Source organism: Phyllostomus discolor, chromosome 6 (assembly GCF_004126475.2).
Source record: "Phyllostomus discolor isolate MPI-MPIP mPhyDis1 chromosome 6, mPhyDis1.pri.v3, whole genome shotgun sequence".
NCBI classification, from domain to species: Eukaryota; Metazoa; Chordata; class Mammalia; order Chiroptera; family Phyllostomidae; genus Phyllostomus; species Phyllostomus discolor.
The window spans coordinates 61806491-61950669 of NC_040908.2; the positions used below are offsets into that span (position 1 = coordinate 61806491).

The 144179-nt window shown below is 42.4% G+C and overlaps 1 protein-coding gene, 2 non-coding genes and 2 pseudogenes across 4 annotated transcripts; 2 read left to right on the forward strand and 3 right to left on the reverse strand.

Annotated features, from left to right (window-relative positions):
- The first annotated feature begins 19428 nt into the window (after window positions 1-19428).
- LOC114501108 lies at window positions 19429-19535 on the forward strand. Its single transcript, XR_003684880.1, has one exon. It is a non-coding gene; the product is annotated as a U6 spliceosomal RNA (small nuclear RNA).
- Window positions 19536-41808: 22273 nt separating this feature from the next.
- Window positions 41809-92695, reverse strand: ST3GAL5 (ST3 beta-galactoside alpha-2,3-sialyltransferase 5). 2 transcript variants are annotated; one of them, XM_028516675.2, is made up of 7 exons: window positions 92485-92695; window positions 72601-72724; window positions 65590-65701; window positions 52278-52621; window positions 48540-48726; window positions 47132-47290; window positions 41809-42951 (listed from the first exon to the last, which is right to left on the reverse strand). In XM_028516675.2, the coding sequence occupies exons 1-7, from the start codon at window positions 92567-92569 to the stop codon at window positions 42703-42705; spliced, it is 1260 nt and encodes a 419-aa protein (XP_028372476.1). In that variant the 5' UTR covers window positions 92570-92695; the 3' UTR covers window positions 41809-42702. The 2 variants fall into 2 exon arrangements, with proteins under 2 accessions (XP_028372476.1, XP_035884138.1); XM_036028245.1 differs by lacking the exon at window positions 65590-65701 and having other exon boundaries at window positions 92485-92638.
- On the forward strand, window positions 59371-61671 carry LOC118501148 (annotated as a pseudogene).
- A 2292-nt stretch (window positions 92696-94987) lies between the features above and the next one.
- On the reverse strand, window positions 94988-95069 carry TRNAM-CAU. Its single transcript has one exon. It is a non-coding gene; the product is annotated as a tRNA-Met (tRNA).
- A 13394-nt stretch (window positions 95070-108463) lies between these two features.
- On the reverse strand, window positions 108464-122941 carry LOC114498485 (annotated as a pseudogene).
- Between the last annotated feature and the right edge of the window lie 21238 nt (window positions 122942-144179).

Consider the following 144179-nt stretch of genomic DNA (forward strand, 5'->3'; position numbering starts at 1 on the left):
AGCCAAGTCCTTACAACACCCTCCAAGGCCTGCACCCCCTGCCCCTGTTACCTCTCTGACCTCGCTGCCTCCTACTGTCCTCTTCGTGGTTCATTGACACCCAGACCCAGGCTGCCTCTAGGCCTTTGCATTGCCTGTTCCCTCCACCTGCCCATAAACACCCCATGACTGGTTCCCGCACTGTATTCAGTTCTTCGATGAAGCGCCACTTTCTCAGGGAGGCCTTCCTGATGACTTTCCTTTAAAGTGCACCCCGCACCCCACACCACTTCCTCAGCATTCTCTCTTCCTTGCTTTATTTTTCTCCGTAGTACTCATCACCCACTGACATGCTATGTCTTTTAAATATATTTTTTTATTGATTATATCCTTCCTCTGGAAGGTAAGCTGCATGGGATCAGAGGATTTTGTTTGTATTTTTTAACTGTTTCTTTGGTGTCTAGAACAGTGCCTGGCTTAGTGGTTGATCAACAAATATTTGTTAAACAGAAGAGTGGGTTCTTCAATAGATGTCCTTGTACATGTATTTTCATGTTCTGGTGTTTTTACTTTTGTAGAGTGGGTTCTGGAAGTCAGGTCATTCTGTCAAATGTTTGTATAAAGTGTTTTTAACTTTAATAAACAACTCTAGATTATTTTCCAAGATTATTTTTCCAGAGGTTGTAGTAATTTATGCCCATTTCCCACTTGTGCTGGATGTCATCAGCCATGGAGTCTTGCCAGTGTGCTGGGGGAAGGGGAAGGCATCTCATTGTTTTAATTTTCATTTTCCTGACTAATTAGAGAAGAACATGTTTCTTGTTTATTGACTACTTGATTTTTTCTATTTCTGTGAATTTGTTTTGGTCTTTTTTGGGGGCGGGGGCAGCTGACCTTTTCTTACAAGTGTGTACAGGGCATCTAGATTTCCTAAACAAAAATCCCAGATAATTCTCCTAGTTATGGAGGGTCCGAAGCTCTTGCGCCAGAGGGAGCACACTTCTGGTTTGCCACTGTCCGACATGCCCTGGGGTCCCCCATGTGTTTCAGAACTAAAGATATTTTAGTGTTTTTCCCCAGTTTGTTCTCTGTATTTTCTACAATAAACTGGTGTTATTTAAAAAAGGAGAGGTATTAAAAAACAATCATAAGAAAATCTTTATGCTGTATTGCCAAATGGAAAAAGCATTTACAATTAGGATGTACTTTTGATGACAGCTATATAAAAAGGCTCTCTGTACCTAGAAACTCTAGCAGTGAATCAAACAAAACATGGGGGGGGGGATTGTGGGTAATTTTTCTTACTATGGGAGGCAGGCAAGGAAGGTGACAGTGAAGCCCTAATGGAAAAGGATGAGCTGTTGGAATAATGGCACTCGGGTTACAACCCTCGCCTCTGTGCCTTGGCAGACATCACTAATCCATCACAGCAAAGCCCAGGCTCAGCCTTTCTCAACCAACCAGTCCAGGGAGCTACTAGTCACAGATCACAGCTGACTGGCAAGATCACCCATCCTCCATGGGCAGAAAGCAGTGCCGTCGGCACAGGCCTTGCAGAGGCCTCTCTTGTTGGGGTGGTGACATGCTTCCCAGCTGCATCGTGGCTGCATTGCAGCTGCAGTCCGCTTGTCTCCTCCTGCCTAGCAGTGTACCCTGGCTGGGCACGTGGGGCCTTTCAACCTGCACTGGCTCTCATCACTTTCTGGAATCTCTTTTCCTCCTGGGCCTTAGGGCTTGTTGGAAGCAGGAACATGGACCTCAGCCCAGGTGTGACTGTGTCCAGACCCTGGCACATCCCCTCAGGCACCACCCCCTGGCCACTCTTGGCCTGACTCTCCAGCCTCTGACATTTGCTGTCATGATTCCTGGCATGATCCTCCCCACACCCATGGTCCCAGCTGTGACTTCGTACCAGGATGTTGTATCCACCGGCACATCCTGACTATCTGAGCAGGCCCCTCACCCTGTCCCTCCCACCTGCCTTGCACTTGGCTTGTCTCAGAGCTGACAGACTCAGCATCGCTGGTAGGACCTACTCACTGTAGGATGCTCAGGAATTCCTCATAGACCCACCTTCTCTAGAAAAGCTTGGGGAGGTGGGTTGAGTAGAAAAAATATGAAGAGAGATTTTTATAGCTTTTTCTGTTTTTGGAAAAACTGTAGGTGATGTAGAAAAATGACATAGAAATGTATGAAAATATTGTCATTAATTCAACAACCTGGAGATAATCACAGTTACTGTGCTTGCGAACATCCTTCCACACCCTGCCTCCATACCCATTGAGATACGTGTGTTATAAGTGGTCTTAAATGTGATCATGCTGTTATTCAACCTGAGTTGTTCACTTGCCCATATGTCATGAGCATCTTAAACAATGCCAATGATGAAAAACATGTTTTTCCTCTCCTAGAATGTAAATTATATTCCACAGGGTTTTTCTTCTCCTAGTATATCTTAGTTTTTACTTCTTCTGAGGTAGGAGTTTCATTCTGTCTCCTAGTGAAATAGATCAGCAATTTTTAGTTGGGTGCACAGCCACTACAATAAAGACAATATATCCCAGCTCTCCATGGACTATGTGGTCATGTGCCTGAGTTCTAGCCAATGGGATATGAGCAGCAGAGATAAGTGTTCAGTCTCCTGGGTGTATATGCACGGTGGTGTTTTATGTAGCTCCACAGAGTCTTTGACACTCCTTTCATTAAAGGTGAAGCTTAATTCCCCTCCCCTTAAGTGTACACTGTATTCTGTATTTAGTGACTTGCTTCTCATGAATAAAATAATGTCATTGTGTGTGACATCCCAGATTAGGGCAGAAGAAAGAGCCGGCTTCCTCCCCCCCCCCCCCAACCTGTCATCCAGTCTGGGAAAGCCAGCTGCCATGCATGAGGACAATGAAGAAGTCCTATGGAGAAGCCCATGTGGCAAGGAATGGAGGCGTTCTGCCAACAGCCATGGGAGTGCCATTTTGGAAGCAAATCCTTAGGGCCCAGTCTAGCCTTCAGATGACTGTGGTCCCAACTGACAACTTGACGGCAAGCTCTGAATTTCTGACACAGAGACTGAAGTAATTAATGTTTATCATTTTAAGCAACTAAGTTTGGGGGTAATTTGTTATGCAGCAATAGACAACTAATACATGCCCTTAAGAGGATGAAGGGGACCTCCCTTCCCCTTTACCCTCTGTCTGGGTCAAAGGTGGATGTGCGCTGCACCATTGTGGATCTTGCAGATGAGGGCAAAGTGCTAGAGATGGAGGAGCAACCACCCAGGAGGAGTCTGGGCCCTTGATGGCTTCGAGGAGCAGAGTCAGCTAACAACTCAATCTTCTACAATATATGAGAAGAAAATAAACATCTGTATTGATTAAGGCAGAACGCCCCAGCCAGTGTTAGGCCTCCCTGGTGTGTGTAAATGGGCTACAGGTGTGTGAAGCTACTGGTCACCTCCAACCCTGGGCCAGTGGCCTCTGTACACAAGCAGCTTTATGCTTTCGCCCCAGTGAGCTATATAATTGTTATCATTTTCTCTGTGTGCCATAATGAGAATACCATTCGGGAAGCTTTGGATCTCTGTCACAACAGCCAAGTTTTATCCTAACAAATATACCCTGCAAAATGAAATTTTGCTTAGTACAATTTAACACATGCTACTCTCCTTAATACAGTACCTGGGTAGTTACGCACAGAAGGAGTTTGTCAGAATTTGGCAGGATGAGGCTAGCGCGTGTTGCAGGTGGTCAGGATTTTCCCACATCCAAGAGGCCCCACCTTGCTGGTCGTCACTCACCCTGCTGCACAGCGGCTGACTGCCGACAACAGGGGTGAGCTCTTTACTCCAGCTCCAGAGAAGCAGGAGCTGAAGCTGGGCTGCTTTCAATCTAGATGCCCTCAAGGGAGTCGACTCCTGCTCTTCTCCCTGTGAGCTGCATCCAAACCTGAACTTCCCTTCCTTCTCTGCCCACCTCCGTTCCTGAGGTGGGCAGAGCTGAGATGGACGCACCTCATCTTCTCCTATGCTGTTTAAGGGTGTCATTTCTCCCTGATGACGGCCACGGTCACACATCCAGACAGAACCATGCCTCACTTGGACAGAAGGCTATTCAGAGGAATGGGACTGGGGCTTTCCTGTTTTCACCCACTCAGAACAGCAGAATCTCAACTTTAATAGTTTGGTAAGGTTCACCTGACCCAGGTAATCAGCTGAAGGGGTCCTCCGATGAAGAGCCACTGATGATACGCACAAAAAGCCTTCTCCTTGGTGATGTGCAGAAGCACTCACGGTTCCATTCCACCCCCGTGTTCTGTAAGCCTGGGTAAAATCACTCTTTGTTGTTTATTTTTAATGTGGTTTTAGGTTCATTTTTGTTTTTCAGTTACAGCTGGCATTCAATATATTTGTTTCAGGTGTACAGCCTAATGTTTAGACATTTATGTAACTTACAAAGTAATGCCTCAATAAGTCTAGTGCCCACCTGACACCATATATAGTTATTACAACATTATTGACTGTATTCCCTATGCTGTACTTTACATCCCCGTGACTATTTTGTAACTGCCAATTTGTACTTCTTAATCCCTTCCTTTTTCACCCAGCCCCCAACCCCATCTCCTTGGGCAACCATCAGTTTGTTCTCTGTACCTATGAGTCTAGTTCTGTTTTCTTTGTTTATTTTGTCCTTTAGATTCCACATACAAGAGAAATCATATGGTACTGTCTTTCTCTGTATGACTTATTTCACTGAGCATAATATCATCTAGTCTATCCATTTTGTTGCAAACGGTAAGATTTCATTCTTTTTCTGGCCGAGTAATATTCTGTTGAATACATGCACCTCATCTTCTGTATTCATTTGTCTGTCAGTGGCCACTTAGGTTGCTACTGTACCTTGCCTACTGTAAATAATGCTGCAATAAACATAGAGATGCAGATATCTTTTCAAATTTGCTTTTTAGATTTCTTCAGATAAATATCCAAAAGTGGAATTTTAAGGCTGTTAAACTGGCTTATAAGGCAGTTCCATTTTTAGTTTGTTGAGGTAACTCCATACTGTTTTCTATAGTGGCTGTACTACTGTGCAGTCTCACCCTCAGTGCATGGGGCTCCCTTTTCTCCACGTCCTCGCCAATACTTGTTTGTTGACTTATTGATGATGGCTGTTCGGACAGGTGTGAGGTGATATCTCATTGTGGTTTTGATTTGCATTTCTCTGATGATTAGTGACACTGAGCATTTTTTCATACACCTATTGGCTATCTGTATATCTTTTTTTGGAGAAATGTCTACTCAGGTCCTCTTCCTGTTTTTAAATTGAATTGTCTTTTTGGTGTTAACTTGTATGAATTCTTTACATATTTTGGATATATCAGATGTACCATTGGTGAATATCTTTTCCCATTGGTAGGTTGTCTTTTTGTTATTTTGATGATTTCCTTTGCTGTGCAAAATCTTTTTAGTTTGATGTAGTCCCATTTGTTTAGTTTAGTTTTAATTTTCCTACCCTTTGCCCAAATAAACATAGCTAAAAGAAATATAACTAAAAGCAATGTCAGAGGGCTTGCTGCCTATGTTTTCTTCTAGAAGTTTTGTGGTCTTGGGTCTTACATTTAAGCCTTTAATCCATTTTGAGTTTATCCTTGTATGTGGTGTAAAAAAATGGTCTCTTTTCATTTTTTTGCATGTATCTGTCCAGTTTTCCCAACACTATTGAAGAGACTGTTTTTATTCCAATTGCATATTCTTGCCTCCTTTGTCACAGATTAATTGACCATATAGGTATGGGTTTATTTTTTTCTAGTGTCTTTATTCTGTTGCATTAATCTGTGTGTCTGTTTTTATGCCAGTACCATGCTGCCTTTATTACTATAGCTTTGTAGTATAGTTTGACATTAGGTAGCATAATAACTTCCACTTTGTTCTTCCTTTGCAAGATTGCTGTGGCTATTCAGGGTCTTTGTGGTTCTGTATAAATTTTAGGATTATTTGTTCTAGTTCTGTGAAAAATGCCGCTGGTATAATGATAAGGATTGCATTGAATCTATAGATTGCTTTGGGTGGTATGGGCATCTTAACAGTGTTAGTTATTTTTATCCATGAGTATGGTATATGCTTCATTTATTTGTATCTTCTTCAATTTCTTTTTTTGTCTTATAATTTTCTGAGTACAGGTTTTTTTATCTCCTTGGTTAAATTTATTCCTAGGTATTTTCTCATGCAATTGTAAATGCAGTTATTTTCTTAATTTCTCTTTCTGATAGTATGTTACTAGTATATGAAAATACAACCAATTTCTGAATACTAATTTTATATCCCACTACCTTACTGAATTCATCTATCAGTTCCAATAACTTTTTGACTGGAATCTTTAGGTTTCTCTCTATATAGTACCATGTCATCTGTAAATAATGATGGTTTTACTTCTTCCTTTCCAGTTTAGATGCATGTTGTTTCTTTTTCTTGTCTGATTGCTGTGGCTTAGACTTCCTAAGCACCCATATATTTAAATACCAAAGTCACTCTTACATTTACAAGATGTTCTCAATATGATGGCCTCCAGGAACTGAGATGGGTGTGTCACTGTTTGGAATGCATCACAGAACCACTTGAACTATTGCTACTGCCATTTCTCTCTCCCTCTGTCTTTTTGGTTTGTGGTTTTCAGTGATCCATAGTTTTTTTTTTATCTGAAACCCTTGGGGCTAGAAGTTTTTTAAGTTTTTCTTTTACATTAGAAGAGTAATATAGTGCTATGGTGTTTATTATGTAACTCCCCACCACAGAGTAGTCCCCTATAATCAAACATATTAATATTAATAGTATTTATTAATGCAGTGTATGAATAGTCCCAGTCAAAGGGATAAACACAAATTGTCAGTTCAAGTCACCAAATGAGTTCTGTTCACGTCAGATTTAGCCCCCAAAATGACACTCGTGCGTGGACACATGTGGTTGGTCTCTGGAGCTTTGGGGTTTGCAGAGCAGCGATTGTATAAAGCGCAGGTTGAATATGGCTGCCGTGACTTCCCTGTGTGAGGCCCAGGCCCTGTGTGACCTGAGCTGTTTCCACCGAGGGCAAGGGAGCTGTGCTGGTAGTGTTGGTGACCCTTGGAAGGCCCTGACCAGTCCCTTGCGCATGGGGTTCCCCTTGTCTAGGTTCCTGGCCCTGAATCACTTCTCTCCTTACTGATTGGTGTGCACAGCCTGGCTGCCCTCCCTCAGAGGGAACCTTGCCTGCAACCCCTGCAGCGCAGACTCTCCTTGGACTCCAAGATGCAAAAGGTGGGGCTGCATCTGAAACTGGAGCTAGTGGGGGCCTGAGATGGAGCCCCAGTGGCCCCTTTATACAGATGACAGGACTGAGAACCAAAGAGTTGAGCTGCATAGACTTACACAGCTAGTCAAGGGACCAAGACTGGGTTGCAGACAGGTGCTGAGGGCAGGCTTGAAAGCTCAAACTAGAAAAGCCTCGGGGGTACCCGGAGTGCTCTGAGCACACCCCCCCCCCCCCCCCCCCAATAAAGTGATAGAGGTTTCCAGCCCACCCTTTCTTTCTCGGAGCACAGGGGAAGGACAGGGTCAGGCGGTCGTCGAATTCTACCTCCCACCCGTTCCCCTGAACTCTGACCTGGAGGGGGGTGGGGATCGCCCCCACCACTAGTGCCCACCCCCAGCGCCCCCCCCCCCCCCCCCCCGCGGGCGCCCGGCTCTGTGTGGGCCGCTCTGACTGCACTGGAGCCGAGCTCAGGCAAACCACGCCGCACTGGACGCCATTCAAGCTTTTACAGGCCCTCAAATTGGGGCTGGAGCCGGAGAGGAAACACTAAAATCCTGTGTACACAACTTCTGTCTGTGCGCGGGCGCCTGCCAGAGAGTCGGGAGCGGCGAGGGACACGTTTGTACTGTTAAGGGTTCCACTCCTTTCGCCTGGCTCTGTTTTAAACAGGCAGCATTGATGTGTCGCCCAAAACCCAGTGTCCAGGGTGTGGGGAACAGACACTCCCCCCCCGCCCCCCCCTCCCCCCCCCCCTTCCCCAGGCACACAAAGCTAGGGCAAGGCCCCGATGCTCCATAAACCACACATTCCCCCGGCCTAGGCTCCTCCTCCTGGCAGAAAGCTGCAGCTGAGCATCTCCCTTGACTTAGGGGTCAGTAGAGCCCGGCCTTTGGAGTGGAGCAGGACTGGTGGGACTCCAATGACTACTTTGCAGCTCTGTGACTCTGAGCATCAGTAAAATGTGTGTAATAATGGAAAGCCACTTCAGAGGTTTTCTGTGAACATTAAAGAGGTGATGTAGGGAGGGACCCAGCTCTGAATCTGGCACATCATAGGTGCTCACCAAATGATAGCTGTTCTCATTATTCCAACTCTTTGATCTTGGGCCACTCTGGTCTGTAGATGTGTTTGTCTCGCTCATTCTGGTCCCTCACCAAGATCCCTGAAGGTCTGGCCCAGTCTCTTGTGTAAGGCAGGATCCCCGACTTGGGGGAAATGAATTTTCACTGATGACAAATCTAGGGTGTAGGGTGACATCCCTGTGTGAAGGAGGCAGAAGAGAGGCTCCTGCCAGCTTGCTTTAAGGAGTTGGGAGGCAAGGTAGGCATCCCCCATGTTCCTGACGCCTGCTGCCAGCCCAGGAAAAAGCCAGGGCAGTGAGATGGTGCCTTGCTCCCTCACTCGTGGGTACTTGTGGGGCCCTGCCAACCACTGCCTCCACCTCCCCCTTAATGGTCCTGTCATCGGGGCCTCCCAGGAGCCCTGCTCAGTCTCAGGGAAGGACAGACACCTGACAGGGGTCTGAGCTCCTTCTGCCTGGGCTGTCTTAAACCAGCAGCCTGCCGAGGGTGTCTGTTCTCCAGGCCTGTCCATGCTCTACCTGACACCAACCTCAGCCTGAGCTGTGTCAGCTTCTACCTGTGTGGGGGACCCTCCAGACTTCTGCTGGGTAGTTAGCATCCCCATCCTGCTTCCCCCAAGCAGCTCGAACCCCCAGTGCCCACACCCGAGAGACTTGACAGTGTTGTAGGAATCACACGGCCTTTGGAAACGGGGGTCTGGGTTGAGGCCTCACACTGCAGTTCCATGAGGTCTTGGGCAAGTCACTTAACCACTCCTGAGCCTGTTTCCCCACGGGGGTGATGTGTCTATCTCATTTTCTCAAGATTAAGTGACATGAGAGGCATGAGAGACCCTGGAACACTGTCAGAGCTGAAGTGTTGGTTTAAGTGGGAGTCACACACTGGGGATGACCTGGATCCTTGAGATCATCTGAGAGCTGGGCCTGCGGGATGACCTGGTAACCTGACCCCAGCTGTGAGCAGGAAGGAGTTAATGATGGGAAGGCCAGTGCTTCCTGGTCCAGCCCCTGCAGGACTCAGAGCTGAGTGCTCATCCCTCTCACAGGGGGGTAGGGGGTGTTTTCTGCCCTGACCATTTGTCAACTTTGACCCCTGGGGGAGGGGTCCATGGATAGGTAGAAGATGCTTTGAGTCTGGGGTGCCACAGATGCCATATGAAACGCCCCACATGCCGGGTAGAGCCGCAATGGTGTCCTGTAAGTGAAGACTGGTTTGTGACCACATGGGAGACACCCAGAGACTTCCAAACAGGTCACAGAGCTGAGGGGTTTGAGCATGTCTGAGTGGGAGCCTCGGGGGACAGGGAACCTGGAGACATGTCACTGTATGTCTACAAGCTGGCGAGACCCGAGAGTCTGGGTATCTGGACAGATCCACTGAAAGAGGGATGGATGGCAGCCACATCCTGCTCCATACAGCCCTGTTCCTTCAGTCCTAGGCAGGAGCAGTCTTCACAGTGTGGCAGTGCCCTCTGCTGGCCATCCTGGGCCAGCACAGGCTGCTCCTTGGTACAGAGTGAGAGTGATTCTAACACTCCCACCGGGAGCACAGCCCTGGACTCAGGCAAGAGAGCCTGGCCCAGACTGGGAAGGACCCTGGGAGATGGAAAGCTCAATCCTATTTCACAGATGGGAAAGCTGAGGGCTGGAGAAATGAAATTGCTCAGAGTCCCGCAGCTACTGAATGGCTGAGCTAGACCCATCCTGCAGGGCTCTTCCTCCTCATCCAGACAGAAGCTCTCCATGCAAATATAACAGAACTCAGGTGTACTGGGAATAGCACTCTTCTTTATTTCACCAAAATTAGATCCAATCCCACTCTTCTTTATTTCACCAAATTAGATCCAATCCCACCTCTGCCAGGACTGTGGAAAAAATTATCCTTTCTTGCTTTTGGAGGTGGGAGTGGGGCTCTTCTTCCCTGGGTCTGTGCAAGAGCCCCAGAGTCTAACATGATGACAGAAAATTGGGGGAAGGGGGTTGTGGGCTGTTTAAATCCTCACTGTGTCAAGGCCATTGTGAGAGCTCCACATCCAAGCGTCAGGGGGCTCTGCCACAGCCTTGCCAAGATTGGCAGCCCTGGGCCTTGGGCCAGGTCTGCTCCCTCCCCTGATGCCCACAGCCCAGCCCTGCACCTGAGATCTTGTCCTCTCCTTGGTGGGCACTGGCACTCCAGGCCAGTGAGTTCTCCCCAAACCACCTCTTTCTTCTCTCTCCAACCCCCAGTCTAATCTCCTTAAATTGCCCAAGATCCTGAAAATAAAAGGAAGAAAGTAGGTTGAACAGGGGGAGGAAAATCAAGCTCAAACAGCAAATGACTATCTCTGGATAAGTTCCTTCTCCTCTAAACTCTGCACTAGGCAGCAGCATGTGTGGAGGGGTGGGGGGGGTAGGGTGCGAAATGCTGGATCCTTGGAGTTACTTCTGCGCTGCAGCTAAAGCCAAAAAGACACAGGCAGTGAGCAGGTTGGTTGACTCTTAATCGGAGAAACCTGGGGGAAAGGGGTGGTTATGGGGAATGGGCATGCTAACTCTCCAACTAAAGCAATAAAAGGTGACGAAGAAGTCACAAAAGTTGGATAAGGGGGTAAATGTTCCCAGAGCATGGGTTGCAAAGCCAATCCTATCTGAAAGGAATGAAGTCGGGGTCCCGTCGTCATCCCCCCAAGTATAACAAGAAGAACTGGAGGATCCAGCTGTGGCGCTCTGGATTCTGAGGCTCTCAGTTCCGCCATCCTCTCTTGAAGCGCTAACAGAAACCGCCCACGCCACGGCCATCGGCTGCCAGCCTCGTGTCCGCAGCCCCCCCGGGGGTGGCGCCCTCGTCCTACTAGGCACGGTGCATCTCCTTCTTCAAGGGCCCCTCTCCAACCTGGGAAAGTTTGGGTTTAAACATGCAGGTGACAAAACAAATTAAGCTCCAAGGATCAAACTTTTATGTTAAAAATGTAAGAGTAACCTGTGTATATTTGTATTTTTAAACTATTGCAGTAGTCAAGAGAATCTAACATATTAAAGACTAACAGCTTAGCCTGACGCTTCTAGTTTGAAATGTATAGTGGAATTTAATATTATGACTTTAAGTTGGACGAAGAAAAAGAAATCTGACTCCATTTTTTTTGCAAATATTAATGGGATTTTAAAGAAAACTGGTGCTTTAATGCATTTTATTTTTTAGGCTAATAAGAATTTATTACTTGGAGATATTGTTACATTATTATATGCTTGTTAGAGTCATATGTTTGCTTTGTTAGGCAACTGAAGTACTTACAAAGGAAATACAATATATTAAATTTATAAATGCAGTTCAAAGTGTTTAGGGGAATTTAATGAATTAAGTTCTTAAAGGAAGCTTATGGCCTTCAAGTTGAGTAATAGGACTAATGTCAAAGAAAACTGAAGGTCACTGTTCTCATCTTGCCATATTTATAAACAGAATAACAAGATTTGTGAACTGGTTATAACAGCTTAAGGATAACTAGATTATTTCTATTTTAATGAATGGAACATTAATTTAAAACCTAAGTAACTGTAAGTCCTTTCTGGACTGCCCTCAGACATAAAAATTCCCAGTGACAGCCATTAACCCTAATAGCTGACATTTGTGGAGTGCTCGACACTGATGATCTCATTTAGTCTCCTGTTACAGAGGAGAGACGCTGGGAGGTCAGGAACTCGCCCAGGTCCACCCCTCTAGGAAGCAGGACAAGTTGGACTTGGGCTGGCTTGTTGGCTCCAGAAGCTGCACCGTGACCACAGTGTTGGGAGATCTGTGGGGCTTGGGCTCCTCGGGTCTGCGCTTAGACCCCTGCAGGACGGACCACAGCTTTCCCGATTTATACCAGTGAAGGCTGTCTTGTCGCACACCCACCTGCCCGGTAACTTTGGTTCTCACAGCAACTGGGGGGGACTCTCCAGTGCCTGGATCTGAGCCCCAAAGCACCATTTGTAGAACTGCCACATATCTGTGTCCTACGAACGCAGAAATTCTGAGACCCACGGAGGCCCAGGGACCGTTACAGGTGTACACATTTCCTTCCTTGTTGTATACCTTCATTATTTTCCCCTCCTGTCTTTCCCTTATCATTTACATAAGAAATGTTAATTGTGTATAATGTAACAATATAGTTTCCAGGTAACAGAAAATTCAGGTGGGATTGGTGACTGAACTAGAAGAGGAATTAACATTGCCCAGAGACAGAGGCAGTGACTAGTGGGATTTGTGTCAAATATTTTTGGAGAAGGTGAGTGTGTTCTCATTTGTAAGAGTAATGGTTGTGTCTCGCTAAGCAGAAACGTGGGGCATAGTGACTGCTGTCGCTTGGCACTTGAAGTACGTGTGGATACATGCTGAGGAGGTAAGCAGTGGGCTGTGCTGGGTCACATCAGTGTCTCCCACTCGCCATCTGCACCATCCTCTGAAGAGGGGGTGGCGAGTCCAAAAACTATGTTCCTGGACTGTTGTGCTGTTTACCTCTTAGGTTCTGCCAACGAGAGGCAATGGCAAGAGACTGGAAGGTGGATATGGAAGGAGCTTTTTGGGGGGACAGGGCATGTGGTAGCAACTCTTTCCATTACAATGGCAGCAGTGGTGGCAGCAGTGACCATAGTACCCAACAGCTGGAGAGTGTGGGCTCTTCATAACTTGGTTTCCTTTCTGTTTCCTGCAAGTATAAGACTGTAGGCATCCTGACCTTCCACATTTGTTCCTACAGCAATTCCAACTCCTTTAGCACTAATGCTCTGTGTTCAACTCTCTCTGTTTAAAATGTTGACAGTGGTTTCCGTTTTGTTAATTGGACACCGGTTGACACAGATCTCATTCTCATCTGCTTTTTGTGCTCAGCTCTTTGATTTTAAGACAGATCCCTCTTGTAGCTTCTACACTAGGTCTGCCACTTCTAAGTACTGCACAGTGTGTTAAGGGGTGTGCATCGACCACACTGTACCCAGAGTGCCACACGACATGCCATGTTAAATATTCTTATGCATGTCTCCCTTTTAAACCTGTGTGAGAATTTCTCTGCAATAAAAATATATACTCAGGAGTGAAATTGTTTGCCATAGACCATAGGTATGCCCATACCACATTTGACTGAACACCCTAAGGTTGTGCTCTTGAATAGCTGCACCTCCACCAAATGTAATTGTATGCATGCCATTTTGTAAAAGGATTTCTCCCATTTTACATAAGACAAAAACTTACACAGTTCCAATTGCAGTAAATTTTTAAAAAAATTAAGGCATGAACTATAATCAACTCCTAGTGAAACAACTCAGTGTTTGGGATAACAGGTCTGGAATGAGCCTGCAAATCCCAACTTTGCTGTGCACTAGCTGTGTGATTTTGGGACAGTTGCTTAACCTCCCCATGCCTCAGTTTACCCATTTAAAAATGGAAATAATAATAGTACCTACCTCATTAGGATGTTAGAGAATTAAGTGAGATAATGCACAAGAATGTTCAAATTATTTCCTGGCACTTAGCAAGAATACAAGGAACATTGGCTATTATTATTTTTTTACATTTAGGTAATTTCCCTCCCTGCCCCTGTTTTCCAATGATGCTGCAATGAAGTTCACAATTTTTTTATTTTTTAAATATATATTTATTGATTAAGCTATTATAGTGTCTCATTTTTTTCCTCCCCTTTATTCCCCTCCGTGTTGCACCCCTCCTCCCACCAGCATTCCCCTACCTTAGTTCATGTCCATGGGTTGTACATATAAGTTCTTTGGTTTCTCTATTTCCCATACTATTCTTAGCCTCCCCTGTCTATTTTGTACCTACTATTTATGCTTCTTATTCCCTGTACCTTTTCCCCCATTATTCCCCCTCTGCACCGCCACTGATAACCCTCCACATGATCTCCATTTCTGTGATCCTGTTCCTGTTCTAGTTGTTTGCTTAATTTGTTTTTGTTTTTGTTTTTTAGGTTCAGTTGTTGATAGTTGTGAGTTTGTTGTCATTTTACTGTTCATATTTTTTACCTTCTTTTTCTTAGATAAGTCCCTTTAACTTTTCATGTAATAAAGGCTTGGTAATGATGAACTCCTTGACCTTGACCTTATCTGGGAAGCACTTTATCTGCCCTCCCATTCTAAATAATAGCTTTGCTGGATAGAGTAAACTTGGATGGAGGTCCTTGCTTTTCATAACTTGGAATGCTTCTTTCCACCCCCTTCTTGCCTTTAAGGGCTTTTTTTTTTGAGAAATTAGCTGATAGTCTTATGGGAATTCCTGTATAGGTAAGTACCTCCTTTGCTCTTGCTGCTTTTAAGATTCTCTCTTTATCTTTCATCTTGGCTAATGTAATTATGATGTGCCTTGGTGTATTCCTCTTTGGGTCCAACTTTTTTGGGACTCTCTTAGCTTCCCTAGACTTTCTGAAAGTCTATTTCCTTCACCAGATTGGGGAAGTTCTCCATTATGTTTTCAAATAAGTTTTCAATGTCTTGCTCTTCCTCTTCTCCTTCTGGCACCCCTATGATTTGGACATTGGAACCTTTAAAGTTGTCCTGGATGTTCCTAAGCCTCTTCTCATTTTTTTGAATTCTTGTTTCTTCATTCTGTTCTGGTTGAATGTTTCTTTCTTCCTTCTATTCCAAATTGTTGATCTGAGTCCCAATTTTTGTCCCTTCACTGTTGGCTCTCTGTACATTTGCCTTTACTTCACTTTTTATAGCCTTCACTTATTCCTCTGTTTTGTGACTATACTCAACCATTTCTGTGAGCATCCTGATTACCAGTGTTTTGAACTCTGCATCTGATAGGTTGGCTATCTCTTCCTTGCTCAGTTTTATTTTTGGAGCTTTGATCTGTTCTTTCATTTGATCTGTTCATTCCATATTTTTTTGTCTCAGCACATCTGTTATGTAGTAAGAGGCAGAGCCTTAGGTGTTCACCAGGGCATGGGAAACCCATGTATCTGCTTTGTGGTGCTGTATGTGGGGGAGGGGCCCGAGAGGGAACAATGCCACTTACTCTGCTGGCTTTCAGTCACTTATCTCGCTACCCACAAGCAAATTGGGCCCTTCTGGTGCTGATTCCTAGGTGGGTGGGTTTGTGTACATTCTAGGACCCTGTGGGTCTCTCCAAGGAACTCTCCTGTTAGGCTGGGAGTTTCTCCTGCTGCTGCCTCAACCTCCACAGGTGTTTTCAGTCAGAGGCTTTGAGGCTTTATTTCCCCAGGCTAGAACCCTGGGTTAAGTGGTCTGTCCGACTCCTCAGTTGTTCTTTCCAGTTTATTTGCACACACATTTCCAGCAGCCCCCACCTTGCCACAAGTCCTCTCTGCCCCAGCTTCCCATCTCCACCCCTCCTACTGATCTGGATTAATATTTCTTCTTTAACTCCTTGATTGTTGGACTTCCATACAGTTCAATTTTCTGCCAGTTCTGGTTATTTTTTGGTTTTAAATTTGTTGTTGTCCTTCTTTTGGTTGTGTGAGGAGGCAAAGTGTATTTACCTATGCCTCCATCTTGGCTGGAAGTCCCGATTCTATTATTATTATTATTATTGTAAAAAAACATAACATTAAATTTACCATCCAATTTTGAGATTCTTTTTTTAAAAGAGTTTATTTATTTTTAGAGAGGGGATGGGAGGGAGAAAGAGAAGGACAGAAACATCAATGTGTGGTTGCCTCTTATGCACCCCCTACTGGGGACATGGCCTGCAACTCAGGCATGTGCCTTGACTGGGAATCAAACCTGCGACCCTTTGGTTCACAGGCTGGCGCTTAAACCACTGAGCCACACCAGCCAGGGTCAATTTTGGGATTCTTAATAGACAGTCTGACTACTGCACTGGGATTCTGGCAGCAAATGCCAGCCTATGTCCAACAAGCTTTTGGTATGGGACAGGTGGATCTCTATGGAAGTAATAGGATCTCTCCAGACTGCCTCATTGCTGTGTGGTCAAGACCAGTGGCTGGAAGAGCCCTTCCTGTGATTTCCTGATTTCTGTAGATCCAGGGTCCTTCCCTGAGGATGATGAGACTCAGAGATCCAACCACAGTTCAGGTGGGGGAGGGTATGTGCAAGGTTGCATGCCATGAGGTGTAGCATCAAATCCCAGGGCTTTGCCATTTTGTGTTATCTTCTGCAATGATGGTGCCTCTCTGAACCTCTGTTGCCTCACCTGTGAAATGAATCCTGGACTCTAGACTTGTCAGCAGTGTGACTTGGGTAAGTCATCTTTCCCGTTGTGGTCTGAGTTTTCTTATCTATGAAGTGGGGGATATCATGCACTTCTTTAGGTCTATTATAAGGATTAGTGATGTTTGCAAATTGCCTGGCCCAGTGCCTGGTAGAGATTTTTATGGCTGATAAGGCACAGGTTCAATACTGAGTATTCTGTATGCCTGATCCTATAAATAACCTGTGAATTCTGACTGGTTGGCATCTAACCTGCACACTGAACATAAGGTCCCAATAGCCCTTTATGCTTATGCTCCAGGGTCTCTGAGTTTGTAAATCCTCTTTCAGAATGCCTTGTGGGAATGCTAGGTTGCCTTCTGTCCCTGGTCCTGAGACTGATACCAAACCCAGGTTAGGCTGCCAATAATTTAGAGACAATCAAGGGCTGGTGGAAGGAAAATAGGTTTATTCAAGAGTTAGCAAGGCTGAGAAGAGGATGAACTAATGTCACAAGGATCATCTTAACAATTTGATGCAGGCAGGAATTTTTATAAGGAGGGAGGAAGAAGAACAGAACACAGAACAAAGGAATTGAAAGGAGGAGGTCCAGAGTGCTTCCCTGGGGGACTCCATGCAAATCAGCACCGTCTGTTCAGGTACCTGGTTGAATGTCAGCAAATCTCCCAGAGCCACAATGTCTGAAGGTTTGAGCCTGTTACGTTTGAAGTTAGTTCCCACAATTCTTAAGAAAACAGGCTGTTTATCTGCAGTCACATATTAGTTAATAGGTCATTATTTACAGAAACGATGTTAAAAGAATGGTGGTGTGAATTACAAGGCCACGGACCCACTATCTGTGTAGAAATTTCTTTCTCCTTCTCTGTCCCTACTTCCATCTTATCTTTATCTTTCACATTCTAAAGGCAACTGTTTTCCTCTCCAACACACATGGACGAAGACACTGCACCTGCATACATTTTCAAGGGCACCAGGAGGGGCTGTCTACACTTTTTCACCTTTGTAACTCCCTTTGGCTCAAAAAAGGAAATCAGGGGTATTTCAGCTCCAATATATAAACATCTTAGAGGTCATTTCTCTCATCTTCATAAGAGAAAAGCTGAGCAAATGGACATATCCAGAGGGCTGAAAATCAGGAATTACACAGGAGAATTGAACACACGTTCTACTCAAGTTCACACAGAACCCTCTTCAAGTGCCTCTGTCCTTCCAAATTTATATGTTGAAGTCCTAACCCCAGTGTAGTTGTATTTGGAGATGGGGTCTCTAAGAAAGTAATTAAGGTTAAATGAGGTCATAGTGTTACAGAGCACAGGGTGCCAAGGGTGATATACTATAACCGAAAGGACCCTCTACTGGGCTTGATTGTCAGCCGCCTTAGGAAAGACATCTCTCAATGCCAGAGATTTGTGAAAAGGAAAGGAAATGTTTATTTAATGCTATACAGACTTAAAGTAGTGACCTAACATCTTCATTAAAATATTAAAGTCCTTTAGGATACTAGGATACCCTCAGATGCCCACAGTGCTTCCTTCTCCCCCTGCCCTAATTCAGGGTACTGTAACTCAGGAAAAGAAGCAAACATCTGGGATCCAGGCTCCTGACACCGTCAGCTGTGTCACCATCCAGGCAGGATCTCCAATTAATCCAAAGCCATGTGGCACCTTCTCATGGCCTACTGGCAAGAGTTCTTTCACCCTTCTTCCAGGCAAAGTCTCTCCTGCTTCCTAGGCCACTCAGCCAAAGGGAGCACCCCAAAGCCGCTTGGTCCTCATCTACCAAATCTTCAGGGGTCTACACTCTGGCAAAACCGTGTGGATCTCTCCCTTCTATTGCCACAGCCACATGGTGATTCTCTCTCACAGGGCTGTGGGAGTCCCTACTCTGGCAAAGCCACGTGGGTCTCCCTCTGCAAAGCTGCAGGGAGGGGGGCGGTCGCCACTCTGCCAAAGCTGAATGGTGGTTCTCTGCTAAAGCTACTTGGTGGTACCCCCTATTAAAGCTGCGGGGGTCTCTACTTTGGAAAAACCTTGTGGCTCTCTCTCTCACTTGGCTGCAGGGATGCCCACTCTACCAGAAGCACGTGGCTTTTTAATGGCTGCCATGTCTGGGTTTAAATCCCTGCACCAATCTTCCTCTCTACCCCCATTTCTGACTCCTCCTTATAATAACCTGCCAGCACTCATATCCTTCCAGCTTCACTGGGCTGCCATCGTGAGTCTGGGCAGGGATGGCCCCATGTCATGGAGCCAATCTCCTCCAAGCTCCCACGCAGGTGCTGTAACTCAGGGGATCTGCCCCCCAGTTACATCTGTGGGGGAAGTTCCTTCCATCCCCCTTACTCAGAGCATGGCCACAGCTATTTAACATATCTATGCAACTAGTTAAAGGTTATAGATATGCTAAATGACCATGTCATGGATTAGCTGCAAAGCTGTTGCTGTATAAAACAGCTCTCAATGGTCCTGCTCCATGTGTCCTTTCCCCCAACTCACACCTGTGGGGGGAAGGGGTGAGGACATCCTAATATTTCCTGGACACCTTGAGTTCTGGGCCCCATTCCAAATCCTTATTTGGGCCCCCCCTCTTGGCTGCACACTGTAACAATAGCAGTGGGGCCCTGATCTGATATAATTTGTGTCCTTATAATAAGAGACAGTATGTGAGCACACAGCAAGAAGACAGCCACCTGCAGGCCCAGGGGACCGCCCACACCAGACACTTATCCTTCTGGCACTTTGATCTTGGACTTCCAGTCTCCAGAACTGTGAGAAAATAAATTTCGTTTTTTAAAGTAATTGAATTTATGACATTTTGTTATAATAGCCCACATAGACTAGAACATCAAGACACATTCTGAGCAATAAAACACACCTTAATAAATGAAAAGAAAATAGAAACCATAAAAATGTAGCTTAAGACTACAGTGGAATTGTGCTAGCTTCAGCAGCACATATACTATAATAGGAGCAATACAGAGAAGGTTAACAGGGCCGTGGTGCAAGCATGACGTGCAAATTGGTGAAGTGTTCCATAGTTTTAATGACGTATTTCACAGGTCTAGAACAAATATTTCAAAAATGTATATGGAACAAAAAGACCCCAAATAGCCTCAGCTACCGAGCAAGAAGAACATAGCAAGAGGGATCACAATACCTGATATCAAACTGTACTACAAGGCCCCTGCAATCAAAACAGCCTGGTACTGGCATAAAAACAGACACATAGATCAATAGAGAATAGAGAACAGAGCCCAGAAATAAGTCCATGTCTCTATGGTCAATTAATATTTGACAAAGGGGGCAGGAGCATAAAATGGAGTTAAAATAGCCTCTTCAACAAATGGTGTTGGGAGAGCTGGACTGATCCATACAAAAAAAAAAAACAAAAAACTAGATCACCAACTCCCACCATACACCAGAATAAACTCAAAATGGATAAAAGACTTAAATATAAGTCATGACACCATAAAAAGTCCTAGAGGAAAACATAGGCAGGAAAATTTCAGATATCCCATGTAGCAATGTTTTTGCCAATATGTCTCCTAGGGCAAGGAAAATAAAGGCAAAAGTAAACAAATGGGACTACATCAAATTCAAAAGCTTCTGCATGGCTAAAGAAACCATCATCAAAATGAAAAGGGAACCCACTGTATGGGAGAACATATTGGACATGGTTTAATCTCAAAATATATAAAGAACTCATATGACTCAACACAAGGAAGACAAACAATCCAGTTAAAATATGGGCAAAGGACCTGAATAAATACTCCTCCAAGGAGGACATACAGATGGCCCATAGACATATGAAAAGATGCTTAATATCACTAGCCATTAGAGAGATACAAATTAAAACCACAATGAGATACCACCTCATACTGGTCAGAATGGCCATTGTTAATAAATCAACAAGTGCTAGTGAGGATGTGGAGAAAAGGGAACCCTAGTGCACTGTTGGTGGGAATGCAGACTGGTGCAGCCTCTGTGGAAAACAGTATGGAATTTCCTCAAAAATTGAAAAATGGAGCTGCCTTTTGCCCCAGCATTTCCACTGGTGGAAATATGCCCTAAGAATCTCGAAACATCAGTTCAAAAGAATCTGTGTGCCCCTATGTTCATAGCAGCGTTCTTTACAATAGCCAGGTGCTGGAAACAGTCTAAGTGCCCATCGGTAAATGAGTGGATCAAAAATTGGTACATTTACACAATAGAATACTACTCAGCAGACAGCAAGAACTCTTACCTTTTGTGACAGCATGGATAAAACTGCAGACAATTATGCAAGGTGAAATAAGCCAGTTGGTGAAAGACAATTACCATATGATCTCACCTATGAGAGGAATCTAGTGAACAAAATAAACTAACAAGCAAAATAGATCCAGAAGCATGGAAACATGAAACAGACTGACCGTGGCCAGAGGGGAGGGAGGAGGGGGAGAGCGGTGGAAGGAAGGGGAAGGGACTAGTCAAAGAACATGTATGGATGATCCATGGACATGGACAACAGCATGGGGATTGACTGTGGGAGGGGAGGTGGGCTGGGAAGAGGAGGGCAGAAGGGGGAAAATTGGGACAACTGAAATAGAATAACAATAAAAAAAATTCACAAGACTACAGTGGAATTGGAAAGAGCCTCCTGGAGCTCCCTGAAGCTTAAGATCCACTGACTTCAGGCAAATCTGCTTCTGCTGATGACCTCCCTTCAGGAAAGACTGATCAGCCTACCTGTGTGTGGCTGTCCTTTGCAACCCCTCCTCCTCTCTAATGAGGCAGCTGACCTGGCCTCCAGGGCCCAGCCAAGGCTGTGACCTGGTAACAGATTTCTGTAGCAAGGAAACCAGGGAAGTGGAAACATGGCTCATGGGTTGTCCTGGGGAGGCATTAGAATCTTTCCTCTGGCCTTGGAGGTCCCATGCAGGCAGGTTCATGGAGCCCTTTTGTGGGTTACGGAGATGATGTAACCTTCACTGACCTTTTGGACTTCTTGAGTCTGTAGGGGAGTGTCCCCTGAGCCTCAGGGCAACAACATCAGACCAGATTGGAGGCCATTCCCAGTGTCTCCCATTGGCAGCTGTGTGGTGACAGTTGCAAGGTTAGCTGTATGCAATCTTTGAGGTTCCAGGATAATTTGTAGAAGTGCAGTCTGACCTAGGCAGCAGAAACAACAGCTGGACCCGTCCTTGGGGTGAGGCGGGTGTGAGGCTGGGAGATTGGCTTCAGCTGGATGCAAAAGAGGCTGAGTATCACTGCTCCTTGGCCTGTAGCATCCAAGTCGCCAAGAGTGGCTGCTCTGTATTCTGAGGAGGCTACTGAGCCAAAAGAAGGATGAAGAAAACACGAACCATATTTTTAACATCTTTATTGAGACATAATTCACATACCATATACTTCATCCATTTAGAGTATATAATTCAATGGTAGTATATTCATAGAGCTGTGCATTCATTCATCATAACAATTAATTATAGAACATTTTCATTGCTCTAAAAACAAAACAAAACTTAGTACCCATTATCTATCACCCCCAATCTTCCCAGCACCCCAGCCCTGGGAAGCATTCTTCTACTTTTTGTCTCTTTACGTTTGTCTGTTCTAGACATTTCACATAAATTGAATCACATAATTTACGTGAAATATAAGGTCCTTTTTGACTGGCTTCTTGTACTTAACATAATGCTTCCAGTGTTCATCCATGTTGTATCAGTATTCCATTCCTTTTTAGAGCTACAAAATAGTCCAATAGATGGATATACCACATTTTATTTATCTGTTCATCAGTTGATAGAATTTGGGTTGTTTCCATGTTCTGGCTATTATGAATATTGCTTCTATAAACATTTGTATAGAAGTTTGTTGTGAAAATGTTTTCATTTCTTTTGGTTATAAAGTTGGAATGGAATAGCTGATTATACGGTAACCCTCTGTGTAACCATTTGAGGAACTACCAGATTGTTTTCAAAACAAGATGCACCATTTTATATTCCCACCAGCACTGTATCAGTTTCTCCACATCCTCATGAACAACTTGTTACCTTTCATCATTATTATAGCCATTCTAGCAGGTGTGAAGTGGTATCTCATTATGATTCTGATTTGCATTTCTATGATAGCTAATGATGCTGCACAACTCTTCATGTGCTTATTAGCATTTGCATATCTTCTTGAGAAGTATCTATTCCAATTCTTTGCCCATTTTTAAATTGGGCTATTTGTCTTTAATTTCTTAGTTGTAATAGGTGTTTATATATTTTAGATATAAGTCCATTATGAAACACTTGATTTGCAAAAAATTTCTCCCATCCTGTGGATTATGTTCTCACTTTCTCAACGGAGTCCTTTGAAGCACAGAACTTTTGAATTGTGATATCTAGGTTATTCATTTGTTGTTGTTGCTGCTTATGCTTTTAGTGTCATATCTAAGAAGACAATGCCAACTCCAAGATCATGGAGGTTTACCTTTATGTGTTCTTTTAAGAGTTTTATATAGTTTTAGCTCTTATATTTATGTCATTGATTCATTTCAAGTTAGTTTTTGTATATATTGTGAGATAAAGAATATCCAACTTTATTCTTTTTCATGTAGAAATCTTGTTGCCTCAACACCATTTATTGCAGAGACTATTCTTGCCCGTTAAATGGACTTGGAATGCTCATTGAAAGTCAGTTGGCCATTGATGTATGACTTTATTTCTGGACTTTAAATTCTATTCCATTGGTCTATATATCTATCCTTATTCCAGGACCACACTGTTTTGATTACTGCTACTTTGTAGTAAGTTTTGAATTGCAAAGTGTGAATCTTCCAACTTTGTTTTACTTTTTCAAGATTGCTTGGCTATTTGGGTTTTCTTGCACTTCCATATGAATTTTAGGATAAGCTTATCCACTACTGCAAAACAGGCAGTTGAAATTTTAATAGGTAGCATTGAATCTGTAGATCAATTTGGATGAGTACTGTCATCTTAATGATTTTTTTAAATCTATGAACATGAAATTTCTTTCCATTTATTTAGTTTTTAAATTTTTTTTCAAAAATGTTTTGTAGTTTTCAGAGTGTGAGTTTTGCCCTTCTTTTTTAAAAGAGTATTTTTGTATTCATAAATATTTTATTATTTTTGATGCTATTATAAATGGAATTGTGTTCTTAATTTTATTTTTGATTTGCTCATAGCTACTGTATAGAAATGCAATTGACATTTGTATATTGATCTTGTATCCTGCAAACTTGCTGAATTCATTTATGAGTTTAACCATTTAAAGTGGATTAATTAGGACTTTCTATGTATAAGACCATATCAAATTGAAAGACAAGGTAGCAGAAAACCATTCAGAGCAGCGAAAAGGAGGAATAATTTTAAAAAATGAGAGTAGCTTAAGTGACCTTTGGGACAACATAAAGCATAACAGTATCCACATCATGGGAATACCAGAAGGAGAAGAGAGAGAGTAAGGGATCTAGAGCCTATTTGAAGAAGTAATGACTGAAAACTACCTAACCTGGTGAAGGAAAAGCCAGGCACCCAGGCAGTGCACATCCAGGCAGTGCAGAGAGTCCCAAACAAGATGAACCCAAAGAGGCCCACACTAAGATAATCAAATTTGCCACAAAATAATCACAGTGGCAATGTGTAAGTACAAAGAGAGAACCTTAAAAGCAGCAAAAGAAAGACAGTTACCTACAAGAGAGCTATCAAAAGACTGTCAGCTGATTTCTCAACAGAAACATTTCAGGGCAGAAGGAACTGGCATAAACTATTAAGGTGATGAAAAGCAAGGGCCTACAACCAAGACTACTTTACCTAGCAAGGCTATCATTTAAAATTGAAGGAGAAATAAAGAGCTTCCCAGACAAGAAAGAGCTAAAGGAGTTTGTTACCACCAAACCAGTATTCCAAGAAATGTTAAAGGGTCTTCTTTAAGAAGAAGGCAAAACAAAAACAACAACAAAAAAAGGACCATAGTTTAAAGACTAAAATGGTAATAAAGACATACCTAACAATAATCACTTTAAATGTAAATGGCTTAAATAATATAATAAAAAACATAGGGTAGCTGAATGGATAGAAAAATAAGACCCATATATATGCTATCTACAAGAGACCCACCTCAGCCCTGGCTGGTGTGGCTCAGTGGGTTAGAATGTCATCCTGTAAACAAGTTCAATTCCCAGTCAGGGTACACATCTAGGCTGCAGGTCTGGTCCCTGGTCAGGGTGTGTACAGGAGAGAACCAATCTATTTTTCCTTCTTACAACAAGGTTTTCCTTCTTCTCTTCTCCCTCCCTTCCACTTTCTTTAAAATCAATAAGCATGTTCTTAGGTCAAGATAAGGAAAAGAAGAGACCCACCTCAGAATGAAACATATACACAGACTAAAAGTAAAGGGATGGAAAAAGATAATTACTCACATAAAAATGAAAAAAGAAAGCTGGGATAGCAAAACTTAACAGACTTTAAAACAAAGGCTATAGAAAAAGACAAAGAAGAACACTACATCATGATAAAAGGAGCAATGCAACAAGAGGATATAACCCTCATAAACATTTATGCACCCAACACAGTAGCACCTAAATATATAAAGCAAATCTTGATGGACATAAAGAGAGAGATCAGCAGTAATACAGTCATAGTAGGGGATTTTAACACTCTATTGACATCAATGGATAGATCTTCTAGACAGAAAACCAACAAGGAAATGGTGGCCTTAAATGACACACTAGATCAGATAGATTTAATTGATACCCTCAGAACATTCACCCCAAAGCAGCAGAATATACATTCTCTTCAAGTGCACATGGAATGTTTTCCAGGACAGACCACATTTTAGGCCACAAGACAAGTCTCAATGAATTTAAAAAGATTGAAATCATACCAAGCATATTCTTCAAACACAATGGTATGAAACTAGAACCTAATTACAAGAAAAAACCTGAAAAACACAAAAATTCATCGAGGCTAATTAACATGTTACTAAACAATGAATGGGTTACGAGTGAGATCAAGGAAGAAATCTAAAGATACCTTGAAACAAATGCAAATGAGAACACAATGACCCCCAAATCTATGGCACACAGTGAAAACAATTCTAAGAGGGAAATTCACAGCATTGCAGGCCTATCTCAAGAAACCAGAAAAATCTCAAATAATCAATCTAATTTTACACTTAAAGGAACTAGAAAAAAACAACAAGCAAAGTCCAAAGTAAGTAGAAGAAAGGAAATAATAAAGATCAAAGCAGAAATAATTGGATTAGAGTAAAACAATAGTACAAAAGATCAATGAAACCAAGAACTTGTTCTTTGAAAAGATAAACAAGATTGACAAACATTTAATCAGATTAATCAAGAAAAAAAGAGAGAGGACCCAAATAAATGAAATCAGAAATGAAAGAGGAGAAGTAACAATTAACCCTGAAGAAATGCAAAGGATAGTAAGAAAATATTATGAACAACTATATGTCATCAAAATGGATCTTCTTTAAGAAGGAGGCAAATGGTATATGCTTCCACTCATTTGTGGATGTATATAAGGTCCACAAATAGACAAAATAGAAAAATTCCTAGAAACATACATTCTTCCAAAACTGAATCAGGAAGAATCAGAAAATCTGAACTAACAAATAAAAACTAATAAAATTGAAGCAGTAACCAAAATCTCCCCCAAAACAAAAGTCCTGGATCAAATGGCTTCACAGGTGAACTTTATCAAACATTAAAAGAACATTTATCCTACAAAATAGACAGGGGGAGGTTAAGAATAGTATATGAAATGGAGAAGCCAAAGAACTTGTATGTATGACCTATGGACATGAACCAAGGTGGGAGAATGCTGGTGGGAGGGTGGGGTGCAGGACAGAGGGGAATAAAGGGGAGAAAAAATGGGACAACTGTAATAGCATTATTAATAAAATATACTTTAAAAAGAAAGAACACCTATCCTTATCAAACTATTCTAAAAATTTCAAGAGGAGAGAAGACTGTCAGACTCATTTTACAGGGCTAGCATTATCCTAATTCCCAAACCAGATAAAGACACTGCAAAGAAAATTATAGGCCAATATCCCTGATGAACATAGATGCTAAAATCCTCAATAAAATATCAGCACACCAGATACAGCAATACATTAAAAAGATCATACACCATGATCAAGTGGGATTTATTCCAGGGATGCAAGGTTGGTACAATATCCAAAATAAATGTGATACACTCCATAAACAAAATGAAGGATAAAAACCACATGATCATCTGAATAGATGCAGAAAAAAAGCATTTGATAACACCCAACATCCATTTATGACAAACCCACAGCCAACATTACACTCAATAGGCAAAAACTAAAAGTGTTTTCTTTAAGATTGGGAACAAGACAAAGGGATGTCTGCTCTCACCACTCTTACTCAACATAGTACTGGAAGTCCTAGCCACAGTGATTAGACAAGAAGAAATAAAAGGCATCCAAACTGGAAAGGAAGTAAAACTGTCATTATTTGCAGATGACATGAGACTGGATATAGAGAACCCTAAAGATTCCACAAAAAAAAACTGCTAGATCAATGAATTCAGTACAGTAGCAGAATACAAAATAAAAATCCAGAAATCAGTTGCATTGTTATACACCAATAATTAACTCTCAGAAAGGGAAACTAAGAAAACAATCCCATTTATAATTGCACCAATTTAACCAAGGATGTAACAGGCTTGTACTTGGAAAATTATAAGATGCTGAAGACAGAAAATGAAGAAGATACAAATAAGTGGAAGCATATACCATATTCATGGATAGGAAAAACTGACATCATTAAAATGTACGTACTAGCCAAAACAATCTATAGATTCAACACAATTCATATCAAGATACCAATGGTGTATTTCACAGAACTAGAACAAATATTCCAAAAATTGATATGGAAACACAAAAGAATCCAAATAGCTACAGCAATCTTGAGAAAGAAGAACAAAGTTGGAGGGATCATGCCACCTGGTATGGAACTATACAATAAGTCCATAGTAATCAAAACAGCATGGTTCTGGTATAAAAACAGACATGCAGCTCAATGGAACAAAATAGAGAGCCCAGAAATTAACCTATGCCTCTATGGTCAAAGGAGGCAAACACATACAATGGAGTAAAGATAATCTATTTAACAAATGGTATTGGGAAAATTGGGAAAATTGGACAGATATGTGCAAAAAAAAAAAGAAAAGAAAAGAAACTAGGCCATCCTGTTACATCACACATAAGGATAAACTAAAAATGGATTAGAGGGGTAAATGTTAGAATCAAAGCCATAAAAATCCTAGAAGAAAACATAGGCAATAAAGTCTCTGACATTTCTCATAACAATATTTTTTTTCTGATATATTTCCTCAGGCAAGAGAAACAAAAATGAATAAGCAAATGGGACTACATCAAACTAAAAAGTTTTGCTCAGCAAAGGAAACCATCAACAAAATGAAAAGACAACCCACTAAATGGGAGAACATATTTGCCAGTGATACATCTGATAAGGGGTTGACATCCAAAATTTATAAAGAACTTATAAAACTCAACACACATATACATAAACAATCCAATTAAGAAATAGGCAAAGGACCTGAATAGACACTTCTCCAAAGAGGGCATACAGATGGCCAATAGATGTATGAAAAGGTGCTCCAAATCACTAATCATCAGAGAAATACAAATAAAAACCACAAAGAGATATCACCTCACAACTGTCAGAATGGCTGTCATCAATTAATCAACAAAAAACAAGTGCTGGTGAGGATGTGGTGAAAAAGGGAACCCTCATGCACTGTTAGTGGGAATGCAGACTGGTGCAGCCTCTGTGGCATACAGTATGGAGTTTCCTAAAAAACATAAAAATGGAAACTGCCTTATGATCTAGTGATTCTACTTCTGGGAATATATCTTAATAAACCCAAAATACTAATTTGAAAGAACATAAGCATCCCTATGTTCATTGGAGCATCATTTACAATTGCCAAGATGTGGAAGCAGCCCAAGTATCCCTCAGTAAATGAGTAGATAAAACAACTATGGGACATTTACACAATGGAATACTACTCAGCCATAAAAGAGAAGAAAATTTTACCCTTTGCTACACAGCATGATGCACTTGGAGAGCATATGTAAAGTGAAATAAGCCAGTCAGAGAAAGACAAGTACCATATGATTTCATTTATATGCAGAATCTAATGAAAAAAATAAACTAACAAAATAGAAACAGACACATAAGCAATGAGAACAGGCTGACAGCTGTCAGAGAGGAGGGAGTTTGGGCACTGGGTGAAGGGGTTAAGCAAAGAAAAAAAAAAGACCATGTAAATAGAGACTGTTGTACTTGTTCCTTTCTAATCTGATGGCTTTTGTTTCATTTTCTTGCCTAATTTTCCTAGGTAGAGTCTTTTGTACAACCTTGAATAGAAATTGTGAGAGGCATCTTATCTTGTTCTCAATAGTTTGGAGGAAATGTTTAAATTTCACCATTAAGTGAAAAACTATTAGCTGTGGCCTTTTCATAGATTCTCTTTGCCCTTTATTAAACTGAGGAAGTTTTCTATTCCTATTTTGTTGAGTGGGTTTTTTTTTTTACCATTAAAGGGTGTTGAATTTTGTCAAATATACATATTTTAAATTTATTGTGATGATCATAGTGTATTCTGTTGACACAGTGTATTACAAAAATTGGTTTTTGGATGTTAAAGCACCCTTGCCTTCTCGGAATAAACCCCTGATCATGGTGTATAATTCCTCTTTTTCTCCTCTTCCTCCCCATCCTCATCCTCTTCCTTCTTCTTCATATTGCTGGGCTGAATTTGTTAGTATTTTGCTGATGATCTTTGCATCTATATGCATGAGATATTGTTTTATAGTTTTCTTTTTTTGTATATCTTTTGTTGTTTTGGTACCAGGGTAATACTGGCCTCATAGAATGAGTTAGGAAGTGGTCCGTTTTGGAAGATACGTAAAGAATTGGTATTAATTCTTTAAAGGTTTGGTAGAATTCACCAGGGAAATCATCTGGTCCTGGAATATTCTTTGTGGGAAGTATATTAATTGCTAATTTAATTTCTTGTTATAGGTCTATTCAGATTTTTTAATTTTCTTGAGGTATTTTCAATAATTTTTATTCTTCTGGGTGCCTTTTAGTTTTATCTGTTATCTGCTTTATTGACATAGAGTTGTTTATAGTAGTCCCTTATAATTATTTTTTATTTCTATAAGGTTGGTAGCAATGTTCCCTCTTTTATAGTTGACTTTAGTAATTTTACTATTTTTTCTTGATCAGTGTAGCTAAAGAGTTGTTAGTTTTGTTGATCTTTTCAAAGAAACTTTATTTATTTTACAATTGAATTTATCGGGGTGACATTGGCTCATACAATTCTATAGGTTTCAGGCATACAACGGTACTATGTGGTCACCACCCCAAGTCAAGTCTCCTCCCATCCCCATTTATTTCCCCTCCCCCTCTTCTCTGGTAATCACCATACTGTTGTCTCTGAGGGTTGGTTTTTTTTTTTTTTTGACTAATCCCTTCACTTTTTTCACCCAGCCACTCTCCCTTCTGACAGCTGTCAGTCTGTTCTCTATCTATGAGTCTGTTTCTATTTTGTTAGTTTATTTTGTTCATTAGGTCCCATGTATAAGTGATATCATATTGTATTTGTCTTTCTCTGACTTGACTGGCTTATTTCAGTTACCATAATTCTCTCCAGGCCCATCCATACTGACACAAAGAGTAAGATTTATTTATTTTTTTTACAGCCAAGTAGTATTTCATTGTGTAAATGCACCACTGCTTTTTTATCTACTCATGTGCTGAAGGGCACTTGGGCTGCTTCCACATCTTGGCTATTGTAAATAATGCTGCAAAGAACATAGTGTTTCAGGTTTCAAAAAAACAACTTTTGATTTTGTCGATTCTATTATTTTTCTATTCTTTGTGTCATTAATTTCTACTCTAATCCTTATAATGTCCTTCTTTCTACTTGCTTTTTGGTTTAGGTTGCCAATTTGAGATCTGTTTTTTTTCTTTTTTTAAAAGATTTTATTTATTTATTTTTAGAGAGGGAAGGGAGGGAGAAAGAGAGAGAGAGAAAGAGAAACATTAATGTGCGGTTGCTGGGGGCTGTGGCCTGAAACCCAGGCATGTGCCCTGACTGGGAATCGAACCTGCGATGCTTTGGTTTGCAGCCCGTGCTCATGCACTGAGCTACGCCAGCCAGGGCTTGAGATCTGTTTTAATGTGGGCATTTACAGCTATAAATCTCCTTCTATGTACTGCTTTAGTTGCATCTCATAAATTTTGGTATGATGTGTCTTCATTTTCATGAATTTTAAAGTATTTTCTAATTTCCTTTATCATTTTTTCTGTGACTCTTTGGCTACTCAATAGTGTTATTTAACTTTCTCATCATTGTGAACTTCCCCAATTTCTTTCTTTTACTAATTTCTAATTTCATTCCACTGTGACTGGAGAACATTCTTTGTATCATTCAGTCCTTTGAAGTTTATCAAGGTTTGTTTTATGACCCAGTGTGTGTTTATCCTGGAGACGCCCCCATGTGGGCTTGAGGAGAATGTGCATCCTGCTGTTGCTGGGTGGAGCGTTCTGTAGACACCTGTCACGCCAGGCCGTGTAGAGTGCTGTGTAAGCCTTATTTCCTTGTTGACCTTCTGCCCAGTTTCCTATCCAAGACTGGAAGTAGGTGTTAAAGTCTCCAGGTACTATTATTGAACTGCTGATTTCTCTCTTCATTTAGTCAGCCTGCCATGTGAAGGCAATTGAGGCCCCAGTATTCTTCACCTACCCTGCCTGGGGTACAGCCTCCATTCTATGGGCAGGGGTTGGGTGGGAGAAAGGAATCCCCAAACTCCTGGTGACACTTCTTCAATCCTCCCTTTTAAGGGATGAGAAACACTGGTAGCCTGTCGCAGCTAGTGAGATGCAATGACCCTTGATCAGTTGCTGAGGGGGGAAGAAACCTGTCTCGGCTACACTCACCTAGATGGAGCTTTCATCAGACTGAGATGACTGAGGGCGGGTGGCAGGGAGAGAGTAGTGGCTCGAATACCACATAGTCTTTACTGTCCTTACCAAATTTTAGTGGATTTTCTTGGATAAATGTTTCTTCATTTGCTGTATGCCTTTAGGATAGCGATTTTCAACCCTTTTGATCTCATGGCACACATAAACTAATTACTTAAATTCTGCAGCACACCAGAAATTTTTTTGTTGATCTGACAAAAAATAGGTATAATTTTGATTAATTCACACCAAATGGCTATTGTTGTGTTGGCTGTTGTCATTTTTTGTTTGGCAATCCAAGGGAAAAGAGGTCAGTGCCCCTGACTAAACAGTCAGGTACTGTGTGTTTTAAAAATTCTTGTGGCACAGCGGTTGAAAAATCGCTGCCTTAGGAGAATTTCGAGACAGACACTTGAAAATCTTTAATAGTTTTCACCAGTTTTGCTTGTTTTACTGGGGAGGGGCTGTGGGTCTCCTTGTGCTTTCATCTTGAAAGTGGAACCAAAGAATCTTTTTAACATATAAAATGTTCTCATAAAATTATTAGGAAAAAAATAAACACCCCAGAAAAAACTGCAAAGTGCAATAGGCAATTTACTTTAGAAGCAATTAAAAATGGGGTGGGGGATGCAGACAACTGTAATTGAACAACAATAAAATAATTTTGAAAAAAAGCAAAAAAAGAAGCAATAAAAATGGTCAATTAAAATAGAAAAATGTTGAGTCTCTCAAAAATATTTGAGTCAAATACATTTAACTCAAAAGAATGTGTCCTTTTTCTGTGATCAAATTGTTATCAATACCCAGCATTGTCCAGGCCATGTGTAAACGGACACCTTCCTGCAGGCTTAGGGGAGTATTAACTACAATGACCATTTTGGAGGACAATTTGATAAATATACCAAGATTTTTTTTAAAACTATTCCTTTAACCTAACAGTTGTATTATAAGAAGTTTATCTTAAGAAGATTATCTAGCCCTGACTGGTGCGGCTCAGTTGGCTGGGCATCGTACCACAAAGGGAATGGTCACTGGTTCAATTCCTGGTCAGGGCACAGGCCTGGCTGCAGGTTCAGCCCCTGGTCGGGGTGCATAAGAGAGGCAGTCGACTGATGTTTCTCTTTCACATCTGTTTCTCTGTCTCTCTGTTTTCCTCTCTTCCCCTCTCTCTAAAAATAGGTAAATATAATCTTAAAAAAAGAAAATTGTCTAAAAGAATTAAAAGATATATATTAAAAATTAATACAATCTAATTGTCTTTTCTTAGGAAATTGGTTTAATAAATTATGGTGATTTCAAACACAGCCATGAAAATGATTAGGTAGATCTCTATGAATAACATGTATGGGTATATTAAAGCTGGGAGGTATCTCAGAGAAGTATGGCCCATATGATCCATTTGTAAAATCTAATCTATATGTAATCATTCTGTCTCAGTTATAGGTATGCACATGCATAGAAAAATACCTTCAGAGAATATATGAAACCTAATAATGGGTACCTCTGGATGGGAACGTGGGTGATTTTTCGTTTTGTTATTTTTGTCTTTCTGTGAGAATGTATGTTTAAACGTATCTCCAGTGACATGTATTCTTTTGACCATAAAGAAAAAACACAAGCAGTGTTCCCGATGGCAGGCCAAGGAGTTGGGGGCTACGGCTGGGCAGAGACCAGCAGGTCAAGGAAGGTCAAGGGGCCCTGCAGGGTCTGTGAGAGCTCCACACTTTCGGAGCATCACTCTTCCCAACCATCCATTAACAAGTGGCAACGCTGGATGTAAGACACATGGCAGAGGGAGAATCAGCCTGACCTGCCAGAACTGAGTCGTGGCACCTGTGCGCTGGTCCTATCAGAATGTGCGCTGTGGAAACGCTGTGTGGGCTCCGTGCCAGGCCCAGCGTTTTCTGCCTTTGCAGTCTGAGGTCTAGGCTAGTGGCTACTGGGGGGCAAAGAAGGTGGATATCGTGGGCTGGGGCTCTGGAGACGTGATGGGGGGCCCCACTGCAGATCTGGGTATGAGAATAAAAAGAGTCAGTAACTGGCTGGTTGGGTGGGCCCGGATGGGGGTAAAAGATAGAGAATTGTACTTGAACAATAATTTAAAAAAAAAAGAGTCAGTAACAAAGGGGGTAGTTTCACCCAAGGGTGTGGCTGATCTCCCAGGAAGATTATAGCAAGCAGGGGAGAAAGAAGAAAACAGGGATCAAGGGCAGAGGTATGGGAGGAGGAAGGGAGCTGGAGACGTGGTCAGAGAGAGTGCAGGAAGGAGGAAAATGCACAGCAGTGAAGGACCTGAGCCTGGGGAACTGAGGCTGCAGGGCACACCCCTCATGGACACTAGGTGGCACTGTGGCCCACTCTACCAGCTACTGCTTTTAGAATTGGCCATTTTCTGTTAGAGAAATTAATGTATGCTGGCACCCTGCAAATACCCTGTTTAACAGATGAGAACCACCCCCACCCCCCACACCACCAAGAGGGGGCTGAGACTGGCCTCAGAGCATATATGGGTCTCATGGCAGAGGCAGGCCTACCTCCTTGCCTCCTGGTTCCTGTCCCTGTTTCTCTCTCCAGTCATCCTCCTCCCCGCAGACCAATCTAGAAAAATGGCTGCGAGGACCTCAGAGGAAGCCTGGAGGGTCATGAGGTCCACCAGACCGAAATCTCCAGCACCAGCCACTCTTCTGTCTTGCTCACCTTCCTTGTTTTACACACCATTTCCAGTTCCCCACTTACCACGGGCCCCAATCACGGCCCCCATTCTCTTCCCACCTGCAGCCACAGTGATGTTTGTCAGTACAAGCTGGATCAGATCACTTCCCCATGAATACCCCTGGTGGCTCCAGAATGCTCTTTACCTTGATGTTTCCCTTAGCCTGGCCTGTGGCACCATGTCCCTCTAGAAGCCACACCCTGAGCCATCTTGCCTTTGGGTTTTGTCTAATAAAACTTGTCATGCTGTGCCACCCAGCAAATCTGTTCTCTGTCAGAATGCTCCTCCCTGCTCCGTCCCTTGTCCCTTTAGCCATCACTTTGGTTTCAAGGTGATTTCCCCAAGTGCCCCTCCTCTTCTCTGTGGCACACTTCCCCTTTGCTCTAGCACCTGTGTGCATGCTCACTTCTCCTCTGGACTGAGCCCAGAGGAGGCAGGGCAAGTCTGTTTTGTTGGCAGCCTGTCCATTATCGTCCAGCCCTGGCTCTCTGAGGCTATGGGGACTAAGGATGGCAGAGCAAGAGAGGAGCTGGTGCTAGGTGTCCTGGGGCAGTATCTTTAGGACAGCCCTGCTGGGCACTGAGATACAGCCGTGGGTGTCTGTCTGGCACTGTGGGCAGAGCAGCAGCATTTCAACAAATGTGCTCAGAACAGAATGTTTGCCAGAATGATTAGCCAGAGCCACAGAATTGAGTGTCCCGCACAAAGGCTCCCACTGTCAGTCTTACTTCCACACTCTAAGAGTGAGCACATTTTAATGTGTTTGAAAATAAAGCAATCGTTGCCCCGGCTGGTGTGGCTCAGTGGGTTGAGCGCCCGCCTGCGAGCCACAGGGTTGTCGGTTCAGTTTCCAGTCCGTGCACATGCCTGGGTTGTGCGCCAGGTCGGGCTCCCAGTAGGCAAGCACACATTGATGTTTCTTTCCCTCTCTCCTCTCTCTAAAAACAAATAAAAATTAAAAATGATACAATTTCCTTATTTTAAAAAAGAAAATAAAGCAATCGTTGGGTCTGAGTTTAGTTCCAAGCTTTGGAACACGTGGGGGTGCATGTGGAGCAGGCGGCTGTGAGCCAGGCCTTCGTTCTGACCTCGTCAGAGCCCCCCGAGTTGAGGACAGACAGCGACAGCAACATGGAGGGACCCACAAAGCCGATGGTGGACCAGCACGCCAGCATGCCGTACCTGTTTTGGCTGTTGGCTCATAGAAGCAACACTTCAAAATATTTCCCTCTCCTTTCTCTCTTGCTGCAAAGTTGCATCAGTGTGTGTTAATAGAGGTTTGCTACACAAATGAGGTCACTTCTCTCTTCATTCAGAGACTTCCAAAAGGCTAAATGGAAAATGATCTAAATAAGCTCTCTTTCTATTTCATATTTCAATGTTAAATAATATTTAAAATCTTACCTTTTTTCAGGAGTATTGAAAACTGGACAATAAAAACTGGAGTCCTTTGTTTTGGCAGGAAGTTCTGACATCTGACAAACAGGCATGAGGTGGTGGTCCTTGCCACCAGCTCCCCTGTTGCTCTGCCATCCTTAGTCCCGATAGCCTCAGAGAGCCAGGGCTGGACCCTGATAGACAGAATCTGTTTGATGGCCAGCCCGATTCTGCTGGCTTCCTAAAAAGGAAGAATTTTTTTCTAGCAGGAGGAAGGCTAAATCATTGTCCATGTTCACAGGACATGAGCAGGGGTGGGGATGGGCAGAGAGGAAGGAGAGGGGAAGAAAATCAAGGCTAGCTTTTTATGAAGACTGTCCTGGGGAAAATTCTGGAAACTCTGATGTAGCTGCACGTTGAGATGGAAGTGGTCAGGAGAACCCCTCCTGAAAGTGACTTCAAATGTCTCTGGATCAATACTTTAAAAAACACAAAATAGGTCGCTAGACATTAGTACTGTGGGAGTTACATTGTTAAAAGTAAAAATCAGAATACTTGACTCGCTGATTGGATGGTGTAATTGGAACTGAGACTGGCCAGCCCTTCCGGATGAGGTGCCGGCTAATGTGCATGAACCTCAAGAGGAATGCGTCTCTGTGAAACAAGAGGTTGCATCAGGCGGTTCCTCATTCTGCATCAGCCTGCCATGTGACTAGTGCTGGCCATGCTGGGAGAGTAGGGGAGGTTAGCAAGAGAACAGAGGGTTCTGACCTCTCCCCAGCTCACCCCCTGGGTTCACAGTGCACCTGTGTTTTTACACTTTGGTCGGGTTTGCAGAGAAGAGCGACATAGGTGAGCCACAGGCAAAAGACGGGAGGAAAGGGCCACTGCTGTGACATCTCACTCAGTGTTTCACTGTGGGACGAGACCCTTGGTTTAGATGGGAATCTAGTTTGTTTGGTGTCATGTGTGTGTGTGAGTGTGTGTTTTGAATCTCACTCATTCTTCATACTGAACATTACACTGGAAGAGAAAACAGCTCCAGAATAAAACCTGTTGGTTCTTTAGTCCACCATTATTTTAATTCACAATGATCAGATCTTTAGAATTGCCATCTTTAAAAAGTTTTTACTAACTAAAATATGCATAGCAAAAAAAAAAAAAAGAAAGAAAGAAAAGGCAGCCCTGGTTGGTATGCCTCAGTGGATTGCATGCTGACCTGAGAACCAAAGGGTCACTGATTTGATTCCCAGTTTAGGGCACATGCCTGGGTTGCAGGTCAGGACCCTAGTAGGGGGCAACCACACATTGATGTCCTCACTCCCTTCCCCTCTCTAAAAATAAATCAATAAAATCTTTAAAAAAGCAGACAAATATGTGGATACCATAGTGGTGTATTATTTTGGCTTCCAAATTCCATATTATAAACTCACTATGTCTGCCCTGAGTATAAAACATAAACTCTTTATGCAGAAACTACCTGTTATAATCTGAAGCCTCAACCCATACCTTGATGCACTGTGGCAAGTTCTTTGTGTTCTGAGGAGCCAATTTCAATGTGTATGTGTCAGGGGAGGAGGTCCCCTGAACCTCTGACAAGCAATGCCAGATAGCAGCAGAGTGTCTGATTCAACTCAATTCTGACACTATCTACCTGGAAAGAGCATCAGATTCCACAGGTTGAGGTCTCAGCCCTACAAGACAGCTCCCCACCCCAATATAAGATGCCAGTTCCAAGCCCGGGCTTGTACTTCTGACCAGCTGGTTACAAATTGGAGGTTCCAACAACTCCCTCCAACTCAAGCTGCCAATCACAAATCCAGGTTGTCACCTGTCCTTCTGATGGACTGGCTATTTATCAAAGGTTCCTAAGACCCCCTCCTTGGGTTCCACTGATTTCCTAATTGAAGAGTGGCTCAGAGAACTCAGAGAAACATGTTACTAGATCACTGGTTTATTGTAAAAGGATGTAACTCAGGAACAGCCAAACGGAAAATAAACATAAAGCCAGGACTGAGGACAGGGCGAGGTTCTTCTGCGTCCTCTCCGCGTGCACTGTTCTCCCACATCTCCACATGCTCACCAATCCGCCAGCTCTCTCCACCCCGTCCTTCCGGGTTTTTATGGGGGCTTCACTACATAGGCAGACACGATCCTTGGACATCGGCAACTGACTCAACCTTCAGCCCCTCTCCCCTCCCCAGAGGTTAAGGGATGGGGCTAAGGTTCCATCTCTCTAGTCACATGGTCGGCTTCACTGGCAACCAGCCCTCATAGTTAGGTGAGTTCCAAAAGTCATCATTAGCAGAGTGACAGGCACTTCATCACTCTCACTACTTGGGAGATTCCAAGGACCTGCGAGCTCTGTGCCAGGCAAGGAAGGAAGACCAAAACACATTTCTTACGATAAATCACAACAATACAGCAGGCCTTTGAAAAGATAAAGCACACACCTATTTTGGATACTTCAGCAGTACGTTACTTTTCCGAAATGTATGGATAATGTGTATAGCCATTAAACAGGCCTATTCAGCTTTTGGCATATTTAAGAATATCATTTAAGTCACTAGGACAATTATCTATAAAAAAGTTCATTTATTGCTTTAGTTACCTGTATTCTGCTCCTCTTAGCATAAAAGACACTCTTCACCTAACTTCTAGACCCGAGCTCTCCATTGTATTCACTCTTATCAACCATTAGCTGCCCATCTCTAAATTCAATGAAAGATATCACATAAAATAGAAACATAATCCTACAACAGGCAATGCCTTGTTAAAAGTTCTACAGAGTAAAAGTATAACATTCTGTCATTTATAATTTAGTTACAGATGCACTCTGAAATCCTCAATGCTTTAGGCCTGGTGGTCAGTTTCTTCCCACCACAAACGAGCTTGCCTGGTGGGTGACTACTTTTGCATTCCACTCCTGCTCCTAATTGTCCTTAATTGGCCCTCACTGCACACACATGGTCCTTAAGTCATCTGTCACATTCATATTACTGTCTGGCATTGTAGTTTAGAGTGCGCTTTCAAAGCAAGGATCTAACCAACACTTTAAATGAACTCATCATTTTTAATATAAATTTTTCTTGGTACTGACTTTCTTTGATAAGTCACACATCACAAGACAGGCTAACAGAGGATACAGTGGAAACATATTGCTCTTGTGGAAGTTACACATTTTTAGTGTACAGTTATTAGTATTGTTATAAGGTACCTACTGAATAGCCAGTTTCTTTAATGTTTCCATTTTCTGAAAATTCACTGCTACATTTCCATCTGCACAAAGGCTGTGATGGCTACGCCTGCCAAGTCTTGGGTGGCGGGCAGCCTGTCACCAACAAACACTTGTCTTCTCACTGCTTCCAGACAGGAGGAAATCTGTAAACGTGTCTTCCTTCCTATACACTTTATGGACATAGCTCATTGGAAAATCCGTTTTTGAAAAAGTTAGAACTACAGTTTAGAGCATGCTGTTTACTACTGCTGCACCGCACCCTGCCAGTGTGGGTGCCTTTCTTCTTGCTGGTGCATTGAAATGTAATATTGGAAATTAAGTCAAATCCAATCATTCTGACAAAGAAGGTCAAACTACTGAGACTGCAGTTTCCTTTTGGGGAACACTAATTTCCAGTCAACAAACTTTGAGTGGGTATGTTTAATGAATAGTTCTTCTCAATTTACATCTGTCTTATACTGAGTGTTGGCTGTAGGGAAATACATTTAAATGCCGTTTTGAGAGCACAAATCCATGCTAAGAAGACCCTGGGGAATGGGGAAGGGGAGAATAAAGCCTCGGAAGGTTGGGCCAGGGTGTCCGACCTCCAGGGAAAGGGCATGGAGACCTGATTCGGCTGTGCTCTGTGCACTGGGTCTGCTTCCCTGTTGTCTGTGTTCTGGTCTGAAAGCTGAGTGTGTGGTTGTCTGGGAGCCTTCCTGGAGGGCCAGTGTCTGCACAGAGGGGACTGGTCTCACAGGCAGCAAACGCAGGGTCCTTTGAGGGAACTTCGGTTACCACATGCGTGAATAAAAGGAAGGACTGGCAGCACACAGTTCTTGCTTGCTACTCAAGCACACTAAAAGCTCGCTTCATTTTGAGGGGAATTCTGCTAAATCACAGGTACTGTTCTTTTTCTTCTTTCTCAATGGACTTAACTGAAGTGTCCCAAAGAACAGATGAAAAATAACCCACACTTGGACGCTGTAAACCTGCCGAGTTGAAGACTAAGTTACCATTTCTTAATCTTCTACAACACTGGACTAAAAGTTTCTCTTGAGACAACAAGGCAAATTCAACAATCCCTTTGATATCAAGTCCCAAAGCGCTGGAGTTAGACTGTAACTAAAAGTGGTCCTTGGTTTTAGAAAGCTTTAATAACCTGGAGAGACCTGGGTGTGGCCACTGCTTTTTCTTTGCGATTAAGCTCCCGTCTACCACAACTGGACTGATGGCTGATGGCCAAGAGGTTCAATACTCAGTCTAGTCAAAAAGCTGGTTTTACGGCTTGTTTCAACTAATGGGTCCAACAAATGATGAGACCCCTCCAGTTCTGTGGAAACAGGCATTGTCAATGCCTTATTAATGCACTCCTGGGACACGAAAAGAAAGTCAGTGTGACACCAAAGGGGCAGAGAAGCAGGCAAGGTAACAGCTAGAATACACACAGGGTCTAGGCCTCCACTTAGCTTTTGCCTAACAATACAAGATGCGTCATCGGCAAGTGCCCACCCCGGTCCCCAGAGCATTTCTCTAAGGCCAGCCTAGGTTTCTGGAGAGAGTATGCTTTCCATAGGAGAAAAATTAAAACGTACATGAGTTCACTGATATTGTCTGTGGCTCCAAGTTCCAGGAAGAAGTATATTGACATGTGTAAGTCCTCCTAAGCTGCCTCAAAACCCACAAATATGACCATGCCAGAGGGGTGTGTGCTACAGAAGATAGAAAGAGTAATGGTGAAACCTGAGTTACTAGAGTTCAACCTTGTGACACCCTGAAGTGCCCGGAGGTCTGTTTCCAGAAAAGTGAGTGAGGAGCAACTCTAAAGCAAAGACACAACTTCGATGAACTGCCACAGTGCTATTGTTTGCGGAGTGGCCTCTAATCAACCCCAACTGGCTGGGAGACTCCATAAAAGGTCTGAAAGAATATGCCTTTTCATTCCTTTAGGGAACTTACTGCCTGCTAGTAACTAAAAGTCGAGAGTCATGGGCAAAGCAATATTAAGGATGCAAGAAAAGAGATAGATGAGGAAGGGTGGGGACAGACCAGGTGTGACATCTGCTGGCATTGAGCTATACAGTGCTTACAGCCTTGGGAGGACACGAGTCCACATGAACTGCTGGGGAGGTGCTCACAACACTGGCAAGCTGTCTGAGGAAGTTACAAGCCGTGGCTTAAAAGAACAATCAGGCTTTGAATAGCCGCTGAAGGATGAGGAACTGGACATGTGTGGGATGGCCTGGCCGGACCTGAGTCACAGGACAGCTGTGGCCCATCTTCCTGGGTCTCCATCTTCAAGTCTTAAGTCATCTAACTGCGGAGAATTTAAAAGCCTTTTCTCTTAAATAAATAGTATCTTACAAAGTAGAAAGCAAAATCCAAAGAAAACTGTAAGACACAAACCCAGAAAATACTATTTTGTTAGGCTGGCTAGTCTGAGCGTGACCCCAGAGCCCTGGATGTCCGGGGACTGGGCCAGGATGCTGCAGCCTGGCTCCCTGACCTGCAAGTGTGGGAGACACCAGGCGGGCTGGGGGTCAGAGCTGCCCTGGGGCTGCAGAAGCAGTTAAGGGAAATGAGAACGGAGGGAGAGGCAGCAGCAGGAGCGAGGGAGAGCGAGATCTCTGGCAGCAAAGACTAGAGAAATTAAGAGACAAAAGCTGAAACGAGATGCCAGTTGTCTGGGAAGAAGCCACCAACACCCAGCATCCCCCTCCTGCCCCCCAGGAGAGCTTGCGGCCATCTGGGGGGAAGCCCCTCTCAGGACAGGCGGCCTTCATCCTTGTCCCTCATGCTGGCACCCAGTGAGGCCCCCGTCTGGCAGCACCCAAAAAAGACATTTCAGGTAGACTTACAGACTTCTTTTTTTAAAAGCACTCAAACTAACTATACTGTGAGAGCTCTTCAAAAACTTTTATTCCTTTTGAGCAGCACACTGCCTGGCACATGCTGCCAGGCAACATTAAAAAATTTTTTTTAAATGGGCAAGTTATATCACTGGGCGAACTGCATTTCACTGTTTCAGAAAGTGTGGTTGTTCTTGGAAAGGCTTCATTCTTCACCAACTCTGGATAACAGGGGTTTTGTCCTATTTTTATAAGCCACCTTGCAAAGACAGTGGAATGCCTTAGATTGCCATTTAAGTGCGTTAGAAGGGCAGTTAAGAACTCACAAGAAATTCAAGAGTTGTCATAATTGCAGGGATAACAGTGGCTTCTGCAGCCCAGGACAGATCTGCAGGACTGAGAAGGCACAGGAAATGTCCTCCCTGTCTCTCCACAACCAGGAACCTTCAGGATGGTTCCCGGGGTTGATTCCTGCAGGTTGCTTGCAGGAGGCAGACCGACAGAGAGGAACCTCGAACTTCTCCAACCAGCCCAGGCCTCCCCAGCAGCACGGCCCAACCAGTACCAGGGGCATGCCATTCTGAAAATGCCCCCGACATCTGCCCTGCCACGTGGGGTAACAAGAGCCAGAATCAGGCATTCAGGGCTCTCTTTGAAGGCTGACCTCCCTTCTTCCACTTCATTACCTGGTCTTCTACGTGCACTAGACAAAGGCAGAGGTTTTACAAATTAAATAACTTTCTTAATATACAATAGAACATCATCACATACAATTCTCCGAAAGGTCTTTCCAATTCAGTTCTCAAAATTAACTTATAAAACATTGTGCAAAAACACTGACCTCAAATAAATAGGGGGGAAAAGTGGGAAGACCTAAACCGTTGTTCTTTTTTTTTAAATTAGAAGTTAAAAACACCAGCTGCACTTCAAAGTATTTGCAGGCTGAAATGCCTCAAGAAGGCTATGAAAAACAGCCCTCTGGGCTGAGTCAGAGGTGCATTTCCAAGTGAGGTTTTCTGTGTTCAAAACTCGCAGAGGACGCCTCCGCTGAGGTCCTTCACCACGCCCTCTTTGACCAGCCGCAGGAGCAGCCGGGTCTCCGTGGTCACGTTGTGCATGGTCTGGAAGTTCATGGCAGCCATGCAGAGATTGTCAAAGTAATGCAAAGGTGTTCTGGGTTGACTGAGGTCATATCCAAAGCCTGCCAAACTGACTTCATCACACAGATGTGTGGCTAAGACAACAGCAATGACACCAATCGTGGGCACGTTCTGAAAGAGAAAAAAGACAAAAAAATCTTAGCAGGATTCACTGCTTCCCAAGTAGTATAGATGCCATGCCAAGTCATGCAGCCTGCAGTGGGGGCTGCACGTGGAAACATCACACAATTTTACACATCACAGAGTTCTAAAGTGTGACTTTTTGTCGAAGGCAAGATTCTAGACTGTAAAGCATGGGCTGTGGTGGGAATACTTTCAGCGCACCACCCAGAGGCAGCGTGCCACCACTCCAGTTCTTTCAGTTCTTTCTGCACCAAGCTAAGAATTTTATTTTCCTAAAACTTCTACCTACTGGTTCTAAGGGTGACAACCAGCATTGCAAAACAAGGCCATTTCCTCTTTCACATGACAAATGTCTAAGGTCTGGTCTGGGATAAGAGGCTAAAGGTCCTTCCACAGTCTTTCTTGGGACACATGCCTCCCTGGCTGTACCTGTGGACCGGCTGTGCCCAAGAACACAGCCATATCGGTGCCGCAGGTGAAGACTCTGCTCACCTGTTAACTGCAGCCACAGCCCACCGAAGGCCCTCATTGCTTTTCTGGCAAACAACGCATCAGGCCATTTTCACATGTACAGCTGCTCAGTCAGTTTCTGCTCACCTTCTCTGGGCAAATACATTTTCAGGCCCCAAATGTCTAAACCATTTGGGATTCTGGCTGTACCAGCACTCCCTCCTCACAGCTGATATCTTGCCACTTGCAAATCTGGACCCCTGCTTTTGGGATCTCCAGCCCAGCCTTGCATAGACAGCACACAGGGCGGAGAGGAAGAGAAAGCCCCACAGTTGTCTCAGCCCTCACTGAAGGCTGCTGCTGATCTTTTAACTGATATATTCTGTTGTACATTTTTTTAGATGCAAATGGACCTCATCTGCTCATCTCAGATGAGATGGTTGGTAAACAGGATGAGTGAATGCTTCAGGGTTCCCGGATTAAAGAGTGACTAGGCAGCCTTTGCTGAAGCCACCAGCCGTTGAGAGCAGCTTCCTGCTCGTGTTGCATCTACCTCTCGAAGACAACCTAAAAAGGAACTGACCAGTCATTCTGCGCGTTTGAAAATAGAAACTGAGAGAAATCAGCCCAAAGGAAACCTTGCTCCTGCTCAGCCTTAGGACCCCCAGGCAGTGTCCTGCCATCTCCACCTGTGGTCAGCTTGGCCCCCAGCCTGTCGGGAGCACTCAGTCAGAGCGAGTGGAAGAAGCATTCTGAAATCAACTGTTCACAGGGGCAAGGCATGGAGAGAAACTCGGAAACTGTTAGAAACTACCCAAACCATGTCATCTCTAGAACATGGCCCCTATGATCATTATCCAACAGACTGTCCTCTCTGTGGAAGGCCATATGCATGAGGGAAGTTCTGGACAGTGTAATTTTTAGATCAGAAGTCATCTTTAAGTTACTGTTTTCATCCAAAAGAAAAATATTGTCTTGTCCACTTTAAAAATAAAGAAATATTCAATTCAAACATATAAATCAATTGTAATGTAGAAAGTAAAAGTCTCCCATAGTCTCAGCCTCCAGAGAAGGGCCTTCTTCACAGTTTGATGCTTATTTCCAAGCTTTTTCCTGTGCATCTCTATATACACACCTTTATTTTCAAACAAAAATGGGATTATATAAATGTTCTGTAACTTAATTTCTTAATATATTATGGAGGTGTTTTCGTTTCCATTAGTTTTTCTTCATCCTTAACAGTCACACAATATTGCACTGACTGAATCATAATACGTTCATACAATCCCCTAATGATGAATGTTTGGGCTGTTTTTAATCATTTGCTGTTAATGCTATGGTGAGTATCTTAGAATATCCATCTTTTCAGATCTCTCTAATTTCCTTATACTAAAATTTTACAGTAAAATTATGGTTCAAAATTATTCATATTTAAAATTGATCTGTATTGCTAGACTACCTCACCACCATATAATTCTGCCCAAGAGGGTAGGACTAAGTTCTGCCCCAAATCTAGGAATGAATCCGGTGCCTGTCTCTGCTTCCTTCCCCAGAAGCCTGCTCTGTTAAGTAGTCAGACTTCTCAGCTCCGCACCAAAAACAGACCAAAAAATGTCATTTGGCTCTGATTTGCTTCTGATTGTTGGGAAAGTGGAACTGTTTGCCATGTATTCCTCGCTGTATTAATTTCTTCTTTTGTGAAATGTCTGTTCATGTCCTTTCTCTAGTTTTTGTTTGGTCATCTTTTTGGTTTAATATGATCTCTTTATGCTCTGAAAGTATTTACTCTGTAATATACATGCTACATTCCCCCCATTTATTTTGTCCTAACTCTCATTTCTGATACCTTTTGCCATTCAGCAATTTCATATTTTATGCAATCAAATCTGTCCATTTTTAAAGGTTACCTTTTAATAAAATCTCCTTATAAACAAATGAGAATTTGTCTGTGTTTTTTAAAAAATACTATGGAATTTAATAAAGAAACAGGCTAGTTTAAAAGATATAGAAATCTAAAACAATTGAAAGATACTTAAGTATATTTATAGTAAAACATCTTTTTTTCAGCCTCACCCAAGGACATTTTTTCATTGCTTTTAGAGAGGAAGTAGGAAAGAAAGTAAGGGGGCAACATCAACACGAGAGAGAAACATCAAATGCCTCTTGCATGTACCCCAACTGGAGACCGAAGCAGCACGTGCTCTGCTTGGGAATCAAAACCGCGACCTCTTCGTTTATGGGCTGAGCCACCTTTGTAACTTTGTTTAAGAATCTTGCCAAAGTCTGCTAAGTCTTTTTAAAAAACTTTTGTTAAACGTGATGCTAACAGATTAACACATTCTGGGGCCCGCTATGTGCTCTGTGTGGGAGAGAGCAGCTGAAGCACCATGTTCAAAGATTCCAGTCATAGTCCCTGACAGCCCCTGGTGAGGGGCAAGGCCTCTGTCCTCTGAGGGGAAAACCCACCGCTTCTGGACTGGAAATTGGTCCCAGACACACTCCTGCAACGGGCAGGAACCATTTGTGGGCCTGCCGTGGATGGAGAGGCAGGAAAGCACCAAAGAGGGTGGAGCATCTGAGGAAAAGGGCAGCCTGCTGGGGAAGAGCTTCAACACTGTGAAATGCCCAGCTTAGCTGGGCAGTGGAGCCTGAGGCTGGAACCAGAGTTGAATTTAGCTGTCACTGACCATAGTAAAGAACAAGGTTTTGTTTTCAAGAAGCCTCCATAGGTGTTCATTTTCCCTAATAACCAGAGTTATTCCTTTAAAATGTACAGAGTTGTTTTCAAGAATCTTTATAATTGGAATCTGATTTCCATGGCAAATAAAGGAACCTGCTAGTCTGCCTATCACTGACTACACCTCAGAGTCTGGCTCAGTGTCTGCAAATTGTGACCCTGGCCAGCTCCACCTCCTAGGACATATCTCAGGCCCTCAGTGTGAGCAGCAGCCCCACATTTCAAAATTCCTTGCTTTCCTTTACATATAAAGGTTTTGCTCAAATTTTGTTTAAGAATGATTTCCACTGCTTTAACAAGTTTTAAAGACAGAGGTCTAGCTATTCAGATCATAAAGAAACAGGTAATAAAGGTCTCGCCACCCCCTGGTGGCAGCACAGGCTAATTGCAGGTAAAGAACTGACTGCAGTAAACAGCCTATAGTGTGCAAAGATTCTCAAATTACGCTGCAAAATAAAATCACTTGGGGAACTCTGAAAATTCCAAGGTATAGCTCACAGTACAGACCAATTAAATCAGAGTGTCTAGGGTAGGGCCCGTGCATCAACTGAAAAGCACTGCTCTGGGGGGTGACTTTATTTACTATCACCTATGAAATGTTGAGAAATGTCAATTCTCACCCAAGCAGGCCACAGAGTTAAAATGTAAAGAGCTTTCCGAACCATCACAGTGCCTTTCAGTATCCTGCAAGTTAGTTATATGAAGTCCCAGAGTAAGAATACTTTAAATAACATCTCAGTGACCTAATGTCAATGTGCTCATTATACTAAAGAGATGAGTCACCAGGGGGAAGGCCAAGTAAGCGATGAGGAGCCCTGGAATCCAGGTGCAGAGTGGAGAACACAGATGAAGCCTCTACCCATGAACTAGTTTCTCCACTGGAAAGTACCTCTAGGTATACTGCTGAGCCCAGGTGACATTTGTGCAGATGCCGCCCCTCAAACACAGAGAATAGTTAAAGTTCAGTAGCAACAACAATACCTTATCTCGGCCCCAGAACCTTGACTGAGGCTCTGAATATTGAAGGATGTCAAACGCAGTCTCTTTAATAATAACTGGATTCAAAATCCTGAAATTTTTTGGCTGTAATGGGATTTTTTCTGCTACCTGCTTCCAAAAGAAGAGTCGTACCCAAAATGGCTAAGGAAAGAAAACAAACAATCATTAGAAGTATTTAGTTGTCATCTGACCAGTGGAGGGAGAAGAGGCCTCCCCTGACGAGCAGGCCAGGCGTGGTCGTAGCCCCTTATGGGCATACCTTCTGCAGCAAAGTCACAGATCTTTGCAAATTCAGTATCTCGACTCAAAAAAGCAACTCCCAAGGACCTGATTTATGAAGGTGGCACTGGACTAGGACAGGAACTGCAGAAGCAGCTCTTGTTTGTTTGGGGAAGAAATTCTTCAAGGAGAGACCTGAGGTGGTAGTGTTTTCAGGGTCCAAAGCCACCATCTGGCCCAGGGAAGACTGGCAAGCAGAGCCAATCCAAGAGTACGAAGTGCTGGGAGTGTCCACTCTGATCAGGCCCTCACCCCGCGTCCTCTCTCTCCACTTACCCTGCGTCCCTGTCCTGTGAAGTCTCTTGGTAACTGACTGTAAGTCATTTCGTATGTGCTTCATCTTCCAGCTAAAACAACTTCTACTCAACAGAAGGTCCAGAAGACCATGATAACCTGTATAGAATCAAGCTCTGGATATACAAAGTCTCCATCATGTGAGGCTTATGTGAAAAGTCTGTTATGTCCTATTAATTTTATGGACAGCTAGTTGGTGCAAGTGTTTATAAATGCACACACACTCCACAACAGCTAGCCTCTGAAATTTACTTCAACACAATGGAAGGGACGATAAAGTAATGTGATTGGTCATTGTAAAGACAAACAACAGGAATATAACCAAGTGAGGGGCACTTCCTCCAGATCTGTCCCTCTGGAATGCTGTGAATTTACTCTTACAAGAACACCACCAATCAAAATGCTTTTGGAGAAGTTCCCTGAGAATATTCCTAGGAGATTTTACGTATATACTTCTGAAAATCCTCCATAATGGTTTCCGTTAATCTGTGTAAGCCCAATTTCTAGAAAGAGCCAAAAGCCATATAAGTTCAATTCTGGTGAATAAAGTGGATCATCATCGTTAGTATTAATACTTTTGGTCCAACCTTGATATTCCCATTGAGTAATGATCATGATTTCCACCTGTGACTCCATCAAATTCTGAAAGCCATTCCCAGCAGAGAGTTCTGCGGGGTTTCTACAGGGAGTGGTTATTAAAGAACACACAAAAGTGAGCCTTCTGCTATGTTTCTTTACAAGCAAGTCTGTAATTACGACGAGAGACCCCTTCGCTTTTCACAAAGGCACATCTGATGGTTGAATTTCTAGTGCTTACCAGGGTTTCGTTTTTTACCATTGCTTGAAGCCAGTTGAAGTCAACACTCTTAAATAAAACAGCAACAAACAAGTCATTGGAATAATACTCAAAGTCAGACAGGGGGGCGCCTTCCGGGTAAGTCATCCTTATAGTAGTTTTATTTCCAACATGCTCTGAATATCCCTCGACTGGTGCACTGTTTAACCTATTTAAATAAAAAGGACAAGATAAATGACAGAGCAGGACATTAACTATCTTATCACATTACAAAAAAATCCCCTCCTCACGTTCTCTACAGTTTTTGGGGGACTGGGAATGAGTACAAGGTTGGGGGGTAGGGTGCCTTCCAGCAGCCTCCTTTCCCCTACAGCTCAGCCCTTCCCAGGTGCTTGATGAAAGCAGCCTCCAGTCCCCCGTGAGGGACTCTGAACATCACACAATTCTCTCTAGTCCTGCTACTTTAAGCCAATCCAAACATATCATACTTGGGTTTTCTCTGGGCACTGGTAATGTTTCCTTGAAAGCCTCCCATTGTGCTCAGACGTTGGTGGCTCTTGCTAGAATTTCAAAAAGGTAACCAGAGAGGAAAACCTAGAAACCAGAGCAAGGGAGACAAGAGTGACAGTTGTATATGGACAGGGTGGAACCACGGGCAGCAATGGGCCCAGGTGCAGCCTGGTCTTAAGCAAGGATTTGGGACACATATAACTGTTAGATCAGTGAGGGCTTTACCGGGGTAGTTGTTTGGGGAAAAATTTAAGCATTCTTCCCAAAGCAAGAACACTCACCCTGTCACACAGGTTTGTAGTCTGGTCCTTCACCTGAATTGTGTCACCTGTATCTATCCTTTCTTTTCTATTCCACTGTCACTTCCTCTTCTAGATCTCAGACACCTAACCCCTGGATTATCAAAAGATATTAGACATGACAACTAAATGCAAAGCATGATCCTGGACCAGTTACTTTTTCTTTCCCTTTCTGCTTTTCCCTCTCTTTCTTTCCTTTTCTAAAATGAAGGACTTTATAAGGATAACTGGCAAAATCTGAATAAAAACTGTAGGTAAGGCCTACTGTATCAGTGTTACAGTTTCTCATTTTGAATATTATCTCTGGTTCTATAACAGCATGTCCTTGTTCTCAGGAAACGCACACTAAAGGATTCAGAGGTAAAGGAGATACATATTTGCAACTAACTCTGAAAGGGTTCAGAAAAAATAATGGTATATACAGAGAGAAAATGATAAAGTCAATGTGACAAACTGTTATCAGTTGGGGGGTCTGGGAGAAGGGTGAATGGGATTCTTTGTACTAGTTTTGCAACTTTTCTGTTAGGTCTGGGATCAATTTAAGTCTAAAAGTTCTCCCAGAAGCTTCTTAACTGAACTTCTCCCTCATAATTACCCTACAGCCACCTTTTCTCTGCCCCCAGTGCTCAGGGGCCTCCCAGTGCCTATGTGTAAAATCCACACTCCCCGGTCTGGTGCCTGCCACCACCAGGCACCTTCCCAGCCCCTGTTCCTGCTCTCCCAGGGCCCTTTCTTCCTCCGGCCAGGTGAGGCTCCTCACCCAGGTCTCACTGCCCACCCTCCTCCCGGAAGAGCCGACCCCACTATTCTACTGCTCAGGGCTGCCGGTCTGCCCCACATCTCCCCTCTGGACCAGAGTGCACACCATCAGCACCCCCGGTTTCTCACCTCCTCGCCTCCCACTCCCCAGTCATGCACCATAGATGGGCATGGGGTCCTGTCTGCCTCCCCCAGTGCTGTCTGTGCACAGGAGACCATTCAGCTGCTCACAAGGCCAGCGTTGAGGTTCTAGAAGCTTCAAAACCCTGCGTTTGGAATGCTGGGGTCTGGCTTGGAGCCTGGGGCCTACAGTGTCCTCATCTACAACACTGGCCAACGCTGAGAGCTTCACCAAGGAATAAGGACATCTAAAGCACATGACACGCACTGTCACACAGACATCCACCAGTGAAAGGTAGCGGACACACCTGCCTTCACCTGAATCTTTACGCTCCCGGTTCACACCGTCCCTGCTTTCTGGCTGGGGCCTATGGCACCCGCTTTGCCATAAAACTTGTTCTCACCTGTTTCTTCTATCTCTTGGAACTTCCAAAAGTCTGGTTCTTTCCTTCAAATACCTTACACCCCTTGCCCTCTCCTCCTTATTTTCCCACATTCCCACACATTTCCCCCAAAACGAAGCTAACAATTATTGAGCATTTACTATAGGCCTGACGCTACTCTAAGTGCCTTTAATCTGTTCACTCACTTCATCTTCACAGTGACCCCATCAGGTCTGCCCCAGCACTGCCTCCACTTCCACAGAAGGAAGCGAAGGCACGGGCCAGGCTGGAAAACTGCCCGAGATCTCAGCAACTGCAGACATGGGCGTTATGTTGTCACATCATCACTTTTAGTTTAAAATATCTGAAACGGATCTTGTCACCCTCTCTCACTAACCAGAGATTTTCCTCAACTGCTCCATTTCTGCCGGTGGTTCCACTCCTGTCTCAGACCTCAGACTAGAACACTGAGTGTCCTCTGACATTATTTATCAAACTGTCAGAAAGTCCTGTAACTTACTGTTCCAGTACGTCTCTCATATTTGTTCTTTAGCCTCTATTTTTTCATTCTCTGTCTCATGTCAGGCCTGCACACTGCAGGCCCTGATCGCAACCTCCAAACCCAGGCTCCTGTCCCTGTTTTCTCCTGCTTTCAGTCAAATCCACATCCTACTCTGACAAATTTAATGAGCACCTACCTTTCATCATGTTCCCAGTTCTGCATACCCTTAAAATAGGGACAATTTACTAAAATAAATTAAGAGTCTTAAAAACATTCAAATATCTTTAAGGCAACAATTCTAGGAATTCTTGGAATTACTTCCAAGGAAATTATCAGAGATGTACATAAAGACATATGTATGGGAATATGCGAGGCATTTTCACAACAACAAAGAACTGGAAACATTCTGAATGTCCTACAGTTGGAGAATAGCTAAAAAACTTATGATATACTTATTTAAAGGAATATTAAACACTCAGTAAAGTCAGTTTCCCAAAGACATTTAATGACCTCAGAAACAACTGTACTATTAAAAAAGCAAAATATTCCATAAAAATATAAATGCACTCATTAGTATGTATATAGAACAAACGTAAAAAAAATACAGCAAATTAATAGTGCTTGGTTATTTGCACTGAGTGACATTTTCTTCCTTATATTTTCCTATATTTTTAATCTTCAAGAATAAACATATTTTACCTTTATAATCAGAAAAATTTATAGCCAGCTAAACCAAGAAGAATCTCAGCTGATTGTATTGTGACCCGTTGGATGCATAAAAACTCCTCTGCCCTCTGTACCCCCAGCAGCCCACCAACCACGGCTCCCCCCACCCAGCCGGCTCCCAGAAGCCAGGCATCCCACTGACTCAGTCTCCCCCATCCTCCTCTGGCCCCACCTGGCACATCCTTCCTCCTTTGCTGGCTGATCTGAATCTATCCATCCTTCCAAATCTCACATCTTCTGAAAGTGTTTTGCCAAACTGGGGCCAATACAGCAGTTTGGAATTGGAATTCCAAACATTATTGGAACATCTAATAATCATTCCATGTTTTTGTGATGCAGTTAACTCCCCTGATGGCAGGGACACACAGTGCTGCCCTGTCCTCACTGTGCCCAGTGCCGCTCGGACCAACAGCCGTGAACTCAACTCTAGAGGAGAAAGGCTGGTTGGAAACTAACGTACCTTATCACGATGTCGAACTGGTTGAGGGCATGGCCCAGCTCTAATCCGTGGAGTATTCCGCCGCTTCCGACAACCACACAGCGCCTGCAACTCCTCGCTTTCAAGTGTTCGGGGACGTCGTGCTCAGGCAGCACTGCCAAGAGGTCCTGGACTTTACTGGAGAACTTCCGGAACCCAAAAGGAGGGTCGTACTTGTACTCGGCCTCGTTCACGTCGGGGGTTTTCTTCACGAAAGGCGGCAAGTCCACGCTGTACCTGTGCCCGAATAACCGCGCCATGGACTTCTTGGCGAACTTGGGTCGGCATTCCTTTTGCAAGACTTGCTGAGCGTATTTCTGAGCTCTCTGGAATGAGATCACGCCAGTCAGAGTTGAACACACTCCCAGGCATTAGAAATACATCCTCTGTAAGATGTCTGACGTAGCTCCCCTTTTCATTCTCTTTTACCATAGATCATCTGCTCTTAAAGAGTTAATCTATGCTAGAAATTTGAAGAAAAAAACTGGGAGAATCACATGACAAGGAGACAGACTGAACCAGAACACTTTTTTTTCCATTACAGAAGTAAAGCAGAAAGGACCTCCACCTTGTACCACCCCCAGCCTAACCTCATTCAAAAAAAAATTGGAGCATAGGAGATACATTTTGAGGAGTTCAAGATTTCGTGTTTCATAAAATCCTGTCACGTCCTACAACATGGATGCACCTTGAGGACGTTATACTAGGTGAAATAAGCCAGGCACATGTGGTGACTGCAGGGGTGGGGGTGGGGCGTGGGGGAGGGCGGTGTAAGAGGACTAAATGGTAATAGAAAAAAATACAATACAAAAGAAACAAAAACAAGCCAGTCACAAAAATACAAATACTGTAGGATTCCATTTATATAAGGTATCAACAGTATTCAAATGTACAGAAATAGAAAGTAGAATGGTGGTTACAGGGACTGGGTGAAGGAGAAAATGGAAAGTAGTTGTTTCATGGGTAGAGTTTCAGTTTTGTAAGATAAAAAACTTCTAGGGATCTGTTTCATAATGAATATACTTAAAGCTTAAAAATGGTTAAGATGGTAAATTTTATGTTATGTGTTTCTTACCACAAGTAAACATTTTTTCACATTTCAGGTTCCAATCCAGTGGGGTAAGAAATAAGGCTTATTTATCAGCAAGGCAATGACTTTCACATACTCTAAAACACAGATCACTTGAAATGTAATCAGGGGACAATGTCGTGTCAACACAGAAGTTGCCTTGGTTTCCTACACCATTTCCCCTCGAGGTCAACATTTTGCATCAATAAGGAACTACCAAATGCCAAGTACACTAGCCCAGCTGAACACAGCACGTCACAGAAGAACACGGTACAAATGCCCATCTGCCCCAGGCTTCCTCTTGGGGTAGTCTGGGCAAATGCTGCCTCAGGACCAACCGACTGGCAGAAAATTCCCCCCATCACTGCTTTTTGTCCTTATCTCCGCACCCAGCGGCCTTGGCCCTCCCTTACACTTCTTGCCACCAAGCTACCTTCACACGCACGTGAACATCAGCAAGTGTGTGTGTGTCCGTGGTTCTAAATTTAATGGCATATTTTTAGGATTGAGCATGTCTTTTGAACTGTGCCAGTACAACTATGAGGATTATTATTGTTGTAACAGTTTTAAATGTTTGCCCCAACTATGATTTTTCTCAGTCTTGTTATTTTTAATTGTCAGATTTTTGTACAATACCTTTTATGTATTTCTTATTTTTCAATTACACTTGGCATACAATATTATATTAGTTTCAGCTATAAAACATAGTGATTAGGCATTTACATAACTTATTAAGTGACCATCCCAATAAGTCTAGTACCCACCTAACAGCATACATAGGTATTACAATATTATTGACTATATGCCCTATGATGTTTTACATACCTGTGACCATTTTTAAAAGATTTTATTTATTTTGTATCTATTTTTATTTAAAAAAGATTTTATTTATTTATTTTTAGAGAGAAGGGAAGGGGAAGAAAGGAGAGAAATATCAATGTGTGGGTGCCTCTCGCATGCCCCCTACTGGGGACCTGGCCTGCAACCCCGGCATGTGCTCTGACTGGGATTCAAACTGGCAACCCTTTGGTTTATGGGCCCACACTCAATCCACTGAGCTACACCAGCCAGGGTTATTTATTTATTTTTTAGAGAGAGAGTAAGGGAGGGAGAAAGAAAGGGAGAGAAAAACTTCAATGTGCAATTGTCCCTTGCACGCTCCCTACTGGGGGCCTGGCCCAAAACCTAGGCATGTGTCCTGACTGGGAATCTAACCTGCAACCCTTGGTTTGCAGGCCGGCACTCAATCCACTGAGCAATACCAGCCAGCATCTCTGTGACTATTTTTATAACTGCCAACTTATACTTCTTAATCCCTTCACCTTTTTCACCAGCCCCCAACTCTCTTCCCATTTGGCAACTGTCAATTTGTTTTCTGTATCCATGAGTTTGTTTCTGTTTTGTTTGTTTACTTATTTTGTTTTTTAGATTCCACATATAAGTAAAATCATATGGTGTTTGTCTTTCTTTGTCTGACTTATTTCACTTAGCACAATACCCTCTAGGTCCACTTATGTTGTCACAGATGTCACGATTTAATTCTTTCTATGGCTAAAGAATATTCTTCTTTAATCAATCATCTATCCATGGACACTCAGGTTGCTTCCATATCTTGGTTATTGTAATAATACTGCAATAAACATAGGGATGCATATATCTTTCTGAATTAGTGTTTTGAATTTATTTGGATAAATACCCAGAAGTGAGATTGCTAGGTCATATGGTAGCTCTATTTTTAATTTTTTGAGGAACCTCCACTCTGTTTTCCATAGTAGCTGCACCAATTTACATTCCCACTGACAGTGAGTGCACAAGTGAGTGCCCTTTCCTCCACATCCTTGCCAGCACTCGTTTATTGATGATATCTATTCGGACAGGTGTGAGGCAATATCTCATTGCAGTTTTAATTTGCATTTCCCTGATGATTAGTGACGTTAGCATATGGGTGTTCTCTTTGGAGAAATGTCTATTCAGGCCCTCTGCCCATTTTTTAATTGGACTATTTGTCCTTTTGGTGTTACGTTGTATGAATTCCTTATTATTTTTTGGATATAAACTTCTTATTGGATATATCATTGGCAAATATCTTCTCACTTGATAGGTTCTTTTTATTTTGTTGATGGTTTCCTTTGCTGTGCAAAAACGTTTTGGTTTGATGTAGTCCCATGTGTTTGCTTTTGTTTTGTTTCCCTTTCCCAAACTGACATACCCCCCCAAAATCACTAAGAGCAACGCTGGAAAGTTTACTGACTCTGCCTATGCTTTCTTGTAGGATTTTTATGGTTTGGATTCTAATGTTTAAGTCTTTAATCTAAAATGTGCCTAATTTTAACAAATCATTTTTTTAAAAATCCTCCTGCCCAGGCTGGTGGAGCCCATTGCATTGAGTACCTGTGAACCAAAGGGTCTCTGGTTCGATTCCCAGTCAGGGCACACGCCTGGGTTGCAGGCCAGGTCCCTGGTGGGGGTGCATGAGAGGCACAGCCACACATTGATGTTTCTCTCCCTCCCTGCCTCTCTCTCTCAAAATAAGAAAATAAAATCTTAAAAAAATCCTCCTCTCTGACTTTATTTTAATAATTCAAAGGTAACTGCAGGTTCAAGAGGTGAGATAATAAAAAAATCAGAGGCAAATGGATCAAATGTTAAACAATAATAGATTCCAATACACTGAGATTTTACTGGATTTTCTGGCAAGCACTTTTAACCACGATTAAATGGTAGTGGGGTGAAGAATATTTTCAATCCAATATCTGTACATCTTGTTTTAGCTTTCTGTATTAGCATCATCTACTTCTTGGCAAACTTAATAACATCTTCCTTGGACAATGTTTCCAGCTTTCCTCTCTTCAGGGAGCCTGCTAGTCAAGTATTCTCTTCTCCTTAGGCTTCCCTGTCCCGGGGTGGCTGGTGGAGCCCCGCTGCCCCATCTCACACAGATCCTCCACGGCCGGCCACCCACCCACAGCGGCCCCGCGGATCTGCACTCCACAGCCTGGCTGCCACCATACTTCTGTGTGCAGCTGCTATAATAAATTTTTTTGTAGAAACATACCTCTCTTATAGCAGAACCCCCTCCTTTTAAACAAACTATAGCTTTGAAAATTTATCCGTACCTGGAAAGATCACGCTGTTTACATACTGAGGCTCTGACCCAGGTTCTGACAAGGGAAACTGATATTCTTTTAGCCTCAGACAATGCTGTAGATACTATGCATAATCACTGTCTCAGTTCACTTCACGGTGCCTAAGACACCTCGCAAGACTGTCATCAGTATCATCATTCTGTGGGCTCACTTCCTGGGTAGCATAACTAGTAAGGGCAGAGCTGCCAAGCTCACTAACCTGGGCTAACGATTACTTCCCCAACTCCCAAAGCCACACACAGCCTCTGCAGACACAGAGCAGCATGCAAACACCCCAGACAACAACAGTCTTGAATACAAATTGGCAGCTTCAGGAAGAATCAGCGGGAAAGCTTGGCGAGGAACTGGTCCTGACCTGGAGCAACCCCAGAACTGAGGGCTGGTTCCTGACCTAACCTGTTACCCAGCAGGCCCGTAATTCCTGGGGGGGTGGGGGGGGCGGGGAAGGCAGGCAGGGCAGAGGAGCTATGCACACTATACACATCTGTCTCCAGACTCTGGGTCTGAAACTTAGAAACAGCAATTTTTAGGGGACAAAGATCTAATTCTTCACTACACAATGACGCCCCAAACATCCAGCTTTACAAATTTCCCAGGATATAAATGGACATCTGAGAGGTGCCAAGGGAGACCTAGAGAAGCTTGGGGACTGACTCATGACCCGGAAGAGAGGTAGGTGATCGAGCCGGAAACCTATGCACAATGTGGCTGGGCTGCCAAAAGTTCTCTTTATTAATTTCATTTAGAAAGAATGAAACTTCATTCCGTTTCCATTTTGGCAGAGTTCCATTTCAGGCTTCAAACTTAATTTTCTAGACTGTGAGCAGAGCACAAATTTAGAATAGGCTCCTGACTGTGACCCCTCCTGGACAGCAGGTGCAATAAATCAACCCCAGGAGGGAAAATGTTCCAAATGCCACCAGAAATGCCTAAAGCTGCAGCAATTCTTTTTCTTATTTTGTTTTAATTCCTTCAAAGATGTATAATTGCAGCATTTCTCCTCCCTCTTCTAGGCTTTGAAGCTCAGAAGGAAAACGCCTGGAGGATCTCACCTTGCAGGGCTGTGATAAAGAGAGGAAGGCCTTCCTCCCCTCCGCTGCAGACAGCTCCAAGGCTGGAAGCCAAGGTAGGCAGCAAGGATGGATGTGGAAGGGTGTGGATGACATTTTGCAGGGGACAGCCCACTGGGAAGCAGAGTTGGCGACTCTCAAAGACACAGGAACTCCCACATCTCTCAAATCAAGGCATGGGAATGAGAGCTTCAGTTTTTAGGTCTTCCAGGCTGAGCTCGCTGGTGGCCCACAACTGAGAATAAACCAACATCTGGCAGTTGCAAACATCACCGACTGGCAATTTGCCAGGGAAAACCAGTGCAAAATTTCGTGGAAGTGTAATTTAAAAAATTGAAGTATGTTGCGTTTTATTTTATATCCCACATACAATTGAGATCATATGGTATTTGTCTTTCTTGGTTTGATTTATTTCACTTAGCATAATGCCCTTGAGGTTCATCCACGTTGTTGCAAAAGGCAGGATTTCCTTGTTTTATATGGCTGAGCAGTACTCCATCGTGTGTGCGCATAACCAACAGTATGGTGGCTATCAGAGGAGAAGGGGGTGGGAGGTGCTGAAGAGGGTAAGTGCAATTTCACATGTGAACCATACTTTCAAAGTGTCCAAGCATTCCTGCAGGAACCACTGTTAGCCTTTTAACAAGAAGCACATTAAGGGACATCTTTAAATAAAAAAACCACAAAACCCTGAACCAACATGGCCACACATCTCTGTAGTACTGCAGGCAAAGTCCAGTGCAACACAAACACTGCACTGAGTTCAACAGAGTCAGCAGGGTCCCACTAACACTGCAAGTCGCTGAACGTTATCAACAAAGATAACGGCACCCCACCCTTGTGGCTTGGAGATCCTCTTCTGCTAATACACATCCACAATAATTCACATTATCCAAAAGCTTCAGACCCACTCCACCACCAGCCTGGAGGCAGGTGGGCTTTCCTTTGTGGAGAGTTCATACTGGACATCATCTCATGGACACTGAGAATCTCATGACCTCCTGATCAGCTTCCCCAAACATTTCCCCTATTCTGGGGACTTGAGAGAGGGTTTCTGTTCTCATTTTAATGATGTATAGCTACATATCAAATTTAGGAGCTGCTTAGTGTGGCATCCAGGGGCTTGCACTTCCAGCCCGACTTCATTTTTCAGTCTCATATTCTGCTATTCCCCACCCCAAATCCTCAGCGATATTCAACCCTTGCATTCCACTAATCTGCAAGGCCCTCTGAGGCACCTGTTTCTGCACACACTACTCCCTCTGCCTCGAATGAAGCATCACAACTTGTGAGGACCATTGTGGAAAGTGTGGCATTTTGACAGGGTCAACAATGTTAAAAAGCTACACTAAAAATAAGTCTCAAGGTAGCAGAATAAAAGACACCTCTAAATCCACCATGGTTATAGGATGGTTTTACTTTCTGTTTTGTTAACTTCAGAGCTGAGACTGTCACACACAAGTGTGCCCCCTTATTCTTCCCTCTGTCCCCACAAATTACAGGGGACTTTCCACTTTATTCGTTTCTGTACTATGTGAACTTTTATAATTTTAAAAAATAATCTTTTAGAAATCTTTTAGAACTGGGTTGATGTGGTGGTTACCATGGGCTGCCTGCTGGATCTCCATTTCCCACACCTTTGTAGGGAACCACAGTTTTGTCCATCCCTTCTCCACCTGGGCAGTGGGCTTGGGAGGCAGACCCTGGCCATCAGGTACTCCCATCCCTCTTGTCAGTGACTGGTCAGGAATCATCACTAGAGAGAATCAGGGAAGGGCACTGGCGGCCGTCAGAGTCTGTTGTTGGTCCAGCAGTAAATTTAGGTTTTAAAACTGGCCCCATAAGCCTAAATGGAGCACTTGCATTCCATACTTTAGGGGGAAAGTGGTTGGGGAGTTTTTTTCTGTCTACTGTCTCCTGGTAGATACAGAGAGTTAAACAAAAGTTATCTGTCCTACTTCTCAAAGAAATTTTAAACTTAATCTATATTACTGAAAGTAACTTCCTGTTATTTAACTGTAGATTTTCTGTACAATTTGGAGATCAAAGATGAGACATCAAACTGAGATTCAAGTAATATCTCCCTCTTCTGGAGTTTAATACAGATAAATACATTTTCATTAATGTAAAATGTTAGCACACAATCCCTATCCCCCAAGGGCTTGTGTGCTGGACAGGGAGGAAGACAGTCAAAATACCAGTGGCAAGAGTTAGGATTAAGGTACAAAGGGGCTTCCAGAAGCCAGAGAGAAGGATGAGCAGAAAAGGCTTCTAGAAAAGGGAACCCCGAGTTGACATTTGATGTAACAGGTAAGTAACAAAGAAGCAAAGAAAGGGAAGGGCTCCAGGCAGAGAAGAAAGAAAGAATGTGGCCCTCATAGGGGAAAGTCTTTTCAACAAACAGCGCTGGAGCAACTGGAGAGCCACATGCAAAAGAATGAAGTGAGACCCCTATCTCGCTCCATATATAAAAACTAACACAAAAATGTGTCAAAGACATAAACTATAAAGAGCTAAACTTTAAGATCTAAAACTATAAAACTCTTAGAAGAAAACACAGCATTAAACAATGTTTTCTTAGGTATGACATCAAAAGCACAAGAAACAAAAGGAAAAATAGACAAACTGGACTTCATCAAAATTAGAAACTGTTGTGCTAAAAATGAAGAGGGAGAAAAGACAATTCACAGAATGGGAGAAAATACTTGCAAATCATATATCTGATATGGGACTGGTACCCTAAATATGTAGAGAACTCTTACAACTCAATAATAAAAAGACAAATAACTCAATTAAAAATTGGACAAAGAATTTGAATAGAGAGTTTTTCTTAGAAGATATACAAATGGACAGTGAACATATGAAAAGATGTTCAACATTATTACTTATCAGAGAAATGAAAATCACAACCATAATGAGGAAGAAGAAAGAAGCTCAACTGACAACCTGTGAGGGGGTTCAGTGCACCTGATACAGGCAGTGCTGGGGTAGTGGAGATGGCAGAGGGAGGCTGAAGAGACTGGTAGAAATCAAGTCATGAGGAGCCCTACAGGCCAGACTAAGAAGTCTGGATATTCTCCTAAAGGTAATGAAGAGAATAAAAAATTTGAATCTGAGAAGCAACACATTAGATTCAACCACATTCAATGAGTGGGTCATGACTGGCTGCAGGAAGGCAGGTAAAGAGCTTCCCCAGGCAGCTGCCAAAGATGGCGGAGGGGCAGGTCTGGGTGCCCAGGGGCTGATACCATCTCCTGGGCGCCCGGTGGCCATCATGGCAAAGCAGGTACTGCTGGGCTGGAAGGTGGTGGTCGTGTGCTCTGAGGGCAACAACATTTCTAGCAATTTCTACAGGAACAAGTTGAAGTACCTGACCTACCATTTCTGAGTCCCCAGACACATCTGTTGGTGGACCATGAGAGGCATGTTGCCCCCCAAGACCAAGCAGGGCCAGGCTGCCCTGGGTAGCCTCAATGTGTTTGATGGGATCTTGCCACCCTGTGACAAGAAAGAGCGAATGGCAGTTCCTGCTGCCCTCAAGGTCGTGCATCTGATGCCTACACAGATCCCTCCTGTGTAGTGTGCCTGGCTCATGAGGCTGGCAGTCACAGACACAATGGAGGAGAAGAGGAAGGAGAAGGCTAAGATCCATTACCAAAAGGAAAAGCAGCTCATGAGGCTGCAGAAATAGGCTGAGAAGAATGTGAAGAAGAAAACTGACAGATACACAGAGGTCCTAGAGAACCATGGATTCCTAGACTGAGTCCAATAAAATTGACTGCTGATTCCTCAAAAAAAAAAAAAAAGGTGGGCAAGGAGACATGAATTTGAGGCAATGGGTAAGAGCCAAGGGCAACCTGAGATCATGATCCTTTTCCTGAAATCCCAGATATTACATATTTAATTTTTTTATTATTTACTAATTTGAGAGAGAGAGAAACCTTGATTTACTATTCCACTTATTTACAAGGTCTGTCCAAAAAGTATCCAGCCATGCACTATGAAAAATAGAGATATTTACTGCAGAAGATATAAGATTCAAGAAGTAATGTACATAGGACAATGATGCTTCAGTCCCCTTCAAAGTAGGCACCTTGGGACCTCACACAGTTCTCCCAGCATCTTCTCTACTGTTCAAGACACTGTAAAATCCTTTGTTGGAATCACCATCAGATGCCCTGTTGTATTTTCCTGAATCTCACTGATGGTCAGAAGTCTCTTCCCTTTCAGAGGTGATTTTAGTTTTGGGAAAAGTTAGAAGTCACACGGCACCAAATCTGGGCTGTAGCGGGACTGAGTCACAGGAATGATTTGATGTTTCACCAAAAATCTCTGCACCAAATGTGATGCGTGAGTTGGGTGCATTATTGTGATGAAGCTGCCAATCACGAGTTGCCTATAGCTGCAGCCATTTTTGTTGTATTGCATCTTTCAACCAATCAAAAACTTTGAGGTTGTACTCCTTATTCATTGTTTGGCCTGGAGAGGGGTGTACTTGTGATAGACAACACCTTCCCAATCAAAAAACAAAGTTAACATGGTCTCGATCTTGCTGTGACTTTGCTGTGCCTTCTTTAGGTGTGGAGAACCAGGCAACTTCCACTGGGACGACTGGGCCTTCGTTTCCAGATCATAGCCATTGACCCACCATTCATCTCTGGTGATGGCCTATTTGAGGAAACCTGGTTCATTTGTAATGGTCTGAATCAAGTCATTAGCAACTGCAACACAATGTTCCTTCTGCTCTGGTTGCAGAAGCCATGGAACAAATTTTGCCATAACATGTTTCATGCCAAGACCCTTCGTCAAAATGTCAGAAACAGTAGTTTTTGGAATCCCAAGATTAGCTTCTAGTTCTCACACTGTCAGACATCAACCTTTGTGGATTGTAGCCTGTACACGTTCAACATTCTCAGGTGTTCTGCTTGTTGCAGGCCTTCCAGAACATGGATCACTTTCAACACATTCTCAACCATCTTTGAAGTTTTTGTGCCAAATTTTTATTTGCACCGCACTCATTGCATCATCCCTGAAAGCCTTCTGAATCATCTGAATAGTTTCCATGTAGCAATGTTCAAGCTTAATACAAAATTTGATGCAGATTAGTTGCTATTCTCCCTCAGTCATTTTGAATGTGATGGCCACACAGTACACATGCTCACTCACTGGTGTCTACTGTCCCCACTGACTACTACAGCGAAGTTGTCATCGTTCACGCATGCACATTCCAGTCCACTTTCCTTGGCTGCCAGGTTACATCGATGTCACAAACTGTTCTCATTATATTAACAATGGTTGGACTTTTTCCAGGTTGATTCTTGTATGTGCCCTGACCAGGGACTGAACCTACAACCTTGGTAGGACAATGGTCTAACCAACTGAGCTACCTGGCCAGGGTCCAGAAACTATGTATTTTTATAAGCAATGGCCCTGACATTAGAGGGCGCAACAACATGCTTACATAAATCATAATACCAGAGGGAGTCTGGTAAATTTCAGAGGAACTCCAAAGTACCATTGAAATCGGTTTGAAAGTCACTGAGTTGGGGACTAGTGGTGCCCACATACCCACCTTCAGAACAGGGAAGGCCACAAGTTATGAAACCAGCCTAAACCTTCTAGCCAGGTACTGGTGAATTGTGAGAACCATAGAATCTCAGGGCTAGAAAGGTCTAAAAGGCCCCTGAGTCACCCACTGTCTGATGCTTGAATTCTACCTATAGGGCCCCCAAAACAGTTATCCTGGCTTTGTTTAAAGACCTCCAGAGATTTGTCAAAAAGGTGGACTGGTTATCCCATCTTTGAAAGCTTTGGAACATCAAACCCTTCCTTCAGCTCAGTTCCCACCCCCTGGTCTGCATCTCTGACATTAAGGCCACCTAGGCAGGGCGACCTGTGCATGGGGCAGTCCTTGGTTTGTTGACAGTAGCCACTATGTGCCCTGTACCAGGTCTTCTCTCCCTCAGGCTATGCAAATGTCCTCATTCCCTAAAAGGTTCCTCAGGCACATGATCTTGAGTCTCTTCTCTGGTCATTCTCAGAAGTCACTATGATTCCTTGGGGGGACCTTAGAGAGTAACAGTCATAATGTTCAGAGTACTGATCTGAACACTGCAGGGACCAGAAAACCATCCCTGGTCTATTAATAGGCAGCCACAGCACACACTGACGCAGATAGCACTGGCCAGGCACTAAAATAACAAAGTAACCTTTACCCACGGTGTTACTAAACCACTTCTTCCCCATTCTGGTACTTGTGAAATGGTGTGCTCCACCCCTCAGAAGAGAGCTCACATTTCTCAGACAATTCCCACTCAACAACGATTATCTGCAACTGATCAGGTGGTCGGCGGTACGCAAGAGGACGCATAGAGAATGTGGAGTGCAGCAAAGGAATAAAGGGAAGAGTTCACAGGAGACAAAAAAGAGAAAGGGTGTCTAAAAACTTTATCCAAGACTGCTGAGAAGGGGCCTTGGAATTGAAAGAGACTTGGGGATGTCTGCAAGGCCGGCCACTTCGGGAGGAGAGGGGCCACCCGAGGAGAGGCTGCTGCTCCAGCAAAGCAGATATGCTACCGCTGAGGAACTGAGTCAGCCAGCTGAGGGCAGATGCAGCTGGGACAGTAAGGCTTCATGATCAGCAAGTGCCCTGGGACACAAGGGTCTGCACAGGCCAACCTGTGCATTTATTAGGTACACTCTTTTCATTTACTTGTTTATACCTGTCTATGCCACCAAAACTTTGAGGCACTTAGGACAGACAGATTACATCAGAAACACGTGAATAAAAATCAGGATCAGAAAAGGCGGTTTGTGGATACTATCTAACTCAACCTGGATGACCATCCAACTACATAGATGCTGTCATCTGTATTTCACAGCTAAGAACACTGGGTCTCAAAGCAATTAAGTAAATTGCCCAAGGTCTCATTGTTATTAAGTGACATTTACACTTGAATCTAGGTCAGAAACTTAAGCTCTCTTCTGTTATCACACTATCCACATCTTCTGGCTTCTTCTCTATGGGCACTCCCTAGCCAGGCAGAGAACAGAGTTACCCGGAGCTCAGACTCCGAAAGCAAGCTGCTGGGACCAAGCCCTAACTCCTCACCAGGTATGGTAACCTTGGACAGGTGATAATATCCTGCCCCTCCACTTCCTTACCTGTAAGCCGGGGTTAGTAACAGTACCTACATCCCCAGGACTGGTCAGAGGGTTAAATGAATTTGTATTACTAGAGCACTTTTAGAACAGTTACACAGTACACACTAAAGTAGATTAACTAGATTAGTCAACTAAAGTAGATGTGAACTTAGGCAAGCAGCTTAACCTCCTAGGCCATCATCTGTAAACTGGGGAGAATACAGAGAAATCTCCCAGGCATGACAATTACTAAGTGAGATAATACATGTAAAGCACCTATATGTGTTTGGTTATCACTATTACCACACAACCTTACTTAAAATCATCTCTTCTTTCATCCAAGGCTGAACATTATTGGATAATTTAACCACTCAAATAATCAGCAAAATTAGCATTTAATAGGTCAATTGATTTAGAAAAATAAATATAAACTTAAGGAAAAATCATGAAATACAATGTGAAATCATTAAAAAGCAAAATGAAACACAGGAATGACAGGTGATGCTAAAAGAAATTCTTCCCATTCTGTTTCGAGAACACGTGCAGAGAGAGCATCACGGCATATGGACTACAGGGCAGCTGCCTGAGAGCGTGCTGAATGGAACCCACCCCCACCCCACCCCACCCCACCCCACCCCACGACGCCAGTAAAGGGGAAGAACACTGGGAGTTAGGTGGCTGAGTTGGATGGGTTTTTTTAGGGTGGATTGTCTCCGATTCTGGGTTTAGAGTGCTAAGACTAAGTGTTTTCCCCTCTGTTTATAACTTTCATGAACATTTATTTATAATACTTCAGAGATGATGTTGCTGTTTAAATGTATGCCCAGAAACTTTTTAATTTAAACCACACCAATGGAATATCTAACCTTTACGCGGTCAGGGTCCACATAATGCATTTTTTTCATATCACATTCTTCAGTAGTATAATTTAACTTGAGGATATAAAGGATCCACACTCCAAACACAAGCAATATACACCTAGAAAAAAAATCAATTAGGTAGAATGGATGCAGTCACATGATAATCAGGAGCAACTGTGAAATAAGTAAAAACCTAACCCAAATTGGGTTTGCCTGTCATGCAGCATAAAAGTACCATCTTTTTAAAAATTAATTAATTAATTAATTAATTTTAGAGAAGAAAGGGAGGGAGAAAGAGAGAGAGAGAGAGAGACATCAATGTGTGGTTGCTGGGGGCTGTGGCCTGCAACCCAGGCATGTGCCCTGACTGGGAATCGAACCTGCGACACTTTGGTTCGCAGCCCGTGTTCAATCCACTGAGCTACGCCAGCCAGGGCAAAAGTACCATCTTTAAAGCTGACCTCAGTGGTCAACTGAAGGCACAACTTCTTATTTCCTGAGAAGATACATTAGTCATTTATGATCACCTTTGTTACAAAAAATTTTTTTAAAACCTTTTCCCACAAAGGAACCCTAATAAAATCTGAATCAAAATGCAGCCTACTGGACTTTAAAAAACCAAGTAATAGCTTTTGAATTACACAATCTCAGCTTCAAATTTTTCCTGCTTTAAGATACTGTCAACCCTTGAAATACCATATGATTCCACTTACATGAAGTACACAGAGTAGTCAGAAGTGCAGACACAGAAGTGGACTGGTGGTTGCCAGGGGCAGGGGGAGAGGAATGGGGAGTTAGCATTGAATGGATGCAGACCTTCCGTTTTGCAACATAAAAAGAGTTCTGGAGATGAGTGGTGTGATGGTTGTGCAACAACCATGTGAAAGTGCTTAACATCACCAAATTGTTCCCTTAGAAATGGTTAAGAGATAATTAGGTTCTGGCCAAGATGGAGGCATAGGTAGAAACCCTCCACTTCCTTGCATAACCAAAAAAAGGATAACAACCAATCTAAAATCAATAAACAACCAAAAGGGCCAGAAAATCAAACTGCATGGGACTCTTGACAACCACGGAATTAAAGAAAAAATCAGCTAGAACAACCAGACCAGTAAGGCAGCAGACTGCACCAGCTGACTCAGAAAAGCCGTGGGGAGGTGGCGGGCCATGTGAGCAGGGCTGGCTGAAGGTGAAAATGAAACTCAGAGCTGACTGTGGACTATGGCCTCACTACGGTGGGAGAAACTCCCAGTCTCACAGTTGGTTAGAAACTGTGTGCTAGAGACGAGCAGGGGAGCTGCACTGTGCCCTCTCTGGCCCCTCTCCCACAGACAGCGCCACAGTGCAGCAAGGAGGGTTGCCCTGCCCTGGTGAACACCTAAGGCCACACCCCCTTACAACTTATCAGGTGCAGAGACAAAGAACTAGGGCCCAAATGAAAGAATAGAGCAAAACCTCAGAAATAGAACTAAGCAATGAGGAGATCACCAACCTAAAATTCTCTAATGGAGAATTTAAAGGCCTGGTAATCAAAATGCTCACACAACTGATTGAGCTTGGTCAAAAAATGAAAAAACAAATGAAGAAAACCCAAAGTGAAATAAAGCAAAATATTCAGGGAACCAACCTTGACAGGAAGAAAACCAGGAGTCAAAGTAATAATTGGAACAAAAGGAAAAAATAAACATACAACCAGAACACAATGAAGAAACAAGAATTCAAAAAGGTGAAGAGAGTCTTACAAACCTCTGGGACAACCTGAAACATTCCAACATCCGAATTATATGGATGCCAGAAGGAGAACAACAAGAAATTTGAAAACTCATTTGAACAAATAATGAAGGAAAACTTCCCCAATCTGGCAAAGGAAATAGACCTCTAGGAAGTCCTGGAAGCCCAGAGAGTCCCAAAAAAGTTGGACCCAAAGAAGAACACACCAAGGCACATCATCATTAAGTTACCCAAGATTAAATAAAGAGAGAATCCTAAAAGAAGCAAGAGGAAAGGAGAGAGTTCCCTACAAAGGAGTTCCCATAAGACTATCAGCTAATTTCTCAAAAAAAAAAAAAAAACCTTTCCAGCAAGAAGGGGCTGGAAAGAAGTATTCCAAGTCATGAAAGGCAAGGACCTACATCCAAGATTACTCTATCCAGCAAAGCTATTATTTAGAATGGGAGGGCAGATAAAGTGTTTACCAGATAAGGTCAAGTTCAAGGAGCTCATTATCACCAAGCCCTTATTATATGAAAAGTTAAAGGGAGTTATCTAAGAAAAAGGTAAAAAATATGAACAGTAAAATGACAAGAAACTCACAACTATCAACAACTGAACCTAAAAAACAAAACCAAAAACAAACTAATCAAACAACTGGAACAGGAACAGAATCACAGAAATGGACATCACACAGAGGGATTTCAGCGGGGAGTGGGTAGGGAGGAATAGGGGGGAAAGGTACAGGGAAGAAGAAGCATAATTAGTAGGTATAAAATAGATGGGGAGAGACAAAAAATGGTATAGGAAACAGAGGACTCAAAGAACTTATATGCACAACCCATGGACATGAACTGGGGGAGGAATCCTGAAGGGTTGGGGGGCAGAGCAGAAGGGGGATAAAGGGGTAAAAATTGGGAAAACTGTAATAGCATAATCAATAAAAAATACTTAAAAAATAAAAACTGAGATGATTGAAAAAAAGAAATGGTTAAGATGGTAAATTGTATATTACATGTATTTTATTTACCACAGTAAAAAAAATGGGGGGAAAAGACGGAGTCCTTAAACAATCTCCTCACTATTTCTCTAAGAATTCTCCCCAGAAATGAGGCTGCCTGCAGGGACACTGTGCCACAGTCACCCTTAAGATCATCTAAAACATTGCTTTAGGCATCTGATACAGCCACACTGTTATGTAGTTTAAAACACACGTGGGCACACACACACACAGGATTTGGAGAGAAGAACTGAGCCTCGTTGTGGTTCTAGAAATCTCATTTTTAATAAGCTCCCCAAGTGATACTGACAAACTAAAAGTTAAAAAAAGTTTAAACCAATGCTTAAGAGCCACTGTTTTAAATAATTTGTGTTTGAAATAACCTTAAGGGGAAAATAACCTATTTTTTAAAGAAAGGGGAAGTTTTAAAAATATAGCATCTAGCATAGTACACTGTACACAATATATGCTAAATATTTTTTCCTTCTTGCATTTTAAAAAATTTTTATTTACCCCTCAGCACTCCTCTACCCAGCACCTACCACTCCCTCAGGCAATACCCACACCATTGTTCATGTCACTGGGTCTTGGGTGTAAATTCTTTGGCTACTCCACTTGTTATTCTATACTTTACATCCCCATGGCTATTCTGTAACTACCTATTTGTACTCCTTAATCCCCTCATCTCTTCACCCATTCCCTGACACCTCTCCCATCTGGGACCATCAAAACCTTCTCCATATCCATGATTCAGTCTCTGCTCTTGTTTGCTTAGTTTGGTTTTTAGATTCAACTGTTGGCAGATATGTATTTATTGCCATATTAATAGTTTTCATAGTTTTTTCATAGTTTTGATCTTCTTTTTCTTAAATAATCCCTTTAACATTTCATACAATAATGGTTTGGTGATGATGAACTCCTTTAGTGTTTTCTTGTCTGGGAATCTCTTTATTTGTCCTTTGATTCTAAATGATAGCTTTGCTAGGTATAGCAATCTTGGCTATAGGTCCCTGCTTTTCATAATTTTGAATATTTCTTGCCAATCCTTTCTAGCCTGCAAAGTTTCTTTTGAGAAATCAGCTGACAGTCTTATGCGAACTCAGCTGTAGGTAACTAACTTCTTTGTTCTTGCTGCTTTTAAGATTCTCTTTATCTTTAACCTTTGGCACTTTAATTATGATGTGTCTTGGAGTAGGCTTCTTTGCATCCATCTTGTTTGGGATTCTCTGTGCTTCCTGGGCTTGCATGTCTATTTCCTTCACCAAATTAGGGAAGTTTTCTTTCATTATTTTTTCAATTTCTTACTTGGTCTCTTCTCTTTCTGGCACCCCTATGATGTTACTGTTGGAATGCCTGAAGTTGTCCCAGAGTCTGCTTACACTACCCTTATTTTTTGTTGGGTTCTTTTTCTTCTTGTTCTTCTGATTGGTTGTTTTTTGCTTCTTTATGTTCCAAATCATTGTTCTGATTCTCGGTTTCATCCACTCTACTTCGCTTCCCTGTAAATTGTTCTTTGTGTCAATTAGTGAATCCTTTGTTTCTGACTGGATCTTTTTTACACTATTGAGGTCCTTACTAAGTTCCTTGAGCATCCTAATAACCAGTGTTTTGAACTCTGCATCTCATAGATTGCTTATCTCCCTTTTGTTTAGTTCTTTTTCTGGAGCTTTGATCTGTTCTTTCATTTGGACCACATTTCTTTGTCTCCTCATTTTGGCAGTCTCCCTATGTTTGTTTCTTTGTATTAGGTAGAGCTTCTGTGACTCCCTGTCTTGGTAGCATGCCCTAATGTAGTAAGTGTTCTGTAGGGTCCAGTGGCACAGCCTCCCCTATCACCCAAGCTGGGTACACAAGGTGTACCCTTCACGTGGGCTGAGTACTCCCGCCTCTGGTAGTTGAGCCTTGATTGCTATCGGTAGGTCAACGGGAGGGATTTATCTAGGCCAGTTAGCTGCAAGGACTGTCTGTGACCACTGACCACAGAATTCTGCCCTCCATGAAGGATCAGCTGTACAGGGTTAGGGTGGTGGTGTTCTGATATGGTCTGTAGCTATCCATCGGGTGTGTTGGCCCTGAGGTTTTCTGAGTGGTGTAGGCCAAGGTCAGCCCCAACCTGTACTTTGCCCAGGGCCACTGTGCCTGGGCTATAAAGCAATCTGAGAGGGCTGTTACTTGTGCTGGGCTTGGAGATTTCCAGGTGAAGCCAACCTGTGAATCTAGGCTGGCTACTGTTAGTTGCTGGGCCTGAGGCCACTTAGCAAGAGGTACTGGGGTTGGGGGCTCACTGTGGCTGGCTATCAAGGCACAAGCCAAAACCAGCCATTCATATGGGAAAGTCTCTGTTAACAGCTTGGTTGAGCCCCATGAGGGAAGTCTCATGGGATCTCCAAGCTGAAAGGGAGTTGGGGGGAAACCATGTTAGCCAGTTTCATGGAGTCTCAGATGTGGTGCCCACCTGCTGGCTCTGTGGCTCTGTTGGGGGAGGTTTCAGGAAAGGGACAATGACCTCTGCCCTCCTTTGTGCCTGGGAGAAAGCTGTCCCCCAGCTCTCACCTTGATGTCAGATACTTTAGTTCCACCCTGTATGCCACTGGTACTTTTCAAGCTGCTACCCTGGTGCTAGAGCTCAGAGGGAGTGAGTCTGAGTAGGTGAGTCTGTGTGTGGGTTCTTTAAGAGGAATCGCTTGAGACTCCAGAAGTTTCTTCCACCTACTGAATCCCCGCTGGTTTTTGCCACCAGAAATAATGGGGACTTATTTTCCTGTCACTGGAACCCTAGGGTGGGAGGCCTAGTGTAAGGTGCTCCCAAAATATCCCTCCCAAATTTTTATCTACCACACGTGGTTGTGGGACCAGCCCGTTCCTCATCTCTGCCCCTCCTACCACTCTGGGTGGATGTGGTTTCTTTAATTCTGTAGTTGTCAGATTTTCATTCAGTTCAATTTCTGATAGTTCTGAGTGATGGTTGGTCTATATTTTAATTGTAATTTTGATGTGGTTCTGTGAGGAGGCGAGCCACGTTACCTATGCTGCCATCTTGACTGGTAGTTATCTAAATATTTCTTAATATTTGAGGATGCTGGTGCAAGAAAGTATTGCTAGGAAGTTATTTTCAACACGTTTTAACTCTCGTTTTAACAGTCTCCCCATGTGAACCTGGACAAGCACAATGTTAAGTGAAAAGGATGCTACCATTTGTGTTAAAAAAGTGGGGCAGAGTGGGCCTGGAGGGAGGAATGGATACACAGTATTTCCTGTATATATAAGACTGGAAATACTGGTTATCTGTAACTGGGGAGAGGAAATGTGTGGAGCAGAGAGAAGGTCTTTTATTGACTACCTTTAATATCTATCGAATTTTGAATCTTGTGAATACAGTATTATTTATTCTTCTCTTCAGCCCCCTGAAAAAGTATTACATTCAGTGCATGTAATAATTCCCCTATTTTGATTTTTTTTTAAACAAAGGAAAAAATGGTATTGAAAGCAGGCCCAGTGTGTACAGCACTGATCCCACTCCTGGTCACAAGTCTGTCTCGTCCAGACTGTAAGGAGCGTGGGAAGCAGGTCTGTTCTGTTTGTGGCCACGTGGTGAGTCCCCAACACAGTGCCAGGCATGTGCAGACATCAGAAAACACTGGCTGATGACTACGGGGAGATGAAAAATGACGTGTTTATGAATGTACAGTTCCTTTTCACATCATTTTTAATCTACACCTCCTGCATTAATAAAGAGAGAAGGGAAAGTAGATTTCAGGGTAACGTTTCTGTATGTAGTCATGAAAAGGGGTAATTTTCAACATGCTTCAGCTGGTACCAAATAAAACTGACAAGTTCCTCCTTTAACAGTTCTGCCACTTACTAGCATATACAGGTGACCTGGCTGAGACACCTGTCATCCTTTTTAGTATTCAATATTTAATGTGATTCAAATGCCTTTAGGGGCCTTTAATTAATCATATTTTAGATTAACTGAAAATAGCTAAGGGAAAAAGCCCTCTTTTGTTAAATAACAGCAGGAAGAGCTGTGCACCATCGGAGCTGCCCTCCTGGGCCTCCAAGCTCAGGTACAGAGCCCAAGGGGCCCCCTGGCTGGGCAGTGTGCTCTTACCAAGTATAGTTTGATGCATAAACCCAGGGCATCTGTGCTCTGAATCTCTCACTTACATGCCTTTAAACGATCCTTTGCCCAAGTGTGATCAAGTACAAGAGCCACTATTAGGGCTCTCACTGTATTCTATTCTTAATTCTTATTTTGACTCAAATCAGGGGGATCTAATGGCCCAAGGGGCCATACTTGTACTTACTTCAAAACATCTTTTAACAACAAGCTCGGTCTTCTCATCTTGTTTTGAGCTCGGGTGTACCATTGCAGGGAGGGTTTTGAGCAATCGCTTCTCAGTTTCACACAGTGATACTCACTTGGCATTGCTGTGAAGAGAGGGGGAGAGGACAAGAGGAGGACAAGGGATGAGTTAAGTGGATGATGGTTTTAAAGAACCTTCATGTGGTACATCCATACCAAGGAATACTACTCAGTAATAAAAAGGAACGAACTATTGATATAGGCAACAACTAGATGAACCTAGAAAGAATTATGCTGAGCCAAAGACTAAAAGGTTACATATTGTATGACTACATGTATAGAACATTGTTGAAATGACAAAATTATAGAAATGGAGAACAGACCAGTAGTTGTCAGGAGTTATATCGGGGTGCTGGGTATGTCTATGAAAAGCACCATGAAGGATCCTTCTGAGGATGAAAATGTTCTGTGACTTGCCTGTATGCACGTCAATATCCCCGCTGTGATACTGTACTGTGGTTTTGCGAGATGCTACCACTGAGGGGAACTGAAGAAAGATTACACAGGATCTCACTGTATTTCTTACCATTGCATGTGGACTTAAAATTATCCCAAGATAAAAAGTCTAATTTATTAAAGAGCCTTTACCTTTTAGAGATACACATGGAAATATTTACAGGTAAAAGGGCAGAAATGAGATCATCAAAAAATCAGTAAGGGGATAAGTATGTGGTAGGGGAACACGTGAGACAAGACTGGCTTTACGGTGACAGCTGTCGAAGCTGGGGGTGGGGACGGGCTCACACCATTCTCATCCTCTTACGCTTACGTATGAAGTTCGCTATAATACAACAGTTTACAAATAGAGTGTAATAAGAAAATTGTTACACTAAGAAAAAAGGAAATATGGCAATTTTAAAACATTTTTCTTTAAAAAATATATATGTTCTTGGGTACGCTTGTGTACTTATTCTTTTGAGTTAATTTTATCCTCAAATATTCAATTTCTAAACAATATCCCCAGACGTACTGCAGTAAAAACTGACTCAAAGAAGCACTGTTGGAAACCCGGATGTGCCTTTGCACATGAGGTACCCTCAGTCTGCAATCCGCTGGGAGTCCCTCCCACAGTCTGCCTGGCCAACCACTGCATCCTCTCCACCCACGGGCTCTCCTTTGCTGTGAAGACCAGTTTTCAATACCATAGCCGTCTCTGGGTACTCCACTACCTGTTTACCACGATTAACTGAAATGTTCTGTTAACGTTCAAGGTCTCCTCTACCTTTTTCCAAGCACCAGGGGGACTGAGCCGCAGGGCCAGAACTTCATCATTTTCGTATCTCCATCATCTAGGACAGGGCTGGGCACACACAGGCCCTCAAGAAACGTGACCTTGAATGGGACATGCAACGTGGCCGTGGCCTGTCATCAGATAAGATACCCGCCCCGCCTACATGCACACACAAACTGTATTTTCTCAATTACATTTAAGACTAACACTGAAGTTGACTGTTAATGGAAATTATAATAGCAAAGAATAAAGCATGCACTCTATTGAAAGATCTAAAATGTCCAACAACAGGAAATTTGTTGGTGAATTACAGTGCAAACCTCACGGAATATGCTGCAGTGCTTAAAGCCTTGCTGCACGAGCAAGTGCCTCAGGAACCACAAATTTGAGCCTCTTCTCCCTCAGACTGCCAGGGAGGGCGCCTCCACATCATCACTTCACTAACCATCTTCATGCAGAAAAGACCTGGTATTCAAAAATGATATATTTCTACTCACACATAAAAATATAACAGATTCTTCTTAAATGCCTGCCTGCCTGCCAGATGAAGACATTCTTCTTACCAAAGATCCAGTGAAGAAAGATAAGGTCAAGGCCAGGTTTTCAGTCCATTTGTAGAACTGGCACTGACATTTTCAAAATTAAGGATTAACCATTCAGAAGAAGGATAGACAGACACCACAGAGTAGTACATGAACTGCCAAATTAACTGCACACAGTTACTAGTGCAAGGGTGGGGATGGTGTTAATATTTTGGCAAAGGAATGAGCCTACACATGATCTCACTAAGTCTTAAAAACAACTACTTCATTCCCTTGCAAGCTGCATTTAACCTGTCAAAGGCCACACATGACTAACAGAGGAGCTCAGAATGCAGCCCACACCTGTCCACCTCCAAGTCCACGCCCTTCCACCTGCAGGTGCTTAGGAAAGGCAGGTCTCAGAACAGGTAGGTATATATATATATATATGGGACTGGTCTTTTGCTTTGTTTTTAATAATGAAGGCATGCCAAGGCACACATTATTATAAACAAAAATCTGAAGTTGAGAAAACAGTGAATAAACCAGCATAGCTGGAGTGGACTGTCTAGGAAAGTGAACAAGATGGCGCTATGGCAGCCAAAAGAGCAAGTCTTTAAAGGTGGGAGATTTCTGAGAGCAGGACTTCACAGCAGGAGAGGAGGAAGACTGGTCTCCCGCCTGCAAGGCCGCCTGGGGACAACAAGACAGTATAATGGATGCACGACGCTGCCCGGGCGGAAGGGGAGCCTGAGGCCCGTCCTGGTGAGGATGAAGAGCAAAAGACAAGGACAGAGATCTACTGACAAATGGCATCAGGAAGAATGGTGATGAAAAGATAAATCTGGGTCTTGGTTACAGAAAGAAATAGGAATGGAAGTCAATTTTTGTAGTTAGTCGTGAGGATGGGATGAATTTGAGGAGATAAATAACTACATAGTTGTCCAGGAGATGGCTGGAAATGTGGCCTGGGGCTCAACCGAGGGTCCATCCCACCGGCCAGCCTTTCTCAGCCAGCAGAGTTAAGCCCTGAGGCACCCACACAGTATGGAACAAATTAACCTCTCTCCTGGAAACCCAGACTGGTGGGGTCCACACCGTGCATGAGAACGTTGAGAAAAGCCACTCAAATCATGTTTGGGTTCTGTGTTTCAGATGAAGAATTCTACTTGATAAAGGAGAACAGAAGGCAGAGAGCCTGCCCTCAGGGAGAAGACAGCCTTGTGGTGCACAGAGACTAAACCTGTCACAGTAGCAAGGAGAATGCACGACAGCCATAGCACAGCAGCAGGAGCTGGAAGAGGGGCCGAGTGAGGAGGGAAGACACAGAAAGGACATTCCCATGGGCAGAAAGAATGGAATGAGCAAAGCACAAAGGCCTGGTTAGTCTGGGGGAACAACAAATGACTGGGGATAGCTGAGAAAGTATGGCACAGGGTGGAGAGGGGGGGTGGGCAGGAGTTAAGGGCAATACTGTGGTCCTACTGGACACCCCAGGGCTGGTGCCGTATCTTGGGTGTGAGTGGTGGCCGCTAACAGAACACAGCTGTCCCTTTCTCTGCAGGCTTGCCCTGTCCCCAGCCAGTGACTGGCTGACTGACAGGGGTACCTCTGGCCTCCAGGTGGGATCACCCTGGGAGAACAAATCAAGCTCCAAAGCTTCCTGAGGACTCAGCTGAGACCACAGCTCTGCTCAGCTGCTTCTCCTGCTTCACTTCCCTCTCTCACTCCTTTTTGTCCTGGCAGCTCCCTCAATAAAACAGGAGCCCTTGGGTTCCCGTTTCAGGCTCTGCTTCTAGAGAACATGACCTAAGACAGCCATTAGGTCGGCAGGGTCAACATTTGGGAAAATCACAGAAGGTCATGGATGATCACAAGAAGCCCTTGAGGATTTTCTTCATGAGGGATCATGAATCACGTGGAAGAAAATCACTGGGGAAGCAGCAGGGACAGCAACAGAGGCAGAGGCGAGTCTGGGATGACAGGCTGCTGAGGAGATGCCATCACCCGCTCACGGCCCACGCGGCTGTCCCCGCAAAGATGGCGGAGGCCGGGTGAGCGGGGTGGCTCCCAGCCACAGAAATGACAGGGCTGGAGATAGATCAGGCGTGGTGAGCAGGCAGGAGGGAAGAGAACTCAAGTGACAGGGGAGACGGTGCAGCCCTTTGTACAGAGAGGTCACAGGGGGAGGGGAATCTGTTGAGATGGTAAGGCCCCGCCTTCTAGAAACCCAAGTGTAGGGAAATGATAGCAGGAATATATAACTACAACAGTGTGGGAAGGGCTGAGAGAGAAAGGAGACTGCTCAGAAGTGTGGAGTCTGATACCGGCACAGACGCACAGTGTGGTCAGAGAGCTGACTCCCTAGGCTGCCTTGCCAAAGCCCATCCATGGGCACCACGACAAAAGTCGTGCATGAAAGCGTATATCTAAACTTTCTTCTGTCCTCATCCAACAGGAAGGGGGATTTGGGGGTGAGGAGACAATGGTTTAGTTATAAATGCTCAAAAGTATACCAGTCTAGGCGAGACAGGATAGTGAGAAGCTAGGAAAAGTCCTTGACAAGTGGAATAGGGAAACGGAGACGGACAGCTGAACATAATGGTCCAGCAATTTACAGCCAGGTGTAGATGGTCACCAGGACCTGGCAGGGGGCAAAACTGGGAAAACAAGGACCTGACCCCCAGGGTAACCTTTCCTCCCTGGAGACAGCACCTAGGTCTCAGTGGTGTTTCAGCTCGAGGTCCAGGAAAGCAGCAAAACCAGGTGGGCTATGCCAGAGCCAATTGCAATGACTAACAAGCCCCTTGCCCTATCACTGACCAACTAGAGGGGACCATGACCCTTAAAGGGCACTCCTGGAGAACTGATGAATATTCCACTGAAACCCTCCCCTGAAACCTCCCCTAAGACTCCAAGCCTGCAAAAAAGGGGGAAACGCCTAAAGACAAAGGACGCAGTGTACACCTGCACGTTCTCCATCTGGGGAGCAGTCTACACCACTCCCTCCTCCCCCCACTTCGTTCCCCACAGGCACGAGTCTCCTAAACTCTAAGGCAATGGGCAGCTGGCAGCTTGTCCCAGGCTGACTCCTAAACCTGTCCCCAAAGCCCCCTTTTCTCTGACTTCCCAGGGAGCTCAGGCAGCCCAGCCCAGGCTCTCCTGCTGCTTCTTCTATGCTAAGCCCTTCCTTGTTTTACTCTCCCCAGCTTTAATAAACATATCCTCGAAGTCATCTGGGCACGTGTTATGAGATCTTTCTCACACAAAGTCAAGAACCCACACACTACAGCTCACCCTAGGCAGACCCACTCAGGGTCAGGCCCCTGTCTGGGAACACAGGGTTTCAACTGTTGTCGTGTGGAACTCCTGGTGACATGTCACTTCTCTTAGTGACTACAGAAGTCGATCTCCTCCCAAGCATACTGCCATCCTTGTATGGTCTAGGTAGCTAATTTCAAACTAGTTTTAGCTTTAGAACTCTTTTTTTTTTTGAAATCTGAAAGCAGATTTAGAATCCTAAAATATAACACAGGTAAGAAGTATTCAATTGCTCTCTTGCAGGGTTTCCCTACCTCACGCTATTGACATCTGGGCTGGGTAATTCTCTGTTGTAGGAGGCTGTCTTGCGCATTACAGGGCGTTTTGCAGCATCCCTGGCCCCTATCCACTGGATGCCACTAGTATCTCTGGACCTCCCCTCTTCCAGCTGTGACAACCAAAAATGTCTCCAGATATTGCCAAATGTCCTCTGGGGGCAAAATCACCCCAACTTCACCCACTGGGATGAAGTCATATTAAAATTCCAACCTTGCTGTATCTTTAAGTGTCGGAGGTGTACAAAACAACATAAGCAGAGCCACTTTCAATGGAATCAGAGCTGCCCTCCTAGAGGAGCTGCCTCGCATGTCATGCTCCTCAAACCCTGGGATGTCAAAAGAGGGCAAAATAATCTCCCAACTGGGCCTAGAGCACTGTATTTTGCTGTGTATAATGCACACCCACATTTTTGGCCCAAACTTTCAGGAAAAAATCTTTCATTTTAATTTTTTAACTAACTTATTTATTTACATTTAGATATTTGTTTTTATATTATAACGGAATTTTAGCATTTATTTTTTGAACATACTATGGTACAAGAAATTTTGTATGACAAATAATTACAAAACACAAGAACATATACAAGGTACAGGAAATGTTGTTACTGGTAACAAATTGGTACTATCCATGTATAATGCACATCCCTACTTTTCCCTCAAAGATTTGGGCAAAAAAGTGTGCATTATACACAGCAAAATACAGTATTCCAAACAACTCTTTGTTCTGACTGCTGGGACTGAAAATTGAAGACATTCTTTAGAATTAGCATCACATCACCTCTGGGCCTTTTGGCTAAGATCAAATGCTAGCTAATCTATGTCTATCCTTCTATTCATGTAATTACTCCCTGTCTCATAAATACCTCTTGCCTTCACCTAAATCACAACACTATTTGGGTTTCTGCCTGAATCAGCACTTCCTGCATAGTTACCCTTTTGGATATCAAATAAACGCTATTGTCTCTTATTTTTGGCCTTTTATTTATAGATTAGCAAAGGTAATTAAATGTAATGCAGCCCTGGCTGGGGTGGCCCAGTTGGTTGGAGCATCATCCTGTCTCATAACCAAAGGGTTATGGGTTCAATCCCTGGTCCAAGCACATATGGGAGGCAGTCGATTGATGCTTCTCTCTAGCATTGGTGATCTCTCTTTCCCTTCCTCTCTCTGTAAAAGCAATGGAAGAATGTCCTCAGGTGAGGATAAAGGAACAAGAAAAACTCTGTGCGAAAACTGAAAATTCAAAGACTGGGTTACAAACTGATGATCCTTAAGCTCCAGTATCTATAGGGATCCAGTATCTATATGGGAACGGACAGACAAACACAGGCGTGCAATGCACACGAGCCTGCTGAGACGGAGTTCACACATGTGCACATGGGCAGGACAACACTCATTCCTGAACCCATACATCTCGAGCAGAACTCCCTCAACCATCTCATTTCACTCCCACCCCCAAAGGGGGGATGCCCCACTGTACGGTACTCCCCTGTTTCTACCGGTTAGTCAGTGTTTCATTTGTCTTTTAGAAATGTGCAATTTACCCACTATATGAAAACCATGAAGAAAGTGCAGGCAAGAGCACTGATGCGGGGACCACTCCCTGTCATCTCTGATATCTCATAGTATTTGTTCAATTTAATGCACTGATACCTCGACTGCTGTCTCGGTCAGTGAACCCCAGTCTGACTATGCACAAGAATCCCTGGAGGAGGCTGTAACGTAGTCAGATTCCTGGACCTCATCCTCAGAATCTGCCTCCCAGTAAGGCCAGGTAAGGACACCCAGTGTGCACTGGAAGCAAGTTTTCCCCTGAGTGATGTGGGTGTGGAGCTTTGAGAAACCCTGCTCTCCAGCAAGCTTCTCACAGTGTAATTACAATAGATTTTAGCCTAAGGATGTTCAGATCCTACAATCTGTGCAAAATTATCGGGACCTGTCTCCTACAACGAAAAATAAAAGTGTTGTTCTGTAAATGCAACACTTTTGTGTAGTGGCGAGTCTGCATTCCACTAGTTTTGACCACCAGCCAAGATGCAAGCACTTCAGTGATACTGAGGCATGCTTTTTAATCTTACTTGTAATCAACTGGTTGGTATTCCTCTCATGTTGAGAGTGCATCATCATTACTATCATTCAACTGCCTGCCTTTTACATGTTTAAAAGTGTTAAGGCAATTAATTCTGAGTCTCAGGGTACAAAAACATTTGCTCAAACTAGACCATGTCCAGCAGCTACAGATGGTATTCCTCTAAGATTTCACTGAGGTGCAAAGATGCTAAAGGGGCAGCAACCCTTGCAGGGTCAAATCCAGAGCCCTCTGCTGGCCCCATCTTTCTTACACTCTCCTCCTCCTCACTCCACTTCAGTCTAGAAAGTTTCCTACTGTTCCTCAGACCCCTGTCCCCTCCATCTCCGCCTCAGGTCTCCACTTGCAGCTTCCTCTGTCTCCTCCAGAAGGCTCCCTCCCTCACCATTTTTACTGTGGTCTTTGTTCAAAACACCCTCCTTGGGAAGAGAAAGGGGGGAAAATTGGGAAAACTGTAATAGCATAATCAGTATAAAATGTTTTTTAAAAAGTCACCCTCCTTGACCACCCTAGCTGTAATACAGCATTCCCACTCCTCAAGCCCTGTTATTCCCTTTGCTGCTTTGCCTTCCTTCAGAGCACTCACTGCTCCTCATACCCATCTGCCTATTGTCTGTTCTCCCCGTTTGAAAATTCCTGAGAAGGGACTTGCTTGATTTTGCTCCTTGCTATAACCTCAGAACTTGAAAGATAGTACCTAGCATGTAAAAAAACACTTAACTTGCTGAATGAACTGATGAGTGAACAAATAAATGCACTGATCAGTGGCCTGCACTTAGATCCCCACAGAAAAGCTAACCCAAGTCCAGCATGGTCCTATCACACGCAGACGTGAAGACAGGACCTTTCCATGTATCCAGACACCACAACCACTGGGTGTTTATGCAGTGCCCACCTCAAGCCTGGCACATGGAGAACAAGGATATGAATCTTTCTCAGAGAAAAATCACTGTTGCAGAAGGAGATAAACAAAATCCAGTGATTGTCCCAGCCACCACCACGGAGGAAAAAAGAGCAGCCGGATCTGCTGGTATTGAAGAGAAGAGGAAAGAGATAAAACACTCAGCCATTCCTCTGTTGCCTATTAGACTGTGGCCAAGTCACCTCTGTGAGAATGTTTGCTAATAATATAAAAAGCAGGTTTGGCCAAGAACACTTTTACTGCCCCTTTGTCCACTAAAAATGTTGTGTTTCACCAACTTTTCAAAGTAAGAACAGGAAACATAAAACTTAGCTTATTCAATAGATACTAACACTTAACAGCCAGTTAGGAGAGACCAACAGGAAACTGGAGTAAGTGGAAGAAGACCGACTCAAAAAGACAAAAAGAGGGGCTTTGGCTGGGTGGTTCAGTTGATTGGAACATTGTCCCATGCACTGAAAAGGTTGTGGGTTCAATCCCCAGTCAGGGCACATACCTAGGCTGTGGGTTTGATCCCTGGTCAGGACACCTACAGAAGACAACACATTGATGTTTCTCTCTTTCTCTATGCAATAAACATATCCTTGAGTAAGAAATTAAAAAAAAAAAAGATAAAAGGGGAGTGGGGGTGGGACACAAGAGAGGAGAAAATGGAGTGCAGTGAACAACGGGACTTTCTGGGAAAGAGCAGGAAAGGAAAGACAGAAAGGAGGAACGATTTTGCCGCTATTCTTATCATGTTCTGGTCCTTGGGGCATGACAGGTTTCAGAGGAACTCCTCTTTGCAAACTCTGATAAGCAGACCCATCCACATACCAACCTCAGGCCCCAGAGTGCAGCTCCCCTTTTGAGCCCCAGGGCAGGTCACTGTGGGTAGTGACTTCTTTAGTGGAAACTACCACTAAATGGCTGTAACTTCTTTAGTGGAAAGTTTGAAGCCAAGCCTGTCCACTGTTTTTGCACATCCAGGTTAACACACTTTTGAAATACCAGAAGTAATACCCTTGAAGGGGTGTTAACCCTCAAGAGAGGATATAATTTTGTTAACTATCCTATAATCAAATCCCTGACTTGCTTTCTCCAATCTTCCTTATCTCCCCTCCTTAATTTCAAATGCAAAAAGGAAGATGCAAAACTGTTATCTTCTGGAGCGTTTGAGATCTTGCTTCCTGGCTTGGGTTGTCAGTTTGGCTCAAACAAACTCATAAAAATTCTCTACAGGTTTGGGTGTTTCTTACATTGACATTGATGAAGCACACTGAATTCATGCACAAAACTCTCAACTGCATTTAAATAGGTTTTTGCAGTCACATTCTGCCTGAAAAGCCTCTTTGGCAGGACAGTTGTAGGTCTCGGCTACAGGTAAATGTGCGGATCAGAGACGGTCAACCAGAGACCTGAGGACAGCCAGCAGGAGTAATGTCTCCAGAACAGCCACTGCCACAGGCGGCTGAAGAAAGCAAGTTTCCGATCAGGTGAAGCCACACTACTCGTGGTTGTCCACCCTGCCTTCTGCCGATGCCAGAGGTGGCAAAGGCAGCTTTGAGGAGAGCTCAGCACTGTGGGGAACGACTTCAGCACGACCAACTGCAGGAAGGGCAGACACTGAGCAGCGCCACCACGGCTCTGGTGCTGGGCGGGCCGCAGCGCCGTGACCCAGAGGCTTCCGAGATTTTAGACTTTATTTTCTGACATAATCTCCAACTTACGGAAATACTGCAAGGTAGTACAAAGAATTCCTATATACCCTTCACCCAGACTCCCCAGTCGCTCACATTCAGCACATCTGCCCTGTTACTACATTCTATTACATAACCCACATAGTGGTTTTTACCCATTTAAAAGTTGAAGACATGATATTTATGCCTAAATATTTTAGGATTCCCTAAAAACAAGGGCATTCCCTTATACAACAACCACAGTATGATGATAAAAATCAGGAAACTGCTTTTTCTTCCATGGTGTTAACTACTCTAAAGACCTGGAGTAGAGAAATACAAATTTCTCTGGTAGTCCCTAAATGGCCTTGGAGCGCAGGTGGCGAACACAAGGCCCGGGGGCTGGATCTGGCCCTCCCCCTTGTTTCATCCGCCCAGCACCTTGTTTCTGCCTGGTGGCAGCGCTGAGCTCTCACTTAACAGCTAAGGAGTAGTTACATTTATACAGTCCTAAAATAACTTTTGTCCCTTTGACGGCAACCTCAAGGCTGCTGTGGCCCCCGGTGAAAATGAGTTTCACACCCCCGCCTTAGGGCAAACATAGGATCACGTGTGACTTTCAGTTGTCATATCTTTTCAGCCTCCTTTAATCTGAAAGAGTTCCTTTATCTTTCATGTCCTTGGCATTTTTTGAAAAGTACAGGCCAGTTATTTTACGGAATGTCCCTAAACTGAGGTTTGTCTGTTTATTCAAGATTAGATTCAAGTTACCCATTTTGGGCAGGAATATCATGGAAGTGAGTCTGTGCCCTTCTTGATATATTTTACGTGGAGGCGCCTGATGTTGATTAGTCTCTGAACTGGTGGTGTTAAATTTGGTCGACTGGTGAAAGTGGTGGAAGGCAGGTTTCGCCACTGTCAAGTTACAATCTTCCCTTTGTAATTAATAAGTAACTTGATGGGAGCTACTTAGAGACTAAGCAAATATACTGTTCCTCACCAAACCCTCTTGTTTTACCACCCACTGGTGGATTCTTGCCTGGATAGAGATAATATTATATATGATGTCACACAAGGTCAAACTTCAGGGAAAAAACTAGGCTGGTTGCAGCGGTAGCTGATGAGCATCCGAGACTCTTCTGTCAGATTTAATTCAAATGACTACAGGTTGTGTTGATGCTTCACTATTACAAAAAAAAAAACACCCCCCAAAACACCACCTCTGGAGTTGCTTCTGAGAAGAGCCATGAGTATTCATGAATATGATAGGGTCTCTCACAGTGAGCCATGCCTGCTGGGAACTCAGCCCTGCCATTTACAAGGTGTCCACTGGCAGCAAAAAGGGACATCCGGGTGCAGAGAGACCCGGCAGATCATCATCCTCACACTGAGGCCCAGTTCTCCAGGGCCCACGATGAGGTGCTCAGCTCGGTGATTCTGTGTCCACTGTGGCAAGGCACTGGGAGCTGTGTTTGAAAACAAATGCTGTAACCCTCTACTACTTTATACTGAGGCACAACCAAGTTTGGGAGTTCTGATTTCACTTATTCTAGAAATACTTTTTAAAACTGTTATCACAAAGTTATAAACTTCAGAAATCATGTAAAAGCAGAGAGAACATTCTGAAATCAGGTACTGGTTGTTACACTACAGCCCAGCGATACCCACCCGTAACATTCTGGTTTATGTTCTATAGGTCTTTTCTCTTTGCATGTGTGTATTTTATCAGGATCGGGATCATGCTGTCTATACCAGCCTTTCTCAAGCTGGGCTGCACTGGACAATTACAGAAAAGGATCTCAGTGTCTGTTTTCTCAATTCTCCTGAGGACGGTCTATACTTAGATTCATTCCAGAGGCACAGGAGAGAAGTTATTCGTGACATACAATGGCTGCCTTAGAGTATTAGGGTAAAATTCTCCTGTACAGCCCAACTGAGAAGGGCTGGTCTATATCTTTGTGTCATTTGTTTTGCTCACTTAATAATCCATGAAATAAGCATTTAATAAGCACCTTCCATAACCCAGGCATTGGGAATCTAAAGATAAATAAGACACAACTCCTTTCTTCTTTAAATGAATCATCTAGCCAGGGAGAGTGAAAATACCTAAATACCCCAGATACTGAGTAATGCCTTGACCTGGAGTGCTCTGGGCACGGAACCACCAGCTCTGACAGAGGAATCCAGGGAGGCTTTGCTAAGGCGATGCTGTGTAAATGGGTCCTTAAAGGATGGGCAAGACTGCAGAGATAGAAAGACAAGAGGAGGCATTCTTGGTGGTAGGAAGGGCATGCCAAATGTCCAGAGGTGTGCTCAGGCCAGATCACAGGGGCCCTATGGGAGATGTGGCTAAGAAGGAACCAGGCCCTCCGAACTGGCCACAAAGGAGGCATCAGGAGGCCCTAAGCAGTTCTTAAGCAGGGGGATAGTGAGCTTACCCTGGGACGAAGGTGACCCTGGAAGAGGGTAGTCCAGGGGCCTCTGAGATCACTGCAGCCAGAGGTGAAAGGGCAGCTGAACCAGAGCAGGGACGGCAAGAAAGGGACCAAGAGATGTGCAGGAAGAAGATGCCACTGAACCCGATGACTGAACTGGCAGGGACTGTACTTCTAGCACCCAGTCAGCCAAGATTGGCCTGCACGATAACAAATTCAGGCCACTAATGAAAAAAAGAAAAAAAGGGCATGCAAGAAGGCTCCGCATGTGGCCAACCATCTGAGATGATTTCACAGCAGAGGTGAGGGACAGAGGGAATAAGATATGATATTGCAGTAAACTGAGGGAACTGCTCATAGAACTGCCCCTCCCCGGGGGGCCCTCCAAGTCCCAAAGGAAGGCCCTGGGTAGCAGCTCCAGGGTGGTGGGCCCCTGTGATGGCAAATTCCAGGTGCAGGGTGCGCCAAAGAAGAACGAGTCTGTGGCAGCCCCGTGGAAGCCACAAATAAAGAGAACCCTAGAAGTTACCTTTTTAATAAAAGAGTTCGCTCTTAATTAAACATAAAAAATACAAGTAGTTGGGCTGAATAAATAATCCTTAATAAGAGAAAGTGAAAGTTAGTAGAATTAACAGTTAACAAGAGCAATTCTGGGACCAATGTAAGCAGGCTCCAACACAGGGACCCTCCCCCAAACTCAGTGTAATGGGAACTGCAGGGAATGGGATCATGGGAAAGAGTGCATGCAAACGCTAAGATAACCAAGAACCCACGCCCAAAGAGAAAAGGTAGGGGCATGGGTTCTTCAGATGTGGGGCCATGAAGTGACATCACTAAACAGGACCTTAGTAATAATACTTCTCAGGGAGCACCTGGCTGGGTGGATGAGTAAGGGAAGGTGGAGGATTCCCTGGGCAGTTTATTCAATAATCTGTTATTCAAAAATCCCATTTGTCCTACAGGAACAGAGGAACCAGGCTGGTCATACAAAACCCCAAATCAGCAAGTGGTAATGACCCTCGAAAAAGGAGGGTCACCTGAAACAATCTGGAGTTCGACGGGCCCTGGCAGTTTGGAGAGGGAAGGAAAGGCAGTCATGGTACAGGAGACAAAAGAACATTTTATTAGGGCCGCTTTAACCTCAGAACAAGTTAAACATGTCTGAATTCCTAAAGCCAACAACATATATTTAGGTCTGTAGGAGGCATGGCTAAAATATCCAATTTCCCTTTCCACCCCCATTGTACATCCCTTTTTCACTTTGTTTCAAAAATCAGGGAAAACAGCATTTGGGCAGGCTCCCAAACAGGCATACCTCATTCACATATCCGAGTTTTAACCAAGCATGGAGCATGCACCTCATTTAGAAAAGAGCAACATGGACACTAGCAACATTAGAAATAACATTAGCTCATTAGAAATAAGGCAATGTGAACAGTCTCTTCTTTTAAAAAGCTCTCACAATCTCATTTTAAAAATCAGACAAGTAGATTTATCACCAATGTAATTATTTTCATAGTACTTCTTTTTAACTTATTCCACAAAGGACACAAGGGCAGTGTTAGGAGATGTTTTAGATTTGGGCTGTGTGTGTATGTACATGTGTGTCTGGGAGGCAGCTTAGAAAAGGCTCCCCTCAAGGTGGAATGAGTAGGACCTGGTGGGTAGGGGGCAGGGGGAGGCAGGTGCCCCCTGAGCCAGGACGGCAGGCACGGAGAGGAAACTCCCAGTGAGTGTCTGAAGGTCCAGCCAGGGAGGAACAATGTACAAGAGAGGCTAGAAAAGGAAGCAGACCGTGCCATGGCAGGTTGGAATACTATCCTAACGGGAGCCAGTGTGGGAACGGGAGGGAATTGAAATTGGAATAGGGTTTTGGAGAAACCTCTCGGGAGGTTAGATTGGTGATGGAGAAGTCCTCACGTGAGCTGAGACCAGTCAGGAGGTGTGCCTGAGAACGCATGACCTGGACCAGGGAACGAAGCCATTTCACCAGCTCAGCTAAACCCTCTCAAGAATTTCGACAGGAGCCTTTCTGAGGAGCAGAGTGGGAATGCAATCTATGCTACAAAGATGGGGAAGCACTGCCTCACCTACCATCTCATGCCAGACTGCCCAAATCTGAATCCCAGCTCTCTCCCCTGGGGTTTCTTAACTTATTCAAGCCTCAGTATCCTCATGTGTAAAATGGGAAGAAAATGGTACCAAACTCATATGGCTTTTATGAAATTAAATGGGCTGACATATATAACATATCTAGAACAGGTGAGGATGAAGTGAGTCAGTAGAGTATTTATCCTTTTTTCTGTTCTTTTGTTTTCCTATCCTTTTGTAGCACGTGGATTCGGGGAGGCATGTTTAGTATCAAGATTTTCACAAAGAGCCCACTCTCTTTGTCAGCCACAAAAACATTGCTAGATTACCACGACTCTAGACTCACTTGGCAGATAACTGAATCCCATCATTAGCTCCCTTTATCAAGACTAGTCACTCACGTTTATGGGCTAAGATTTAGAGCTGTGCTGTCCAGTACAGCTGCCACAAGCCACATGTGGCTGCTGAGTACTTCAAATATGGCTCGACCACATTGAAATGTGCTCTGTGTAAGTGCAAGAGACACACCAGGCTTCGAAGACTAAGTTGAACAGAAAAATGTAAAGTAGCTCATTAACAATTTTTATAATTTGATCTGATACTATATGGAACATATTGGGTTAACCAAAATACATCATTAAAGTTAATTTCACCTGTTTTTTAAATTCCTTCCTTCTCATTTATTGGATTTATTTTAATTGCTATGTTCCTAACTTCTTAACTTAGCTGATTAGCTCATTCATGCCTTTTTTTTGCTAATATGAGGAATTAATATTTCACATTTCTCTCCCACAAGTTTTGTAAGTGTACAATTCATCCTAAAGTGTTTCAAATCGAAACACTTTCAAATCCAAATTTAAAAAATAATAAAAATTATTTCTTAAATTTGATATGTAATTTAGTTGCATTGTGTTCAGAAACCTTTGTCTCTATAGTACTGATTATTTTAAATATGTTGGAAATTATTTTTATGACCTGGTGTACACTCAATTTTTATAAAAATAGTCTTCATTTGCCAGGATTATGTTTTTCATGCAGTAAGTTTGATCAAGCTTATTAATTGTGTTGGGTTTTTAAAATTTTTCATATATTGATTTGAGAGAGAGATCTGTTGTTCCACTCATCCACGCGTTCATTGGTTGATTCCTGTATGTGCCCTGATTGGGGATTGAACCTGCAACCCTGGCACATCAGGACGATGCTCTAACCAACTGAGCTACTCGGCCAGGGTTAATTGTTTTTTTAGAATAACTCATTATTGGTTTTTAGTCAACTTCTTCCACCAATTACCTGAAGAGATTTGTCAACTTTTTTTGTCATTCTGTTGCATTTTACTTTATATTGTTTGAAGTTGTGTTATTAGATATTCAGAACCTGGGAACTTTTTATCTCCCTGGAAAATTAAAACTTGATCCACTTATTTCAATTTTTAAATGCAGCTACTTGCACATTTTAAATTATATGTGTGGCTTAGGTTATATTTCCATTTGACAGCTCTAGTCTAGGAGAGGACAAGCAAGAAGCCTGCATCAGCCACCAAGTCCTGGATGGGTAAGGATTTGATTACAGAAAATGACAAGCAACGAGGGGAGCGTATTAGCAGCCTTGTAAAGTACCACAGAATGGAGATGACGAACAGACAGAAGAGGATGAAAAATCTTAAGCAAATACAAGCAGAAGCCAGGGAGAGAGGAAGGCTAAGGAAGAAGGAACTCTTATGGGTAATGGAAAAACAGCCCTGCTCTGAATATAATACATATTAGCCTTTAATTATGAAAATGACACCTGGCCTTAAAAAAAGACTTTTAAGTTCAAAAGACAGAACTACTATTCCATCAAAGTAGACCTTTGAAATTTAATTTGTTTTCATCAGTTTTCTCTCCTTGAATAAATCAAATCATATCATGATACTTTTCTAAAAAGATTTTATTTATTTATTTTTAGAGAGAAGGGAAATGAGGGAGAAAGAGAGGGAGAGAAACATTGATGTGCAAGTGATATATCCATCAGTTGCCTTTCACCTGCCCCCAACTGGGGACCTGGCCCATAACCCAGGCATGTGCCTTGACTAGGAGTCAAATCAGCAACCTTTCAGTTTGCAGGCCGGCCCTCAGTCCACTGAGCCACACCAGCCAGGACCATATCATCGTACTTAACTACTATGATTCCAGATATTAAAAACTTGAAGGAAAATGGGGAAATTCATGGGTGTAGGAGTTACTGAACCATCCAATCACTTAATCTTGGATATTTTTCCAAGGCACATAAGAGAACAGCAAAAATGTCTTATATGGCTTCAAAAGACAAAACAAAAATAGGCTTTTCCTCTAGGGTAGCAATTTGCAATCTTTTTCATGTCATGGCACACATAAAATAGTTACTGAAATTCTTGAGCACACCAAAAATGTGTATATTTTTGCCCATCTGATAAAAACAATAGGTATAATTTTGATTCTTTCATACCAGATGGCTATTGTGTTGGCTGTTGTCATTTCTTTTATTTGACAATCTAAGAGAAAAGAGGTCAGTGCCCCTGACTAAATAGTCAAGTTTTGCATGTTTTAAAAATTCTTGCAGCACACCAGTTGAAAAACCTCTAGGACACAGGGGAATTCTTGTAAAAATCCAGAGCTGCAAGGAAGGCAGGTCAGAGAAGTAGAAAGTAGAAGCAGAAACTATAGAAAGTACAATACTATAAAAGCTAAGTAAGAAGCAGGGGAGCTGGGACAAAGCAAAGCAGTTTGGCCAGAGAAATTCTTCCCTGGCGACAGGGGAGTCTTGGAGCTTAAAGGGTTCCCACAGATGAGCCTGTCCTGCAACCTGACTCAGGAGACACTGGGGCCTAGAGATGACTGCGCTTGCCCAGAACAAATAGGGTATGGCCAGGTAGAATCCGATGTTGAGTCCTGGTCCAACTCCTGCCTCAGCCTCCTTAGTGAAAAGATGCAGTGAAAAGTGACGTTGCACTCATCAGCTAGTAGTGAGGAACTACCAACGTAGTTATTCCAAAATTGGAAAATAGCTTTGTCTGTAGCTCTCAAAGCTAAACATACATGCACTCACGACCCAGCAATCACTCCTTTGTATGCCCCCATCAGAAATGCATGCATATGTATACCAAAGACTGGCAAAAGAACAGTCAGCGCAGCATTTGTAAAAGCCAAATACTGAAAACTTCCCAAATGTCCATCAACAGTGTACAGATAAATATGTGCTATATTATTCACCCAGTGGCCAAATCAGAGTGAACACACTATGACAGAAACCTAACTCATGAGAAAAGAAGACAAACACTTGATTGGATTCCATTTATACAAGCACAGGAAGTCAAGCAGGGATGACCCTCAAGGAGGCAGTAACTGGAAGGGAATGTAAGGGCACAAAATTTTTCCCTCCCTCCCTCCTAGGCTCTTCGGCTGGCCTAATAGTTAAGTTGACGTAAGACAGAGTGACAAAACAAATTTAATACATACATAGGGGAGCCCCATAAAAATATGAAGACTGAAACATCAGCCAGGTAACTAGTAACATCCTCTTTTTATCGTTCGTTCACCTCCCAAGAACCAACTTGCTAGATAAATGCCCCTCATTGCTGCCCAATAGCCCAGCAGGGAAAGAGGGAAGAACTAGAAGAGGCAAATCAAAGAACAGAGGGTTTGTTCTTATTCTGCCTTGAATATATCCTTAGAATTCAATACCAATCTATTTTGATCACATGCAACAATTTGGTAGTTTGTGTCAAAATTGTAAGCATTTTCAAAAAAGTCATAAATGTAAGTTTTTTAGAATTTATGCCTGTTAGCTCTCTTTCTCTTTTCCATAAAGTTTTCATTCCTTCTTATTTCACCCATTTCTTTTCTTGCCTAGAGGAAGAAACAGCTACTAATTACAAGCGAGGTTCCTTTCATCTCACAGGACCAGCAGCACTCATTATGGAGAGACATATAAAACGACCCATGACATTTGGTTACAGTGCTCTCACTCTGGCAGCTCACAGCAGCAACCTCTGCTTGCCGGAGCTAGCACTGGTTGGAATTCAGGTGATCTCCAGATCACCAGGAGAGATACAAGACATTCTTCATAGCTATCTGTCTTGCAGAATTACACAAGTGAAACCGCAACCCATCCTGTTTTTGAGTCTGTGCCCTTCACTCAACAGACACGGATTCCTCTTCCACAGCTTCAGGACAAGCATCCTTCTATGGAACAGGATTACCAGTCACCAGCCCAGAGGGCAGGTGGTCAGTCTCCTTCCTCTTTATAACCCCAATGCCCAGCCCAGCACCGTGCTTGTCATGAAGAGCAGGCAACCCAAAGGTGCCAGATAAAGCATAGCATGCAATTTTATCTTTTAAATGTACTATACCTAATTAAGCAGAGGTCATATAACACATAAACTATGACATATGGCCATAAAAATCAGTCTTTCAAGTCAGCTAGTGATTCTGCAGGATCTTCACTCCTAAACACATTTTGCGGTCAGAACCACGAAACCCTGAAAGGGACCCTGGCAATGAGCAGGTCAAGCCTCCCAGCAGACCAGAAGACCGAGCTCCACAGAGGCAGAGGTGTTGGCCAAGGTCACCCAGCTGGTATGGGGTAGGGGTGGAACCCAGCCTCTCCCTATTTGCCCAGCTCCTCGGAGATGCTCTCCGCAAACCTTGTGTTACTTAATGCACGAAAGGCACATAATAAATGCATGCCTAGGAGGTCAAGTCGCAGCTTACAATTCAGAAGAAACCAAAGGTCACTAAAACGTATCTCCTCCTCAGGGCTGGGCACAGAGCGGAGGCAGGAAAGGCCACTGGGGAATTTCTACCTGCAGATACCACACGCTACGCCCTCCTGATGGATGCAAGGGTCAGTTTCTCAGGAGCTGCTAGTTACCTTCTAAAGGGGCCCCCAACTCCGTCCCTGGGCATTGAGTTAACTCGGCTATGCTTGGCGTGGAAGCTTCCAGCAATGAATTAAACCCTGAGCCTCTGCGGAAAACTGGGGATTAAAAGCCATTGCAGTTGGACAAGGAACCCCCACTGTTCATCCCTGCGCCTCCTCCGCCTCCACACTTGCTCGGGCCACAGCGCCCCACGCCCGTCCACGCGACCCGAGGCCACGACTCTCAGCCCACATCCTCGCAAAGCATCTGGGGGTTCCGTGCCCTGGGCGCTGGCCGTGAGAGCTGGGGCGGAGCCACCAGGCACTACCAGGAGGAGGCTAGGAAGGATGCCACCGCCCCCGGCCCGCGGCCCGGCAGAGCAGAGGAGGGGGCTGCGCCACGTACCTCGGCCGGCAGGTGCCGCCGCCACCGCCTTGGTTCGCGGCTGCAGAGGACGCCGCTCCACGCCGCCTGCCTCCTTCATCCGCATACTAGGGAGGGGGCGCCGACCGACAGCCAGCCCCGGGCCCAGCGAACCCGCCCGCCCCCAGCAACCCGCTCGTGCCCATTCAGTCTGGACCCTCTGCTCCCCAGCGCGGATGCGGAGGAGGGGCGTGAGGGCGGGACCGTGAATCACGAGGACACGAAAGGCCAGTCGGAGTGCTGGAAGGCTACAGCGGCGGCCCCGCCCCTAGGACACGCAGTCCCTCCACCCAGCAGGGTGGAGGGAGCAGGGCGCCCCTGGATGGTCTCATCCAGGGTGGCTTGCGTGCTGGGGTGGGGGTTCCAGGCACCTCCTGTTTGCTCGAACTCTGCGTGCGGTTAGATGGTGGAAGAAACTAAAGGTGTTTTCAGACTGGTCATAGGCTTTTACTGCACCGAGGACTCGGTGTGGAGCCAGTGAATGAAGGGGCTTTCTGTAGTCCTTTTACTCGCCACCACAGCACCCCAGGCTGAGTGAGACTGGTCCTGATCTCTTGGGGCCCTCCAGACCAGCGCGAAGACAGCCTGGGCGTGTCTGGCAATTTGTGTAACAGTCTTATGTTTTTCCACGTGTAGGATAAGAGAGAACGTGCTGATTATACGCCAGTTTTACAGATGGGAAACAAGTCCAGAGAGGAGGAGTCACCCCAAATCATTCACTGGCAGAGCAATCAGAACCTGTACTCGGAGCCCCCACTTCCATACCACTGGAGTCCCCTTTAATTCTAGAATTAAAAAAAAGTAAGTATTAGTGAATCCTAAAATTGAGAAATTAAATTTTGTTGACTCTTGAGTGAAGTTGGTCTGCTTTCAAAATTTCCTTTCAGATTAATGAACTCAGATCAATGTCATGGTTATGTGCCTGTGACACCACTTTCTGTTTGAAAGGACGATCCTAGATTTTGAGCCAAATATATTTGTGTAAAGCAAGGGTCTTGTCATGCATCACAAGGGCTTCTCCAGGTTTGCACAACTCCCAACAGGGTTTGAAGATAGATGTCTGTGTTCTTCTCTGGAGTCAGGAGTTCTGGAAAAAAATTGCATCTGGGTAACAAAGGTCAGGAGGCAAGTCTTAAAAGGAAAGGGTAGGAAGACTGCTTTCACATCTCCCAAAGAGATTTTGCCATACCAATGTTTCTGGATTATTCTAATGCAAGGACACTTGAGCATTGGGGCGGGGGGGGGGGGGGGGGGGGGAATGGAGGAAAAGCTGTCACTGGGACATCTAATCCAGAAGATTGGCCAAGGCCAGCCAGGCAGAACAGCTGCCTGGTTCAGTGACAGCTGCAAGGACAATGCTGAGCACCTCACCCTGTCTGTCTTGGAGACCAGCCCGCGGCTTGCCTGCTTGATTAGATGCTTTACTTCTCTTTGCCTCAGCTGCTCTTTCCCATTTCTCCCAGATACCCCTTGCCCATAGAACCAGGCCCTGAAAGCATTTTAGCTTCCTTGAGGGCTAGCAATACTGTGGCTTGAAAGAGTGGGTGTAAGGTGGTGGTGGGGAAGAATTGGAGCTTGAAGCTGACTACTATCTCAGCCAAATAGGACAGCTATTTAGCTTACCCTGTACCCACTACCTCATTCAACCCAGTCACATTTGGTGGAGAGACAGGCTGACCCACTTGTGCAACGAGATAAGCCCTGCCACAAAACATCCTTTTATTGGCCTCAGAGCCATCTTTAGCTACTGTTCTGGATTAAGGCAGAGATCCCCAAACAGTAGATTAGGATCCTCCACCAGATATGAAAGCCTCCCCTAGAATCTCTTCATGTCAGTGACTGGTGTTTAAAAAGTTTCTGGACCCTGCTAGCAAAGAGACTATAAATCCAGGAGAGCAACCACAATTTTTTAGTTCTTTAGATCTTTATGCTCATTACTTTGGTCATTCTGTTAGCAGGCATTTGGTTGTCCTCAGCATCCATCCTACCCTTCCCCTCTTAGGTAAACTTGCCCCACTTAGCTCCATGAGTGGGGTTGAATTAATTGGTCTAAGTCAGTGGTTCTCAGAGTGTGTGTGGTCCATGGACACCTGGTGGTCCCTGAGAACCTTTCAGGGAGTCTCTAAAGTCAAAATTATTTCACAATAATCTAAGGCATTACTTACCTTTCTCACTGATGGCTCAAAACCAAAAACGTGCAAAACTTCTGGTGCCTTCACAAATCAAGGTAGTGGCCCCAAACCACACTACGACTACCACCACATACTCATGATAAAAAAAATGCAGTTTCACTTAAGAATGCAGTTTCACTTAAGAATGTTAAGAAGATAGAGTAGTAAAAATTATTAACTTTATTAAAATCTCAATTGTTGCATATACATCTTTGTAATAAATGACAATGAAAACTGCACATAAAACAAACTGCTATGACCCCTGCTACAAACTGCAGTGTGATAACTGCCTCAGGAGAAGCACTTGTATAACCATTTGTGAGCAGGATTCAAACCTGTGCAGGGAGACCCCACTGGATTATGAGTCCAATGCCTTAACCACTCAGCCATCACAGACACATCACTTGTGCAATCATTTGCACTGCAAGCTGGACTAGCTGTTTGTTTTATTTCATGGAACACTGTTTTTACTTGAAAAAAGAACAGACAAATTATGATTATTTCATCTGCGATATTTGGTGTACATTTTCTTGAAAATGAACTAAGTGAGCCTGTCCTAGGAAAACAATTGACTATTGCCAATAATGAAAAAAAAATTCAGTTTTCAAAAGAAATTTTGAATTTTGGAAGACTTGTATCATCATGAGCTTGACAACTTCTCAGTATTTAAGGACACTTCTGATGGGATCAATGGTGATATTAATGAATGTAATTTTTGGATATTGGATAAGGTATAATATGTCAACATTTGGAAAATCTGCATTTACCAGGTGAATCAAGGTTTTCCAAATGGCTAATGCATGATGTTACAAAATCATTAATTTTTATCTGTAAGGCAGATCATGAATTTTAATTTAACAATATGAAAAGCTTATAGATAAGGTTTCAGATTCCATAGTGCAACACACCTTAGTTATGGCTTGGAGAGTTTTGGTGTAATATCAAAAAGAATATCCACAATTTTCTTAAAAAGCTATTAAAATACTCTTCTCTCTTCCAATTACGTATTGATGTGAAGCAGATTTTCTTCATTTACTTTAACCAAAAAAAAACCAACAATGGGTTGAATGCAGAAGCAGATATAAAAATTCAGCTGTCTTCTATTAACCCAATCTTAAAGAGAAATTAATTTCTAATTTGGCAAATATCAATAGATAAGACTTCCACTAAAAAGATTCTTGGAATCCTCAGTAATTTTTGGAAGTGTTAAGGGGTCCAAAGACCAGAATTTGAGACTAGCTGGTGTAAGCCACCCAGAGTTGTTTCATCTTCCTTGCCTCTAGAATTGGTTCATGGGTGGCTGTAGGAATCAGACTGATCCAAGCAGAGGGAACCTCAGGAATTTATTGGCTGGTGGAGGAGAGATGCTTTCCCTTCCTGCTAGACAGGAGCAAGGCAGTAAGTAGCCTTGGAAGCTGCTAAGGCCACTAGTTTAGACTATAGGAAGGGATTATCCTAGGAAAAGAGTAGTGCTATGGGAAGCAGAGAGAGGGAGGTTAGAAAGAAACCATTTCCTTTCTGACTTTTTTGAGCCAGTATATCAGAACACCCTGCAGCCCATTCTAACTACTTGCTATATATTCACATTCCAGTTTTATGAGCCAATGAAATCTAGTGTAGGTTAGACTAGTTAACCTCAGGTGCCCTAACTGATGCATTATGTACCTGTTTGTACTTATTTTTACCTAAACAAGTACCTAATGTCTCAGATAATATACTTTCTAGGGTTTACTCATTCAGCTGTTATCATTAAAACACAAGTTAGCTTCTAAAGTAAAGTTAGAAGGCAGAGCAGGGTCTCTGAGGAAAGGAACCTAGCAGAGACAAGTGGGGTCGAAAGTGCTAACAATATTTTTGAAAGCAATAAAGAACACTGGCATGTGATATTGAACAGCAAGATTATAGCAGATTTTTAATTTTCTTCACTTTTATGTATTACTCAAATTGGACAGCATAAGCACATATTACTTTTATTTTATGGAAAAACTGGAACTATATATTTTTTTAAGATTTTATTTATTTATTTTAGAGAGGGGATGGGAGGAAGAAAGAGAGAGAGAGAAACATCAATGTGTGGTTGCCTTTCAAGCACCCCTACTGGCCCGCAATCCAGGCATGACGCTGACTGGGAATCCAACCAGTGACCCTTTGGTTTGCAGGCTGGCACTCAGTCCAGTGAGCCACACCAGCCAGGGCTATATTGTTACTTTTTTAATAGTCCACTGAATGGGCTCAGAGGGCAGGTTGGGATTGGGATATGCCGAGAGAATTCTTGGGCTAAAATTGCTAGCAGGAAGGAAAGATCTAAAAGGAATGTAGATGGGCCCAGAAAACAAAATTCCTTTCATTTACAGTTTGCCAAGAGTAAGTCTCAGTCCTGGCTGGTGTTGCTCAGAGCATTGAGTGCAAGCCTGTGAACCAAAGGGTCGCCAGTTTGATTCTCATGCTGGGGCACATGCCTTGGTTGCAAGCTAGGTCACCAATTAGGGATGCATGAGAGGCAACCACACACTGATGTTTCTTCCCCTCTCTTTCTCCCTCCCTTCCCCTCTCTTTCTAGAAATAAATAAATAAAATATTTAAAAAAGAGTCAACCTCAAAGATTCAAGTTAATAAGCAAGAATCCCTAAGGGTTAAGGAATCATTAAGTATGCCTCAATCAAATCAATGGTAATAGTTGCAGTTTGAAAAAGAAAAGAGAGGGAGGGGGAGGCCAATGTGCACATTATGTCAACACTGGAAAAGGCTTAAGATATAATATTAAGTGAAAACAAAAAATAGGACATAGATTATATGCAAACTTCTATCATGTGGCCCAAACCTGGAAGGGAGCTTGGAAAAAGGGAACAGTTGTGGTGTTAGGATGGTGGGATCATGAGTAATCCTTTCTTCCTTTTAAAGAAATGTCCTTTCATGTTGTTATACTATTTCTGTTACAATAAATAAAAATGAGAAGAATCATTGGTTCGAATTACTGAGGTCTTGGAGTCCTTTCCAGATGGAGTGTTTCTTGAGACAGCCAAATGACTCTCATCTGACACCAAGACAAAAGCTGTGATTTCCCCAGGACCTGTCATTTTCCAAACTGTTAGGGGTGATGCTAATGTGACTATTTTATAGGTGGCCAGAGGAAGGAAAGGAGGACTTAGGATGTTTGTAAAGTAGGGGATCAGGAATCCCTCTACCACTGCCTTGTTGGGGGGCTTCTGGCCAAGCCATGGTCTTCATCTTTTTCTCCTGATGGGCTTCCCCTTTTGTTCACCTCCCATTCTCATCTTTTCCTGAGATGCTGTCTTTCCTTCAGAACCCGAGGGGGCTGGAGCACAGCTGCAGCCAACAGACACAGACTCTGTCTGCTGTCCCAAAGCACAAAGGAAGTCAATCAATCCCTTGAGGTTTCTCTAGGAATGTTTCCTGTGATCAGTCACAGGAGAAGCAGGAGTGAAACAAACAAGGAGGAGAAAGAGACAAAAACATCAGGCAGGGAAGGCTTTCTCTTGGCAAAGGGAGGCTCAGATTGAAGAAATAGTTCCACGCAGATGAAATTCTTTTGAAAGCCATGGGACACACCTTCAAACATGCAAATTCAGGCCCTCATTCTGTCTATTATGTTAAATTACACAAACACTTGTTGAGTGACTATTATGTGGCAGGTATTATGCTAAGTGTTTACAAAAATTAATTCATTGTTATCATCAAAACACTCATTTGAGACAGGCTCTTCTTATTCCCGTATCTTATCTAAGGAAGGCAAGGCTTGCAAAAACTTCAGGAAATGAAGTAAACTGCCCAAGTTCTTATGTCTAAGAAGTAGCAAAGCCAGAATTTGAATCTAGGCCATCATACTCTAGAGCCCACATAAGACATGGTCCCTGCCCTGAAGGACCAAATGGTCTAACTGAAGAGAAGGATATCTTAAAACAAATTAACAAAGAAACCAGTGACATGATGAGGTGTAGGAAAACTATTAATTAACAAAGAACCATGGAAGCTCCTGAGCTCAAGTACACCTCTTGGAGGGAGGTGGAAATCAATTTTGACCAAGAACTGCAAGACAAACAAAAACTTTATTTAGTGGTCTTTTCTTTTCTTTTCTCTTCTCTTTTCTTTTTTTTCTTTTGTTTTAAGAATTGCAATCCAGGGGACACAGATTTTGGTAGAAAACCAACTATGTTCCAAGGGGAAAAGAAAGGGACACAGTGTATAAAGACAGAAAAAGGGGGGGCTATCAAAAGGATTCTAAGTTGGCTGAGAATGCTTCAAACCCAGTACTAGTGGAAGCCAGCCTTGGCTCACAGCATAACCACTCCCAGGGGCCTCCAATCCACCCACAGACAGCTACCAACCACTCAGCCTGAGTGTCAACCCCATCCACTAACTTGCAAATAGCAATCAAGGCTCAACTGCAATAGGAGAGCACATACAATGTACACAAAGGACACCACTGGAGCACCTGATTCAGGTGATCAAGGAGCCTGCATCACTGGGCTCAACAGGACACCTACTACATAAGGCTACTCTGACAAGACTGGGAGATGTAGCAGCTCTACCTAATACATAGAAACAAACACTGGGAGGCAGCCAAAATGAGAATACAAAGAAACATGTCCAAAATGAAAGAACGATACAAAACTCCAAAAAAAAGGACTAAACAAAATGGAGGCAAGCAAACTACCAGATGCAGAGTTCAAAATGCTGGTTATAAGATGCTCAAGGAACTTAGTGAGAGCTCCATAAAAGAGATAGTAAGCATAAAAAATAACATAGGAACCATAAAAAAGAACCAGTCAGAAATGAAAACTATAATAACTAAAATAAAGAACGCACTAGAAGAAATCAATGTCAGATGAGATGAAGCAGAGGATCAAATCAGCGATTTGGAAGACAAGGTAGCAGAAAGCATATATCAGTAAAAAGAAGAAAGAATCCAAAAATAAATGAAGATAGTTTAAGGGACCTCTGGGAAAATATGAAGTGTAACAAAAGTTGCATTATAGGACTACTGGAAGAAGAGGAACAAGGGTTTAAGAAACTATGTGCAGAAATAATGACTGAAAACTTTCCTACCCTAGTGAAGGAAATAGGCACACAAATCCAGGAGGTGTAGAGAGTCCCAAACAAGATGAACCCAAAGAGGCCCAAACCAAGACCCATCATAATTAAAATACCAAAGGTTAAGGACAAAGAGAATCTTAAAAGCAGTAAGGGAAAAGCAGTTAGTTATCTTCAAGGGAGCCCCCATAAGATTGTCAGCTAATTTCTCAACAGAAACTTTGCAGGCCAGAAAGAATTGGCATGAAATATTCAAAGTGATGAAAAGGAAGGACATACTACCCAGTAAGGCTATCATTTAAAATCAAAGAAGAAACAAAGAGCTTCACAGATGAGAAAAAACTAAAGGAGTTCATCACCAACAAATCAGTATTACAAGAAATGTTGAAATTCTTTAAGAAGAAACAAAAAAGAACAAAAATATGAATGATAAAATGGAAATAACTGCATATCTATCAACAATTATTTTAAATGCAAATTAATTAAATGCTTCAATCAAAAGACATACTTTATCATGGCTGAAGGGATAATAAACAAGACCCTTACATATGCTGTCTACAAAAGACTCAATTCAGATCAAAAGATACACACAGATAGAAAGTGAAGTATGAAAAAAGATATTTCATGAAAAATGGAAATGGAAAAAAAAAAGCTGGAATAGCAATACTTAGACAAAAATAGAGTTTAAAACAAAGGCTATAATAAGAGACAAAGAAGGATATTCCATAATGATAAAATAAATGATCCATTCAAAAAGAGGATATAATCCTTGTAAACACTTATGTACCCAACATAGAAACACTTAAATATATAAAGCAAATATTGATGGACATAGAGAGAGGGATTGACAGCAATACAGTCAGTAAGGACATTAACACCCCATTGTCATCAATGAGTAGACCTTCCAGACAGAAAATCAACAAAGAAGTAGCAGCCTTAAATGGCAAATTAGACAAGATGGATTTAATTGATTTTTTAGAACATTTTACCCCAAAGCAGCAGCACATACATTCTTTTCAAGGATAGAAGGCACATTTTCTAGGATAGACCACATTTTAGGCCACAAAACAAGTCTCAATTCATTTAAGAAGACTGAAATCATATCAAGCATCTTCTTCAAACACAATGGTATGAAACTAGAAACCAATTACAAGAGAAAAACCCCCAAAACACACAAACACATGGAGGCTAAATAGCATGCTACTAAACAATGAATGGGTTAACAAAGAGATCAAGGAAGAAAGCTAAAGATACCTTGAGGCAAATGAAAATGAAAACACAGTGACTCAAAATCTATGGGATATTGCAAAAGCAATCCTAAGAGGGAAATTCATACCAATAAGGCCTACCTCAGGAAATGAGAAGAGTCTCAAATAAACAATTTAACCATATACCTAATAGAACTAGAAAAAGAAAGCCCAAAGTGAGTAGAAGGAAGGATATAATAAAAATTAGAGCTGAGATAAACAAAATAGCCTAAAAAAGTAATAACAAAAGATCAGTGAAACCAAGATCTGGTTCTTTGAAAAGATAAACAAAATAAAAAATCTTTTAATCAGACTCATCAAGAAAAAAGGAGCGATGACTCAAATAAATAAAATTAGAAATGAGAGAGGAAATTGGCAACTGCCACCACAGAAATATAAAGGATTATAAGAAAATACTACAACTAAATGTGAACAAACTGGATGATCTGGAAGAAGTGAATAAATTCCTTGAAACATACAGTCTTCAAAGACTGAGTCAAGAAGAAACAGAAAATCTGAACAAGTTACTGCTACCAAAATCGAATCAGTAATCAAAAAAACTTCCAAAAAACAAAAACCCTGGACCAGATAGCTTCACAGGTAAGTTTTACCAAACATTCAAAGAAGAATTAACACCTATCCTTCTCAAAATATTCCAAAAAATTGAAAAGAAGGGAAGGCTCCCAAACTCATTTACAAGGCCAGCGTTACCCTGATTCCAAAACCAGACAAAGATGTTACAAAGAAAATTATAGACCAATAATCTGATGAACACAGATGCAAAAATTCTCAACAAAATATTAGTAAACTGGATTCAGCAATACATTAAAGAAATCACATACCATGATCAAGTGAGATTTATTTCTGGGATGCAAGTTTCATTCATTATTTGCAAGTCAATAAACATGATATACTACATAAACAAAATAAAAGATGAAAAATAGTATGATCATATCCATAGATGCAAAAACAGCATTTGACAAAATCCAGTTTCTGTTTATGATTAAAAACTCTCTGCAAAGTGGGAACAGAGGGAACATACTACAATATAATAAAGTCTATATTGACAAATCCACAGCTGATATCACATGAAATAAGGAGTAGCTAAAAGCATTTTCCTTAAGATCAGGAACAAGACAAGGGTGTCCATTTACTATATTTATTCAACATTGCATTGAAAGTCCTAGCCACAGAAATCAGACCAAATAAATAAATAAATAAATGGCATCCAAATTGGAAATGAAAATGTAAAACTGTCATTATTTGCAGATGACATGACACTATATAGAAAGAACCCTAAAGATTCCACCAAAACTTTTTAACTGGTAAATAAATTCATTGCAGTAGGATACAAAATTAATACTCAGATTGGTTGCATCTTAATACAACAATAACATACGATTGGAGACAAAAATTTAGAAAACAATCCCATTTACAATTGCATCAAAAAATAAAATACCTAGGAATAAGTGTAACCAAAGAGGTGAAAGACCTGTACTCAAAATATTATAAGACATCAAAGAAAGAAATTGAAGGCAATACAAATAAATAAAAGCATATACTGGCTCATGGATAAAAAAATTTAACATCATGGAAATGTTCATGCTACCCATAGCAATGTATAGATTTAATCCCTATCAAAATACCCAATGGCCCCTGGCTGGATGGTCTAGTTTCTTGGAATGTTGTTCTTATATGCCAGGGTTGTGGGTTCAATTCCCAGTCAGGGCACATGCAAGAATCAACAAATGAATACATGAATAAGTGGAATGAAAGATTGATGCCTCTCTCTCTCTCACTCTCTCTAGCTCTCTCTCAGTAAAAAAAAAAAAAAGGCATTTTTCACAGAACTAAAACAAATAATTCTAAAAGTTATATGGAACCACAAAAGACCATAGCAATCTTGACAAGAAAGAACAGAGTTGGGGGTATCATGCTCATGTTAACTGATATCAAAGTATACTATAAGACTATAGTAATCACAATGGCATAGTATTGGTATAAAAATAGACACATAGATCAATGAAACAGAATAGGAAGTCCAGATATAAACCCACACCTATATGTGTGACAAAGGAGGCAAGAATATATAATGGGATAAAGACAGTATTGAATAAATGGGGTGAGGAAACTGGACAGATACATGCAAGAAAATGAAAAGAGACCGCCTTCTTACACTATATAAAAGAATAAACTCAAAATAGATTAAAGATTTAAATATAAGATCTGAAGCCATGAAACTCCTAGAAGAAAACATAGGCAGTAAACTCCCTGATATTGCTTTTAGTAATATTTTTTGGATATGTCTTCTTGGTCAAGGAAAATAAAACAAAACAAAACAAAAACAAGTGGCCCTACATCAAACTAAAAAGCTTTTGCACAGCAAAGAAACCATCAACGAAATCAAAAGGCAACCTATCAAATGGAAGAAGATATTCACCAATGATATATCCAATAAGGGGTCAATGTCCAAAATATATAAGAAACTTATACAACTTAACACCAAAAAAACCCAAAATCCAATTAAGTAATGGGCAGAGCACCTGAATAGACATTTCTACAAACAGAACATACAGATGGCCAATAGACATGTGAAAAGATGCCAATGTTACTAATCATCAGAGAAATGCAAATTAAAACCAAAATGATATATTACCTCACACCTGTCAGAATGGCTATCATCAATAAACCAACAAACAAGTGTTGGTGAAGATGTGGAGAAAATGGAAATCTCATTCATTGTTGGTGAGACTGCCAATTGGTGCAGCCACTATAGAAAACAGTATGGAAGTTTCTCAAAAACTAAAAAGTGGAAGTGCCTTATGACCCAGCAATTCCACTCCTCAGTATTTCCCTGATTAAACCCAAAACACTAATTTGAAAAGAAATATGCGCCTCTATGTTCATAGCAGCATTATTTACAATAGCCAGGATTTGGAAGTAGCCCAAGTGCCCATTTGTAAATGAATGTATAAAAAGCCGTATTACATTTACACAATGAAATACTACTCAGCCTAAAAAAGAATGTAATCTAACCATTTGCTACAAATGTATTAACCTATACTGTATTATGCTAAGTGAAATAAGTAAGAGAGAAAGAAAAATACCATGTAATTTCATTTACATTGGAATCTGAAGAACAAAACAAACAAACAAAACAGAAGCAGACTCATACAGAGGGCAAACTGATGGTTGCCAGATTTGAGGGATTTTGGAGGCTGGGTAAAAAAGGTGAAGGGATTAAAAAGTGCAAATTGGTAGTTACAAAATAGTCATGGGATGTAAAGTACAATATAGTGAATATAGTTAATTATAATAACTATGTGTGGTGCCAGGTGGGTACTAGACGTACTAGGGAGATCGTTTCATAAATTATATAAATGTCTAGCCACTGTGCGGTACACCTAAAACTGATATAAAATAGTACTGAATGTCAACTGTAATTTAAATATAAAAAAATTTTAAAGGAAACAAAAAGAAAAAGAAGAAACACCAGGTGCCCTCAATGAGAATGCACAATTAGGCTCTTCAAACCAGACTTTGCAGGAAGTATTAAGACCTATTTCTGAGGCAGTGACTTCATGTCCTCCATATACTTGGTGATAATAAACCTCAGGTGCTCTGTTTTGGGGAGTCAGGATTGAAAGGTTAGCATGGGATCGATTCTTCCAAGTTTTCCAGTTGGGATTCCCTAAGAGATAGATTTCATTTATATTCCAGTAAACACTAGATTTTTTTATCTAGTCCCAAAGTAGTATTTGGGAGTAGAAGGACATCTTCTTTTTAGGGTTGAGTGACATTATTCCCTGAATTTTCCCACATTAGAGTTGCAGTGCAAGAAGTAACATAGTAGTTATTTAAGGCCCACTGCAATGTAAACTCATGCTCATCTGAATCATACAAAAGAGTATAGTCACACATTTTCAAAGGGACAAAATCCAAGGTTCTGCCTGATCCATTTACTTTCTCAAAGCAGACAAGCTGTCAGTAAGAGTCCAGATTGTATTTATGGGTATCCCCTTGTGGACTGGGGGAAACTTATGGATGAATCTGGCTGCAGGGAGATCATGTGTTCCATCATTTTGTGAGGTTTCAGAATAAAGCAGGACTTTTAAAATACAGCTTTATGTCCAATTGGGTTTTGTAAGCTTTCAAAGCTTAAAGGTCTTGGATGACTATTTATAACTTAGTTAAACTGCAGATTTCTGGCCAAGATGGAGGCATAGGTAGATACACTTTGCCACCTCATACAACCAAAAGAGGGACAACAACAAATTTAAAAACAAAAAACAACCAGAACTGCCAGAAAATCACACTTTATGGAACTCTGAAAACCAAGGAGTTAAAGAAAGAACATTCGTATAGGCCAGTAGGAGGAGTGGAGATGGGCAGCTGGCGCTGAGAGAATTCAAAGCCAAGCAGCAGCTGGGGCAGGCAAGGCAGTGGCTGGAGGACTGGGTGAGGCAGCAGCTGTTGGAGCAGACAGTCCCACATTTGTGTGTAGATAAACTGGGAGGGACAACTGAGGAGCGAGACAGACTGCACAACCCAGAGTTCCAGTGTGGGGAAATAAAGCCTCAAAACCTCTGACCGAAAAAACCTGTGGGGGCTGAGGCAGCACTAGAAGCTCCCAGCTTTATAGGAGAGGTTGTTGGAGAGACCCACATGGTCCTAGAGAGTACACCACCCAGGAATCAGCACCAGAAGGGCCCAATTTGCTTGTGGGTAGCAGGGGAAGTGCCTGAAAGCCTCTGAGAGCTGAGCAAGTGGCATTGTTCCCTCTCGGACCCCTGCCCCACATACAGCACCACAGAGCAGTGACATGGGTTGCCTCTCCCTGGCAAATACCTAAGGCTCCACTCCTTACTATGAAACAGGTGCACCAAGACAAAAAAAATATGGCCCAAATGGAAGAACAGATAAAAATTCCAGAAAAAATACAACTAAGCAATGAAGAGATAGCCAACCTATCATATGCAGAGTTCAAAACACTGGTAATCAAGATGCTCACAGAAATGGTTGAGTATGGTTACAAAATAGAGGAGAAAGTGAAAGCTATGAAAAGTGAAATAAAGGGAACCAATAGTTAAGAGAAGGAAACCCAGACTCAAATCAATGGTTTGGAGCAAAAGGAAGAAATAAACATTCAACTAGAACAGAATGAAGAAACAAGAATTTTAAAAAATGAGGAGAGGCTTAGGAACTTCCAGGACAACTTTAAACATTCCAACATCTGAATCATAGGGGTGCCAGAAGGAGAAGAGGAAGAGCAAGACATTGAAAACTTATTTGAAAAAGTAATGAAGGAGAACTTCCCCAGTCTGGTGAAGGAAATAGACTTTCAGGAAGTCCAGGAAGTTCAGAGAGTCCCAAAGAAGTTGGACCCAAGGATGCACACACCAAGGCACATCATAATTACATTAGCCAAGCTTAAAGATAAGGAGAGAATCTTAAAAGGAGAAAGGGGAAAGGACACAGTTGCCTACAAAGGAGTTCCCATAAGATTATCAGGTAATTTTTCAAAAGAAAACTTACAGGCGAGAAGGGGCTAGAAAGAAGAATTCCAAGTCATGGAAGACAAGGACCTATATCCAAGATTACTCTATCCAGCAAAGCTATTATTTAGAATGGGAGGGCAGATAAAGTGTTTCCCAGATAAGGTCAAGTTAAAGTAGTTCATCATCACCAAGCCCTTATTATATGAAAAGCTAAAGGGAGTTATCTAAGAAAAAGAAAGTAAAAAACATGAACATTAAAATGACAAGAAACTCACAACTATCTACAACTGAACCTGAAACAAACAAACAAACAAAAACCTAAGTAAACAACTAGAACAGGAACAGAGTCACAGAAGTAGAGATCACATGGAGGGTTATCAGTGGGGATCGGGAGGGGAGAGAATGGGGGAAAAGGTACAGGGAATTAGAAGCATAAACGGTAGGTACAAAATAGACAGGGGGAGGCTAAGAATAATATAGGAAATGAGAAGTCAAATAATTTATATGTATGACCCATGAGCATGAACTAAATTGGGGGAGTGATGGGGGAGGTACAGGGTGGAGGAGAATAAAGGGGAGGGAAAAATGGGACAATTGTAATAGCATAATCAATCAATCAATCAATCAATAAAATATAGATAAAAATAAGAAAAAGAACAAAAGTTAAATTGGTGCTGTTGGGTAATCATTGGATGGCAGTAGTAAAACCCTATTGAAGGACAAATAAGGTAGTCATTTCAGGAAGCAGACATAAATCTGATTGTGTTCATCTTAAAATTAGACTAAAAGAGCTAGGAAAAGGATGAATGTTTTCTTCAGCATTTTGTTCAGGCAAAAATTAGGTTATGATAGCAATATAATCAGTAAATGAAACAAAGGTGGTCAAAAGGAAGACCAAGTACAAGGTTTTCTGGATAGAATCTTGTATGACTGGCCTGGTCTGAGGTCTTGGGACAGCCAACCACATCAGGAGCTGTCTGCTTCGATCCAGTGAGAACTCCAGTGGTGGTGTTGGGTTGTTTAGAGATTTTCTTTTCTTTTTTTTTTTTTTAATAGTCCCTTGTTTCTTCATAGTACTCATCACAATTTTTTTTTTAAGATTTTATTTATCCGTTTTTAGGGAGGGAAGGGGGAGAGAGAGAGAGAGAGAGACAGAGACAGAGAGACAGAGAGACATCAATGTGCGGTTGCTGGGGGTTATGGCCTGCAACCCAGGAATGTACCCTGGCTGGGAATCGAACCTGGGACACTTTAGTTCCCAGCCCGTGCTCAATCCACTGAGCTACGCCAGCCAGGGCTTGAGATTTTCAACTTAAGATCAAGATCTGCAATAGGCTGAGATGACCATTTAGGTGTAGCTTTCCTTTTTAACAGACATGTGAAAGCATGCATCAGTGCCCTTAGGTTTAGCAGCATAAGGGTCAGTATGTTGATGTGGCTTTTTCCATGCAGTTGGTGTTTCCAGTAGACATTATTTGGGGATTGGAGATCATGATATTGTATATCTTCATCTCCTGGGAGTGAAATATAGAATGATCACTCCATGAGCTGTTAGTTTTAGGGGCCCTTATAAGTTCTTCACAGTAGATCAGGAGGTCTGCTTTCATCAGTACAAATTCATACATTCTTTGATCTAATTTTATGGGTCTGCCAGTAATAATTTCAAATGGAGACAGTCTGCATTTGCTGAAGGGCACAGATCTAAGATTGAACAGTACCAAGGGAAGAGCCTTTGGCCAAGGCAGATTAAAAGACTGTATGAGTTTTGTCAGTTGAGTTTTGATCCTTTCATTAGTCCATTCTACAAGATCTGAGGACTGGAGATGATAAGCACAATGAAGAATGATGAGGTTGATGGGGTTAGAAACTGATAGGCTCCAGTATCTACTAGACCTTGGTTATCTTACTCCTAATAGTTCGATCAATTTATCCTCAAGAATTAATTAGAAACATGGGATGAATCCCCTTTTGCTGGAAGGGGATTTTTGTTTGTTTTAAATTAGTACAACTGCTGTTTTTGCTTCCAGTATTTACATCTTATCACTTACATACACAGTACTTTCTGAGACATAATTAATGCTTCAGTCTTTCCTACTATTAAGTATGTTAATCTTCAACATACACCAAACTGACCAATGAGGTTGGCTGCATTTGATTGACTGAAAACTATTGAAGAAAACAGATCACTTGGAAACCAAAATCTCAGTCAGTAGTGATTCTCCATCACTTCCTGCCTGTCATCTGAACTCTAGCTCAAGAACACAAGGATTCAAGCCCTGGTGTTAGTTAGGATAGAGGTGGAGGGTCTTGCTGGTCCTCAGTAAGAGCGGTTTCATCCTGCTCCTCACTCATCTCATTGGATAGCTCTTCATCAGCAGGCCCACCGAGGTCTTCGCTGCCCCCTTCACTCTGCTCCTCACTGTGATCTTCACTGGGCTCCACAGTGTGTTCCAGGTTGTTCTCCAGAAGTGTGGTAGAATTGCTACCACCTTCTTCAGCCATCTTATTTAAGGGCTGGGAAGGAGGTGGTTTGGGAGTGTCAGACTGCATGATGCTTTCAATAGAAGACGTGGGGCCTTTGGTTAGAGTATTATCCGCGACAATCTCGTTTTGAGGCAAAAACTTTTCCATAAGTTTCCACTGAATGATGCTCATGTCTTTTCCACCAGTTAAAATCAAGTGACTGTTATTATGAGTAAAACTGACACTGGTGACATGACTGCTGTGGGCACTGTACTTGTGACTAGGAGCCTTTGCTTTGGAGCAGGGATACAGATAGACTTTGCAAAAGTCATCAGCAACAGCTATCACCTTCTTATTGTGGGGTCGCACCAGCGTGTTGATATCTGTCCCATCAGATCCTTCTGGCCAGATACCAAAGACTTGAAAGTCTAGTACACAGGTGTATGTTGTCCAGTCAATGTACTTCCACTGCAGTCAATTCCTGATTAGTTTGCCACCACTTGGAATGTCCCAGTACAGTATTTCATAGTCTCCTGAGTTAGGCATTATATACTTGTTGCCTGGAGACCAGTCAAGGTGTGTGATATAGCTGGAATGTTCAGTGCACTTTCCTTATCTGCTATATTTTCTTCCATTTTCTGAGACTACATAGAGGTAAATAAAATTGTTATGAGATCCTACAGCCATTTATTGAGTAGCGCATCACAGAGAGCTGTTCATCCCCATCTGTGTGGAGACAAGATCTCTGGTTTCTGCATCCAGAGCAAACCACCTTCCTGAGTGCATTCCTATGGCCACCACTGTGCCACTTGGATGAAAATCTGCACACTGTCCTGGTTTGTCCATAAGCCTCGTCCATTCCAGCCTGTGTTCCCCTGAGTTTCACATGCACCTTTCTATCCTGAGCACAAGTCAAGAGCAAATCTTTGAAAGAATGTGTGTCAAGACCCCAAAGCTCATCTGTATGACATTGGAGTTCTATTTGGAAGCCATCATTAAATGTACCCCATAAAATAAAGTTTTGTGATGTGCCTACTAAAAATTGATCTGCCTTTCCTTCTGCCACAGCCCTGATTGTTCCGTACTGATCAGGAACCTCAATTTCTCTCTCAGCATTCAGATCATGATCACAGAATTACTTTCCTGCCCTTCCCTCCTACAGTTAAGAACATCCCATTTCTCATCTGACAAAGTGTGAACATGCTGCCCTTACAAGCTTTGATCTGTTTGCTAATCTGATAAACACCCTTAGGTCCTTTCCCAGGTATGGGTTCTACAGTAGTTTTGCTCCATATAAGTAGGACTCCACCAGAGTCTCCAGTTAGAACATCTCCATGCCCCCAAAATGCTAAACACTGCACAAATTTTGGTTTTTCATATTTCCCCCAAATTCCCTGTTCCCCTGTTAGTGAATTGCCACTCCAGGTACAGAAAAAATATGAGATTTGCCACATGTTATTATGGTATTTTCATCTGTTGGATGGAACTCCACAGCCAAAACAACTTAATTTGTTGTCTTTAGTTCTGCTGCTTTTGACTTTTTCTGCCAATCCCACATAGTAAGCATGTGCTCATTGGAGATGTCAATAATATATAGATGAACACTCAAGTCTGCTTTTTTAAAAAAAACTTTTTTTAAGATTTTATTTATTTATTTTTAGGGAGGGAATGGAGGGAGAGAGAGAGAGACAGACAGACAGAAAGACACATCAATGTGCGGTTGCTGGGGGTTATGGCCTGCAACCCAGGAATGTACCCTGGCTGGGAATTGAACCTGGGACACTTTGGTTCCCAGCCCACGCTCAATCCACTGAGCTACGCCAGCCAGGGCTGAAGTCTGCTTTTGAAAAATCCAGGCATCCTACTCCACGCTCAAAAGTTCCAAGTCCAATGATCTGCAGTGTGGGTAGACTAACTGAACGCTACACTCTGACATGGCTTGCAGAGGTCTTCCATCTTTATCTACTCTAGCTATCTGTCCAGTTGCAATCCTAATTTTGTAGGGTGTACAGAAAGGCATTTCACACAGTCTGTATGACCCAGGTAGTGTCATTGAATTCTTTCCTCATAATTAAATAGTACTATTACTGATGCTATGAAATAAACTATTTCCCCAGTAGGAAGAAGGTAAACATTAGCTCAACAGTCCTTTCCTCGATAACCATTGGTTGGCCACTCCAGTTTGGAAGGGGAAACTTGGGTGGGAATCCTTCAGGAGGATTCACAAATTTTATGGGCTGTTGGCCTTGTAATTGACTTTTGAGTTTTAAGCAAATTTCCCCCCAATATCCTGGCTTTTTGGTAATAATTATAAAGTCCTTTGAATGGTGATTTGCCCTGGGGACCTTAAAAGGCAGCCTTATACCATTGTAGCTGTTGTAGGCTCATTACTTGAGTTGTCTGAAGTTGGGAATTTAAGGCTGGTGCAGCTTTCTTTTTGGTATCTTTTTGGATAGCTCCAGGGAGCTGCTCAGCATAGTTCACTGATTCATGGGTTTGCATGGAGGTCCAATAAAGCTGTAATTTTTTCTTTTTACATGTTGTTCAAGTTTGTCTTGTATCCCCTCCACAAAAGCTGAATTATAAAGCTTTGAAGTGTCATCATGAACTACATCTAAGCTGACATACTTAAAAATCTATCTTGATAATAAAAAAGAGTTTCATCGGGCTTTTAAACAGACTTTTGAATTTTACAAGTATTCTAATGAATAACTCGAGGAAAAGCATCAGATACCATCTCATAAAGCTGTTCAACTAGCTTTGAGGCTTCATTTATGGCTTCTCGTTCCTGAGGGGGGAGGTTTCTCGTAGGGTTTTGCTATCCCACCTTGATTAGTCATTCTCTGGCATGTCCTTCTCTTATGAGCATATGGTTGAGCTGATAGAGATCAGAGAATGCTGGCTCATGTGCTTGGATAGTGGACAGAAATTCTCTTGCAAACCCAATGGGATCCACTTTAGGATTAAGAAATCTTTAGTAATGGCATGGAGCTCAGTTTTAGTCCATGGAATATAAAAAATTAGGGGTTGTTTTCCTGGGCCAGATTCATCCAATGGTTTAACTTTAAATGAGGTGGTAAAGGCAGGCGTCTCTGACTCCTCATTTTAAAAAGAAAGTTCATTGAGTGAAAGATAAAGAGAGAAGGACAGACAGGCAGCAAAGGAGCAGAAGGTACAATGAAATATCAGAATAACATTTAGTAGTTTTCTCAAGTTCAGTAAGCCTCTGAGACAACTCAGAATTTGCTTTGGTTAATTTAGAATTTATTTCTTGGAGGGAAGCAAGTTTTGAATCACTTATGTGTAGAGTGGCCACAAAAATGCCAGTTGAAATATGTTTCTTATTCAGTTTGCTTAGTTTTGTAGTCTGTTCCCAAATGACTACACAGGGAGACTAACTTGGGAATTTCAAAAGAACCCCAAATTGGCTGGTTCAACGTTAAATCTACCTGGTTGATTATGGTCCAGAGAGACATAAAGTTGCAGGACGAGGGCCCATAATTTTTGTACATAAATTCAGCAAGAGTTCCAGAAGGTTCAGCAGCCATTCCATTAGAAAGTGAAATTCCCATTTTTTAAAAGAGTAGTTACCCAGCAGACAGGTGGTTAAAATTCTGTAGACAAAAAGTCAGCAGCAGGACACCCAAATAGAGCCTGAACATAAACCAAGGTAGGAGGTTTGAGTACAGGAGGACTTACCACAATGATCTGTGACCAGCGGGGAGGTGAGAGAGTGCACGGACTTGTGTAGATGCCTTACTCAAATCTGTGGAGGCACCAGAGGAGGAGGCGAGTCACTCTGGATTCCATTTCTCTCATATCGTGTAATAGAAATCAATTTTGACCAAGAACTACAATACAAACAAAAACTATATTTGGAGGTCTTTTTAGGAATTACAATTGGAGAGACACAACTTTAGATAGAACCCCTAACTGTGTTTTGAGGGAGAAAGAAGGAACAGAATTTATAAAGACAGAAAAAGAGGAGTTTTCAAAGGAATTACACAGGTTACTTTGAAAGAACTGTGATTAGTGCTGGTAAGCTGACTTACTGTATGCTATACGTGTTTAATTGCTTATGTCTGTTGCTAGGTGAAAATTTTATTTTTTAATAGAGTTCAGTGATGCAGAGTCAGTTCCAAGAACTGTATTAGAATACAGCCATTTGGTTTAGCCCAGTTCAAAAGTTTAGTTTCACACTAAGGGGTCAAGTTAGCTCAACTTCCCAGAGACCTCCTGGCTCCATTTTAAATTGCTCTCTCGACAATACCAACTCAATTTTGATGGAGTTTTTTTCCACAGGTGAAACTTCAATTTGTCTTTGAAGGATAAGATAGATATATTGGTAGGTACATTAGTTTAAGGTTGTGTTAGTTTTTTTATTGCTGCATAACATTACCACAAATTTAGCAGATTAAAACAACAAAAATTATCTCACAGTTTAAGTATGGATATATTGCAACTGCATTCTCTGCTCAGGGTTTCACATAACTGAAATCAAAGTGTTGTACAGGATTGCAGTTCTCATGTAGTCTCCAAGTCCTCACTTGAGCTCACTGGTTTGTGGCAGTTACAGGACTGAAGCCCTCAGTGTTTTTGGTAGCTGTCAGCGAAGGACCACCCTTGGCTTCTAGGGGCTGCTCATAGTTCCTTGCCGTGTAGCCTGATAGGAAGTTCACATCATGGATGCTTGTTTTCTTTTAGGCTAGCCAGAGTACAACTCCATGGTGTTCTCTTCTACTACCATCAGGAAAAAAAACAAAAACAAAACAAAACAAAACTAAACTCTAAAACCTCATGTGATGAAGTCAGACCCACCCAGATAATTTACCAATTTAAAATCAACTGATTTGGAATGTTAATTACATCTGCAGAATTATTTTACAGCAACACCTAGATTAGTGTTTTATTGAATAACTGGGAGGAAGTGTGCATACATCAGAGGCTAGGAATTTGGGGACCATTCTTATAATTCTGCTATAATTGGCAGTAAAATTTAACAAATGGAGATGATGAAGATCAACCAAGGAAGAGGAAATAGGATAAGCAAAGGATTCTGGGAGACTGCTGGAAAATGAAGAAAGAAAAGTGAGCTATGGTTCCAACAACATAATAGACTAGATCTTTTTTGGGGGGGTGGGGGATAGGAGAGAAAGATGTAAATCAATATTGAAACAATTTTTAAACTCTAGACTATTTCATAATTACAGTATAATTTGTAAAATATCTAAGTATTTGTGTGCCCACTATGTAGATTTAGAGAGAAAATTACCAGTAATTCTCACTGTTCATATCATCCCCAGAGTCAGGGTCTTCCTACATTTCGTATTAACTCCTCCTTTGCTTTTATTTATGCTTTACCACTTATCTATACATAGCCAAACAATAGACTAGATCTTGAAAAAAAATCTGTCAAGTAAAAAATCCCTAAAATCCGGAAGAGACACTATGAAAAACATTTTTACAGCAAGGCTGAGTTGGTAAGAATGGGAGGAAACTGCTCAGAGGCAAAAAAAAAAAAAAAAAAAAAAAAAAAAAGAAGAAGAAGAAGAAGAAGAAAGTATAAATCCAGAGAGGTCAGCGGAAGCCAGAATTTGCCTTGGAGCCATCTGCTAATCGTGGCTAACTGGGCAGAGATGAGATCCTTATGCATACCTAGAACCCTCAGGGTGGAAATTTCAGTGGGTGTAGGCAGATCTTGCTCCCCAGGGGAAACAGTGGGATACCTGCCATAGATGATTACTTGCTTTAAAATACCTGATTTTAGTTCAGAATGAAACTAAAATAAACATAAAAGTTGCCCCTGAAATTCCCAATTCAAAAGGCTGCACTCATGTTTAGATTTGGGGCTGGAATTCATACCACATTTGTGACCAAAAAATTTTTAAGTGGTCCTAAATTGATAGTTCCTTTGGGCACCTATAAAAAGCAAATCACTTCTAGGGACATGCCTTTTAGACCAAGCCTAAGACAATTCCCACAAAGTTCTAAGGAGTTTGACTTTGAGATTTAAAATACCACAATACACATAAGGAAAAAAGCCACTATATGTGAAAGTCAGCCGAATCTTGTCGAATAAAATGAAGACTCAAACCCACAAAGCCTACAGAGAATGGAACTAGGAGATTCAAAAATATCACATAAGTTTGTTTAATATGTTTGTGGAAATAAAAGAAGGTATTGAAAGTATGACTAAGAAATAAAAAAGCAGAAGACTATCAACAATAATAACTCAGTAGACAGGTGAAATGATAGAATAAAGAGATAAATATAGAACTAGTAAATTAGAAGATACAAAGAAATTACCTAAAATGCAGCACCAAGAGAAAAAAAGTGATAGAAAAAAATGAGATCAAGAGGCTTGAAGGATAGAAAGAGTAAGTCAAAATCAAGTACATGTCTGACCAGATTTCCAGAAAGAAAGAAAGAACTGAAGAAATAATGACTGAAAAATTTCCAGAACTGATAAAAAAAAAACATGCACAGTCCTCAGTTCAGGAATCCCAACAAACCATAAGCAAAAAAAAAATTAACAGAAATTCTAGAGACATCAGAAGAAATTGCAGAATGCTAAAGACAAAAAAGTAATCTTAAAAGCAGTTACAGAGAGAAGACAGATTACCTACATAGAAATAGCAATTAGGCTGAAAATTGCCAGAAGTGCAAAGTCCTGGGAAAAAGTAACTGTCAACCCAAAACTGTATAAATAAGAAAATCATCTTTCAAGATCCAGGGCAAAATTAAAACATTTTCTGATAACAAAACATCAATTAGCAAATCCTAAGTAATGGAATTTCTAAGAAACATATATTAGAGTGAAGGAAAATAACCTTGGAAAGCCGGAGATGCCAGAAATAGTCTAGCAATCAAGGGCATAGGCAAAAGAGTTGAAAAGTAAAACTTGATTCTGAGAAAACAACCAGCTTAAATGCACAAAACCATGAAGATTATTTGTGTGCACCCTAATATTGGGAGAAAAACATGCATAGAGGAGCATTGGGAGACTAGGACCAGATTTTGAAAGATTTACTAGCCTAAGGCATTTGGACTTTATTCTCCTAGCGGGAGAAAGGAATTGAACTTTTATATTAGAAAAAAGATAAGATTAGATGTCTGGGAGGACCAACCAGGTAACCTAAATGAGTGGAGGAGGATGGGTGTGAGACAATAGAAAGTGGGGACAGTGTGTCTGGACTCTGAGAGCTGGAGAGACCCACCTAAAGGGGACAGCCAGCTCTTGCCATGTGGCGACTGAGCACCCTGTTGCCAGATCTTTAGATTTTTCCTGAGAGGCTAGAAATTTGGATTTTTAGGTCAATTCCCTCAGTTCTTAAAAGTTCACAACAAACTCAATTATTATTATTATTAAAGATTTTATTTATGTATTTTTAGGCAGAGGGGAAGGGAGGGAGAAAGAAAGTGAAAGAAATATCGATGTGTGGTTGCTTCTCATGTGCCCGTACTGGGCACCTGGCCTGCAATTCAGGCCTGTGCCCTGACTGGGAATCAAACCAGCAACCCTTTGGTTTGCAGACTGGTACTCAATCCACTGAGCCACACCGGCCAGGACAATTATTTTTTTAAAAAATTTCAGTGCAGATGAACAATGTGTGGGTGAAACAAAATTTCCACACAGAGGGTCTGAAAGTTTGTGACCTCTGGATGCAGGAACTTGAGAGGTTGGTCCCCGGTCCCTTCTGCCTCTTCAAAAATCATCTTGTCTAGTCGGGTTTGGTTTTGTCTTACTCAAGGATGCTCTGTTAGGTCCTTTTAGGCAAGACCTCATCTCTCTTCATTCTGCAGGATAGAGCATATTGCTGGGCTTTTAGAGGGTAGGACAGACAAACTGGTAAGAAATTAGCTCTCTTTTTCCCCCTCCAAGTTTCATTCTCAAAAAATTGAAGGTACTGTTTCTTCCCTCTACCCCATCAACATTGCTGTACCCTAGGGATTTGGGTTTCCCTTGCCTTTGCTCTAATGGCTGGTCTAGAGAGGCTCCTTGGCCTGTGATTAGTACCAATGTTACCATTTACTTTTATGTCTGGCTCTGGACATCTGCTGCTCCAAGGTCCACAGGGATGCCCTCAGCACACATTGCTCAGCCATAGTTTTGACCACAGGAGCTCTAGCTTCCTACACAGCTGTGGCATTTAGTTCTCAGCACCTAGGCGTCCATAGACATCCTTATAGAAGGTCCTCTACTTCCTAGGTCATTTTAGGCAAACTGGCATAGGTCTCAATCTCTCTAGGAAGTTATCCACTCACACCCAGAGTCTGGACATTTAGATAAGAACTTGAGTTTAGGATTCCTGCTGAAACTTCCCACTTTGCTTTTCCTGGGGCACCTTTTAAAATGACCACTTACAATTAAGTCTGTGAAAAGGTAGGACCTGTTCGCTAACCACCTTAAGAGTAACAGGTGATTGCCACTCTGCTCTCTCTCTCCTCCTCACTCAGGGCCTAGGGTGGAAGACTGCCCTTCCCAGGCTCATTGGCCCCTCCCAGTTCTCTGACTCTACTTTCATTAGGTGAGTGTATTGAAACTTGGGCTTCAATCAAAACAACCCTGTGGATTTCACTTCCCCAAAGTGGAAGCTCATGGGCATTTGTGAAAGATTTGTGGAAGCTCCACCAAGAATGGAAATTGAGGGAGGTGGGGGAAAGGAGTCGGTGGAAATGGGAGAAATTACCAAGCCTTCAATCATCAGGGACACGTCACCTTTGCTTATCCCAGAAGGGCACTTCTTCTTTTGTGGCCAATTTTACTAAGTTCAATGGGGAGAAAAACCACAGACTTCCATTTTTCATATACTTAAAATTGTTTACTGAAGTATAAGAGACCTACCGCACAGTTTAAAAATCATAAATGTACAGTTCAGTGACTTATCTCTCGGTGAACATTCCATGTCAGAAAACAGAAGCATGCCTACCTCCCTGAAGCCTGCTGCACGGCTCCCCCCCGTCACGACCCTCACCCTGCTACTGCAATGGTGGCCACTCTTCTGACTTCCACCCCTTAGATCTGTTTAGCCTGTTTTTGAACTTTATACAGAAGAAATTTTACATTACAGACCATTTATGTCTGGCTCCTTTCACTTGACGTATTTGACTTTATGTATGTTGCTGCATACAGTTTAAATTTGTTCATTTTCAATGCCACACAGTGTAAATATGTCACAATTTTTTTTACCCCCTAGATGGACATTTGGCTTGTTTCAAATTGGAGACTACAACAAACTGTGCTGCTGTGAATGTGCGTGCTCATGGTGACCTTGTCCTTTTTTTTTAATCCTTCAAGAAGAGGAAGAACAATCTTAAGAGAGTCGGGGAATGATGGGGAGTCCCATGATCACCTCATCCTATCTCTCATGATCATAGCATCGTAAAGAACTAAGAAAACCTGAAAATACACTATCATATTCTTGGTATATTCCAGGTATGGTAAGTCCTCGTTTAACGTCATCAATAGGTTCTTGGAAACTGCAACTTTAAGTGAAAAGATGTGTAATGAAACCAGTTTTACCATAGGCTACTTGATATAAATGAGTTAAGTTCCTATAGCATATTTCTGGTCATAACAGCATTACCAGATTCTTTCAAAAGTATATTTTATTGATTATGCTATTACTTTTGTCCCACTTTTTCCCTCTCCTTTATCCCCCCTCCACCCTGCAATGTCCCTCCATTCAGCATTCCCCACCCCCTTAGTTTATGTCCATGGGTCATACATTTAAGTTCTTAGATTTCTCAATTTATTATACTATTCTGTACTTCCCCCTGTCTATTTTGTGCCTACCAATCATGATTCTTATTCCTTGTCTCTATTCCCTCATTCTCCTCCATCCCCACCCTTGCTGAAAACCCTCCATGTGATCTCCATTTCTGCAATTCTGTTCCTATTCCAGTTGTTTGCTTAGTTTGTTTGTTTTGGTTTTTTAGGCTCAGTTGTTGATAGTTGTGAGTTTCTTGTCATTTTAACGTTCATATTTTTTACCTTCTTTTTCTTAGACAACCCCCTTTAACTTTTCATATAATAAGGGCTTGGTGATGATGAACTCCTTTAACTTTTTTTTTTAATTTTAGTCATTGTTCAAGTACAGTTTTCTCCCCCCTACTCCCATTCCAGCCCACCCACCCAACCCTCCCCTCTTCCCCCCCGTTACCCCCCACCCCTAGTTTTTGTCCATGTGTCCTCCAAATTTGTTCCTGTAATCCCTACCCATTCCCCCCTGAAATTCCCTCTTCTCTCCCCTCTGGCCACTGTCAGACTATCCCCTATTTCAGTGTCTTTGGTTATATTTTGCTAGTTTTTTTTTGTTTTGTTTTGTTGTTTAGATTCCTGTTAAAGGTGATATCATGTGGTATTTGTCTTTCACTGCCTGGCTTGTTTCACTTAGCATAATGCTTTCCAGCTCCATCCATGCTGTTGCAAAGGGTATGAGCTCCTTCTTTCTTTCTGCTGCATAGAATTCCATTGTGTAAATGTACCATAGTTTTTTGATCCATTCATTTACTGATGGGCATCTAGGTTGCTTCCAGCACCTAGCTATTGTAAATTGTGCTGCTATGAACATCGGGGTGAAAGGTTCTTTTCTATTGGTGTTTTAGTGTTCTTAGGATAGAGTCCCAGCAATGGAACTGCTGGGTCAAAAGGCAGATCCATTTTTAGTTTTCTGAGGAAGTTCCAAACTGCTTTCCATAGTGGTTGTAGCAGTCTGCAGTCCCACCAACAGTGCACTAGGGACCCCCTTTCTCCACATCCTCTCCAACACTTGTTGTTTGTTGCTTTGTTTATGATGGCCATCCTGACTGGTGTGAAGTGGTATCTCATTGTGGTTTTAATCTGCATCTCTCTGATGGCTAGCGATATTGAGCATCGCTTCATGTGTCTTTGGATTTTCTGTATGTCCTCCTTGGAGAAGTGTCTGTTCAAGTCCTTTGCCCATTTTTTAATTGGGTTACTTGTCTTCTTAGAGTAGAGTCGTGTAAGTTCTTTATATATTTTGGAGATTAAACCCTTGTCTGAGGTATCATTGGCAAATATGTTTTCCCATACAGTTGGTTCTCTTTTTATTTTGATACTGTTTTCCTTAGCTGTGCAAAAGCTTTTAATTTTGATGAGGTCCCATTTGTTTATTCTTTCCTTTATGTCCCTTGCTCTAGGAGACAAGTCAGTGAAAAAGTTTCTGCGTAAAATATCTGAGATTTTCCTATCTACGTTCTCTTCTAGGACTTTAATGGTGTCACGTTTTATATTTAAGTCTTTTATCCACCTTGAATCTTTTTTTGTATAAGGTGTAAGTTGGTGCTTGAGTTTCATTTTTTTGCATGTAGCTGTCCAGTTCTCCCAACACCATTTGTTGAAGAGGCTATTTTTATTCCATTTTATGTTGCGGCTTCCTTTGTCAAATATTAATTGACCGTAGAGGCTTGGGTTTATTTCTGGGCTCTCTGTTCTGTTCCATTGGTCCATGTGCCTGTTTTTATGCCAGTACCAGGCTGTTTTGATTACAGTGGCCTTGTAGTATAGTTTAATGTCAGGTATTGTGATTCCTCCTACTTTACTCTTCTTTCTCAAAATTGCAGCAGCTATTCGGGGTCGTTTATGGTTCCATATAAATTGTTGAAGTGTTTGTTCTATGTCTGTGAAATATGCCATTGGTAAACTCCTTTAACTTGACCTTATCTGGGAAACACTTTATCTGCCCTCCCATTCTAAATAATAGCTTTGCTGGATAGAATAATCTTGGATATAGGTCCTTGTCTTCCATGACTTGGAATTCTTCTTCCCAGCCCCTTCTTGCCTGCAAGGTTTCTTTTGAGAAATCAGCTGGCAGTCTTCTGGGAATTTCTTTGCAGGCAACTGTGTCCTTTCCCCTTTCTGCTTTTAAGATTCGCTCCTTATCTTTAAGCTTGGCTAATGTAATTATGATGTGCCTTGGTGTGTGCTTCCTTGGGTCCAACTTCTTTGGGACTCTCTGAACTTCCTGGACTTCCTGGAAGTCTATTTCCTTCACCAGACTGGGGAAGTTCTCCTTCATTACTTTTTCAAGTAAGTTTTCAATGTCTTGCTTTTCCTCTTCTCCTTCTGGCACCCCTATGATTCAGATGTTGGAATGTTTAAAGTTGTCCTGGAGGTTCCTAAGCCTCTCCTCATTTTTAAAATTCTTCATTCTGTTCTGGTTGAGTATTTATTTCTTCCTTCTATTCCAAATTGTTAGTTTGAGTCCATGTTTCCTTCCCTTCACTGTTGGTTCCCTGTATAGTTTTATTTACTTTATATAGCCTTCACTTATTTATTTTGCACCTGTACTCAATCATTTCTGTGAGCATCCTGATTACCAGTGTTTTGAACCCTGCATCTGACAGGTTGTCTATCTCCTCATTGCTTAGTTTCTTTTCTGGAGGTTTTTTTAAAAAATATTTTATTTATTTATTTTTAGAGAGAGGGGAAGGGAGGGAGAAAGGGAGAGAAATAGTGATGTGTGAGAGAAACATTGGCTGCCTCTCGCATGCCCTCAACTGGGGACTTGGTCCGCAACCCAGGCACGTGCCCTGACTGTCAATCAAACCAGCAACATTTTGGTTCACAGGCTGGCACTCAATCTGCTGAGCCACACCAGCCAGGGCTTTTTTCTGGAGTTTTGATATGTTCTTTTTCTTTTTTAATTATTTTATTGTTGCTCGATTACAGTTATCGGCATTTTCTCCTCCCCCCACCTCACCCCATCAAACCCACCTCCCTTCCTTGCTTCCATCCTCCCCCTTGGCTTTGTTCATGTGTCCTTTATAGTAGTTCCTGAAAACCCTTCTCCCCACTGTCCCCTCCCCCTCCCCTCTGGCTATTGTTAGATTATTCTTAATTTCAATGACTCTGGTTATATTTTGTTTGCTTTTTTCTTTTGTTGATTATGTTCCAGTCAAAGGTGAGATCATATGGTGTTTGTCCCCCACCACCTGGCTTATTTCGCTTATACCCTTTGCAACAGCATGGATGGAACTGGAGAGCATTATGTTAAGTGGTCTGTTCTTTTATTTGGGCCATATTTCTTGTTTCAGAGCAGCTGTTATGTTGTAAGGGGTGGAGCCTTAGGTATTCACCAGGGTGAAGCAACCAACTTTGCTATGTTGTGACCCTATATGTGGGGGAGGGGTCAGAGAGAGAACAATGCAGCTTGCCCAGCTCTTGCCTGCTTTCAGTCATTTCCCCCACTACTCACAAGCAAATTCAGCCCTTCTGGTGCTGATTCCCAGGTGGGTGGGTTTATGTATGTTCTAGGATCCTATGGGTGCCTCCAACAGACTCTCCTGTGAGACTGGTAGTTTCTCCCACCACTGAAACCCCCACAGGTTTTTACAGTCAGAAGTTTTGAGGCTTTATTTCCCCACACTGGAACCCTGGGTCACATGGTCCTTCTCGCTCTCCAGTTGTTCCTCCAGCTTCTCCACATGCAAATGTGGGAACGCTCACCAGCCACCACCTCACCCGCCTGGTCCTCCAACTACCACCTTGCCACGAGCGTCCTCTCCACCCTGGCTGCCCACCTCTACCCCTCCCACCAGTATGGATGAATGTTTCTTCTTTAACTATTTGGTTTGGGGGCTTCCATACAGTGAGATTTTCTGGAAGTTCTGGTTATTTTTGTTTTTAAATTTGTTGTCCTTCTTTTGGTTGTGCAAGGAAGCAAAGCATATCTACCCATACCACCATCTTGGCTGGAAGTCTCCCCAAACTTCTGAATAAAGACTAAAAAATTCCAATATTAAACATTGAAACAAATGTGAGCTACACATAACATTTTGGAAAGATTAATAAAAACAAGTAAGACCATTCTTTTCCAGCCCCCTAATTCTAGTTCAGGGTCTCAGGTGGCCAGAGCCTCTCTGGCAGCTCAGGCCACAAGCTAGGGCCCAGTCCTGGATGGAACATGCTTCCATCACAGGGCCACTCACATCCACAATGACATTCACTCAGACTGAGCAACACAGACACGTCAATCTCCCTCATGTGCACTTCTTTGGAATGTGGGAGGAAACCAGAGAAACCATGCAGATGGGTAGAATGTGCCACAGATAGTAGTCCTGCCAGAATTGATTTTTCTTTTCTCATTATATTATAACAAAACAATTTTTAATGAAATGAAGGTATTTGAAGACATGCTGTACTGAATTTAGACACTTAGAAACTCAAACGGTGTCAGAGATGGAAGAAACCTTATATATCATTCAGCCCAGAATTTCTCAAACTTCAGTTTTACAAATTCCTTCTCTGTGATTTTTGCCATGTTCTTGTACCATCTGCACTATCATTTAATATTTTTCTTTCAATTGTCTAATTTTCAATCATTTAAAGACCTGCTTTAGTCTTATCTTAAGCAATAATAGCTGCAAACTCATAGCTTTCATGTGCTAGCTATATTTTTATTACATATTCAAATAAGCATATACCTATTCAAATTTTGTCAGCCTGCCACTTGTGTGAGATATTCTTCATTGCCTCCTTCTAGCCCCTTCCCTGGCCAGCTGTGTCTGGGAAGGTGACCTCTCGACTGCCTCAACCTGCTCTCTAGCTTTGGCTTGTGTTCCGCTGAGAGACACTGGAGCGTGGCTAGAGGTCAGAGTATTTACTCCCCTGGCCTCTGCCCTGCCTTACCAAGTTTGGCAGTAGTTGCATTCGGTATCAAAGACTACTGGTCTGGTCACATGGCTCCTCCTCACAGCTAATGGTTTTATCCCCTTGTCCCTTCATGTCAAGGAGTGATAATAGCTTCCTGATGTTGCAACTCCATGGCATTTTACCATCTATTGTTGGCTCCCTTAATTGTACCCAACCCTTTATAAACAATCTTTACTGAAGTCCTGTTCAGCTCCCCCCTTCATGGAGCCACCTGTTTCCTGCCAGGAGGGATATGATGTCATACCTTCCTTGTACTGGTACAGATGCTAGTTGAGACCCAGGAGGGAACTCACTTATCCAAGGCCCTGCAAGCTGTAATCTCAGAGCTAGGAATGGTTTCCCTGATTCAATGCATTTCTCACCATAGATGTTACTCCGTAGGAGAGAAACCAGTCAGTTCCAAAAACTGTGTCCGTGTTCAATATTGTAAGTCTTCTTACTAATCTCTCTCTATATACACCCTCACCTGTCCTAATCCATTTATTGCTCAGCCCCAGATCTAAGTGGAACACAGCCAGCTCAATTCTTTTCTCCCCTAACACAGTACATTCATATCTCATACATCAGCTCTTCTGGAGCACATGCCTTTTTTCAGACACACCTGCATTTCATTTCTCTCCTTTGATCATGAACCTTTCCTGAAAACAGGCCAAAGGCCTCACCCAAACATCTCTTCTTCTATAGTCTACTGCCTAACTTTTCCCCTTTATCCAGAAATAATCATTGACTTCCCTGTTAACCCATTACTCAAACTCAGCACTGGCCTGAATAGTAAGTAGTGGTATATGTTTTCTCAACTACATTGTGACTGCTTCTTTGAATGACCACCCTGAATTCCTATTTCTATCCTCAGCACCCACAACAGAGCCTGACTCAAATAGGTCCTCACAGTACTATGTTGAATTAAATTGCATTCACTAGGCCATCAAGAACATTAAACGTGAAAGATGTTCTAATGGGTCACAGATGAATTCCTATCCTGGTAATTTTTAATGACTAATTATTTTAAAATAATGTATTGGAGGTCTGGCTGGTGTAGTTCAGTGGATTGAGCACAAGTCTTCAAACTAAAGGGTCACCAGTTGATTCCTGGTCAGGGCACATGCCTGGGTTGTCAGCTGGGTCCCTCCCCAGGTGAGGACATGCAAGAGGCAGCTGATCAATATTTCTTTCCCTCTCTTTCTCCCTCCCTTGCCCTCTCTCTAATAAATAAATAAAATTAAAATACATATATTAGAGACATGATCTGAGCTGAGAAGGTTGGGGAGGAGCAACTTCCCAGTCTCTTATTCTTCCCCTGTGAGGCTTGAGGGAAAGGGGTGAGGAAGTAGTCATCTAGTTTCATTTCCGGTCATGGGTCATTCGGCTGATGCCCCTAGATGGGCAGCATTAGATCTATAAACCTCAGCAATTGTGTGCAAACTGTTGAGTAAGTGCTGTGGGGAGAGTGTCAGGATGAGGTGGTCTCAAAGCTCTCCCTGAATTCCCAAAGGGATCCAGCTCCAAAGTGCACTTTGGCCTTCCTCCTTCCTTCCTTTCACCTTGAAGATAAATGAGGTCTTGATGATCCCATGTCTGAGGTTGGGTCAAAACACCCACAAGTTGTAAATTGTCCCTTTTGAGCTTTCCCTCTGTGCATGGATCCCCCACAGGGGCCTTGAGGAAGAAGGGTAGCCTTGACCTCAAGAGGTAGCATATCTGGGACCTAGGTGTTTGAATCCAGAGTTAGGGTCATGTTTCTCCCTTTCAGGTATAGTTCCTAATAGCATGTGTCTAGGGTCTGAGCTTTGGAGACAAGTTGTTTGTGGAGAGTATCAGCTCCCACACAAAGAGCAGCCTCCATGTGTACCATTGACAGTGGGCTCACACACAGGCAGTCAGCTCCCAGCTTTAAGCATCTCAGGGACCTTGAGCTAGGGTGGTCACATGACACAGAGGACTGTGTAGAGTTCTTCAAGAGGGGTCAAGCTCTCCCATGGTGATCTTGCCTATGTAGGGAAAGCTAAAGCTTGTACTGATTGTAGGGCTGGCTCTCCAGGTCAGGCTTCCCCAGAGAGGAGCAAAGAACTAGGATGGAGAGTTGGGTTTTAGAATTGATGGGTGACTCAGGGTTTAATGGCCACTATTGTCTTCTTTATCTCTCTTTACCCAGAGCTGAGAGAAAAGGCCTTATCTGTGGATGAAATTTAAGGGAGCCTGACTGTGTCTTCAATCTCAGCAGTTGGTGGTATGCCAAAGAGCTCCCAGATCTTGTTCTCTCAGGTCCTCTGGTGCCATCTCCACCTCACATCACCCTGGGATAGTGTACCACACCCCAGACCATCCCAACATTCACTCCACCATCCACACTTAGGAAAAGACATCACATTAAATATCAGGAGCCCTGGGTTCAATCCCAGCTCTGCCAACAACTACCTGTGTATCCTTGGGCAAGTCACTTAGCTTCTCTGGGTCTTAATCCTCTCAGCTTTAAAAGGGAGATATTAATCTGTAAGGCCCTCCATGCTACTTTGAGGATCAAGACAATGAATGTGAAAGTCTTCAACTTATCTAACGAGTGATCAGTATTTACTATAATTTATCCTGGAACCCCTTCTTTCCTTGGACTGAGATATAAATGGTTAGTAATATACTTTTATTTTCCTTCCCAGACAATTATTTGTACTTGTAGCCATGACCTGTGCCTTTATTTTCTAAGTTCACAGGCAGGCTGGCAAAAAGAGACTTCTGAGCAGAAGCCCTGATTCCTTACCTGGACACACTGTTGGCATTGCCATTCTCCTCTGGAAAGATGGTCCCTGTTATCTACTTCAGGGAAGCCCTTGTACAGGAGGCTGTGGGAGAAAGGATTTCCAAGGACAAAGCACTCAACGGGAGACCCAGCTTCACAAGCTTCCCTTGTCAGACACTTCGTACACAGTTGGTGCTTCCATGAGGTTGTTTTAACTAAAAACACCACAACAGTGGGATGAGGGAATAATTTCTCTCTTGCATCCCAGTCAGTGTTAGGCTGGTTAAAGGGAAGAAAACTGCCAAAAATTTGGTGACATTTGAAGCCTCATGTCATGTTCAAGGTGTTTGCTTTCGTTCAGATAGGTTGGCAGCTGCTTTCTTCTTTCTTGTTCAATCCTTCCTTCTGCAAGCCATGGGAGTTCTTTCTCATCCAAAAGGCTCAAATCCTTTTTGAGCAAGTTTGGTTTCCCAGTCTTTCATTTCCTCCTCATTCTATAACTGTGGGCACTGCTTCCTCTCAGAGTTCCCCAGTTAACCTTGGTGTAGCTCTGCATTGTCTCAGTGTCTGGCTCATGAATGAATTCATCCTTCAGTCTAACTCAATTATATACGTCACTCTCCTGTTTCCAAACTCTCATCTGTCTCCCCATTATCTATGGAATTAGCTTCCATCTCCTAAGCCTGGCATTAGAGGACTTCTTCCATCTGGTCCCCAGGACAGCAGCCAGCATAGACCCAGGGCCAGACACTGTTTCCACAGGCAGATGCAGAGCTAGGTTCAGGGTGTATGACTTGGAAAGTGGAATTTGACCTGGATGTTAGCCCCACTGTACCCACACACCCTGGTGCCTTTGTCAGGCACCTGCTGGTCCCAGACACCCTTCTCAACTTCATCTCCTGCCTTTCCCTGACTTCTGCCCTGCTCCCTGGCCCAATACCCTACTCACTGCCTCTCTTAAAGGCCTCACCCTCATCTGAGTCTACACCCAAAATTATTTCATTTCTCTCTTTTTTTGAAAACAGTAATTTACTGCTTTTTCTTCCAAAGCTTTGTGGCTTTACAAAAAAAAAAAAGGAAGTTTACAGACAGCTCAGTTCAGATTTAGAATGCAAAAAGTGAGAACCTAAACCACTGCAGTCACTGGGTGTTCACCAGCTATGTACTGACATGTGTAACAAACTCGCCTGGATTTGTTTTATCATCTTCACAGGAGCTGCATCTTTTACATAGCATCTCACATGACATACTTGGGTCATTAGTCATAGTCACTAGAATGGTACAGAGGTTTTGGGTCATTTCATTTCATTTCATTTCATTTGTTTTTGCCCTCTGCTATAAAATGAAATTTTCAATTCATTTCTGAAACATAAATTGGTCAAAAAATCATTTTGCTCTGTTTCTACTTTCACAAAGCTTTATAGTCAACTTTCTTTTCTGCTGTTAGTGTTGGAAGTTGCTCTTGTTGGGCTTCTCTCTGCTTTCCTATGGATTTGAGCAAGTTCTAAGCACCAGTTGCCTTTTTCCTGAGTTCACAAGGAAATCTCTTTAATCTTTCCATTCTGTTGGTAAGGGGAGACCTGGCTGAGAAAGAGTACTTACAGGCAGTGAGAGACAAAAATGAGAGCATTTTGTCTAATAGACATTTATTATTATTTTTAAAATCAATCCACTTCTTTTTGAGCTACTTTATTTTAGGTTCACAGAAAAATTTAGTGGAATACAGTTCTTTTATATACCTTCATCACTAGCAAGCTTCCCCTATTATTAACACCTTGCATTAATGTGATACATTTGTTAAATTTGATGAATCAATATTAATACATTATTATATAATGGTTTATATTAGGGTTCACTCTTTGTGGTGTACATTCCATGGGTTTTGACAAATGTCTGACATTTATCCACCATGACAGTACCACACAGACTCCCCTGTGCGCCACCTTTCATCCCTTCCTTCCACTCCTGCTCTGAACCTCTGGCTATGTTTATTTTTTTTAATCCTGAACACTTTATTCTTTCCAAACCCTGATGCTGACGCACCTTAGTGCCCTTGGTCCGTGGAATAGAGTAGGAAAGGTGGATGTGCTGGGAGGTTTCCTGTGAGGCTGCCACTCCTCAAGGCTTTGTACTTTTTTCCTGTTCACCCAATACCCCTCCATGGAGGAGGGTAGGTGCAGAGATCAATAAATGTCAAGCTGATTACTTTTCTCCTCTTTCTCCTTGAGCTGCTTCACATCAGATCCAGGAGAAGTGAGAGGAAATTGGCATGAAAGAAAAGGATCCAATAAAACATACATCCTTTTATTTTGTGGTGATGTAGTTAAGCAAGTTTATAAATACACATTTTACTATTTTACTTGAATGTTGGTAGAAAGCATCTTTTTTCATTACACTGGCAAAGTTTGTGGGTTAAAAATAAAGTTTGTGAATATTTTGTGCCTCATGTAATTTTGAGGAAGAATTTTTTGTAACAGTCCAGCCATATTCCTTCCAAAAAAACTGATTCTGGTTGCCCTGTTTGGGTGTCAAGGAGACAGCCACATGGGCAGGATGACAGCCAAAATATCTAGGAACTTGTACGGCATTGGTGCATATTGATCAGGATGCCCTGAGTTATGCCAAAGTAACAATCAACCCTGCAATATCAGGGTTATTAAAATAGATTCATTTCTTGGTCACACTTTATGCTCCTCCTGCATTGGTGGGGGCAAGGGTGTGTTGGGTTAAATGCTCTGCTGTTACCATCTTGAAATGTTTAATATTTGAAAAAACATTTGATTGAATTTATTGGGGTGACACTGGTTAATAAAATTATATAGGTTTCAAGTGTATAGCCCTATAATATATCATCCGTATATTGTACTGTGTGTTCACCACCCAAGTCAGATCTCATTCCATCACTATTTATCCCCCCTTTACTCTCTTCTACCTCCCCCCAACACCTTTTCCCTCTGGTAATCATGATACTGTTGTCTATGTCTATGAGGTTTCTCTTTTTAATCCCTTCACCTTTTTCACTCAGCATCCCAACTTCCTTCTCCTTTAATAGTTGTCACTCTGTTCTTTGTATCTTTGAGTCTGTTTCTATTATGTTTACTAGTTTATTTTGTTCGTTAGTTCCCACATATAAATGAAATCATGTGGTATATGTCTTTCTCTGACTGGTTTATTTCATTTAGCATAATGTTCTCCATGTACATCCATGCTGTCTCAAAAGGTAAAATTTTCATCCTTTTTATAGCTGAGTAGTATTCCATTGTGTAAATGGAACCACAATTTTTTTAGCTACTCATCTAGGATGGGCACTTGGGCTGCTTCCAAATCTTAGCTATTGAAAATAATGTTGCAATGAGAATAGAGGTGCACATATTCTTTCCAATTAGTGTTTTAGGTTTCTTCAGATAAATTCACAGAAGTAGACTCACTGGGTCATAAGGCAGTTCTATTTTTAATTTTTCTGAGGAAACTCCATACTGTTTTCCACAGTGGCTGTACCAATTTTCATTCCCACAAACTGCACAAGAGTTTCCTTTTATCCACATCCTTGTCAGTAGTTGTTGTTTGTTGATTTATTGATGCTAGCCACTTGGACAGGTATGAGGTGATATCTCATTGTGGTTTTAATTTGTATTTCTCTGATGATTAGTGACATTGAGCATCTTTTCATGTGTCTATTGTCCATCTGAATGTCAGCTTTGGAGAAGTGTCCATTCAGGTCCTTTGCCCATTTCTTAATTGGATTGGGGTGTTCTTTTTTGGTGTTGAGTTTTGTAAGTTCTTTATAAATTTTGGATATTAACTCCTTATTATATGTATCATTGACAAATATGTTCTCTCATTTGATAGTTTGTCCTTTCATTTTGTTAATGGTTCCTTTTGCTATGCAAAACCTTTTTAATTTGATATAGTCCCATTTGTTTATTTTTAATTTGTTTCCCTTTCCTGAAGTTTTTATTAAAAAAATACTGCTACAAGAAATGTTCGAGATTTTACTGCCTATGTTTTCTTCTAAGATTTTTGTGGTTTCAAGTATTACATTTAAGTCTTTCAATCTTCTTACATTTAGTGAGACTTATCATGTGACCTACCATATGGCCTATTCTAGAAAATGTTCCATGTGCACTTGAAAAGAATGTGTATTCTGATGCTTTAGGATGAAATACTCTGAAGATGGCAATTAAACCATCTGATCTACTGTGACATTTAAGGCCACCATTTCCTTATTGATTTTCTGTCTGGAAAATCTATCCATTGATGTCAATGAGGTATTAAAATTTGTTACTATGACTGTACTACTGTTTATCTCTCCCTTTATGTCCATCAAGATTTGCTTTATATATTTAGGTGCTCCTATGTTTGGTGCATAAATGGATACAAGGTTATATCCTCTTGTTGGATTGATCCCTGTATCATTAGGTAGTGTCCTTATTTGTCTCTTACTAAGGACTTTGTTTTAAAGTCTACTTTGTCTGATATAAGTATTGCTACCCCAGCCTTTTTTCACTTCCATTTGTATGAAATAATCTTGTTTCATCCCTTTACTATTAGTTTGTGTGTATCTTTCATTCTGAGGTGGGTCTCTTTTGGACAGCATATGTATAGGTCTTATTTTCTTATCCATTCAGTTCCTTACGCCTTTTGATTGGAGCATTGAAGCCATTTACATTTAAAGTGATTATTGATAATTATGTATTTATTGCCATTTTATTCTTTATAACTATGCTCCTCTGTTTCTCCTCCTCCCTCTCCTTCTCATTCCTCCTCCTCTTCCTCTTCTTAAAGAAGGCCCTTTTACATTTCTTTTAATACTAGTTTGGTGGTAACAAACTATTTTAGCCTTTTCTTGTCTGGGAAGCTCTTTGTTTCTCCAATTTTAAATGATAGCCTTACCTGGTAGTTTTGGTTGTAGGTCCTTGCTTTCATCACTTTGGATATTTCATACCAATCCCTTCTGGCCTGAAATGTTTCTGTTGAGAAATCAGCTGACAGTCTTATGGGATCTCCCTTATAGGTAACTACCAGCTTTTCTCTTGCTTCTTTTTAAGATACTCTCTTTGTCTTTAAAGTTTGCCATTTTAATTATAATTTGTTTTGGTGTGGACCTCTTTGGGTTCATCAAAAGACTTGTATCTGACTCCAAAGGTAAGTGAAACAAAAGCAAAAATAAACCAATGAGAGTACTAAAAAGCTTCTGCATAGCAAAGGAAATCATCAACAAAATGGAAAGATACCCTATCAAGTGGGAGAAGATATTTGCAAGTCATACATCTAATAAAGGATTAATATCAAACATATATAAAGAATTCATATAACTCAACAGCATAAAACAAACAACCCAATTAAAAAATGGGCAGAGGATCTAAATAGACATTTTGGCAAAGAAGACACACAGATGGCCAACAGGAACATGAAAAGATGTTCAATATCACTAATTATAAGGAAAATGCAAATCAAAGCCAAAATGAGATATCACCTTACACCTGTTAGAATGGTTATTATCAATAAATCAACAAACAACAACTGTTTGTAAGAATGTGGAAAAGGGAAACCTCATGCACTGCTGGTAAGAATGTAAACTGGTGTAGCTACTATGAAAAACAGTATGGAGGTTCTTTTAAAAATTAAAAATAAAATGATCATATTTTACATCTGGGTATTTATCTGAAGAAATCAAAAGCACTAATTCAAAAAGATATATGCATTCTTATGTTCACTGCAGAATTAAAAATAAATAGCCAAGATATGGAAACAACCTAAGTGCCCACCACTGGAGGAATGGATTAAAAAATGTGATATATATATATATATATATATATATATATATATATATATATAATTAAATACTACTTGGCCTTAAAAAAGAAGGAAATCTTGCCATGTGCAACAACATGGATGGACCTTGAGGGTATTATGCTGAGAGTTGGAGTTTTGAGTTAGGTGGCATCAATGTACAGCAGTGGGGGAGCTGAAGATTGATTTCAATCGTGTGGCCAATTGATTCAATTGAATCAAGTGATTCAATTAATCATGTCTATGTTATGACATCCCAAGAAAAACTCTGAACACTGAGATTTGGGCAAACTTCCTGGCAGATTAACAAATCAATGTGCTGGAAGGGTGATGTGTCCTGGATTCCACATGGAAAGGACTCAGAACCCTCCCAGACTTCTCCCTATGGGTCTCTTTATTTGGCTATTGCTAATTTGTATTCTTTATAATAAAACCAAAATTGTAAATATAGCATTTTCCTGAGTTCTGTGAGTGATTCTAGTGAACTGTCATCCGGAGGGGGTAGTAGAAACCCCCAAATTTGTAGCCAGTTGGTCAGAAGTGTGTGTAGCCTGGGGATTCCTGGACCTGTGGCTGCTGTGTGAAGCATGACTGTTTTGTTGGAGACTGTGCCCTTAACCTGTAGAGTTCAGATATTCAGTGTCACAACTACATTGCAGTATTGCAGATGTGAAAGTCAAGAAGGAAGCCCCACTCTCCAAGGTTGCAATTGATGACAAGAGTAAAGGAGATGAAGAGGTCTTTAGGGTCAAAGAGAACCTTTCTGGACCCCACCTGCTCTTGCAACCAGACCATTCTCTCTTCACTGCCAACTTCAGAAGATCTGGATTTGGGGAATGACGTGTGTGAGTTTTCTCAGGCCTCACAGGTACAAATGAGGTCACATTTATGTCCTCATTTCTCAAGTTCTTCCTTAGATCTGCCCCTGCAAAGTGCCTGTGCCCCATGAGAACTTCTGGGAGTGCCCAGAATGGCTTGTGTGTGCTCTTTCTGAAGTCCATGGGCACTATTGCTTCCACTGGATGGCACTGTGTTGGATAAATTCTGCTAGCCCCTCCAGGTTCCCTCCTCCCTCCTCAGCTATGCTTGGTGTATTGCAATGCTGACCTTGATAAATTGCATTATTCAGGCTACTTTGCCCTGACTTCTAGTCAGGTTCAGTCAAGGAACACTCAGGATGGAGGAGGAGTGTGAGGTCAGGGTATTTATTTCCTGCTACCTCCCTGTAGTGAGTGGTTCCCTGAAGAGAGGATACAGCTCTTACCATGTGACCTATATTCTAACCAGTTCCTTGCTTGTGTCCTCAGACCTAGGAGAGGTAAAGGCTTCCTGCTGCGGTTAGCCCTGTGAGCCCTTAACACTTCCCACATCTTTGTAAATGGTCCTTCAGACTCTTCAGATACCCCATTAGGAGCCATTTTCTTCCTGTTGGTACCCTGCCATAGACACCACTGCTATTTCCACTAGATATACATTCTCAGGTCATCCCACCTCCCCCTGCACGTCACCAGTAACTCCACTGTGTGTTATTGAAGCAGAGCTGACATGGTGTCAAGGGTGAATAACTGCTTTCCTCAAGAGGGAGACAACGTCTCTCCCTGCTCCATTTGACTCTGTTAGAGGGTCTCAGAGATATCCTGATTGTGATTTGATGTCTTCTAGGATTCTAGAAGAATCCTCCTTCTAGAAGGAGCTGAGTGAAACAGCTCCTTCTGTTTTATCTGTAGGAGTCCAGAAATTAGGAGGTGCTGAGATGGAAGGAGCCAAGGAGATGTGCTCTCATGGAGAGGGCACTTCACTGGGGCCTCAGGGTTGGAGCTGGGTGCTAGCTCTGCTGCTGAATGGACAAGTCATTCTCATTTTTAGGCCTCAGTTTCCTTACCCATACCACAGGAAGTGGACTCGGTGATTCTCAAACTGCTCTGAGCTCCAGCCTCACTTCAACCAGAGCAGCTCCAGTTTGGTCTACTTTTAGAATTTTGGGATTTTGTAAAGATTTCTTTTAAAGCATGAATTTCACTGCTTTGAAAATGCTTGAAAACAATAAACTAGGTGAGTCTAAGGTCCCTTCCAGCCACAAAGTTGGTGAGCATAAAATCAACCTTGGCTTCCTTACCGTTGTGCCAGGCAGGGTCTGGTTCCAGGGGGTAATGGAAAATTATTGTCCAAAGGCCCATCTCCTCCCGCCAGACTGTCTGCCATGGCCAATCTGCCATGATCAGGTAAATGGTTGTGCTCCCTCGCCATCCATCATCAACATCTTCTCAATTCTCATTTATTTCTGCCATTGTTCCCAGACAAGGATAAGAAAGGGGAATTGTAAACCAGTTGCACAAAATGCAAACCAGCTCAGCAAACAAAAAAGGTAGAAAAGATGGCATCTCTAACAAATTGACTTTGGGGGCTTTGCAGATGTTTGCCCCATAGCAGTGGGAACTGTCAGCCCTTTAGTAATTCATCCCAAACATTTGGTGCTGGAGAGAATTACAGAGCAGTGATTAATAGTTTGGGCTCTGGGGTTAGAGAGATATGGATCAAACCCCAGCACCACTATTTACTAACTGGATGATCTTGACCAAGTTACTTAACCATGCTGAATCTATTTTCATAATCTGTAAAATCAGAGTAATAGTGATATCTACTTTATAGAGTTATGAGGATTAAGAGTCAGATAAAACACGTAGATGTTTAGCACAGTGCCTGGTATACAGAAAGTACTCAATGAATCAGCTGTTTATGGTTTTTGTCATTAGAATTATTCCCCCTGACTTCCAGGAAGCTCAGAGATCAGATCTCTGTTGAGTGCTCAGTGGAGAAACTCTTCTAAGTGTCATTCTCTTCCCTCCTCTCCTGTTTCTTAGCTTCTTTTAAGATAGTTATCATTGAATGCTTATTATATGCCAGGACTTAGAGACCTTACCAAGCACCTAGCACAGTGCTAGGAATATTATAGACAACTCAGTATATGATGGTAGAATAAATGAATAATCTTTTTTAAAATATATTTTATTGATTATGCTATTACAGTTGTCCCATTTTCCCCCTTCTTTCCCCTCCACCCTGCACACCCTCTCCCACCCACATTCCCCCTCTTTAGTTTATGTACATGTGCCATAAGTTCTTTAGCTTCTACATTTCCCATACTACTCTTGCCCTCCCCCTGTCTATTTTCTACCTACCATCTATGCTACTTATTCTCTGTACCTTTTCCCCTTCTCTCCTCCTCCCACTCCCCTGTTGCTAACCCTCCATGTGATCTCCATTTCTGTGGTTCTGTTCCTGTTCTAGTTGTTTGCTTAGTTTGTTTTTGTTTTGGTTTTAGGTGTGGTTGTTAATAATTGTGAGTTTGCTGTCATTTTACTATACATGTTTTTTATCTTCTTTTTCTTAGACAAATCCCTTTAACATTTCATAAAATAAGGGCTTGGTGATGATGAACTCCTTTCACTTGACCTTATCTGAGAAGCACTTTACCTGCCCTTCCATTCTAAATGAAAGCTTTGCTGGATAGAGCAATCTTGGATGGAGGTCCTTGCCTTTCATGACTTGGAATACTTCTTTCCAGCCCCTTCTTGCCTACAAGGTCTCTTTTGAGAAATCAGCTGACAGTCTTATGGGAACTCCTTTGTAGGTTACTGTCTCCTTATCTCTTGCTGCTTCTAGTATCCTCTCCTTCATTTTTACCTTGGCTAACGTAATTATGATGTGCTTTGGTGTGTTCCTTCTTGGGTCCAACTTCTTTGGGACTCTCTGAGCTTCCTGGACTTCCTGGAAGTCCATTTCCTTCGCCAGATTGGGGAAGTTCTCCTTTATTATTTGTTCAAATAACTTCCACTTGTTGCTTTTCCTCTTCCCCTTCTGGTACCCCTATAATTCGGATGTTGGAACATTTAGAGATGTCCTGGAGGTTCCTAAGCCTCTCCACATTTTTTGGAATTCTTTTTGCTTCATTCTTTTCTGTTTGGTTGTTTCTTTCTTCCTTCTGGTCCACTCCATTGATTTGAGTCCCAGTTTAATTCCAATCACTATTGGTACCCTGTGCATTTTCCTTCATTTCACTTAACATAGCCTTCATTTTTTAATCTAATTTGCAACCAAATTCAACCAATTCTGTGAGCATCTTGATCACCAGTGCTTTGAACTGTGCATCTGATAAATTGGCTATCTCTTGGTCACTTAATTGTATTTGCTGTGGAGCTTTGATCTGTTCTTCCATTTTGGCCATTTTTTTTGTCTTGTCACACATGTTATGTAGGAGGGGTGGAGCCTTAGGTGTCGCAACCCAGTCACTAGGTTATGACACTGTATGTGGGGGTGGGGCCCAAGAGAGAACAATGGTGCTTGTTCTGCTCTCTGTCAGATTTCAGTACATTCCACCACTTCCCCCCCCAAAAACTGGGCCTTTCTGGTGCTAATTCTCATGTGGGTGGGCTTGTGCACATTCTAGAACCCCGTGGATCTCTCCAACAAACTCTCCTGTGAGGCTGGGAGTCTCTCCTGGCACCTCAACCCCCACAGGTGTTTTCAATCAGTGCCCCAAGGTTCTATTTCCCAGTGCTGGGACCCTGGGTTGCGTGGTCTGTCTTGCTCCCCAATTTTGCCTGGTTTATCTGCACAAGAATGTGGGACAACCCGGTCAGCCAGCCATCTTGTGCACAGTGCCTTGCTTCACAATTGCCACCTCGCTGGTCTGCCTGTTGCCACCCCACGCCCGGGGTCTGCCAGCTGCCCCCTGAGCACCCAGAGTCTTCCCACTGTGGTCTTGTGGACCTGGATGCCTTATGCGCCTGGTGCCACTGCTTTTTGTGCCAAGGCCCGTCTCCACCTGGCTGCCGAACTCCGCCCTTCCTAACAGTCTGGATGAATGTGTCTATTTTAACTCCTTGGTTGTCCGACTTCCATACAGTTCAATTTTCTGTCAGTTCTGCTTGTTATTTTGTTTCTAAACTATTGTTGTCTTTATGTTGGTTGTGTGAGGAGGCACAGTGTGTCTACCTACACCTCCATCTTGGTTGGAAGTCATCTAAATGTAATCTTAATCAATGCTCCCAGCAACCCTGAGAAGTAGGTATCATTATCTTGCTTATAGTAGACATATTTGTGTCATAATTGTGTAGCATCTGAGCCTGTTTACTGATTGTGGGGAATCTGCCCTTATGTGAGAATCTCACTCTGGACTTGAAGAAGAAAACAAACTCTCCTTAACCTCTGGCAGCTGAAGCACAGACATATGAACCAAGCACAGTCAGATCCTCATCTGAGACTTTTAAATCCAGGCTGAACAATATAATTGGAATTCCTTCTGGTGGGGCTGAAGGCTATGGCATTGAACATCCAGTGTCCTGGCATTGATGGCACTGGGGCTAACGGTGAGCACAGTGCTGACAAAGGGCCCAGTGTAGATTCCAGCTATCTACCATCCATTTTGAAAGGGAGAAAGGTATTAAAAATGATATTATATGATTTTAGTTTTGCAAGAGAATTTCTACATCTTGCCAGGCTTTTCAACTTCCTCTTTTCTATAGTTTGTGAGTTTCCTTGACACTCATTTGCCTTCAGAGTCTCTCAGGGGATTCCTTTCTCACGGTGCTCGCCTTTCAGCTCCTCAGCAGACATTTAGGCAGCTCTTTTTGCCTCTTAGAAGATGAAGCCACATATCTCCTGCTTTTCTCCCCCAACCCCATCTGCCGATTTAATGCTAACCTCTGCCAGTGCAGGGCTGTTGGCACGCTTCTTCTTTTGGAAATGAAAGCTTGAGTGAGTCTTGCTGTCACACACATATGTGCTTGGGCTGAGGGCGGATTCATAAATCTTGCTTAAGGGAAAAATGCCCTTAGGCAAGCTGGCAAAAGATTGGCTTTTATTTATTTATTTGTATTCCCTTCTTGAATGCCTCCTCTGCTCCAGGCCAGTAGTAAGACCCCATGGGGGATTCTGAAGAAAAAATACATGTACAAAATAAGGAAGAGAATGTCAAATTCTAAATTAGGAGACCTGGGTGGAACCCTGGTTTGGTTGCTCACTATTTGTAAGAACTTGGGTATGTTACCTAACCTCACTGAGCTTTGTTTTCCTCATCTGTGAAATGTGTGCCTCAATGTTTGCAGTCAATGGATTGCTGGGGAGTTAAGCATGACTTCAAGTATTCATCAGAATTGCTGGTTCATAGGAGACCTTCCATAGGTGTGTGCTGCTATCAGTTGGCAGTCCCCCCAGAGGATGGAGCCCCAAAGGAAGGTGCCTCACACCTCCAGCGATCCTCCAGCTATCACTGCAGGGAGGGGCATTTGAAAGTTGGAATACTTGACAATGTGGGAAAAACTACTTGCAGTTGTATTATATGTTGGTTTATATCAGTCAAATGTCTTTTATGTTTCTTGGCAAGAATGCTTGTAAAGGAGAGAGAGAGAGCAGGGGCCCTGAACAACCGGGGTAGTTAGCATGTGAGTGGGCTAACTAAAGAGAAGGATATGTCAGGGAAGAAGGTGCTAAAAAGAAGAGCTGAAAAGAAGCTGCACCCACAGCCCAGAGTTGACTAAACAGTCCTGAGTGCAGTTTCCCTGTGGCCCTACAGTGGGGTGGCAACACAACTGACAGCTGCTCGGCTGCTCGTGTCAGGAGGCCTGACACAGCCTGACTGAGGCCCAGTCTTGTCCCTGACATTTGTGAAGTGAATGCTCTGGGAGGGTCAGTGAAGCTCTCTGAGCCTTAGTTTTCTGTGTTGGGCAATGTAGGGGAAGTACTAGTGCCTGCCTCCCAGTGGCATAAACAATGAGTAGGCCACTGATTTTTTCAACAGTTTATTGGGATATGATTCACATACCATTAAATTCACCCTTTTAAATGATATACTTCCATTGATTTTCATTATTCACAGAGTTGTGCAAACACCACTACTATCTTATGTTAGAACATTCTTATTACCCCCAAAAGAACCTACACCCAGTATCAGTCACTTCCCATTCTCCCCCCAAAAGTTTATTTTTAACTTGCTCAGTGTTATACTCACATTGATTAGTATAAAAACATTGATTAGTAGTAACAATGGATCACTGCTGCACAACAGTCTCCTTGTAAAGTAATATCACAATTCTTTATCAGTTTTATTAAAAGATAGCTTGGGAACAATGTCAGGAATAAGCTCAGTGAGAGAATTTTAAAGATAAAGAGCTGAAAGAACACAATTTATTTCTCTCTTATAGAGTAGCCTACATAGCTCTAGGTAGCTCACTGCTCCATGTTCCCCAGGATGTGGCTTTTTTCCTCAAGATCCAACATCTCAGCTAGAGCTCCAGCCACTACATTCTTGTTCCAGATAGCAAGATGCGGGAAGGGATGAACACAGTATGCCACAGGCCTTTAAAGAAGTGTCTCCAAAGCTCTCACACAACACTTCTACTAACGTCTCATTGACCAAAACTCAGTTATATGGCCACCCCGACCTACAAGGAAAGATGGGAAATTTAACTTTATTCCAGATAGTCAGCTAAAAATTGTGATTTGCATTGTTATGAAAGAAGAGAGAACAGAATTAATATCAGTTAGCAAATGCTACAATAATACTGCATAACAAACCACACCAAAATGCAATGGTGTATTATTCACAATCATTTCTTTTTCTTTCTCTTAGGTCTGTAGGTTGGCTGGAAAATCTCTGCTTGAGCGCTACCAGTCTGCTGGGCTAGGATTAAAGCTTTAGGTTGGCTGAAGTCTACTTATCTCCACATTTTCCTTGGGCCAGCCCTACTAGGTCATATTCTTTTCATGGCAAGTTGCAGGAGCACAGGAAGTTGAGCACATGATGCCACTTGAGGTCACTTGAGTCACTCCTGCCCACATTCCATCAACCAAAGCAAGTCACATGGCCCCACCAATATCAATGGCAGGAAGGGTATTCCATTTACACTAATGGGGAACACTGCAAAGTCACATGGCAAAGGGTGTGAGTATCAAATTCTTTTTTTTTTTTAAAGATTTTATTTATTTTTAGAGAGGGAAGGGAGGGAGGGAGAGAGAGAAAGAGAGAGAGACATCAATGTGCGGTTGCTGGGGGTTATGGCCTGCAACCCAGGAATGTACCCTGGCTGGGAGTCGAACCTGGGACACTTTGGTTCCCAGTCCGCGCTCAATCCACTGAGCTACGCCAGCCAGGGCTTCAAATTCTAATACAGAAAGTGTCTGAAGAATGATGAACAATGAGCCATCCTACAACAGAGGACAACCACCATTGCCAGGAAATGCAGCATCAGTGGGTTTTGTTCTCCAAGATCTACCAGGGGCCTTCTGATGCTTCTGTTCTTACAATTGCAGTTTCCTGCTCTAGCTTTCCACTTTTTTAAAATGCTTACCCAAGGATATATTTATTGATCTTAGAGAGAGAGGAAAAGAGAGAGAGAGAGACATCAATATGAGAGATAAACATTGATTGATTACTTCCCATACTGGATATCAAACCCAAAACCTAAGTATGTGTGCTGACAAGGTATCAAACCTGCAACCTTTTTGGTACATGCATGGGAGGATGCTCCAACTAAGTGGCCAGCCTGGCCAGGGCTCTAGCTTCCCACTTTTAATGGCCCACTTTCCAGGTAGGGGACTATGCTAGTAAAGCCTCTCACATAAGATTTCTAAGCCAGAATTTCTAGTTCCTGGCCTCACCATATCCTCTGAGGTCTTACCAACACAAGCAGGACTTCCAAGGGTTTCTGGACTACCCCATATGGGACCAGCTATGGTCAAACTCCTTTGCTCCAGTTCCCAGGGATCCAAACAGGGTCTGATCCCTTTCTTCTGTCCAATCACCTAAACACAAAAGCTATCTGGTGCTGCTTTTTCGTACAATATGTTTTTACGATAAATCTGGCGAAGGGTGAAAGCACTCAAGTCACAGAAGAGCTTGTTTATCTTTCTTGGGATAGGACAGGAGTCTACAGCAGTGAAAATTCAGAACCCAGATTAGCTTCTCATAGGATGACCTTTCGATATTTAATATTCTCAATAAATCACTCTGTTAAATTGTAATTGGTTGAGCTTAAGGCAAAATTCCAAAAGGTTTTGCCAACATTTCAGTGTGAATAACCTTCAGTGTATTTCAGTACTGCTACCCTGCTTAGTCCATTTCCATTAGCAATGTGAATAAATCACTTTCTTGGCTACAGCCCAGAGTTAGCACCAATTATGCAACCTACTCAGTAATTAGTTAATTCAGGAGCTATCGAAAAACAGCCTTTTTTCAAAAAGAGCTGTCACCTCCCTGTTACCATTTTCTCTCTATGGAGGTTATTTTGCTGTGGTCTTCACAAGCTGATTTCTAAACATCCTTTCAGGAAGGTTATATATATAAAGAAAAACAAGCCACAATTCTTTGATAAAGTTAAATATACAATTATAATCCAGGAATTCCACGACTAGATATCTTTACCCTAGACAAATGAAACTTCTATCACACAAAAAGATTTGCAAAAAATGTCCAGAGCTGCTTTGTTCTTAGCAGCCCCAAACCATTAAAGCCTAAATATGCATCAACAGATGAATAGATAAATGAATTGTAGAATGGATGTACAATGGAAAACTCTTCGCAGTAAAAAGGAAGGGCTGCCAGTACATGTGACAACATGGATGAATCTCACAGATATGCTAAGTGAAAGAAACCAGATACAAAAGACTATTTACTGTTTTATTTCATTTATATGACACTGTCTTAGTCAGTTTGGTTTGCTTAACAGAATACCACAGACTGAGTGACTTATAAACAACAGCAATTTATTTCTGGAGGCTGGAAGTTCAAGATCACAGTGCAGGCAGATTTGGTGTCTGGTGAGGGCCCTCATCCTGGTTCATAGATGGCTATCTTCCCTGTGTCCTCACATAGCAGAAGGTACAGAGTCCTCTGGGATGCTTCTCTGTGGGCACAAATCCCATTTATGATGTTTCACCCTCCTGACCTAATCACCTCCCAAAGGCCCCCCACTTCAGTACTAACACATTGGGAGTTGAGGTTTCAACATATTTAAGAGGAGCAAAAGAGAATTCCCCACTCTACTTTTCTTTAGTTCTTCTGGCTAGACTAGTTATTAAATAATAAAGTTGACACAAAATTAACAGGAGAAAAAAGACACAATGTAATACACAAACACAGGAGAATCAATATAATGCCCAGATCATAAAATGAGGCTCAAAAAGCAAACTAGGCACTTTTATATATTTTTTTAGATAAAATAAATTTGTGAAAAATTGACAGGACAAAGGAAGTTAGTGCTCTTTAGAAAGGAATCTGCCCCGGCTGGTGTGGCTCAGTGGACTGAGTGCCAGCCTGTAATACAAAGGGTCACCGGTTCGATTCCCAGTCAGGGCACATGCCTGGGTTGTGGGCCAGGTCCCCAGCAGGGGATGTGCAACAGGCAACCACACATTGATGTTTCTCTCTCTCCTTCCCTTCCCCTCTGTCTCTAAAAATAAATAAAATCTTTTTTTAAAAAAGGAAAGGAATCTAAGCAGGTTTGGGTATTCGTAAGTGAAGAATCTAAACAAAGTTTGGGCTTGGGTAGTAAATTAGTGAAAGTATTAGAAGGTTTGTTTATACAGGCTTTTTTCAACTCTGAATTTTATAAGATAAAGTTATCTCTCAGTCTTTCAAGAGTGGAAAGAGCACCTATCATGGAGATTTATTTCCTGCTTTTAAGGGGACAGAGGAGAGTCAGAGAGCTCTTCTTGCTCTGGCTACTTCTCGTGTGATTTTAGTTACAATAATTAATACAACATTGTGGAATGGCTTGGAACAGCCTGCCTTGGGCCCTGAAAATACGAATTTTTGAGGGACACAAATATTTACTCTATAACAGACACTACAGAAAAGTCAGACCAATCTATAGTGCTAGTAGTCAGAATAGTGGGACTGAATGGAAAAGGGTGAAGAGGAACTTCCTAGGTGATGAAAAGGTTTTATATCTTGATTGGGGTGGTGGTTATGTTGTCAGTGAAAAATCAGGCTCTTCCACAGGATCACAAGGAAGGCATTCCAAGGACCCACACATGGGAGACTGTGGTGTAGCAAGATGGTTTATTCAGGTGAAAATCTGCCCCTGGGTTTCCAATGTGCCATCTCCCTTAATCCCACCATAGAAAAAGTTCAAGCATGTCTTCATTAAGGCCAAGACAAAGGCCATTGTCCATAGTTTCTGCTTCATATTAAAGCTTAGTTCTTTGGAGCCCGCACAGTCTGCTGTGGCCCCAGTAACTGCTAGACCTAGTACCCAGTTGTGTGCTCCCAGGCAGGAGAGAATGTGCAAATGTATGCAGGGAGTGCAGGTTCCTGAGTGAGGGAGAACACACTTCTTTGTAAGCCTGGAATTTTATCATCTTAGGTTTGGGACAGACCAGGTACTTTGTCAAAATAGCTAATCAACTTGCCACATTTTCATTACCTTTCTGATGGGTTCATTCTGTAGTTAGGCTGACAGGCCTCTCTGGTCAATTGCCTCCCACTGTACCCCTCACCCCAACAATCTGGTACCAGAGGGAGGGTGGGCAGTGCTCCTGGGGAGATTCCCTGTGCTCTTAGGATTAAGTCTTCTCAGCAGCATCCCCTGGAGTGTATGAATGAGTCTGTACCTGCTATAGCTAGTCCTGGCCAAGCAAGCAGGCTTATGCACCCCAGTTTATAAAGCTCAATGTTTAATTCCTTTTGCTCCCCTTTATTAATATGTAGTTAACTCCTATGGTAACAATTACACCATGTATATGTTTGTCAAAATCATCAAACTTTATAGGTTAGACCTGAGCATTTCACTATATATTAATTATACCTCAATAAAAAATAATTTTTAAAAATCAAGCTACTTTCTCAAATGTCCCAAGAGCAAACTTAGGAGATACATGTCCTGAATGTTAATGGAGACATCAGTGACCTTCAAGCTGCAGAGGTGTTTTGTAACATACGATCTACACAGCCAACTGGCAATATTTTCATTTTGGGTCATCAATCATTTATGAAAAAAATATTCTGAAAATAGAGTATGAGGCTCATCCAATTAGGTCCTTAAGATC

Coding starts and splice junctions, on each gene's coding strand:
- ST3GAL5 (XM_028516675.2), bottom strand. CDS start 92,569: ATGCGGATGAAGGAGGCAGGCGGCGTGGAGCGGCGTCCTCTGCAGCCG. Junction 72,725..92,484: donor GGCGGCACCTGCCGGCCGAG/GTACGTGGCGCA, acceptor CTCTCTTCACAG/CAATGCCAAGTGAGTATCAC. Junction 42,952..47,131: donor GGTTCTGGGGCCGAGATAAG/GTATTGTTGTTG, acceptor TTTCTCTTTCAG/AACGTGCCCACGATTGGTGT.